The sequence below is a fragment of the Oncorhynchus clarkii genome, chromosome 6 (assembly GCF_045791955.1).
Source record: "Oncorhynchus clarkii lewisi isolate Uvic-CL-2024 chromosome 6, UVic_Ocla_1.0, whole genome shotgun sequence".
In the NCBI taxonomy this organism is placed as follows: domain Eukaryota; kingdom Metazoa; phylum Chordata; class Actinopteri; order Salmoniformes; family Salmonidae; genus Oncorhynchus; species Oncorhynchus clarkii.
In genome coordinates this window covers 27,961,641-28,083,742 of record NC_092152.1, presented here as the reverse complement: position 1 = coordinate 28,083,742, position 122,102 = coordinate 27,961,641, and the positions used below count along the sequence as shown (strand labels likewise).

The window sequence follows — 122,102 nt, the reverse complement described above, 5'->3', positions numbered from 1 at the left end:
GTATTTTCAGACATGCAAATACCCCTGATGTAAATGTAGTTATGGTATTTTGGGGTGTATATCAGGCAATGCAGGTGTCCTAAAACATGAAACTGAAGTTTCCAGTTGTGCTTATTTCTCAAGGAGACACCACCCCAAAGGCCTACAGGGAGGCTTTAGGCTTTAACTCAGTCAAACAAAAATGAAATTTAAATCACGTCATATAACGGATTCAGTATGAACAAATTGGCCAATAGGGGGTAAAGTTTGTTATTCTTTATTTATTTTTTTATTTTTATTTTACCTTTATTTAACCAGGTAGGCAAGTTGAGAACAAGTTCTCATTTACAATTGCGACCTGGCCAAGATAAAGCAAAGCAGTTCGACAGATACAACAACACAGAGTTACACATGGAGTAAAACAAACATACAGTCAATAATAAAGTATAAACAAGTCTATATACAATGTGAGCAAATGAGGTGAGAAGGGAGGTAAAGGCAAAAAAGGCCTTGGTGGCAAGGTAAATACAATATAGCAAGTAAAACACTGGAATGGTAGTTTTGCAATGGAAGAATGTGCAAAGTAGAAATAAAAATAATGGGGTGCAAAGGAGCAAAATAAATAAATAAATTAAATACAGTTGGGAAAGAGGTAGTTGATAGGGCTAAATTATAGGTGGGCTATGTACAGGTGCAGTAATCTGTGAGCTGCTCTGACAGTTGGTGCTTAAAGCTAGTGAGGGAGATAAGTGTTTCCAGTTTCAGAGATTTTTGTAGTTCGTTCCAGTCATTGGCAGCAGAGAACTGGAAAGAGAGGCGGCCAAAGAAAGAATTGGTTTTGGGGGTGACTAGAGAGATATACCTGCTGGAGCGTGTGCTACAGGTGGGAGATGCTATGGTGACCAGCGAGCTGAGATAAGGGGGGACTTTACCTAGCAGGGTCTTGTAGATGACATGGAGCCAGTGGGTTTGGCGACGAGTATGAAGCGAGGGCCAGCCAACGAGAGCGTACAGGTCGCAATGGTGGGTAGTATGTGGGGCTTTGGTGACAAAACGGATTGCACTGTGATAGACTGCATCCAATTTGTTGAGTAGGGTATTGGAGGCTATTTTGTAAATGACATCGCCAAAGTCGAGGATTGGTAGGATGGTCATTCTTCATATGTCCAATGTATTATATCAAATTCCATCAGTTCACCGTAAATTAAAAAGTAATCCCACTGTAGGGATTCATGTAATCCCACTAGCAGGGTTGGGCAACTCCAGTCCTCGAGGACCTGATTGGTGTCACACTTTTTCTCCATCCCTAGCAAACACAGCTGATTAATCAAATTACATTCTAAACTGAAGATCATGATTAGGTGATTATTGGAGTCAGGTGTTTTAGATGGGGCTGGGGCAAAACTGTGACACCAACCAGGCCCTCGAGGACTGGAATTCCCACCTCTGCTTGACTATAGGGATTCCCATTGGTTCAAAGACAGGCTTGATTTATCCAGGACAATCCTTCCACAATTCTCGAATGTCGTGACTTTGCTGTTTATCTGAAGTTTACAAGTTTGTTTGATTGTTTTTTTTAACAGGAAATTCTCCATTAGCATGAGAAGCTAATCAAGACAACAGGGGGGAAAGAGGAAACTGCTACTGCAAAACAGTCTGACCCTCCCACCCTGATCTGACTACCACATCGGAGGCCTCACCATTTATCTGCCATGATCAGAGCATAATAACACGGTCTTTGCACCACCAACAGAGATACAACAATAATTTTCTGTGACATATGTCTGTATGGTCCCGTTTAACCTGACGTTTAACCTGACGATTCTGGGAAGAAAATGTTTCATAAATGCTGACTACTTATGTAACTTAGATTTGACTCTAGGGGGTTAAACAGCATGGTTATTGTTGGGTTCATTGGACCATGGAGTTCTGATAACCACCAAAATGCATACATATGTTTTCATGTTTATTTATTCTTTATTTAACTAGGTAAGTCAGTTAAGAACAAATTCTTATTTACAATGGCAGCCTACCCTGGCCAAACCCTAACCCGGACGACGCTGGGCCAATTGTGAGCCGCCCTATGGGACTCCCAATCACTGCCGGTTGTGATACAGCCTGGAATCAAGCAGGGTCTGTAGTGACGCCTCTAGCACTGAGATGCAGTGCCTTATACTGCAGCGCCATCCGAGAGCCCTAGTTTCTCTCTGGATCATACAGGTGTAGGACCTTAGTTGAGACAGTTTGCTACAGTAGGAAAATCATCCTACAGCAACAGGAAATGTGAATTATTACGTGGATTATAATTCATGAACATTTTGTAGGGGTCGATAAATGTTTTGTTAGAGCAAATCAAGTCTAAAATTTCAAAGTGTAAATTATAAACTCAAATACGTTACAAGTTTGTATTTCCTGCTGTGCAGGAAAATTCTCGGTAACAAAAGAGTGATCCAATTACATGTTGAAGTAGGGTGTTCCTGTTATTTTAAAGAAGAATCCAATAAGAAAAACATCAGTTGACCACAGTGTATGCTTGTGTTGGACTGTGCATGTGTGTTTCTGTGCATGCATGTATTTATGTGCATGCATGGACTGCATGTTGCTGCACAGTATGTACAGTGCCTTGCGAAAGTATTCGGCCCCCTTGAACTTTGCGACCTTTTGCCACATTTCAGGCTTCAAACATAAAGATATAAAACTGTATTTTTTTGTGAAGAATCAACAACAAGTGGGACACAATCATGAAGTGGAACGACATTTATTGGATATTTCAAACTTTTTTAACAAATCAAAAACTTGGGCGTGCAAAATTTTTCAGCCCCCTTAAGTTAATACTTTGTAGCGCCACCTTTTGCTGCGATTACAGCTGTAAGTCGCTTGGGGTATGTCTCTATCAGTTTTGCACATCGAGAGACTGACATTTTTTCCCATTCCTCCTTGCAAAACAGCTCGAGCTCAGTGAGGTTGGATGGAGAGCATTTGTGAACAGCAGTTTTCAGTTCTTTCCACAGATTCTCGATTGGATTCAGGTCTGGACTTTGACTTGGCCATTCTAACACCTGGATATGTTTATTTTTGAACCATTCCATTGTAGATTTTGCTTTATGTTTTGGATCATTGTCTTGTTGGAAGACAAATCTCTGTCCCAGTCTCAGGTCTTTTGCAGACTCCATCAGGTTTTCTTCCAGAATGGTCCTGTATTTGGCTCCATCCATCTTCCCATCAATTTTAACCATCTTCCCTGTCCCTGCTGAAGAAAAGCAGGCCCAAACCATGATGCTGCCACCACCATGTTTGACAGTGGGGATGGTGTGTACAGGGTGATGAGCTGTGTTGCTTTTACGCCAAACATAACGTTTTGCATTGTTGCCAAAAAGTAAAATTTTGGTTTCATCTGACCAGAGCACCTTCTTCCACATGTTTGGTGTGTCTCCCAGGTGGCTTGTGGCAAACTTTAAACAACACCTTTTATGGATATCTTTAAGAAATGGCTTTCTTCTTGCCACTCTTCCATAAAGGCCAGATTTGTGCAATATACAACTGATTGTTGTCCTATGGACAGAGTCTCCCACCTCAGCTGTAGATCTCTGCAGTTCATCCAGAGTGATCATGGGCCTCTTGGCTGCATCTCTGATCAGTCTTCTCCTTGTATGAGCTGAAAGTTTAGAGGGACGGCCAGGTCTTGGTAGATTTGCAGTGGTCTGATACTCCTTCCATTTCAATATTATCGCTTGCACAGTGCTCCTTGGGATGTTTAAAGCTTGGGAAATCTTTTTGTATCCAAATCCGGCTTTAAACTTCTTCACAACAGTATCTCGGACCTGCCTGGTGTGTTCCTTGTTCTTCATGATGCTCTCTGCGCTTTTAACGGACCTCTGAGACTATCACAGTGCAGGTGCATTTATACGGAGACTTGATTACACACAGGTGGATTGTAGTTATCATCATTAGTCATTTAGGTCAACATTGGATCATTCAGAGATCCTCACTGAACTTCTGGAGAGAGTTTGCTGCACTGACAGTAAAGGGGCTGAATAATTTTGCACGCCCAATTTTTCAGTTTTTGATTTGTTAAAAAAGTTTGAAATATCAAATAAATGTCGTTCCACTTCATGATTGTGTCCCACTTGTTGTTGATTCTTCACAAAAAAAATACAGTTTTATATCTTTATGTTTGAAGCCTGAAATGTGGCAAAAGGTCGCAAAGTTCAAGGGGGCCGAATACTTTCGCAAGGCACTGTATGTGGAGGAGGGCTAACCACCTGCTAATGAGCTGGGAAGTTGCTGTCAATCAAGTTGTAATCAACTCTAGAAAGCCCTCCTCCACAGTTTGACTCCCTTACCTTGTAATTAGATCTATAATACGTGGGGAGCTGAGCTTATATTTTTGTTGGGAGTAACAAGGTATGACAGGCTTCCACAGCTTCTAAGTCCAAAAGAGGCCCATGGGCAGTGCATATTAGACATAGAGCCAGTAAACACAGTCATCATCAGGAGGAAATAAGAGAATGCTTCTACTCTAGTTTCAAAAGAAAACTCATTGCCACATGTCATTAAAAACACCCAATGTGGGCAGTATTATTTGGCAAACAATGCAACATTGACCTGTAATGCACTGTGATATATTTTATTGATATGTATGTGCTACATGTTTTAATTTCACCCATCCAATACAAGCATTTACCCTAAAACTAACTCAAGGACAGCTTCAAAGGCTATAGTCGATAAAACTGCAAAGATACTACCGTTAACTGTGGTTATTAAAATGTTATATTGTAAACACGGGTGAACGTAGATTTCATTACTCCCAGTAATAATAATAATATGTTACATTTATAAAACGCTTTTCATTATACAAGAAATCTTGTGATGGTAAATGTCATGTTGGTGCTTTTCTATTTACCAATTCTGGCGTTCTATGTTAGTGCTTTTCTAATAACTGTATTCTGTGTTCATGCAGTGACTGATTGAACAAACCCTGCAATTTGTCAGTACGCCCGGACCCTTGTTTTGAGAATGAAAGATATCTCCGTTTCAAGGTCTCAGTTTAGAGAGAAGAAGCCTTGTGAGGTACTGGTCTGTCACATGCATGATCCAGTATAGGTTGGTCACATGAATGAAGCAAACGTGAATGATTCATTAATTTTAAACAAGCTAAATCATGCAAATATGACTTGTCTGCAATATAAACTCAGCAAAAAAAGAAATGTTCCTTTTTCAGGTCCCTGTCTTTCAAAGATGATTCATAAAAATCCAAATAACTTCACAGATCTTCATTGTAAAGGGTTTAAACACTGTTTCCCATGCTTGTTCAATGAACCATAAACAATAATGAACATGCACCTGTGGAACGGTTGTTTAGACACTAACAGCTTACAGACGGTAGGCAATTAAGGTCACAGTTATGAAAACTTAGGACACTAAAGAGTGTCCCTGCTCATCTGCGTGAACGTGCCTTACGCATGCTGCAAGGAGGCATGAGGACTGCAGATGTGACCAGGGCAATAAATTGTAATGTCTGTACTGTGATACGCTTAAGACAATGCTACAGGGAGACAGGACGGACAGCTGAATGTCCTTGCAGTGGCAGACCACATGTAACAACACCTGCACAGGATCGGTACATCTGAACATCACACCTGCGGGACAGGTACAGGATGGCAACAACAACTACCCGACATACACCAGGAACGCACAATCCCTCCATCAGTGCTCAGACTGTCCGCAATAGGCTGAGAGAGGCTGTCCTGAAGGCTTGTAGGCCTGTTGTAAGGCAGGTCCTCATCAGACATCACCGGCAACAACGTCGCCTATGGGCACAAACCCACCATCGCTGAACCAGACAGGACTGGCAAAAAATTACTCTTCACTGACGACTCACGGTTTTGTCTCACCAGGGGTGATGGTCGGATTCGCGTTTATCGCAGTTGACAGTGAGAGGACATTTATTTTTTTGCTGGATGTTTATAAGAGAACTAAGGGGACTGCCCCGTGAGGGCTCCTGACAGACGTTCACTATGGTGCATCAAGTTTGTTGGAACATATCCAATGCGCTGACAATAAACAATGATTAATTTAAGATTGACTTTGAGTGGCCCTGTGTAAGAATCTCCACAACAATCTCAAAGAAAATTAAATAAAAGTTAAAAAAAAATAGTTGTATGAAAACAATTTGTTGGAAAAAACAATTGTTGGAAAAATGACTTGTGTCATGCACAAAGTAGATGTCCTAATCAACTTGCCAAAACTATAGTTTGTTTACAAGAAATTTGTGGAGTGGTTAAAAAACGAGTTTTAATAACTCCAACCTAAGTGTATGTAAACTTCCGACTTCAACTGTAATTCATATTCTGTCAAAAAGAGCACATGCTCAACTTCATAAACATGTTTTCCCATCTCAAGAGGTTAAATATGTATATATTTTAAATACTGTAGTAAGTAACAAATAAAGTAACAGGGTTGACGCCATAAATCCCTTTGTGACAGGGGGAATGGAAGCTTGTTGCGTGGAACAGGGAGTGGCAATGGAATGCAAGCTTCACAAAAACAATTAATAAAAAAATCTCAGTGTTCACATCGAACCACACTGCAATTTAGATACATTTTTATTTCACCTTTATTTAACTAGGCAAGTCAGTTAAGAACAAATACTTATTTACAATGATGGCCTACCCAGGCCAAACCCTGGCCAAACCTGGACAACGCTGGGCCAATTGTGCATGTACCACCCGGCTCATGTTTTACCGGTAAGGCGTATTCCCACTATTTATTTTGCCAGTACTCCATACCGGACTATAGCGGCTTGCTTTCACCCCTGATTGTAAATCACCTGTACAGTAAATATTTGTTTTGTTCTTATCTATTTTAGTGCCTGGTTGAAGGCAGTAGAAAAGCTGGCTCAAAGGTGGGATATAGCACCAGCACTTTAAGAGAGTCATGTCCCCCCTGCACTTCTGCTGAACACGTGAATGTGTCATAGAACAGAGGAAAGGCTAAGAGGCCAGGGTTTGCTTGTTCTGGCGCAGGCAAAATGGCAGCAGAGAAGCAAGAGAAAAAGAGGTGCTTCAGTTCATCATTGTGTCCTCTGGGATAGATCAGTGGGGATAGTGTCAGTACCCTGATGACCTGCTGCAGTCACACTGACTTTAGTACACGTTCATCATTGTAATTGCTTATTAACATCCATGATCTAGCTGAATTATGGCAAGCAATCTGAGTCAAGGTGAGATCCAGGAGCAATACATTTGCATCAGGGGAAGATGACAACCTAATAAAGCAAGTAAAAATGTCAATTTGGAAAATGAAGTTACCATGACACAAGATGACTACAATGTACACGTGAGAAGAATTCTAATGTCAACATGAAGTAAGGAGGGGCTGAGCTGAAGAAAAACAGTTTTAATTGAGCGGAGAATAGCCTAAAATAGGCAACAATAATGGCATTAAAGTAATGCTGGCAGTGTTGTATGTGGGAGTTAACGTATGAGGACAGTGCTCTACAATGTCAGTGTTGTTTTCAACAGTATTTCACAACTCACTGGTGTAACAGACAGTTGATGTGATCAAGGCTATGAAGAGGTTAGTTGGGTTCAGTTGAGGTTACAGTATTGAGAATCCAATGTATTGCAGAAGAGAAAGCTCAGTGTTCTCTTCTACATGAGATCCAACTTGGTTTATTGTTTAACACAGTGGTCACTGAAAGAAAACTCGGGGGATCTTGAGGATTTTCTGGCTCTTGCATGAGAAGGGTGGAATGGATTTTGTTCATATTCCCAAAGGTCTGACAGTTTGCTCAAAACATCACTACAGTGCCCTAGTTCACAAATAGCTACTTCCCTATACTGTAGCAGTTGAAATGGTTTTCCTCTTAGAACGCACATCTGTAAATCCATTGAACTGAGATGATCAATCCATAGGGTATTTAGTCACAAAGTGATCAGATATGCCAGAGCAGTGGAGTGTCAGTTTAAGAATCTTAGACAGGTTCAAACAGACATGTTCAAGATGTCCAGATAAGTGGAAAGTTCTAGGAATTGTCTTGTAAACACTTCATTCTTCCTCCTCCAGTGTTCCAGATCTCCAGATAGCCGTCATATTGTGAACTGCAGTTGTTCATTATCAGGTGTGTATCTTACTCTATCATGCTGTTCGGTTCTAGACCAGTTCAATGTTTCAGTGACTTAAGCAGGGAACCACACCCAATTCATGTATTTCTAGCTCTCTAAAAATGAAATATGATGTGTTGACATGCTCCTCTACAAAATGCAATGAGAGAGACTTAGACATAATGTATTTTCCAGTCCAATGTCAGTCCTCAATATAGTCAAAGCCTACAGTACATTACAGTCTGAAATCACAATTATTCACTGATTCCTATTAAGACTGGCCACACCTTTAAATCCACCCCCACCCCTTCCTGTTTCAATGACCCCCCCCCCCCCCCCCTTCACTTTCAGCTGAAGTAATATGTGGGAAGCCCCTAGATGTTTATACAACAGCAACAAAGTCCCTTTATTCAAGTCTACAAAGATCCTTTTAACTGGCCTCGGTCCTTATTGACCATACTCTCCATTGTTGTGTGTGTGTCTGTGTGTCAGGGCCGCCGACAAACATGTGGCGTGCAGTCATTTGACACAGCACTGGAATTCTTTGTAGTTTGGTTGTTTTCAGTTTTTTTAATCCCCTGCCCAATTGGACAACCACAGAGCAGGCCCGACTGCCTAGTTCACTTGCCCCAGGCAATAGGGCAACCCATAGCCCTTTACACTTGTACCCGTATTTGGGTTGAAAATGGCAAATTTGGACACTGATAAGCGCTTAAATTGGAACACAGTAGCTGTACAGTAACATGTTAATAAATGATGTCTGGGCCGCCTCTTCACAGCGCTGTATGTGTTTTTGACTGACAGCCATTCTGAACTTGAGTACCACGCACGACAAGAAGCTGCCCCCATCCCGCCGGCTGACTGGGAAACTTTTGCATTTTTTTGTTGTCTGAGTGAGGGAAATGCTGTAGATTACGAGGACTCTATGTATTTTGGAAGATGAGACGTTGAGGATTATAATAAATACCGCTTTGATTTCATACATGCAAGCCAAACACCAGTGAGTCCAAATGTGTACATCACATTTCCATATCATAAAACACATGTAATATACAGTGTCAACGTTTATGATCACTGTTTGATGTGCAGTTCCGAAATGACATGGCGTTATACCCTGGGTTGTCCTGAATAGAATTAGCCGATTTTTGTTGTATTGTGAAAAAACATTGCAGCTGACCACGCATCTAAATGCACTCAAGACTCCATTCTATGCGCACCGAAATGATCTATTTTCTCTGAATTGCCTAGTGAAATCTTAACATAGTAAGATCGTATTTTATAATTTTGTCTTGTCATGTTGGCATTCAAATTATGCCCACCTGATCCAGATTGTGATTTACTGTTTTTGGACTGTGTAAACAACAACCGTAATTGTGTAGATCAGATTACTTTCAGTTACTTTTGGATTACGTTTCCCTTAAGAGTCATTAGAAGAAGACAAAAAGGATCCATCAAACACATTTGGTGTGTCATCATAGTGGTCTCTGACTTGTGGTCAGACTCTCTCAGGTTGAACAAACTTAAACCTGCACCTTTTTTCAACGTTGAATTTAATGTTATTGAGAAAACAAAAAGATGTCAATGTATTTAGTTTTTCTTTCTAAATGTAAAAGTAATCCAAGAAGTAATCATGTAGTCTTTCAAAAGTATCTATAATCTGGTTACAATATTTTTGCTGGTAACGTAACTGATTACAGTTTTTAGGTAATCAGAGTAAATATAAGCGATTACATGTAATCAGTTACTCCCCTACCCTGCGTGCATGTCATGGGGATCACCAAGGTGGGGCATTGTAGTTTCTTTACCCAGCAGAGCAACACACCTCCCCCATTAAGTGGCCCAGCAAGTTATTTATAATCATTGTATTTAAAGAGGCCAATGCAGAGTAACTACAAATAACCAACTCAGATGGGATGCCAGGGCTAACCCTAACCCTGCTAATGCAATGTCATATGAAAGGAGAGATCATATGTGGTTGAAACAGGGACTCTATGTAAGAGTCATATAAATCACACTTGTTCTACATACATAGTCATATGAATTACAGTTCTACATAGGTTAACCTGACAGCAGGTAAAATGAATGAACCACAGCACAGATCTCTGTGTATTGATATAGATATTGTGGTGGAGATAAGTAACTAGCGTAGTATAACCACTGCGTACCTCATCTGGGCACCATTCTTAACCGCCTGTAACCCAAATCTGGCAGTAAACCCTGTCCAGCCAGTGGAGCATGCTTGTCCTTAGTCGGCCTCCTCCACCCACCCGGTCCTATCTACCTCTCCATCGCCACGCCAGAGCCTTCCTGAATGCCCTGTCTCTGTCTGCCCCCTTGGGCTCATACCACTCCAGGGATAGGAAATTCACAGGGCGGCTTCTCACAAAAACTAGTTCAGACAGTCAATAGTGTGTGTTTACGACATAGTTTCTGTGAGACTGGGTGTAGGTAGTGTGTGGATGTGTTTGTGTGAGATGTATATAGTTTGTGGGTTGCGTAGTAGTTATGTGTATCAGATATGGAGATACTGGATAAGGCTCTGGCGTGGCCTCTGACCCTGAGTCACTGGCTTACTTGTGCTCTTCCATGCCGTCCCTAGGAGGAGTGCGTTGCGTCGTGCCAGGCTTTTTTAGCTATACTCGACTTGAGCGGGTTGAGTCACTGACGTGATCTTCCTGTCGGGTTTTTCACTCCCTCGGGCTCATGCGGTCGAGGACATCTTTGTGGGCTATACGGTAGTAAGTTGGTGGTTTGTTGATATACCCATCTAGTGTTGTGGAGGCTGTGTTTTGGCAAAGTGGGTGGGGTTATATGCTGCCTGGTTGGCCCTGTCGTTGAACAGTGTCCCCCACTAAATAACTATTGATTTAGAACCACGGAGAGTTACCTCAAGTCACAAAGAAAACAGGAGCTGCCTTTACTATTCCAGCAACATTTCAACATCATCAATTCACCTCTGCTTATTCTAATACAGTGACAACTAAAAGATAACAAAACAATTTAGTCCAATCAACTTAAGCTAAATATGATGTGGCTGTCCATGGTTCTGATTTCTGTGTGCATGTGTGCGTTTGCGTGCGCATTCGTGCAAATAGAAAATGTTGACTCCCCCTACTTGTAGAGAAACGCCAATGCCTTCCTCCTCGATTTCATGTTAACGAAACAGTCCATCACTGTCATACAGTAAACACATTTTTTGTCATCCTGGGGCTACCAGGCTAGTGAGGCAAAAGGCCTCCCGTGGGGACGGGGGCTGGGATTAAAAATATAAGACAAAACACACATCACGGCGAGAGAGACCACAACACTACGAAAGGAGAGACCTCAGATAACAACACAACATGGTAGCAGCACAAAACATAGTACAAACATTATTGGGCACAGACAACAGCACAAAGGGCAAGAAGGTAGTGACAACAATACATCACGCGAAGGAGCCACAACTGTCAATAAGAGTGTCCATGATTGAGTCTTTGAATGAAGAGATGGAGATAAAACTGTCCAGTTTGAGGTTTTTTACAGCTCATTCCAGTCGCTAGCTGGAGCGAACCAGGGATGTGTGTGCTTTGGGGACCTTAACAGAATGTGACTGGCAGAACGGGTGTTGTATGTGGAGGATGAGGGCTGCAGTAGGTATCTAAGATACAGAGGAGTGAGGCCTAAGAGGGTTTTATAAGTATCAACCAGCTGGTCTTGCGACGGGTATACAGAGATTTTACAGAGGAGTATAGAGTGCAGTGATGTGTCCTATAAGGAGCATTGTTGGCGAAACCGATGGCCGAATGGTAAAGCACATCTAGTGGCACGTGAGAACCCTTACCTGCAGATCTATAAATTACATATCCATAATCTGGCATGGGTAGGATGGTCATCTGAATCAGGGTTAGTTTGGCAGGTGGCCGTGATGTGTGAAAGAGGAGCGATTACGATAATACGATAATGGAAACCAAGTCTAGATTTAACCTTAGCCTGAAGCTGAGAGAAGGACAGTGTGCCATCAAACCATACTCCCAAGTACTTGTATGAGGCCACTACCTCAAGTCAAGTCAGTAAAAATAGCAGCACAACATTTCTTAGAATCAAGGGCAATAGTGCCATAATTTAAGGTTGCAGTGACCTGAGTGGAAACCAGACTGCATACCAAAGAGAATACCATAAACATCAAGAAAGCCAGTCAGTTGATTATTGTCAAGTTTTTCCAACACTTTTGATAAGCAGAGTGAAATAGAAATTGGCCTATGACAGTTAGGATCCGCTTGATCTCCCCCTTTTAAATAAAGGATGCACTGTGGCTGCTTTCCAAGTAATGGGAAACTCCCGAGAGGAGAGACGGGTTAAACAGCTCAGAGATATGCTTGGCAACGATAGGGAAAGCAATCTTAAAGAAGAAAGGGTCTAAACCATCTGACCCAGAAGTTTAAGGAGCTCCTTTAGCACCTCAGACTCAGTGACCGCCTGCAGGGAGAAACTTTGTAGCGGGGCAGGGGGAAAAAGGAGAAGCATTGGGTCTAGTTGCATTAGAAGGGGTGGGAGATGGGGAAATGTTGGATGGGCAAGGAGGTATGACTGAGTCAAATAGGAATTCTGGCTTAATGAAGTGGTGATTAAAGAGCTCAGTCATGTGCTCCTTGTCAGTTACAACCATATCATCAACATTAAGGGACATGGGCAGCTGTGAGGAGGAGGGTTTATTCTCCAGGTCTTTAACCGCTTTCCAGAACTTCTTGGGGTTAGAGAGAACTGCTCCTTAAAGTAACTAACTTTGACCTTCCGGATAGCCTGAGTGCACTTATTTCTCATTTGCCTGAACGAGAACCAGTCAGCCTGAGTATGCGTGTGCCGAGCGATTTTCCAAATGTAATTCTTGAGGTGGAGTAACTCTGCCAGATTACGGTCGAACCAAGGGCTGAACCTCTTTTTAATTCAAATTTTCTTTATGGGCACCTATTTGTTAGTAACACTTCTGACAATATCAAAAAAGAAGGTCCAAGCGTTTTCGACAGAGGGGATCAAGCTGATTCTATACCAATTTACAGAGGCCAGATCATGAAGGAAGGCTTGCTCATTAAAGGTTTTTAGCAAGCGTCTATGACAAGACAGGACAGGTCATTTCACTGAGCAGCCATTATGAACACAGGCTGTAAAACAGTGATCACTAAGGTCATTACAGAAAACACCAGACCTATCAGGAATATTTATGAGGATAACATCAAGGAGAGTAGCCTTTTCTGGATGTTTGTAGTCATATCTTGTGGGATTGGTAATAATCTGAAAAAGATGTAGGGATTCCCATTGCTTCAGGACTTTGTCCAAAATCAGGTTGTAGGTTTGGAGTTTTGATTTGGAGTGAAGGTTATGTTGTGGAGGGTAGAATCCTGTATATGTCCTTGCGGAAAAATCCAAGTTTAACTAACTCTAAATCTACCTTTTTGTAAAAACGTGGAAAATGCAGGATCTGTTCATGATCTCTCTCTCTCTCTCTCTCTCTTTCCCCACATCTAGCTAATGTACATACTGAACTTCCATCCTCTCAGGCCAGGGGCTCAGCATTGCTTTCTGTTTGGGTTTTAGGCTGCGTTTCTGTACACTGTAAAAAAAAAAAAATGATTCAGCTGGTTAGTAAATTATACTTGAAAATATTATTATTCTGACATAAAAAAATATAAATGTAACATGCAACAATTTCAATGATTTTACTGAGTTTACAGTTCATATAAGGAAATCAGTCAATTGAAATAGATTCATTAGGCCCTAATCTATTGATTTTCACATGACTGGGCAGGAGCGCAGCCGTGGGTGGCTTGGGAGGGCATAGGCCCACCCTTGGAGATCCAGGCCCAGCCAATCAGAGTTAGTTTTTCCACACAAGGGCTTTGTTACAGACAAATATTCCTACATTTAATTAGCTGTCCGGGTGGCTGGTCTGAGACAATCACGCAGATGAAGAAGCCGATGTAGAGGTCCTGGGCTGGCGTGCTTACACGTGGTCTGCGGTTGTGAGGCCGGTTGGACGTACTGCCAAATTCTCGAAAACGAAGTTGGAAGTGGCTTATGGTAGAGAAGTTAAAATAAAATCATCTGGCAACAGCTCTGGTGGACATTCCTGCAGTCAGCATGCCAATTTCACGCTCCCTCAAAACTTGAGGCATCTGTGGCATTGTGTTGTGTGACAAAACTGCACATTTTAGAGTTGCCATGTGGCTCTGTTTTCAGAGGATTGTGGGTAAAATAAAATGTTTTTGATACTTTTACACAATGTTGAATGCATGGTTGAAGAACGAAAAGCACATTTCTATATTAGTATCAAACAGTTTGTTATGCTTTGAGGTGTAATGGATCATGATGAATGGATAGCAACTCCGCCATTTGACAAAGTCCCCCAGCTCATGACACTGAGGACACGCCCGATACAGCTCTGAGAGGCTACACTGAATACTAACACGCAGCCGGGCCGGTGCAAAGCAAGGAACAGCCAGCGACCTGCCACTGACAACTGACCCAGACATCACCCGCCCCCCTGCGCTTCTGTCTCGCTCTTCACATTCAACGAGAGACAGACAACAACACAGTTGTGTGGGGGTGTCAGTGGCCATGGAGGGAGCACCCTTTGTTTTGGCCTGCCGGCTTCTCAGCAGCCCTCTTCTCAGGTGAGTTCTGTGTTTCTGGCCCCGTAATCAGCTTTGAGACACAGCAGAGGTCGGATAATTACGGCAATTGTGATAGGGAGTTCGATGGTGAGGCATATATCTGTACCAGGGGCAAAGACCTTGTGCTTTCCTGGGGCAAAAGTTCAGGATATCACCAGGTTGCTTCCCGAGGCTGTGAGTCAGTCACCGGGGGCGGATAATGTCATGGTTCATGTGGGGTCAAAAGACATCATGAAGTGCAGCTCAGAGCAGTTAAAGATGGATTTTAAAGAACTGATTGGGTCTCCACTTGACACCAACAAACGGCCCATAATATCTGGCCCTCTGCCCTCCCTAAATTGTGGCATTGAACAGTTCAGCAGACTTTTACCCCTCCATAACTGGCTACGAAACAGCTGCTCTGTGGGAAAGCTCATATTATAAGAAGAATGGGATCCACCAAAATAATTTGGGTACCTGGATCCTTTCGCAGCATTATAAGGCTGCGTTGAGACAATTACTTATCAACGACCCAAGTCCAGCTCATATAATCCCTGCCATTGTGTCGCTGAGTTGTCATAATGCTTCAGTAAATCAAATCAAATCAAATTTATTTATATAGCCCTTCGTACATCAGCTGATATCTCAAAGTGCTGTACAGAAACCCAGCCTAAAACCCCAAACAGCAAGCAATGCAGGTGTAGAAGCACGGTGGCTAGGAAAAACTCCCTAGAAAGGCCAAAACCTAGGAAGAAACCTAGAGAGGAACCAGGCTATGTGGGGTGGCCAGTCCTCTTCTGGCTGTGCCGGGTGGAGATTATAACAGAACATGGTCAAGATGTTCAAATGTTCATAAATGACCAGGTGGACTGGGGACAGCAAGGAGTCATCATGTCAGGTATTCCTGGGGCATGGTCCTAGGGCTCAGGTCCTCCGAGAGAGAGAAAGAAAGAGAGAATTAGAGAGAGCATATGTGGGATGGCCAGTCCTCTTCTGGCTGTGCCGGGTGGAGATTATAACAGAACATGGCCAAGATGTTCAAATGTTCATAAATGACCAGCATGGTCGAATAATAATAAGGCAGAACAGTTGAAAGAAACTGGAGCAGCAGCACGGCCAGGTGGACTGGTGACAGCAAGGAGTCTTCATGTCAGGTAGTCCTGGGGCATGGTCCTAGGGCTCAGGTCCTCCGAGAGAGAGAAAGAGAGAATTAGAGAACGCACACTTAAATTCACACAGGACACCGAATAGGACAGGAGAAGTACTCCAGATATAACAAACTGACCCTAGCCCCCCGACACATAAACTACTGCAGCATAAATACTGGAGGCTGAGACAGGAGGGGTCAGGAGACACTGTGGCCCCATCCGAGGACACCCCCGGACAGGGCCAAACAGGAAGGATATAACCCCACCCACTTTGCCAAAGCACAGCCCCCACACCACTAGAGGGATATCTTCAACCACCAACTTACCATCCTGAGACAAGGCTGAGTATAGCCCACAAAGACCTCCGCCACGGCACAACCCAAGGGGGGGGGGGGGGGGCAACCCAGACAGGATGACCACATCAGTGAATCAACCCACTCAGGTGATGCACCCCTCCAGGGACAGCATGAGAGAGCCCCAGTAAGCCAGTGACTCAGCCCCTGTAATAGGGTTAGAGGCAGAGAATCCCAGTGGAAAGAGGGGAACCGGCCAGGCAGAGACAGCAAGGGCGGTTCGTTGCTCCTGAGCCTTTCCGTTCACCCTCCCACTCCTGGGCCAGACTACACTCAATCATATGACCCACTGAAGAGATGAGTCTTCAGTAGAGACTTAAAGGTTGAGACCGAGTTTGCGTCTCTGACATGGGTAGGCAGACAGTTCCATAAAAATGGAGCTCTATAGGAGAAAGCCCTGCCTCCAGCTGTTTGCTTAGAAATTCTAGGGACAATTAGGAGGCCTGCGTCTTGTGACCGTAGCGTACGTGTAGGTATGTACGGCAGGACCAAATCAGAGAGATAGGTAGGAGCAAGCCCATGTAATGCTTTGTAGGTTAGCAGTAAAACCTTGAAATCAGCCCTTGCTTTGACAGGAAGCCAGTGTAGAGAGGCTAGCACTGGAGTAATATGATCAAATTTTTTGGTTCTAGTCAGGATTCTAGCAGCCGTATTTAGCACTAACTGAAGTTTATTTAGTGCTTTATCCGGGTAGCCGGAAAGTAGAGCATTGCAGTAGTCTAACCTAGAAGTGACAAAAGCATGGATAAATTTTTCTGCATCATTTTTGGACAGAAAGTTTCTGATTTTTGCAATGTTACGTAGATGGAAAAAAGCTGTCCTTGAAACGGTCTTGATATGTTCTTCAAAAGAGAGATCAGGGTCCAGAGTAACGCCGAGGTCCTTCACAGTTTTATTTGAGACGACTGTACAACCATTAAGATTAATTGTCAGATTCAACAGAAGATCTCTTTGTTTCTTGGGACCTAGAACAAGCATCTCTGTTTTGTCCGAGTTTAAAAGTAGAAAGTTTGCAGCCATCCACTTCCTTATGTCTGAAACACATTCTTCTAGCAAGGGCAATTTTGGGGCTTCACCATGTTTCATTGAAATGTACAGCTGTGTGTCATCCGCATAGCAGTGAAAGTTAACATTATGTTTTCGAATAACATCCCCAAGAGGTAAAATGTATAGTGAAAACAATAGTGGTCCTAAAACGAAACCTTGAGGAACACCGAAATTTACAGTTGATTTGTCAGAGGACAAACCATTCACAGAGACAAACTGATATCTTTCCGACAGATAAGATCTAAACCAGGCCAGAACTTGTCCATGTAGACCAATTTGGGTTTCCAATCTCTCCAAAAGAATGTGGTGATCGATGGAATCAAAAGCAGCAGTAAGGTCTAGGAGCACGAGGACAGATGCAGAGCCTCGGTCCGATGCCATTAAAATGTCATTTACCACCTTCACAAGTGCCGTCTCAGTGCTATGATGGGGTCTAAAACCAGACTGAAGCATTTCGTATACATTGTTTGTCTTCAGGAAGGCAGTGAGTTGTTGCGCAACAGCCTTTTCTAAAATTTTTGAGAGGAATGGAAGATTCGATATAGGCCGATAGTTTTTTATATTTTCTGGGTCAAGGTTTGGCTTTTTCAAGAGAGGCTTTATTACTGCCACTTTTAGTGAGTTTGGTACACATCCGGTGGATAGAGAGCCGTTTATTATGTTCAACATAGGAGGGCCAAGCACAGGAAGCAGCTCTTTCAGTAGTTTAGTTGGAATAGGGTCCAGTATGCAGCTTGAAGGTTTAGAGGCCATGATTATTTTCATCATTGTGTCAAGAGATATAGTACTAAAACACTTGAGCGTCTCTCTTGATCCTAGGTCCTGGCAGAGTTGTGCAGACTCAGGACAACTGAGCTTTGAAGGAATACGCAGATTTAAGGAGGAGTCCGAAATTTGCTTTCTAATAATCATAATCTTTTCCTCAAAGAAGTTCATGAATTTATCACTGCTAAAGTGAAAGTCATCCTCTCTTGGGGAATGCTGCTTTTTAGTTAGCTTTGCGACAGTATCAAAAAGGAATTTCGGATTGTTCTTATTTTCCTCAATTAAGTTAGAAAAATAGGATGATCGAGCAGCAGTAAGGGCTCTTCGGTACTGCACAGTACTGTCTTTCCAAGCTAGTCGGAAGACTTCCAGTTTGGTGTGGCGCCATTTCCGTTCCAATTTTCTGGAAGCTTGCTTCAGAGCTCTGGTATTTTCTGTGTACCAGGGAGCTAGTTTCTTATGAGAAATGTTTTTTGTTTTTAGGGGTGCAACTGCATCTAGGGTATTGCGCAAGATTAAATTGAGTTCCTCAGTTAGGTGGTTAACTGATTTTTGTCCTCTGGCGTCCTTGGGTAGACAGAGGGAATCTGGAAGGACATCAAGGAATCTTTGTGCTGTCTGTGAATTTATAGTACGACTTTTGATGATCCTTGGTTGGGGTCTGAGCAGATTATTTGTTGCAATTGCAAACGTAATAAAATGGTGGTCCGATAGTCCAGGATTATGAGGAAAAACATTAAGATCCACAACATTTATTCCATGGGACAAAACTAGGTCCAGCGTATGACTGTGACAGTGAGTGGGTCCAGAGACATGTTGGACAAAACCCACTGAGTCGATGATGGCTCCGAAAGCCTTTTGGAGTGGGTCTGTGGACTTTTCCATGTGAATATTAAAGTCACCAAAGATTAGAATATTATCCGCTATGACTACAAGGTCCGATAGGAATTCAGGGAACTCAGTGAGGAACGCTGTATATGGCCCAGGAGGCCTGTAAACAGTAGCTATAAAAAGTGATTGAGTAGGCTGCATAGATTTCATGACTAGAAGCTCAAAAGACGAAAACGTCATTTTTTTTTTTGTAAATTGAAATTTGCTATCGTAAATGTTAGCAACACCTCCGCCTTTGCGGGATGCACGGGGGATATGGTCACTAGTGTAGCCAGGAGGTGAGGCCTCATTTAACACAGTAAATTCATCAGGCTTAAGCCATGTTTCAGTCAGGCCAATCACATCAAGATTATGATCAGTGATTAGTTCATTGACTATAATTGCCTTTGAAGTAAGGGATCTAACATTAAGTAGCCCTATTTTGAGATGTGAGGTATCCTGATCTCTTTCAATAATGACAGGAATGGAGGTGGTCTTTATCCTAGTGAGATTGCTAAGGCGAACACCGCCATGTTTAGTTTTGCCCAACCTAGGTCGAGGCACAGACACGGTCTCAATGGTGATAGCTGAGCTGACTACACTGACTGTGCTAGTGGCAGACTCCACTATGCTGGCAGGCTGGCTAACAGCCTGCTGCCTGGCCTGCACCCTATTTCATTGTGGAGCTAGAGGAGTTAGAGCCCTGTCTATGTTGGTAGATAAAATGAGAGCACCCCTCCAGCTAGGATGGAGTCCGTCACTCCTCAGCAGGTCAGGCTTGGTCCTGTTTGTGGGTGAGTCCCAGAAAGAGGGCCAATTATCTACAAATTCTATCTTTTGGGAGGGGCAGAAAACAGTTTTCAACCAGCGATTGAGTTGTGAGACTCTGCTGTAGAGCTCATCACTCCCCCTAACTGGATCCTGGGGGCGTAGGAAGAAATACAAGTAAAATATAAGTAACCAAAATATAAGTAACCTAATTTATGTCCCTCTTACTTCCCTGAATGCCTCTGCTGATCCTACAGCTATTGCATGCAGTAATCATATGCCTATGAACCAGAGTAATACAGTTAGCACTGAGGTGGTGTGCCTTAGTAGGAAGTTCACAGCATGCAGCTCACCCTGCACTAATAAAAATAACCCATGTCTTAGCATGTCTACCTCTGCTAAGCCTCCCAGAAAAACAATCTAGCATCCCAGCATATTGTTAAAAATAACCCAAGTTAACATATGTACAGTTCAAGTCAGAGGTTTACATACACCTTAGCCAAATACATTTAAACTCAGTTTTCACAATTCCTGATGTTTAATCCAAGCAACAAAAAAAATCCATCCACATAATTTTCCACCCTCATGATGCCATCTATTTTGTGAAGTGCACCAGTCCCTCCTGTAGCAAGCACCCCCACAACATGATGCTGCCACCCCCGTGCATCACGGTTTGGATGGTGTTCTTCGGCTTGCAAGACTCCCCCTTTTTCCTCCAAACATAATGATGGTCATTATGGCTAAACAGTTCTGTTTTTGTTTAATCAGACCACAGGACATTTCTCCAAAAAGTACGATGTTTGTCCCCATGTGCACTTGCAAACCGTAGTCTGTCTTTTTTATGGCAGTTTTGGAGCAGTGGCTTCCTTGCTGAGCGGCCTTTCAGGTTATGTCAATATAGGACTTGTTTGACAGTAGATATAGATATGTTTTCACCCGTTTCCTCCAGCATCTTCACAAGGTCCTTTGTTGTTATTCTGGGATTGATATGTACTTTCCACATCAAAGTACGTTCATTTCTAGGAGACAGAACGCAGTATGAAGGCTTCCAGATTGGTATGACGGCTGCGTGGTCCCATGGTGTTTATACTTGCGTACTATTGTTTGTACAGATGAATGTGGTATCTTCAGGCATTTGAAATTGCTCCCAAGGATGAACCAGACTTGTGGTGGTCTACAATATTTTTTCTGGGGTCTTGGCTGATTTCTTTTGATTTTTCCATGATGTCAAGCAAAGAGGCACTGAGTTTGAAGGTAGGACTTGAAATACATCCACAGGTACACCTCCAATTGACTCAAATGATGTCAATTAGCCTATCAGAATCTTCTAAAGCCATTACATCATTTTCTGGAATTTTCCAAGCTGTTTAAAGGCACAGTCAACTTCGTGCATGTAAACATCTGACCCGTTGGAATTGTGATACAGTGAAATAATCTGTAATTTGTCCTAACCAACTTTCCAAAACTATAGGTTGTTAACAATACATTAGTGGAATGGTTGAAAAATGAGTTTTAATTACTCCAACCTAAGTGTATGTAAACTTCTGACTTCAACTGTAGCTTAAGAAACAATACTTTGTAGAAGAGGTCAAACAATACGTTTTGTAGTGATTCCTATGTTGTTGATGTGAAGAATATTTGTTGGTCCATGGTGTGTAATGACGAGCAACCAGATGCTGTGCTTGACACACAACTTAGTTACTAATAAGCATGCACCCATTAAAAACATCTTTGGGATAGGGAGCAGCATTGGGAAGTTTGGATGAAAAGCGTGCCCAGAGTAAACTGCCTGTTACTCAGGCCCAGAAGCTAGAATATGCATATAATTATTAGATTTGGATAGAAAACTAACGTTTCCAAAACTGTTAAAATAGTGTCTGTGAGTATAACAGAACTCATATGGCAGGCGAAAACCTGAGAAAAATCCAACCAGGAAGTGGGAATTCTGAGGTTTGTAGTTTTCAAGTGAATGCCTATCGAATATCCAGTGTCTGTGGGGTCAGATTGCACTTCCTAAGGCTTCCAGTAGATGTCAACATTCTTTAGAAGTTGTTTCAGGCTTCTATTGTGAAAGGGTAGAGAATAAGAGCACTCAGAGTAAGTGGCTCAGCTGAAAGCCATGAGTTGTTTATCGCGCGTGGTCATAAGCGCGACGTTCATTCCCTTGTCCGGTTGAAACATTATTGAATATTTATGATAAAAACACCCTAAGGATTGATTAGAAACATCGTTTGACATGTTTCTACGAACTTTAATGGAACTTTTTTACTTTTTTTGGACATAAAGATTAACTTTATCGAACAAAACAAACATTTATTGTGTAACATGGAGTCCTGGGAGTGCCACCAGATGAAGATTATCAAAGGTTAGTGATTAATTTTAACGCTATTTCTGACTTTTGTGACACCTCTCCATGGCTGGAAAATGTCTGTATGGTTTTTGTGGCTAGGTGCTGTCCTAACATAATCGCATGGTGTGCTTTCGGTGTAAATCATTTTTTTAATCGGACACTGTGGTTGGATTAACAAGAAGTTTATCTTTGAAATGGTGTATAATACTTGTATGTTTGAGGAATTTTAATAATGAGATTTCTGTTGTTTGAATTTGACGCCCTGCAATTTCACTGGCTGTAGGCCAGGCGTTCCGCTAGCGGAACCCCCTTCCCAGAAAGGTTAAGAAAATGACTGTAACAACTGTTAAGTCCCCATTAATTGATGAGGAATTGAAAAATGTTATGGTTGAGAGGGATGAGGCAAAAGGAATGGCAAATAGGTCTGGCTGTACAACCGATTAGCAAACATACTGCAATAAACTTAATATAAAGTAGAGACTACACTATGAAACAAAGATAAATTACCTAAAGAATGATAGTAAAACGCTTTGGAACACCTTAACTTAAATTTTGGGCGAAAAGGCAAACTCAGTTCCATCATTAATTGAAACAGATGGCTCATTCATCACAAAACACACGATTACTTTAAATATTTTGCATTGGCAAACTTGATACTACACATCCAAGTATATCTGACCAAATTAGGAAAGACAAGCATTGTAATTTTTTATTCTGTGAAGAGGTGAATTATTGTCTACCAACAATGACAAGCAACCAGGGTCTGACAACTTGGATAGAAAATTACTGAGGATAATAGCAGATGATATTGCCACTCCTATTTGCCATATCTTCAATTTAAGCCAACTAAAAAGTGTGTGCGCTCAGGCCTGAAGGGAAGCAAAAGTTATCCCCCTACCTAAGAATAGTAAAGTCCCATTAACTGGCTCAAATAGCTGACCAATCAACCTGTTACCAACCCTTTAGTAAACTTCCGGGAAAATGTGTGTTTGACCAGATACAATGCTATTTTACAGTAAACTAAATGACAACAGACTTCCAGCATGCGTATAGGGAAGACGTTCAACAAGCACAGCACTTACACAAATGACTGGCTGAGAGAAATTGATGATAAAAAGATTGTGGTGACTGTTTTGTTAGACTTCAGTGTGACATTATAGATCATAGGCTTTTGCTGGAAAAACATATGTTATATGGCTTTACTGTCTAACTGAACAGAGGGTGTTCTTTATTGGTAGCATCTTTTTTTTAAATCAGAGTAGAATCAGGAATTCCACAGGGCAGCTGTTAAGGCCCCTTACTTTTTTCAATATTTACAAGATTGAATCGTAAACCGTAAAAGCCTTTGGTTCATGCATGTTAACATCAGAAGCCACCCTAAGTTTGCTTTATTCACTGCTTTAGCACACTCTGCCAACACTGATGTCCTAGCCATGTCTGAATCCTGGCATAGAAAGGCCACCAAAAATTCTGAAATTTCCATCCCCAATTACAACATTTTCCGTCGAGATAGATCTGCTAAAGGGGGCGAAGTTGCAATCTACTGTAGATATAGCCTGCAGAGTTCTGTCATAGTATTCAGGTCTATGCCCAAACAGTTTGAGCTTCTACTTTTAAAAATCCATCTCTCCAGAAATAAGTCCCTCACTGTTGCCGCTTGTTATAGACCCCCCTCAGCTCCCAGCTGTGCCCTGGACACCATATGTGCATTGATCGCCCTCCATCTATCTTCAGAGTTCGTATTGTTAGGTGACCTAAACTGGGATATGCTTAACACCCCAGCTGTCCTACAATATAAACGAGATCACCTCAATCTCACACAAATTATCAAGGAACCGACCAGGTACAACCCCAAATCTGTAAACATGGGCACACTCTTAGATATCATCCTGACCATCTTGCCCTCTGCCTCATTGCCTGTGTTCGTTATGGTTCCACGATCAAACGACCACCCCTCATCACTGTCAAATGCTCCCTAAAACACTTCTGCAAGCAGGCCTTTCTAATTGACCTGGCCCGGGTATCTTGTAAGGATATTGACCTCATCCCGTCAGTAGAGGATCTGGTTGTTCTTTAAAAGTGCTTTCCTCACCATCTTAAATAAGCATGCCCCTTTCAAAAGATGTAGAACTAAGAACAGATATAGCCCTTGGTTCACTCTAGACTTGACTGCCCTTGGCCAGCACAAAAACATCCTGTGGCGTACTACACTAGCTTCGAATAGTCCCCGCCATTTGCAACTTTTCAGGGAAGTCAGGAACCAGTATACACAGTCAGTTAGGAAAGCAAAGGCTAGCTTTTTCAAACAGACATTTGCATCCTGCATCACTAATTCCAAAAAGTTTTGGGACACTGTAAAGTCCATGGAGAAAAATAGCACCACCTCCCAGCTGCCCACTGCACTTGAGGCTAGGAGACACTGTCACCACTAATAAATCCACGATAATCGAGAATTTCAAGAAGCATTTTTCTACGGCTGGCCATGCTTTCCATCTGGCTACCCCAACCCCGGCCAACAGCTCTGCACCCCCGCAGTAACTGGCCCAAGCCCCCCTGGCCCAAGCCCCCGCTTCTCCTTCACCCAAATCCAGACAGCTGATGTTCTGATTGAACTGCAAAATCTGGATCTCTACAAATCAGCTGGACAATCTGGACCCTTTCTTCCTAAAATTATCCACCGCCATTGTTGCAACCCCTATTACTAGTCTGTTCAACGTCTCTTTCGTATCGTCTGAGATTCCCAAAGAATGGAAAGCGGCAGCGGTCATCCCCCTCTTCAAAGGGGGATGACCAGACTGTTACAGACCTATATTCATCCTGCCCTGCCTTTCTAAAGTCTTCAAAAGCCAAGTGAACAAACAAATCACAGACCATTACGAATCCCACTGTACCTTCTCCGCTATGCAATCCGGTTTCCGAGCTGGTCATGGGTGCACCTCAGCCATGCTCAAGGTCCTAAACAATATCATAACTGCCATCGACAAAAGACAGTACTGTGCAGCCATCTTTATCGACCTAGCCAAGGCTTTCGACTCTGTCAATCACCATATTCTTATGGGCAGACTCAACAGCCTTGGCTTCTCAAATGACTGCCTCACCTGGTTCACCAGCTACTTCTCAGATAGAGTTCAGTGTGTCAAATCGGAGGGCCTGTTGTCCGGACATCTGGCAGTCTCTATGGGGGTACCACAGGGTCTAATTCTCGGGCCGGCTCTTTTTTCTGTATATATCAATGATGTATGTCGCTCAATGTTGCTCTTGCTGTGGGGGATTCTTTGATCTTCCTCTACGCAGACAACACCATTCTGTATACATCTGGCCCTTCTTTGGACACTGTGTTATTAACAAACCTCCAAACGAGCTTCAGTGCCATACAACACTCCTTCTGTGGCCTCCAACTGCTCTTAAATGCTAGTAAAATGAAATGCATGCTCTTCAACAGATCGCTGCCCGCACCCGCCAGCCTGACTAACATCACTACTCTGGACGGTTCTGACTTAGAACATGTGGACAACTATAAATGCCTAGGTGTCTTGCTAGACTGTAAACTCTCCTTCCAGACTCATATTAAACATCTCCAATCCCAAATTAAATTTAGAATCGGCTTCCTATTTCGCAACATACCCTCGTAAAACTGACTATCCTACCGATCCTTGACTTTGGCGATGTCATTTACAAAATAGCCTCCAACACTCTAATCAGCAAATTGGATGCAGTCCATCACAGTGCCATCCGTTTTGTCACCAAAGCCCCATATACTACCCACCACTGCGACCTGTATGCTCTCGTTGTCTGGTCCTCGCTACATATTCGTCGCCAAACCCACTGGCTCCAGGTCATCTATAAGTCTTTGCTAGGTAAAGCTCTGCCTTATCTCAGCTCACTGTTCACCATCGCAACACCCACCCGTAGCACGCGCTCCAGCAGGTATATTTCATCCCCAAAGCCAACGCCTCCTTTGGCTGCCTTTCCTTCCAGTTCTCTGCTGCCAATGACTGGAACAAATCGCAAAAATCACTGAAGTTGGAGACCTTTATCTCCCTCACTAACTTTAATCATCAGCTGTCAGAGCAGTTTACCGATCGCTGTAGCTGTACACAGCACATCTGTAAATAGCCCATCCAACCAACTACCACCTCATCCCCATATTTGTTTTTGTTTTTCAGCTCTTTTGCACACCAGTATTTCTACTTGCATATCCTCATCTGCATACTCCAGTGTTAATTGCTAAATTGTAATTACTTCGCCACTATTCATTGCCTTTCCTCCTTACTTCATTTGCACACACTGTATACAGATTTTTCTATTGTGTTATTGACTGTACATTTGTTTATCCCATGTGTAACTGTGTGTTCTTGTTTTTGTTGCACTGCTTTGCTTTATTTTGGCCAGGTCGCAGTTGTAAATGAGAACTTGTTCTCAACTGGCCTACCTGGTTAAATAAAGGTGAAATAAATAAATAAAAGAACATGCCACTGGCTCTGAGTAAAGCCAGTGTGTCAGAACAGGGCAGCACAGCTGGCCCTTGGATGTACACAGAGAGCTAACATTAATTATATGCATGTCAATCTCTCCTGGCTCAAAGTGGAGGAGAGATTGACTACTTCACCACTTGTATTTGTGAGAGGTATTGACATGTTGAATACACCGAGCTGTCTGTTTGAACTACCGGCACACAGCTGGGACACCCACGCATACCCCACAAGACATGCCACCAGAGGTCTCTTCACAGTCCCCAAGTCCAGAACAGACTATGGGAAGTGCACAATACTACATATAGTGCCATGACTAAATGGAACTCTATTCCACACCAAGTAAAATTAGATTTAAAAAACCAGATAAAAATACACCTTATGGAACAGCGGGGACTGTGAAGCGACACAAACATGGACACATGCATACAAACACACGATAACATACGCACTATACACATGGATGTTGTGTTATAGATTAAGTGGTAGTAGAGTAGTGGCCTGAGGGCACGCACTTAATATGTTGTGAAATCCATTATGAATGTATTGTAATGTTTTTAAAATGTATAACTGCCTTAATTTTGCTGCCTCGGCAGCAGCTAATGGGGATCCATAATAAATACAAATAACAAAACTGTCAGGCAAATTGACGTTGAATGAGACCAGCCATTTTCACCATTAGTAAGATCATGCGCGCTCTTGACAGGGACAAATACATCAAGCTACAATGCTTGCAGCTTTATCTCCACCGCGCTCAACAATTCCTGCTAAAGTGGATCAAAATGTCAAGAGATGAAATATATAAAGCCATGTATAGAAATGTTTTTAAGCTGGACTTAATATATTAGTGTTTGTGAAACACTACATGTCAAGTATATTATAAGTAAAAATACATCATGTTGGAAATACCCAAAAAACTGAAGCAAATAGTTGCCTCAATTTTTTTAAGTGGAACTAGCACAATATTTTTTACAGTGTATAAGCACTTTGTGACATCTGCCGATGTAAAAAATGGCTTTATAAATACATTTGATGAATATGTGTCCTTTGTATGTACTATAGTGAAATCCCTTTTACAGGCTGTCTTAATAAGAATGCTACAAATGTTTGCATATTATTACTACAGGTAAAACTTGGGTTGTTGTTCAAAATGTCCTTTACTGATGCTGTATGTTTCTGCTGTAATAGAACTTGAGGCCATGTGGCTAGGAAGGGGCTCGGAGGGGGCCTTATCTCTCCACACTGTGTGCACTCAGATTATCAGGCCGTCTGAGACACTGTCAGGCCTCTCCTCTCACAGCAACAATGCCTCTGGTGGTACTCATGGTGATCCAAGGAGGGCTTAGAGATAACGGGCGAGGAGAAGGGCTGGAAGACTTCCAGACATCTGCCTTCTTTTGTTGCTGAATGCTTTCACTACATGCAAGCCCCTGAACATACTCACCTTCTTAACATATTAAAACAAAAAAAGAGCTAAATAATATTTGTCCAGCCTTTGCTGCTATGCTTGCAGATGTGCATAATATGCTGCGATCCTAATCAAAAATGATTTAATAACTCCAAATAACAAAAACGGAGCTATAGGTTTGTTGTAACAAACTTAAAACATGTTTCTTTTGCACTACATGGATCACCTTTGCGGTTGAATGCAGCATTGCTGTATGGTGCACTCAAAATGTATTGTAGTTGACTAGCCACTCTGCTGTAATAGGCCTACATGTTTCTCCTTTGCACCGTGTTTTGTTGCAGGTTTAGTTGTTTTGGTTATTCATTGTCAAGCTTTAAAAACCGAAGTTTTTAACATTTTAGTAGCCTAGCTAGGACTGTGTCAGTACACTTTCCCTCCGCTGCGTGCTGTAAACGGGACACACGAAAGCAGCGCAATTGAAGTTGAATTCACCAATGTGAACACATCAAGCTGTAATATCATAAAGTAGCTGACTCAACTGGTGACTCATTTATACTCGCTTGTGTATCCTATTCAGCCCGCGGGCCTTGTGTTTGACACATGTGGGCTAGCCTATTAGCCACGTTATGACTGACTTGTGATCATTGCCCTTGCTAGTTTGATTGTATTGACATTCCCAGCCTTAGTTATAGTCATCTATTTCTTTCAAAATATTGAGTCATAGAAACTGAAACAACGCATCCGGAATGGGTGGAGGCAGCAAACAATGTACCAGGCCAGCTGTGATTTACGTACAACCTGATAGCAATAGTTTTGGGACTACCAAGAAATGTATTGATTAATTATATTAATCATGCATTGAACTGTATCCATTGATTCTGGCAACAATGTCTTACTGTACTTCATGGAATTTTGAGTAAAATATAACCTATTTTTAAAACCTCTTTATAAAGTTGGTTTTGAAGCATAAACTGGGAATTTTATATTTTGACTGATATTGTCTGTTTCATATCCGCAGAGTAGTTAAAACCCTGTCAGTTCAACTTTAATTATTTAACATTACAGTCCACAAAAACTATACAAACCTAAAACATGAAAAGATTGACATTCAATTGCTAGATGTTGTGATATTGATATTTGATCAATTAGCTCTCCTCAATTTTTCACATAGTTATTTTTCTGTTTGTCTGGTAGGTATTTTAGTTCTGATTTGGACTTATTTGCCTTGAACAACAACAGTTTGTCTCCTGAGCCATCATGATGCCAGTCTCCTGCAGCCAAACTCCCAAGACAATATATAGTCCTCCCAGCTAACACATAACGTTCTGAGAACATTGTGTTTTTTAGAGCCTGGTGAGATCGTGGTTGTCCTATGTTTTTTTTTGTTGCATACAACCTTCCCACAAAGCTCTGGGAATGGTGCAGGACAGTTGCTTGACTTTGGAACATTCTCAGGGCATTTACGGACATGACAAAAAAACATTATTTTCTTGGTATTTCATTACTTTAACAGAACGTTTCCTTAAAGTTCAAACATGGTTACATTTAATTAACATTTCTGTAATATTCTAGGAACGTTCTCCAACTAGTTTGACATTGGGAATGTTCTCAAATAGTTCAGAGAACGTTAAGAAACAAAGTACTTCAGCATAATGTTTCCTACAGGTTTCTTAATAATAGTTCTATTTAAAGTCATGTTCTCAAATTGGTCTGAGAACGTTAAGAAAACTTTCCATAAAAAACACAAGAAAACATTAGTAAAGTCCAAAGAACATTCTATGAATGTTATTTAAAAATATATACATTCCGTTCTCAGTATCAAAACGCTTTCTATCCTCTATCTTGTTAAGTGTGTTCAAGTGTGTTAGTCGCGCCGAGTAAATGGCTACACCTCATCTTAATGAGTGCTTGTTTCCTTTGAAATTGGGTTTGTTTGAAAAGACTAAAATGAACATATTTTTATGAGTAAAAAATACATGGCATTCTAGCTCCATCCTGGTGGCGCATTGGACTAATTCGATGGATAGAGAACAGAATCAGAAGATTATAGGTTTGAATCTAACTGATGACGTGTCACACACACATAAAAATAGTTTCATGTGATTAATGCCTAAGCAAATTAATTTCCATGTGTCCTATCTGTGGTTGGAGTTTAAAAAAAAGTTAACCTAAGCTACCAGCAGTGTTATTAAAAGTTCTCAGAACATTATTTAATTACCTTCAAATAACCTAGAATTTCTGTTAATAAAACCTCCCAGGAAAACTTTCAGGGAACCATAGTAAAACGTTCTCAGAACTAATGGGAAACCGAAAACATACATTCCCACAACTTCTAAGGAACCAAATGTGCTAGCTGGGCTCCTTCAGGACACTGTAATGGTTGGTGCACTGGTCTCATCACCTCATTGTGGCTAAGTGGTCTACAACAAAAGTGCAGCATAATATAATCATTTTAATTTAATCTGCAGTGCCTCTGTTCCTGGGTGGGAGGTATTGGCTTGGAAACTCGCACAATGGCATACTAAACCTGGAGATTAGACCCCGAGACATACCTCCCCATCGCTCGCCCACTCCCTCTTCCTCCTCATCTCCATGCACGTCTCAAGTTTTCCAATTCATGGCTAGGCAACTGTAACTAAAGATGGAAAAGTGGCCAGTGGACAAATATTGGTTTTCACTTTCTCTGCTTGTATCCCACACTTTGTCCACATCCACACACATGAAACCACACTGCATAAGTCCTCACTACAAAACCAATTCTGCAGATGTGGCTTTTAGCACACACACCTATGCATACCCACACATGTACACACACATACAGACCCACGTGCATGGTTGCACTCTTATGTCCGGCTGAGGCCAAGAAGGTGAGCTTAAGCCCTGACCAGAATGCAGAATTATATATTACCCTAAATGAGCTGTATTACCCCTATGTCAAGTGTGAAAGGAAACTGTGCAAATGTCCAATCTCAACTGGCCAGAAGCAGAAACCCCACAGTTAAATTCCACATGTTGAATTTCCTACCACTCTTCCCTGGTAGCACATAAACAGGCCAGAACAAGGTGAGTGAGATGGACATGGGAAAGCACCAAACTCAATCTAAAGTTTCAGGTAACTCTGGTGAGTCATTCCAGCTCTGTCAGATTGCCTGAATAGATCTAATCGAGTGGATGTATTGAGCAGCCTGTTGTGTCTATTTTCAACGGCCAACCGTGGAACCAAAACATTTTTCTGATGGCATGCAACAAAAACAATAACAATAACTGTAAATCAGGCAAGACAGGACCAGGCCCACATCACAGGAATGGGAAATTGCCAACATCATAAACATACTGTATCACGTAGACTATCAAATTCTTACAACACTTCTATTTTTGTGGCGTCAAAGCGGGAGACCCTTTTTACAGTAAAACTTCTACTGCAGACTGATAAGCGTAAAGAACACAGCGGGAGTTGTCAGACTGGCAAAAGTAAAAGCAATTGCTCTCGTATCTCAATGAACAACTTCCCCTTGGCTCCAATGAACCCATTCAATTTTTCTGTGCTATTTGGCATCATTACGATATGCATTTAAAGGGACCAGCTTCCTGGTGACCCTCTGTGTAATCTATCATCACACAACCGGTGCAGCAATGGGAAATGGCTGCAGCGTACAGACAGAAGGACTGATTGGGCATCAAGCCCACAGAGGATGGAGCCTTGAGAAAAAACAGTCTGCTAAAGATTTCTGACACTCTCTCTGTCTGATTTTATGCCACAGCTAGTATGACAAAGAGTAAGGATAATGTAGGTCGACAGCATTACAAAAATGAGCTGTGTACGAATGTTTCTTCTCACTTAGTAATGAGAGGACATAATGGTAAGACCCTTATCTTAACAGCCTTGGTGCATATTATGAGCACTCACATTTCCATCTCTGGTTCATTCAATACCCTAGGCTACCAGCTGACCTGTATTAAGCCAACCTGTCTGCATTGTCATTAGTCTGCTGCTGATAAGACCTTGATTAGACAAAGCGATAAAGGTTTTAGTGACATATAATTGAATTACTACTTTGCAACCATTGGTGTTCTTACCCCTAATGAACATTGGGAAATCCTAGATTGTTCCATGAAGCCAGTTCCAAATCCCAGTGCACCAATTTGTGCCGGGCTCCAATGTCATCACTTGCGTCACCCCAATTGGATAGGAAGGAAAATTGTTTAGCTGGACAAATTACATATTGTTTGCTCAATCTGCATATGAGGGTCTGAATGACAGAACAATGTCAGGGAATCAATCAAATCAACTCATCCTGAAATGTGATTACTGGCAATTCAACCTTGGGATTCCAACCCCATTCTCTCCCGGCTGGAATTTGGACTTGATCTGCATAGAGGACCAGCTCACTGCTTCTGTGTCACTCTGTATTCTGAAAGAAATACTCTCTATTTATTACGGTTTCTTTTTAGAAATGGTCACTTTCTATTCTTTCTGGTTCAATGGACCTCTCTGTACTGTATGTAGTAATGACTGATGAATGGAATGGCATGTTTCTGTAGTGCTGTTGTTGTTTCCAGATAATGAGGACCTTTCCCCTGTGCTGCACTGAGATGTCCTGTTTGTATTTTTGGGCTGGCATGCTGTCTGCTCTGCTTTGCTAGCCTCTATAAGGGCTGGGCCAAGCACAGGCGCAGAGACTAGCTGTTCTATTTTAGAAGTCAGAAGAACAGGTCTGAGCTCGCCGCCAGCCTTTATATACCATTAGCAATGTGAGTAATGTTCCAAAGCAAAGGGAAGCGGGCTGCAGAGATGCTATCACAGGCCAAGATCTCATGTTTTCGCTCCCCTCTCTCTCACCCCCTCCTGTCTCAACACACAGTAGGCTATAAACCTGGCTGTCTCTTCCTCCTCTGCCATGCCTGAAAACTCCCCACCCCCAGACAACCCAACCTTATGACACCCTCCTCTGTCTCCATTTTACTCTCTCTGTCTCCTCGGTTCAACTCAAGCATTAACTGGCCAGGCCAGATTCTTCCGTGCTTGCAGGTTAACATGTTGTTACACACAGCTCTTTATCAGTCTGACCCATGTTAAAATGCTATAGACAGCATCATATATATATATATATATATAGTATATACAGTCGGGCAAAAAAGTATTTAGTCAGCCACCAATTGTGCATGTTCTCCCACTTAAAAATATGAGAGAGGCTTGTAATTTTCATCATAGGTACACTTCAACTATGACAGACAAAATGAGAAAAAAAATCAAATCAAATTTATTTGCAAATTATGGTGGAAAATAAGTATTTGGTCAATAACAAAAGTTTCTCTCAATACTTTGTTATATACCCTTTGTTGGCAATGACAGAGGTCAAACGTTTTCTGTAAGTCTTCACAAGGTTTTCACAAACTGTTGCTGGTATTTTGGCCCATTCCTCCATGCAGATCTCCTCTAGAGCAGTGATGTTTTGGGGCTGTTGCTGGGCAACATGGACTTTCAACTCCCTCCAAAGATTTTCTATGGGGTTGAGATCTGGAGACTGGCTAGGCCACCCCAGGACCTTGAAATGCTTCTTACGAAGCCACTCCTTCATTGCCCGGGCGGTGTGCTTGGGATCATTGTCATGCTGAAAGACCCAGCCACGTTTCATCTTCAATGCCCTTGCTGATGGAAGAAGGTTTCCACTCAAAATCTCACGATACATGGCCCCATTCATTCTTTCCTTTACACGGATCAGTCGTCCTGGTCCCTTTGCAGAAAAACAGCCCCAAAGCATGATGTTTCCACCCCCATGCTTCACAGTAGGTATGGTGTTCTTTGGATGCAACTCAGCATTCTTTGTCCTCCAAACATGACGAGTTGAGTTTTTACCAAAAAGTTATATTTTGGTTTCATCTGACCATATGACATTCTCCCAATCTTCTTCTGGATCATCCAAATGCTCTCTAGCAAACTTCAGACGGGCCTGGACATGTACTAGCTTAAGCAGGGGGACACACACTACGGGACACACACTACACCGCCAGGGACTCAAACCCTGCAGTGCCAGACGTCCCTGGTGGCGTAGTGTGTTACTGATGGTAGGCTTTGTTACTTTGGTCCCAGCTCTCTGCAGGTCATTCACTAGGTGGTTCTGGGATTTTTGCTCACCGTTCTTGTGATAATTTTGACCCCACGGGGTGAGATCTTGCGTGGAGCCACAGATCGAGGGAGATTATCAGTGGTCTTGTATGTCTTCCATTTCCTAATAATTGCTCCCACAGTTGATTTCTTCAAACCAAGCTGCTTACCTATTGCAGATTCAGTCTTCCCAGCCTGGTGCAGGTCTACAATTTTGTTTCAGGTGTCCTTTGACAGCTCTTTGGTCTTGGCCATAGTGGAGTTTGGAGTGTCACTGTTTGAGGTTGTGGACAGGTGTCTTTTATACTGATAACAAGTTCAAACAGGTGCCATTATTAAAGGTAACGAGTGGAGGACAGAGGAGCCTCTTAAAGAAGAAGTTACAGGTCTGTGAGAGCCAGAAATCTTGCTTGTTTGTAGGTGATCAAATACTTATTTCCCACCATAATTTGCAAATAAATTCATTAAAAATCCTACAATGTGATTTTCTGGATTTTTTTTCTCACTTTGTCTGTCATAGTTGAAGTGTACCTATGATAAAAATTACAGTCCTCTCTCATATTTTTAAGTGGGAGAACTTGCACAATTGGTGGCTGACTAAAAACTTTTTTGCCCCACTGTATATATATGTGTGTGTGTGTATGTGTGGACATTATAAAGAGCCATATATTTTCTAATACAACAATTGCCAGTTTGGGTAGCAGTTGCACTTTTTTTAAATAAAATAAAATAGGCTATGTCTGGACTGTGAATTTCTTGTGTTTTTTCAATATGGCCCGTTGATCTGATTGAGTTTGACACCCCTGGGCTAGCGTTTCTATATATGTAGCTAGCTATTTATTTAGCAAACTAAGAACACAGAGTCTAACATTAGCTATCTGCTGGGAGGATGTAATGTCATTGGAGGAGTGGATGAGTGACCGACTTTTTACCCTCATATCGTTTTTCGGTGACTACAGCTAGAGATGCAGGTGTCATTTGGTTAACTACCAAGAAATGTGAATCGCTTTGCTAGCTAGCGGCGACAGTTATCCATAGTTAGCATATCTCTTAGTTGTCAATCAAATGTATTTAACATCGATCAAATGGGCGGGGCAGGCAGGTAAGTTCCCAATCTGTTGTCAAAACGTGGGTTGGGACAAGCATCCATTGTCAGGCAAGCTGCAGAAGGATGAGCAGGCTACTATTGTAGCCTGCCCATTGTTTCAGTGCAATTTTGACTGCCAACTAGCTTAAAAAGCTTGAGAGGGTTTATCTAATTTTCCCTCATTAGATTTAGCTTATCTCGCTCTGGCTATCATTAGTTGTTGATCTTGTTGTTGTTGAAGTGCATAGGCAACTGAGGGAGAACAAGAGTACCTTTTCAAGGTTGTTTGATCAATAGGACTGTAAAGTTCCCAAATGCAAGAGGACTCCAATTGTATTTACATATTTGCAGAAATCTATTCAGGTGTATTTTGTGGCTTTTGAAAGCGTTCTAATGATCTAAAGTTGTGCTTTTGCCACTGCTTATAAACACACATTCCAGTTCAAAGTGAATGATGGCAAGTCCGTGTGACAAATGGCTTATTTGCATATAGGCCTACTGTAACTCTGATAGGCTATGGCATTCCTGTCTGCATAGACTCCAGTCCTGGACAAGTCAGATGTTTTTTTTAGGTTTTATTTACTGCAGTGTCTATTAATTGTCCAAACGCACGGCCGCTTTCCCACTCTATATTGCTATAGAATTTTCACAAATGCCTTACTATACATCATTCCCAAACATTCTATGAATTTATGAAAATGTGAAAAGGACCATTTCTAAGTGCTTTCTTGTCTGATTTTTTAAAGGTGTAATATTCTTCCTGGGGTGTATATGAACAGATTTTAATAAGATGTCATGTTGCTAAAATGCTGTCAGTTCACTTTAAGCAAACACTGTGACATAGATGTATGTTAGATGGAGAGTATTGGTCTCTGTACCAGACAGTTACATAATGTCCTCCTGTATTCACTCCATGTAGTGGATAGCTGCAGGGGAGGGCTGAAATCTTACAGGTTCCTGACCAATTCTGCTATTTTGTGTGTGTGTGTGTGTGTGTGTGTGTGTGTGTGTGTGTGTGTGTGTGTGTGTGTGTGTGTGTGTGTTTTAACACAGCCATCATTTCCTATGACCTAAAACAGCTTCTGGACATCAGGACAGCAATCACTGATGTCGATTTGGGTGAAAATGTATATTTCAACGAGTCGGGAGCTCTGTATGTTATACTTACCCAGGATCAGGCCCTGATCCCCAGGATCCGAAAGAGGAAGCAGCGGCGAAAGAGAGGCAAGTGAGGCAGCATCATGAATAGACTACGTCGGCGAGCATCTAGACCACCACTGCCTCTGTTTTGTTGGCAAACATACAATCACTAGAGAACAAACTGGACAAGCTCCAGTCAAGACTATCCTATCAAAAGGACCCTATGTTTTTCGGAGTCGTGGCTGAACAAGGACATAGATAATATACACCTCGCTTGCTTTTCCATGCATCGTCATTGGTCTGCAGCCTCAGGTAATCAGAGGGGGGGGGGGGGGGGGGGGGGGGGTGTATCTTTGTTAACAGCCAGTGGGCCATCTCTAATGTTAAGGAACCTGAGTTAGAATATCTCATTATAAGCTGCAGACCATACTATTTACCAAGAGTTTTCAACTATATTTTTCGTAGCCATCTATTTACCATCACAAACCGATGCTGGTACTTAGACCCCACTCAACGAGCTGTATAGAGCCATAAGCAAACAATAAAATGTACACCCAGAGGTGGTGCTTCTCGTGGCCAGTGATTTTAATATAGGGAAATTGAAATCCGTTTGGCCTCATTTTTACCAAGCAGGTCACCTGTGCAACTAGAGGCAACAAAACTCTAGATCACCTTTACTCCATGCACAGAAATGCATACAAGGCTCTGTCTCACCCTCCCTTTGGCAAATCTGACCATAACTCGATCCTCCAGATTCCTGCTTACAAGCAAAAACTCAAACAGTAAGTAAAAGTGACACGCTCAATACGGAAGTGGTCCGATAAAGCGGATGCTAAGCTACAAGAGTGCTTCACAAGCACAGACTGGAATATGTACCGGGATTCATCCGATAACATTGAGTAGTTCATCACATCAGTCACCGGCTTCATTAATAAGTGCATCGGCGAAGTGGTCCCCACAGTGACCTTAAGGACATATCCCAACCAAAAGCCATGGATTACAGGTAACATCTGCACTGATCTAAAGACTAGAGCTGCTTCTTTCAAGGAGCAGGACACTAATCCGGACTCATTGATCAGCATGTCCAGCCCTTATATTTAGCCTCACAATGAAGTGTTTTACCATTTTCTTTTCAGGATAACCAGGGATACAAGTAGAACACAAAACAATTTGACATAAACAATTGCATTTATGAGTTATATTGACAAATGTACATGTTTTTAAAGACTGATAAAAAAAAATGAATTCATATGAATGCTGTATAAATTGTTTGCTCAGTGGGAAATTAATATCTAACTAGTCAGTAACAACTGTGTGGAGTTTGGAGTTTGTGATAGTTACTATGTGATCTTATTACAGTAGACACTATGTCCTGGGATTTCCTATGGCCTTCTACAGTATGTAGAAGAACCCCTTACCTTCTAACAAAGCAAAAACATGTTACTGTGTGTGAGAGTCTCAGCTTTTCATAGATAGCTTTGAATAGTTTGTAGCACTACAGACATTTTGTAAAACAAAACCCCGGCCCTGGGCCCCTTTGGGATCCGCCCTTGTCTCACAAACACTGCTCTAGCTCAGCCCCTCTTAATCACACAGACTAAATAGATTAATCCAATGGTACCACCAAGAAGTCTGTAGCTCAAACACACCATGTTCAACAATCCTAATTCACGCCAGTGTGGCGGTGGGATTCATTGGGTTAAACAGGTTAACATTCACAAGGCTGCAGGGCCAGACGGATTACCAGGACCCTTACTCAGAGCATACACTTACCAGTTGGCGGGTGTCTTCACTGACTGACATTTTCAACCTCTCCCTGACCCAGTCTGTAATACCTACATGTTTCAAGCAGACCACTATAGTTCCTGTGCCCAAGAACGCCAAGGTAACCTGTCTAAATGACTATCTCCCCATAGCACTCAGATCTGTAGCCATGAAATTCTATGAAAGTCTGGTCATGGCTCACATCAACACCATCATCCCAGACTCCCTGGACCCACTCCAATTTGGATACCGCCCCAACAGATCCACAGATGACACAATCTCTATTGCACTCCATACTGCCCTCTCCCACCAAAATTGTCAAAGACTCTGGCCACCCAACTCATAGGCTATTCTCTCTTCTACCTTATGGCAAGCGGTACTGATGCACCAAATCTGGAACCAACAGGTCCAGAACAGTTTTTACTCCCAAGCCATAAGATTGCTAAATAGTTAGTTAAACCAAATGGCTACCCGGAATATCTGCATTGACCTTTTTTTGCACCAACTCTTTTGACTAATCACATACGCTGCTACTTTTAATTATCTATCCTGATGCCTATTCACTTTATCCCTACCTACTGTATATGTACAGTGCATTCAGAAAGTATTCAGACCCCTTCCCTTTATCGACATTTTGTTACGTTACAGTCTTATTCTAAAATGATTTAAAAATAATAATAATTCTGATTTAAAAAATATCCAATACCCCATAATGACAAAGCAAAAATATGTTTTGAATTTTTTTGCACATGTATTAAAAAAAAAAAAACTCCTATCACGTTTACATAAGTATTCAGACCGTTTGCTATGAGACTCGAAATTGAGCTCAGGTGCATCCTGTTTCTATTGATCATCCTTGAGATGTTTCTACAACTTCATTAAAGACCACCTGTGATAAATTAAATTGATTGGACATGATTTGGAAAGGCACACACCTGCCTATATAAGGTTCCACAGTTGACAGTGCAAAAACCAGGCCATGAGGTCGAAATAATTGTCCGTAGAGTTCCGAGACAGGATTGCGTCGAGGAATATATCTGGGGAAGGGTACCAAAACATTTCTGCAGAATTGAAGGTCCCCAAGAACACAGTGGCCTCCACATTCTTAAATGGAAGAAGTTTGGAACCACCAAGACTTATCCTAGAGCTGGCCAAACTGAGCAATAGGGGAGAAGGGCCTTGGTTAGAGAGGTGACCAGAGTTTCTTTGTGTAGATGGGAGAACCTTCCAGAAGGACAGCCATCTCTGCAGCACTCCACCAATCAGGCCTTTATGGTAGAGTGTCCAGACAGAAGCCACTCCTCAGTAAAAGGCACGACAGCCAGCTTGGAGTTTGCCAAAAGGCACCTAAAGGACTTTCAGATCATGAGACACAAGATTCTTTGGTCTGATGAAACCAAGATTGAACTCTTTGGCCTGAATACCAAGCAAGAATACCATCTGAAGGTATCCTGGCATCTGAAGGCATTCCCTATGGTGAAGCATGGTGGTGGCAGCATCATGCTGTGGGGATGTTTTTCAGTGGCAGAGACTGAGAGACTAGTCAGGATCGAGGGGAAGATGAACGGAGCAAAGTACATAGATCCTTGATGAAAACCTGCTTCAGAGCACTCAGGACCTCAGACTGGGGCGAAGGTTCACCTTCCAACAGGACAATGACCCTAAGCACACAGCCAAGACAAAGTAGGACTGGCTTCGGAAGAAGTCATCTGAATGTCCTTGAGTGGCCCAGCCAGAGCCCGGACTTGAATCCTATCGAACATCTCTGGAGAGACCTGAAAATAGCTGTGCAGCGACGCTCCCCATCCATCCTGAGCTTGAGAGGATCTGCAGAGAAGATTGGGAGAAACTCCTTAAATACAGGTGTGCCAAGCTTGTAGCATCATACCCAAGAAGACACGGGGATGTAATCGCTGTCAAAGGTGCTTCAACAAAGTACATGCCATTGCAGACAAGGGTCTCGTTACTTATTGTGTATTTATTCCTATGTTATTTCTCTATTTTTCTCTCTGCATTGTTGGGGAGGGCACATAAGTAAGCATTTCACCGTTTTTTAAAATTATGTTTTATTTATTTAACCTGGCAAGTCAGTTAAGAACAAATTCTTATTTACAATGACGGCCTACCTCGGACGACGCTGGGCCAATTGTGCGCCGCCTTATGGGGCTCCCAATCAAGGCCGGATGTGATACAGCCTGGATTCGAACCAGGGACTGTAGTGACGCCTCTTACACTGAGATGCAGTGCCTTAGACACGCAACGCCACTCGAGAGCCCAGGAGTATATGAGAATACTGTTCATTGAGCATTCAACACCATAGTGCCCTCCAAGCTCATCACTAAGCTCAGGACACTGGGACTGAACACTTCCCTCTACAACTGGATCATGGACTTCCTGACGGGCTGCCCCCAAGTGGTAATGGTAGGCAACAACACATCTGCCACACTGACCCTCAACACAGGGGCCCATCAGGGGTGTGTTCTTAGTCATATCCTGTACTCCCTGATCACTCACGACTCCGTGGCCGCGCAAGACTCCACGCCATCATTAAGTTTGCTGTCAACACGACGGTGGTAGGCCTGATCACCAACAACAATGAGATTGCCTATAAAGAGGAGGTCAGTGACCTGGCAGTGTGATGATGGACTACAGGAAACGGAGGGCCAACCATGCCCCATCCACATCAAAGGGGCTGTAGTGGAGCGGGTTGAGAGCGGCAAGTTCCTCGGTGTCCACTTCACTAAGGAATTAAAATGGTCCACACACCAACACAGTTGTGAAGAAGGCACGACAACGTCTCTTCCCTCTCAGGAGGATGAATAGATTTAGAATGGGCCTCAGATCCTCAAAATGTTCTACAGCTGCACCATTGAGCGCATATTGACTACACCGTGCATATAGCCAAGTTATTGTTACTCATTGTGTATTTAGTCCTTGTGTTATTATATATTTTTTAAATCGCTCTGAATTGTTTGGAAAGGCCCTTAAGCATTTCACTGTTAGTCTACACCTGTTGTTTATGAAGCATGTGACAAATAAAATTAGATTTGATTTAAATGCCAAATCCCTTCAAAACACTGTCTTGCTGCAGCTGCATGTAATTATCATTCCATTGATAACACAATTATGTAAATGTAACTATTTTACAGTTTCCTTAACTTAGAGTAGTGAGGGACACTTCACCCTATGAATTCCTCAATATGAACAGAACATTCCCACATACGTTAGAAAAAAGATCTAGCCAACAGCCATGCATACTGAAATCTTAGTTCAGTGTTGTGAGATCTGTTGAAGTGGGGTCTCAGTTACAGGCTAGAACACAGTGCCAATGCTAGCCTTATATTATACACCCCCTTAATGAAGAGACATATTCATACTGTATGTCTGCAATGGCATGGGACGACTGTACAGGAAACGTAGTACTTCATGTGTGAAGTAATTGTCTCTGAATTGATCACTTTTCCCCTGCAGGGCCTTGTCTCCAGTCTAGCCTGGGAGAATGTGGTGGTAAGTCATGACCATAGAGTCAGGTCTGTGGTCTTTTAACACAGCTTAGCATTTATTGTGTGGGTTCCTTTTGGCAGGAGGTCATGTTATCTTTTTGGCTCTTGTCGAATGATCGTGTTGCTCTTTGCTATTTTGGTTCTGTGCTGGGCCGGTTGTGCTATCAGTCTCTGTCAATGCCCCTCGCACTGTCCCTTAATTGGATTTCTCTTTTATCTGAATACATAATCACACTTCCTGCTTCTGCTGCCTCCCGGAGGCTCCTGGAAACTTAGTGTTTGGCCTTTTCCAGCATTCCCTTATCCTGCATGGCCCAATCCCAGCCCCCTCTCCTCTGCCAGGTACAACAGGTCCAGGCTTGGGCTGCAGCCATGAGGTGGTGCAGATAGGGTTTAATGTTATCCAGCATTCAATCATAGAAGAACTACAGTGGTTTCCCACTATCTGGGTGCTAACAGTAGTGGGTGTATAATCCAATGTCTGTCAGGAAGAGCTCTCTAGAGACTATGATTAATGGACTGGCTCTGGGCTTGGAGAAGCGTGTATGATGGTCATCAGCAGGTCTGGAGCTCCAGGTCTATCTATCAGTCATGTGAGGAATTTAAGCCATCAGGACATCAGGCCACGGCTGGACTGTGAGTCAGGCTGCTGCTGACTTCACCTTGACCTTCTGTCTGTCTGCTGACTCCAGCATGTTTTACATTGTTCTACAGGTGTGTTTGTGACAGTTGATCCAATCATATATTGCGGGTCGTCTCCCTTCCACATACCTCACAAAACAATTTGAGCATTGGTCATGTTGTGCACTGTACCTGGTTGCTTTTTAGAGAGCTTTTATTTTTTGGGTGATTAATTTTTCAATGTATAGAAAAATCATTTTAACGGCCGTTTGAACAGGACACAAACAAACAGTTATTGTAGTTGTGCAAAGATAAACACGGTCTTAAGTGGCTTTGAAATACTTTGAAATGATCACAAATACAATATTTCTATATTCAGGAAATGGACAAGTAGCTGCATCCAGGCCCGGCGGCAGGATTAACTCCGCAAGGGGGCATCAGAAATGACTAAGGGGGCACAACTATCTTCGCTTGCTGACACCACACGATGGATAATAATTAATAGTACAATTACACACATTGTATTTGCAGCCACGCACGGCTGTCTTGACGCAAGAATACAGGCTACTGCACCGCTTTACAAACATGGACAATTCATAATGTCACGACTTCCGCTGAAGTCCGCCCCTCTCCTTGTTCATGTGGTGTTCGGCGGTCGACGTCACCGGCTTTCTAGTCACCACCAATCCATGTTGCATTTTCGTTTTGTTTTGTCTGTATTACACACACCTGGTTTCAATTCTCATATCATGTTCCTTATTTAACCCTCTGGCATACATTTCTGTTCTGTCCGTGATTGTTGGTGTCTTAGTGGTTGTTGTAGGTGTTAGTGTAGTGTATATATTTTCCTATTTGGAATATTGTTTGAATTTCTGTGAGTAAACTCAGTTGTGTTGCTCAAACCTGTGTCCTGCGCCTGACTCCGCTACATCTCTGCACCCAATCGCTGACACATAACCAGCTCGAGAAATTGCAAGTTATGACAACGCTACACAGCTACATGCACAATACCCAACAATGCAATGTAAAACAGTTGCTAAGTACCATAATACACTTCCCCATGCCAATACAATGCATGTCCCATCGCGGAAAGCAAACAATAATGTACAATGCACTACCATGAATTATCGGTACAATGTAGCTTGGACACAGTTACCAAGCTGTCTTCCCACAAGAGTGCCATACTACACCGTATGATAACAGAGAAATTTGTATTCCATAGCAATGATTTGTTTATGGCAACACTATAGCTACATTGTTACTCAACCATTGTTCAAGGTTTGCCCACCCTCATCAATGTAATGCAAAGCACCTCTTCTACCACATAGAACAACATCAATCTGATTATGCTGTAAACCAAACATTTCCAATCCAATCACTTCGCAGAAAACAAGCAGTAGACTTGGCAGCAATGCCAATAAAGAAAATCACGTCTATGCCTATTTCTGACATTTGCCACGCATTCCCAAAAGTTAGCAAATAACAAAATAATACAAGCCCAGGCAGGCTGTATCAGGTATGAAGGTAAGACCCAGATGCAGACCACATCGAATAAACAATAGTTTAATATACCAACAGGGGCAGGCAATAGACAGGTCAAGGCAGGCAGGGGTCAGTATCCAGAGGCGGGACAACGGTACCGGCGACAGGCAGGGTCAGGGTAGAGGTCGCTGGCCGTGTTGAAGGCGGTCTTCCACTTGTCCCCCTCTCGTATCCACACCAGGTGGTAGGCGTTACGTAGATCCAGATTGGAGAACACAGTGGCCCCCTGGAGCGGCTCGAAGGCTAAGGAGATGAGTGGTAGCGGATAACGGTTCTTAACAGTGATGTCATTGAGTCATCTGCACGGGCAGGGTTCTTCTTTGTGGAGGAGAAGGAGTGGACCCTGCGCCAGCGGGAGAGGAAGAGGGGAAGATAAATCCAGTAGCTAGGGAGTCCCCAATGTAGCCCTCCATAGTCTTGGTTTTACGTCCCGACAGCGAGTACAGACGCCCCCGGGGTGGCGTGGTGCTAGGGAGAAGGTCAATCCAGCAGTCATAGGGACGGGGTGGTGAAAGAGAAATGGCCTGGGACTTGCTGAACACCTCCCAGGGATCCTGGTACTCGGGAATGGCGGAGAGATCGGAAACTACCTCTGAGGACCCAGGAAGATGTCCCGGGGCAGGTTGCGCCGACATCAGACAATGGGCGTGGCAGAACGGACTCCAGCCCATTATGGCACCTGTAGACTAGTTGGAGCGGGTTGTGTTGCTGGAGCCAGGAGAATCCCAAAACCACAGGGATCTGGGGGGACTTGATGAACCCCTCCATCTGCCCAAAAAAACAATTCCTCGTGCCTACCAATGGAGGCTCCTTGGTAGGAGATGGTGTTGAGCAGCTGGTCCGGCTCTGCTGGGTCAGTCATGGCCAGTTCGTACAATCAGGTATGCAATCGGCCATCGATTGACATGTTCCTGGATGGTCAAATCGACCAGGGAATCAAAATTTGTGGGTAACTCCCGAGCCGCAAGCTCGTCCTTAACCTCCTCCGTGACGTCGTGCAGGAACATGTCGAACAGCGCATCCGGGTTCCACGCACTCTCCGCTGCCAACGTACGGAAATCCACCACATAGTCGGCCACCGTGCGGGCGTCCTGCCGGAGCTGGATTAGCTTCCGACACCTTCTCTCCAGGAGAACGGGGAATCAAAGACCTTCCTCACCTCTCCCACGAACCCCTCCAGGCTCGCGTATATGGCCGGCTGCTGTTCCCATAACGCAGTAGCCCAGGTAAGAGCCCTTCCAGACATCAGCGTGATGAGGTAGGCTATTTTGGAGCGATCCGAGGGGAAGGAGGAGGGCTGAATCTCAAAAATGAGGGCACACTGAGCTACAAATGCCCGGCAGGTGCTTAGCTCTCTATTAAATCGTTCCAGAGGAGGTAACCGGGACTCCCGGAAAGGTGGAGTGGCTGGTGGGGCGGCGGTGCTGGCCGGTGGGGCGACGGTGCTAACCGCTGAGTTTCTGATGGGCATTGGGGTTACCACCGTGGCAGCTGCCCCCCCAAACGACCCACAGAATTCCTCCAGCAGCATGTCCAACGCCCGGTCATGGTGCTCAGCCAACATTTGGAGCCCCTCCATCAGCCCACAAAGCAATTCCTCATACCTACCAATGGAGGCTCCTTGGTAGGAGATGGCGTTGAGCAGCTGGTCCGGCTCTGCTGGGTCAGTCATGGCCAGTTCGTACTATCGGGTATGAAGGTAAGACCCAGATGCAGACCACATCAAATGAACAATAGTTTAATATACCAACGGGGCGGTCAATAGACAGGTCAAGACAGGAAGAATCAGTAACCAGAGGTGGGGCAACGGCACTGGGCGGCAGGCAGGGTCAGGGTAAGGCAGAGGTTGGTAATCCAGAGGGGGGCAATGGTACAGGTCAGCAGGCAGGCTCTGGGTCAGGGGCAGGCAGAGTGGTCAGGCAGGCGGGCTCGGTGTCAGGACAGGCAAGGGTCAAAACCAGAAGGGCGAGAAAAGAAAGACTGGAAAAAGCAGGAGCTGAGATACAAAACGCTGATTGACTTGAACAAACAAGACGAACTGGCAACAGACAAACAGAGAACACAGGTATAAATACACAGGGGATAATGGGGAAGAGGCAACACCTGAAGGTGGGTGGAGACAATCACAAAGACAGGTGAAACAGATCAGGGTGTGACAGGCTGACTGTTCTTACCCAGATTCAAAAGCGTTGCAGCCACCTTGATGCTGTGTTGAACGTCCTCAGCCGTCTCTCGTTCCACTCGCCATGGAATTTGCTTGTACGATCCCTCTCAAATGCTAGTTGAAATCAGCTGCACTTTCCCACTTTAAGTGTGCACCATGAATCACCTACTTCCTTCACAATTTCCTCTGTGACTACCTCACTCATGAGCCCAATTATTTAGTTCTGGGTCATGAGATGTGCATGTGGCATTGCGGGGAATTGTGCTTAAAAGGCACTAGCAAGTTCCTTGTCTTTCCTGAGCATAAAATCTAACATCGCCAGGAATAGAGGAAGCTCATTGGCAGCAAGAAATTTCACAATGTCCACAATCTTTGACGATTTCTTGCAAGCTTTGCAGAATACACAAGTGTTGAAATCTCCGCATTCCTTGTTTGTCTTTCTGTCCAAAGTACCATGCATTTTAAATGTTACTTGCTTGATGCGTGGCTCTCCAGTCCCTTGTTGCTATCAATGGCATATCACCAGTTATTATATCCAGTTTGGGTGAAAGCCTTATCAGCGTTAGAATTGAAGCCGAATTGTTACATTTTCGACAAGGATAGCAGAAATCTGCATCTGCCTTGCAGGAATATTCCAGCCACACACTACAAAATGTCAGTTTTCTCCCACAGTACATCCAGGTTGGATATTTCCCCAGACAACCTGTGCTGGCTCCTCATCACTGAGGTCGTTAGGCACTAACAGAGGCATCAGTGCTTGTAATATCCTGGTGGTGCTGCTGCTAGTTTCGGTCTTGGCAGGTGCAGGCCCCTCGTGTTGATTATCTCCTATGTCACCAGGCTGCAAGACAGTTGTGCAGGTGCCTTTGCTGCTGGGCTCAACTGCCTTGGCCTCGGTGTTTAGCGTCGGCTCAGCGGCCTTGGCCTCTGGCAGGCCTCCCCCTCCCCGCCGCTTTGATCCGATGTTGCCGTGGTGCCCTGGCAAAGCCCATTTCTAATATCCATCATGCTATCAGCTACCTACCTGTTAACATTAGCTAAATTCCAACCAGCTGGGCAGTGTAGTACTTAACTTTGAAAGTAAACCTAAACGGTCAAATTGACCCCGCCTTTCTACTGTGACAGCCAATCAAAATGTGTTTTTTTCAACTGTTAAAATGTGTATGACGTATGTATGATGCGTACAAGGGAGTTGCATGAATGAAGCATACACAACAAATTGTTTGGGCATGACGGAGGGGGCAGATTGTGGGACAGAATAGGGATACAAAACTGAGGGGGCACAATATTCCAACTAAGGGGACATTGCCCCCTTTTGCCCCCTCGTGGCGCCGGGCCTGGCTACATCCATTTCCTATCTCTACAGTCTACATATTCAGTGAAAAACAGTGGAGGTGTACACATTGATTTATTGATTGTTTTCTTTGTGTTTGAGCTTGCTAGGAGAGCGAGGATGGGCAGAGAGCAGAGAGTGTACAGGAAGAGTTTGTGGGGCACGGAGACTGGCACAGGGGAATGGGCTATACTAAGCTGCCAAAGAACAGGGATCCTTTCCCTAAAGTCCTTGAACAAACCACCAGACCTGCTCTCTTCTCCACAACAGGAACCATATCTTCAACAATGGACAACCCTCAAACCCACGCACACAATACGGTAATTAATATTATGAATTAAGTTAATGCTGTAAACATGTACCTGCGCCTCAACTCCACATGCCCCCTCGACACTCACCCATTCACCCACTCCCTGTCTGACTGCAGGCATGGTTAATGTACACACTGCACATGTTTTAAATATTCAAGATACAGATATGCAAAGGTAAGTCTAGGATCAGAACTAGGGATAACATTTATTTATTGACTGTTGAAAAACTGCACGTCAAGAGAGATGAGAAGGCATGCAGACAGTACACAACTGTCTGCATGCAGTAGGGTAATCATGAGGTAGCAGTAGGCAGCAACAGAATGTGAAGTTTCACAAAATGATGTGTGGGACAGTGATTGATACAGCTTGAGTAGAAGAGATGGCTGTGCCTATGCTAATTGTTCTGTTTGCAGACTGAAGTAACAAGGCTCAGTGAGATAGTGTCTGAACAGGGGGTTTTCTGATGAAATTAGTTCATAATGGCTGAACAAACAATACTGCACTTATTCCTCTAGCATTATCAGCAATTCAAGAGATATCACATGCTGTTTTTATTAGAGGAGACAATGGGAAGTGGGGGTGGGGATGCATGAGGCAATTGTGAACTTGGAGAGGTCTGGGTTTCATTTTGTCAACATGATTGCGGCCATGTGCGGCCGTGACCAATGGCAGACTGTGGGAACCTGGCCCTAGCCAATAGGAGATGTCTGTATGAGTGTGTGATTCAAGTTAAAAGGCCCCATTCCCTTGAGAGATTTAAGTTATGGTTTCTAAAAAGAAAAACGAGATATTTGACTTAAACCTATACAATTATTTATAATTCCTGTGCTGATATATTTTGGGCTCAACTGTGCAGTATACATCACTAGTGTAATCGTATTGGGACAGACATTCCATTCTTTTCTCAGGCCCTGCATCTAGTCCCCCCACTGTGTCCCTATGGGTCTGCTCCTGCCACAGAACAAGGCACAGTTGAATCCAATTCAAATACACTGAGTGCTGAACCAACTTAAAGGAATTGGAGCCAGTTGTTGGAGAAATTGAGAGGTCTCAGCCGCTGAGCAGTTCTGCACTAGTCACACCAATAAGGAATAGATGATTACCTTGCAAGCAGAGGAACAGTGTGGATCAGAGATTTCTTGTGTGTTATTGTTCTACTTTACCTTATTTTACAGTACTATATATTGATATTGATTACTGCATTGTTTGGAAAAGAGTTTGCAAGAAAGACATTTCACTGTACTCGTGACAATAAAGCTTGAAACTAGAACTACAGTGCCTTCAGAAAGTACTGTATTCAAACACTGTGACTTTTCCCACATTTTGTATGTTACAGCCGGAAAATAAAATTGATTAAATTCCGATTTTTTTGTCAAGGCCTGAAAATGGCCAAAGGCGCTGCCAAAGACGCTTCTACAAAGTATCGACTCAGTGGTGTGAATACTTATGTAAATGAGATATTTATGTATTTCATTTAAAACAAAATTCACATATTTCTAAAAACATGTTTTCACATTGTCAATATGTGTGTGTTGTGTGTTCATGGGTGAAAATTATTATTATTTTAAAATCCATTTTGAATTCAGGCTGTAGCACAACAAAATGAGGAATAAATCAAGGGGTATGAATACTTTCTGAAGGTACTGTGCCTCCCCAGGTCAAATTGCATGCTGTGAGGATGAGCAGGTGCTACCTCATGTCAAAAAGTGGACAGGCAGGTGTTACTCTCTGTGTGCTAAGTCTATATATATATATATATATATATTTTTTTTTTAATTGATATAAAATTAGCTCTTCATTGTACTGTAATGACTGTTTCCTAACCAAATACCACAAATACTCAATGCATGTCAAGTGAAAGGTAACACAGTATATCACAATCTGCTGTCAGTTTGATCTGGCAATAACAGGCAACTGTCAAGCACTTCACAACAAATCCACCAAAGTGACCATACTGTTTCTTCTGATCAGACAACTGCAGAAATTTGATAAAAATTGTGTCTGTGATGAATTATACTGGTCAGTGAAAGTATAATTTTGCATACCAATATTACTTGCTGTGCATCATGCTGTAGCTATATACAGTACATACTCAATACAATATTTTCTTATTTTAATTTTATAGTGTTGCACAAACTTGTGGGCCAAGCGGAAAACTCCCTGGGATTACCTAATGCTCTGTGCCATTATCAGCAGAGATAATTTGATTACATAATGCTCTGTGCCATTATCTTGGCCCTAGTACTTCTCTGCTCCACTCCCATGGGCTAGCACTTCCCCATGCTAATTATGGTAATTACTAGACATTTAGACGTTCTGTACTGGCAGTCGCTTATTTGAGGCATTTTAAAAATGCTCTGTGATCACACTCATGCCGTTGCCATCAGGATTGCTAAATGTAGACTGAGCAATATGTAAACTTTTTGTTTTGGTTAAAGCATTATGAAGGCTTTGTGATTAGATAGGTACATTTAATAGTGACTGTTGCTGCCGTTATTTTGACCCAGAAGCATCAGATACTCTTTTAATGAACTTTGTCAAGTTTAAGCCATAAAAAAGTTTGTTTGACTAGAGCTGTCTATAAGATTATAAATCCATAAATGCTAATTATGACTCTTTGTCTCCCATTGATATTCAAGACTAGAGGATGGAGTGAAGCAGAGGGAGAGATGTTTCACTGGAGTTTCCTTGGTGTCTGGACCACTGCGGGGCTGTGTGATAGGGAGCCAGGGGCAATAACCTTGGGCCCACTGCCCAATCTCATACCTCTTTAATCCTTTCCCAGCCTGCCTCTGCCCACTATGAATTGGGAGGGTAATTTCAAACAGTCACCACTCACCCATCTGAGCAGAATTGTGATAAAAAATCCACCAGAACCAAAGAAAAGCACAGGGAAATTTCTTCCATGAAGTTCAGTTTAGAGTACCTTGTTGACTAATTAACGCCCAAATAATAACTCCATTCGGCCAAAATGTGTTGATAGTTTGATTCAGTCTTTCATTGCATTGACTGACAGAGACACTAACAAAATCACATATCCCTTTACCACCTGTAAGAAGTATCTGAAAAATCACCTCTCCCTCTATCTATTGATCAGAGCCAATGCTTGTAATCCATATCTCTCCAGGATCATACCCATCTTCCCTGAAAAGGAAGAGGAGATCATTGGCAAATATCTCCACCAAAGCTTGGAGACACAGGCTGGCTGACAAAACCATATATCGTCCCTAGGAATTAGTGTCATATAAGGAGATAGATAATAACTTCTCCAGTTCATGCCCTACCTTAATCTCATTAGGACACAATCATTTGTTTCCTTTCTCTTTAGTAACCAATCCTTTAGTAGTAACTCTCTATGCCGACACTGCCCAGTCAGACTTTGACACAATGACAAGGCATTATGATCTGCAGGCTGGTTTGTTGTACGACTCTACATAAACCTGGTCCAATTGTAAACCAATTGTAAACCTGGTCCAATTTTCATCAAAAGCACAAGACCTTAGATTAACATAATTTGTACGAGTCTGGGCCCAGAGCTTTATCATAGAAATTTCTAGACATGCCTGGCCAGTTCCTTACAATTTGATCAGCTTTATGTGTGGAAGGAAACCTACAAGACACGGTCTGAGTAAAATCTCCAATATAGCATAGAAATGATCCTCTTACCGTCTGGGGCTCGTGCAGACCAGGTTTAGCCTTTGAGTGAGATAGTCAGCAAGTAGTATTTCAGAGGCTTGCTCTGCTGATTGGGACACACTGCCAGTGAGTGAATCTGAGGCTCATTACTCATCTCTGGGCAGCTCAGCTGAATCCTATGGTCTAGAGATCAGATCTAGGGTCAGTAGACCCGACTCCTGTCTACAGGACACAATTGGTAGGTGACTGACTGTTCCTAAAAGACAATCATAACAATGTAATAGATCATAAATCAGCTGCCATTTGGTCCAGGAATGCCTAATGGGATTAGGCACTGGGATAGGAATGATGGTCAACATCTGGCCCTGCTCTTGAAGTATACTGCAAATACTGACACAGCGTGCACACTATTAAGATCTAAATTCTTGGCCCCCTAAAATCTGAACTCAGCCCCTGAGTGAGTTCCAAGAGGTTAAGCATCATCATAAAGCAGAACCTAGTATCCTAGGTGACCTCCCTGAGGCCAAGGGCCAATGGCTGTAAATTCAGCCATCAGTGGTTTCAAATGATAGTTTCTATCATCTAAAATATGATTATAGTGTTAGATACGATTCCTACACATGCTGAACAGTATTCAGATTGTCAAAAACACTCAAAGCTTGATGTTGGTATTGAACTCTTCCTCAGTTCAAGGAAAACAAAAAACATAATGGAAAAAGACCCCTCTCTAATGCATCAAATGTAATACTGGCCCTGAGCAACAAAAACAATATTACCTTTTCAAATTGTATTTCGATCAGAAAGCAATTAATTAAAATAAAATAGGCATGAGGGAAATTAATCTCACCACGTCACTGAACACACAGACTTAATCAGTCAATAAAATATTAAAATCTGAATGTGTTTTGTGCACAATATTAAGTGTTAAGAATGGTGCTAAAAAGGTTTTTAATTAGTAGGCTATTAGGCAAATGCACATAGTGTGAATGTGAAGAAGCATTTTTATTATACCCTTGAATGAGTTGAATTGTTTCTAAGGTGTGTGGGACAGACAATACGAGACAGATGGGAAGAACAGAAAGAAAATAGCGTTTTAGCTTTATAGGAATACAGGAAGATTTTAGCACTTCTTCCATCTTGGGGTCACACAAGTGATTGACAGATACTGCCATAAAAAAAAGCACTGAGCTTGAAATGTATTGTGCACAATGTGCAATGAAAAGGTTCTATATGACTAATGATCTGGAGAAAGAAGGCACAGTCTCTGAAATAGAATCAGAGGGAGAAAGCACAACCTCCTACAGCTTGTTATTTGAAGTCGGAGCTCTGTTTTGTCTGCCAGTGTCTTTTGTGTTATTTTTGTGCGTACAATTAATGAAGTTCTAAGTTGCTGGGCTCACAGTATAGGAGCCGCAGTGCCGACATGTATGACACCCCTTCTAATGGCGTCTTTAGTTCACACTTCTCTGCTCATTTTGCAGTAGCTGGTCATTTGTGTTTGTCAACGTATGGTCCTCAGCCAGGCATACAGTGTGTTCCTGCATGCATTCATGGTGCCTCTGTGCAGTTGGACGCCCTCCATGAACCTCTTTGCCTCTTCTTTTGTGATGAGAGAAGTTTATGCTTCGTCTGTGACCTCTAGAGGTGAGGACTCTCATGAAGGACTTATCCACACGGTTAACAGCCTGTTTGAGTATTAGGTTACTTCCTGTGCCTCTATAGACTACATTCTATTCCACTCTAGCTGTGGATCACAGGTGTGAATCATTTAATTCTGGGGAAAGATATTTATGTAACCCACCAGGGGCTCGTAAATCGGATCTGTTGCTGAACATTACTTAGACACATGGGATTAGGATAAAATCACATAACTGTTGATAAAACTACACAGATGAATATCAACAATGCTGGTTTCCACAGTGTTTTATTGCTAGCCTATTCTAGTTGATTTCTTTGGAGAGGCTTGTAACCATGTACTTAATGAAGCCATCCGTTGTGGTCATGTCAGCTCATCATGTCCCGGTTTATGCTGCTCTCCAGCCCTGAGGGAGCCACTAGTAAGATCCATCCGGCGTCTTTCCTGCTCCACACAATACTGTGGTATTAGGGTCCACTGAGGTTGATGTATATTTGGTGACATGCCAAAGTCTGACATGCCAAAGGATGGAATGAAAGCAGCAGGGATATCTGTATAAGTCACACAGGGGTACAGGCAGCTTTACTCTAAGTAGAGTGGAAACTTTTTGTCCATGTCCCATACCGGGCTCGAACCAGTGGTCATCTGATTGCAAATACACGTGACCGCCCTCCTTGACAAACAAAATGATCTATAGAAAATAATCAAATTTGCTAGCTCCATCAGCAACATTTTAAGCTACAGTTGAAGTCGGAAGTTTACATACACCTTAGCCAAATACATTTAAACTCAGTTTTTTCACAATTCCTGACATTTAATCCGAGTAAAAATTCCCTGTCTTAGGTCAGTTAGGATCACCACTTTATTTTAAGAATGTGTAATGTCAGAATAATAGTAGAGAGAATGATTTATTTCAGCTTTTATTTCTTTCATCACATTCCCAGTGGGTCAGAAGTTTACATACACTCAATTAGTATTTGGTAGCATTGCCTTTAAATTGTTTAACTTGGGTCAAGTGTTTTGGGAAGCCTTCCACAAGCTTCCCACAATAAGTTGGGTGAATATTGGCTCATTCCTCCTGACAGAGCTGGTGTAACTGAGTCAGGTTTGTAGGTCTCTTCCTCGCACACGCCTTTTCAGTTCTGCCCACACATTTTCTATAGGATTAAAGTATAGGATTGAAGCCATTTTGCCACAATTTTGGAAGTATGCTTGGGGTCATTGTCCATTTGGAAGACCCATTTGCGACCAAGCTTTAACTTCCTGACTGATGTCTTGAGATGTTGCTTCAATATATCCACATAATTGTCCATCCTCATGATGCCATCTATTTTTGAAGTGCAGCAGTCCATCCTGCAGCAAAGCACCCACACAACATGATGCTGCCATCCCTGTGCTTCACGGTTGGGATGGTGTTTTTCGGCTTGCAAGCCTCCCCCTTTTTCCTCCAAACATAACGATGGTCATTATGGCCAAACAGTTCTATTGTTGTTTCATCAGACCAGAGAACATTTCTCCAAAAAGTACGATCTTAGTCCCCATGTGCACTTGCAAACCTCAGTCTGGCTTTTTTATGGTGGTTTTGGAGCAGTGGCTTCTTCCTTGCTGAGCGGCCTTTCAGGTTATGTCGATATAGGACTTGTTTTACTGTGGATACAGATACTTTTGTACCTGTTTCCTCCAGCATCTTCACAGGGTCCTTTGCTGTTGTTCTGGGATTGATTCACACTTTTCGCACCAAAGTACAGTATGTTCATCTCTAGGAGACTTCTCCTTCCTGAGCGGTATGACGGCTGCGTGGTCCCATGGTGTTTATACTTGCGTACTATTGTTTGTACAGATGAACGTGGTGCCTTCAGGCATTTGGAAATTGCTCCCAAGGATGAACCAGACTTGTGGAGGTCTACAATTTTGTTTCTGAGGTCTTGGCTGATTTCTTTTGATTTTCCCATGATGCCAAGCAGAGTCACTGAGTTTAAAGGTAGGCCTTGAAATACAGGTACACCTCCAATTGACTCAAATGATGTAAATTAGCCTATCAGAAGCTTCTAAAGCCATTACGTCATTTTCTGGAATTTTCCAAGCTGTTTAAAGGCACAGTCAACTTAGTGTATGTAAACTTCTGACCCACTGGAATTGTGATAAAGTGAATTATAAGTGAAATAATCTGTCTGTAAACAATTGATGGAAAAATTACTTGTATCATGCACAAAGTAGATGTCCAAAACCTACCTACCAGAACTATTGTTTGTTAACAAGAAATTTGTGGAGTGGTTGAAAAACGAGTTTAAATGACTCTAACCTAAGTGTATGTAAACTTCCGACTTCAACTGTAGCTGTGAAATGATCTCACGGCACTTTAACTACGTTGCACCTGCGTGAACTACACATGACCTTAAGGTATCATTTTCATTGTACTCAGATTTACTGTCCTCAGACAACATCTTGTTGTCATACATGTTTGAAGGGGAATACTGAAACTGATACTAAATGATGAGTAATTATGCATTTGTGGAGTCATAAGACAAAATTGAGAATAAAGTGTAATTATGAAAATATGAAGGCCATTGAAGGACAAAACTTTAAATTTGAACCTTGCTTAAATAAAACAAATAATTAATGGTGAGTGAGTGTTGAGCCTTTTCCTTTTCAAATGTGTCACTGTCAAAAGCAACATCCAAATGGGCACACCATGCCTAGTTAAATAAAGGTAAACAAACAAAATAACAATTCAATGTGGACATTTGGGTCATATTTGGTTGAGACATTACTCACTGAGATTTCAACCTACCTTCACTCACTGAAAAAGACAGCCAAATGTTTGATGAATTCCCAATGTGTTATCACTAGGCTTTCAACCATCTAAAAGCACAAACAAATTCCACTGGAAAAACAATGACAGATTTTTGGTTTAGTTGTCATCTAAATGTGCTATCACTGTGCTTTCAACCGTCCACAAGCACAACACAGTTCAAATGGGAATACAATGTCACATATTTTGTTTACACAATGTATTGTGTTATCAATGCAATTCATCTTCTAGAGCACAGCCAAATTACCTTGATTGCAGTTGATATTGCATTAAAAGTAGGTACACTACTGTATGCATAGTGCAAGTGATCAATGCGGTTTGAGATTCTTTATTATAGCAATTGTGAAGATCTCCACAGACTTTTCTATTATTTTTTTTTTTTTTATGTATTCTGCATTGTTGGGAAGTGATTGATTTGATATCTGCAACCTTTGAATGCTATCTTGAACATGTACGCTTTCTGTGATTACATAAGAGGACGTTATAGTTACAGTAACCTCAAAAATGTGGCAATGGATGTGTTACTCTTTTGACCATTTACTGTATTACAAAAGTAATATGGAATATTTGGTTGACAATGCAATCAAATATCGACATTTAACATGTTTTTTTGAATTACTACCTCATGTCTGTACCACACACATTCAATTATCTGTAAGGTTACTCAGTCGAGCGGTGAATTTCGAACACAGATTCAACCACAAAGACCAGGGAGGTTTGCCTCACAAAGAAGGGTGCCTATTGGTAGATGTGTAAAAATAAAAGAAGTAGACATTAAATATCCCTTTGAGCATGGTATCAATACACCCAGTCACTACAAAGATACAGGCATCCTTCCTAACTCAGGTGCCAGAGGGGAAGGAAACAACTCAGGGATTTCACCATGAGGCCAATGGTGACTTTAAAACAGTTACAGAGTTTAATGGCTGTGATGGGAGAAAACGCAGGATGGATCAACAACATTGTAGTTACTCCACAATACTAACCTAAATGACAGAGTGAAAAGACAGAATACAATTATTCCAAAACATGCATCCTGATTGCAGTAAAATACTAAAGTAAAACTGCAAAAAGAATTGGGCAAATAAATTAACTTTATGTCCTGAATACAAAAAGCGTTGTTTGTGACAAATCCAACACAACAGATCACTTCATATTTTCAAGCATGGTGGATGCTGCATCATGTTCTGGGTATGCTTCTCATCGGCAAGGACTAGAGTTTTTTTCAGGATAAAATAAACACAATAAAGATAAGCGCAGGCAAAATCCTAGAGGAAAACCTGGTTCCAACAGACACTGGGAGACAAATTCACCTTTCAGAAGGCCAATAACCTGAAAACACAAGGCCAAGTATACACAAATCGGCTTAAAAGTCTATGATAAGACTTGAAAATGGCTGTCTAGCAATGATCAACAACCAACTTGACAGAGCTTGAATAATTTTTTAAAGAATAATGTGCAAATATTGTACAATCCATGTGTGCAAAGCTCCTTACCCCAAAAGACTCACAGTTGTAATTACTTCCAACGGTGATTCTAGCACTCAGGAGTGTGAATACTTATGTAAGAAAGATATTTCTGTATTTCATTTTCAAGACATTTGCAAAAAAATCTAAAACATATTTTCAATTCATTATGGTGTTTTGTGTGTAGATGAGTGAGAAAAAATATATTTAATACTTTTTGAATTCAGGCTGTAACACAACAAAATGTGGAATAATAAGTCCAGGGTTATGAACAATTCTGAAGGCACTGTATCTACTGCTTGAATAGTTTAATCTGAGCCACTCGCTCTTATTGAATTTAATTTTTTTTGGTTGAGTTGGAGATGTGAATCCAACATATAATTTGTTAACTTGTCAACAAGTTAACAGGCTATTTACTCTATTGCAAAAGTTATATTGAATTGTGTTTTGTTGTCAACTCAACCAAATATCAAAATTTAAAGGAGATGAATCTTCTGCTTGGATAGTACCATCTGTGCCACTGACTTAATCTGTCTTTTATTCCAGTCTACAAATTAATAATTGATATGTTGGATTTAGTCCTATTCTTTAACTTTGATTTTTGGTTGAGATGGCGATGTGAATCCAACATATTAATTATTAACTTGTAAATTACATTTTAAATCAACCAAAGCTTGAAACCCTAGGCCTATATGTATTGTCTATTTTTAGTTGAATCTTGGGTTGAATTGAAACAATAAATGTTGATTACTTTGAAATTGCTATATACAGTTGAATTCGAAAATTTACATAAGCTTAGGTTGGAGTCATTAATACTCGTTTTTCAACCACTCCACAATTTTCTTGTTAATTAACAAACTATAGTTTTGGCAAGTCGGTTAGGACATCTACTTTGTGCATGATAGAGGCAATGTTTTCAACAATTGTTTACAGACAGATTATTTCACATATAATTCACTGTATCACAGTTCCAGTTGGTCAGAAGTTTACATACACTAAGATGACTGTGCCTTCAAACAGCTTGGAAAATTCCAGAAAATTATGTCATGGCTTTAGAAGCTTCTGATAGGCTAATTGACATAATTTGAGTCAGGTGTACCTGTGGAGAGTATGCAAGTATAAACACCATGGGACCACACAGCCGTCATACCGCTTAGGAAGGAGACACGTTATGTCTCCTAGAGATTAACGTACTTTGGTGTGAAAAGTGTGAATCAATCCCAGAACAACAGCAAAGGACCTTGTGAAGATGCTGGAGGAAACGGGTACAAAAGTATCTATATCCACAGTAAAATGAGTCCTATATCGACATAACCTGAAAGGCCGCTCAGCAAGGAAGAAGCCACTGCTCCAATACCGCCATAATAAAGCCAGACTACGGTTTGCAACTGCACATGGGGACAAATTTGTACTTTTTGGAGAAATGTCCTCTGGTCTGATGAAACAACAATAGAACTGTTTGGCCATAATGACCATTATGTTAGGAGGATAAAGAGGGAGGCTTGCAAGCCAAAGAACACCATCCCAACCGTGAAGCACGCATCATGTTGTGGGGGTGCTGTGATGCAGGAGGGACTGGTGCCTTTCACAAAATAGATGGCATCATGAGGATGGAAAATTATGTGGATATATTGAAGCAACATCTTAAGACATCAGTCAGGAAGTTAAAGCTTGGTCTCAAACGGACAATGACCCCAAGCATACTTCCAAAGTTGTGGCAAAATGGCTTAAGGACAACAAAGTCAAGGTATTGGAGTGGCCAATCCAAAGCCCTGACCTCAATCCGATAGAAATGTGTGGGCAGAACTGAAAAAGCGTGTGCGAGCAAGGAGGCCTAAAAACCTGAGGAGGAGGAATGGGCCAAAATTCATCAAACATATTGTGGGAAGCTTGTGGAAGGCTACCCAAAACGTTTGACCCAAGTTAAACAATTTAAAGGCAATGCTACCAAATACTAATTGAGTGTATGTAAACCTCTGACCCACCATGTGATGAAAGAAAGAAAAGCTGAAATAAATCATTCTCTCTACTATTATTCTGACATTTCACATTCTTAAAATAAAGTGGTGGTCCTAACTGACCTAAAACAGGGAATTTTTACTCGGATTGAAAGACAGGAATTGTATTAAAAAAACTGAGTTTAAATGTATTTGGCTCAGGTGTATGTAAACTTTCGACTTCAACTGTATGCCTAAATAGTGTTATTGATGGTATATATTTTTTAAGTGGAGGATTCTCAATAATAATTTCCACGAAAGCACATTAGTAGAAGTCAGTGACAAATATCAAAACTTAGCTGGGCTCGGCTAAAACCCTGGATGGGAGAACAAAGTTCAGTTGTACATAGATTATCACGTAGGAGGTGCTGGGCCTCAGCCTAATGTTGAAGATCTGACGTTGTTTCAAATGTACAAATTCAACATATTTTATACAAGGTTTGTCTATGTTGAAAATTGGTTACCAAAATGGCATAATCCTGTGGTTGAAATTTCACCCTCAAAACAACATCTTATGTTGGTGACTTTTTGCGAATCCAATGTATTTTAAACATAGATTCCATGTCACAATACATTAACAAATTACATTGAAACCATGTTGATTCAACCAGTTTGTGCCCAGTGGGATTTGACTCAATGAACAAAGCTAACTAATGCAGTCCCACCATTAATGATTACTGATTAGTGATGACTCTTGTTAGTGATCTTCCATCACAGAATACCGTCTGTTTTAACTTGATTCAACATAAATAGATCGTGCTCTGCCCTTTACAACATAACCATCCAACCACATTTCTAATCAGGAGCATGTTCTAGATACCCCCCCCCCCCCCCCCCAAAAAAAACACCCTCAACCCTTCCTTAAGCAGGGAGCACAGCCATAAGTGAAATCACATTAACGTTTTAGTATTCTCTTCGAAAAATGTATGACGACAAGATGCATGAGAACAGAAACTTAACGTAGCACAGATACAGTAGCACAGATACAATGTTAGCCATGAAGTGCTTTGAAAGGCCAGTCGTGGCTCACATCAACACCATCATCCCAGAAACCATAGACCCACTCCAATTCGCATACCGCCACAACAGATCCACAGACTCTTTTTTTTCTCACCCCTTTTTTCTCCCCAATTTCGTGGTATCCAATTGGTAGTAGTGACAGTCTTGTCTCATCGCTGCAACTCCCGTCCGGACTCGGGAGAAGCGAAGGTCGAGAGCCATGCGTCTTCCAAAACACAACCCAACCAAGCCGCACTGCTTCTTGACACAATGCCCATCCAACCCGGAAGCCAGCCGCACCAATGTGTCGGAGGAAACACTGTACACCTGGCGACCTGGTCAGCGTACATTGCTCCTGGCCAGCCATAGGAGTCACTAGTGCGTGATGAGACAAGTATATCCCTGCCGGCCAAACCCTCCCTAACCCGGACGACGCTGGGACAATTGTGCGCTGCCCCATGGGCCTCCCGGTCGCGGCCGGATGCAACAGAGACTGGACTCGAACCCAGAATCTCTGGTGGCACAGCTAGCACTGCGATGCAGTACCTTAGACTACTGCGCCACCCGGGAGGCCCAGATGAAGCAATCTCAATCGCACTTCACACTGCTCTTTCCCACCTGGTCAAAAGGAACACCCATTTGGCCTTTCTAGGGAGTTTTTCCTAGTCACCGTGCTTCTACACCTACATTGCTTGCTGTTTGGGGTTTTAGGCTGGGTTTCTGTACAGCACTTTGAGATATCAGCTGATATAAGAAGGGCTATATAAATAAATTGGATTTGATTTGATGTAAGAATGCTGTTCATTGACTACAGCTCAGCGTTCAACACCATAGTGCCCACAAAGCTCATTACTAAGCCAAGAACCCTGGGACTAAACACCTCGCCTCTGCAACTGGATCCTGGACTTCCTGACAGGCTGCCCCCAGGTAGTAAGAGTAGGCAACAACATATCTGCCTCGCTGATCCTCAACATGGGGCACCTCAGGGGTACGTGGTTAGTCCCGTCCTGTACTCCCTGTTCACCCACGACTGCGTGGCCAAGCACGACTCCAACACCATCTTTAAGTTTTCTGATGACACAACGGTGGTAGGCCTGCTCACCGACAATGATGAGACAGCCTATAGGGAAGAGGCTAAAGACCTGGCAGTGTGGTTCCAGGACAACAACCTCTCCCTCAACGTGAGCAAGACTGGGGGGAAGATCGTGAACAACAGGAAAAGGAGGGCCGAACACACCCCCACTCACATCGAAGGGGCTGCAGTGGAGCAGGTGTCCGCATCACCAACAAACTATCATGATCTAAACACATCCATTGCTACAGAAAGTCATGAAGAGGGCACGACAACACCTTTTCCCCTCAGGACCCCAGATCCTGAAAAAGGTCTACAGCTGCACCATTGAGAGCATCCTGACCAGTTGCATCACCGCCTGGTATGGCAACTGCTCAGTATCCAACCGTAAGGCGCTACAGAGGATAGTGCGTTTGGCCCAGTACATCACTGGGGCCAAGCTTCCTGACATCCAGGACCTATACACTAGGCGGTGTCCGAGGAAGGTCACCCAAGTCATAGACTCCATAGGCTCCTTAACAGCTTCTACTCCGAAGCCATAAGACTGCTGAACAATTAATCAAATGACAACCCGTACTATTGGCATTGACCCCCCCCCCCCCCCCCCCCCACGCCACGCCCCCCCTTTGTTTTTACACTGCTGCTACTCACTGTTTATTATCTATGCATAGTCACTTTACCCCTACCTACATGTACAAATTACCTAGACTAACCTGTACCGCCACTCATTGACTCGGTACCGGTACCCACTATTGTTGTTATTTTATTGTTGTTTTATTATTGTTATTATTGTTTTTTAAAAACTTTTGTTTATTTAGTAAATATTTTCATAACTCTATTTTCTTAAAACTGCATTGTTGGTTAAGGGCAGGTAAGCATTTAATGGTACGGTCTACACCTGTTGTATTTGGCGCATGTGACAAATCAAATTTGATTTGATAATTGTGTAAGTAAGGTGTTAATAATCTGTATTAATCTCTATTACACTTTGAGCCTTGACCATGATCCCAAAGGGGCTCTGTTGTCGAGGTCATCTTTGAAACAATCTGCTATCACCTAAACTTCAGTTTCCTCTGCTGTTTACTCTAAATCTCCTTCTGATCCATCTTCAAACAGACATAGACAAACAAGAAAAATCAATCCCCCTCCAGCTAAGTGATTATAATTGTTTATAGGACGTGAGCTGTGTATGTGCTTACTAGAAAGGCTATGATATGGTTAAGTTCTGAAAATAGTTTATTTTTAATAGTAAGTCTTTCTATCATTTCACTCCTTTATCAATTCAAGTGACTGCTATTAATGAAAACACGTTTGTGGGACTTTGTAATCTTGATTTTCTCCTTAATGATAATGTAATTTCTTATAATACCAGAGTTAGTGATGTCTTGTAAGATTTCAAGCGTAAACAGTACTGCGAGGAGCACATGTTTCTATACAGTCATTTGTCTATGGAATAGCCTCCCCTCAGAGATCAAGCAAATTAATAATAGAAACAGCTTTAAAAAGCATGCAAAGTTCTTCAGTTGGATGAGGTTGTCAACTAAGAGAAACCACTCCACTGTCCCTTTGCCCCCTTGTGTTGCTGCTACTGTTGGTCAGGTTGTATTTTGTTAGAGATAGGGATGATGTGCAATGAAGTTGTTTTTTAACAGTTAGGCATGATGTGCAAATTAATTTATATCTTTAAGGTTAGGGTGATGTGCAATGAATTAGGTTTTATTTTTAAGGTTAGCGATTGTGCCACTTTTTTTTGCATTTTTAGGAACTTGCAGTCTGGTGCTTGCAAAGTTTAATTCTATCTACAGTACCTTAAACCTCCTCTAAAATCTTTGCTTCCATTTATGTAGCTATTTCACCAAACATAGACATTTTCTAATGAGGCTGCTCTCGAATGGGACAAAATCTGACCCTCACGATGTTGGCTCAGAGTGGAAAGCCTTTGTTATCTGTGCATGTGATTGCAACCTAACAAAGACTAAAAAGGGCTTTGTTATGTGAGCCAGGGCTGATATTGATCAGCAGCTAGGTAGGCAGCTGTGATTGTGGAGTGGAGCAAGGGGGCCAGGGGTGGTCTACATATTAATCACTAACAGAACCTGTGGTTGGGCTGCAGATGAGGAACCAGGGCACTGGCTCTATTTGTTCTCTGTGCATGGCTGATGACAATCGAAGGCAGATCGTCTTGGTATAGGCTGATTTGAGAGCTCCTCACCTCACTGTCTTACTGAAGGCTGTATGCTGGTGTCTATATCCAAAGTTTCTGAAGGCTCAGGTGGAGACATGAGGTTACATAATGAGCTCAACAGTCCTGTGGAAAAGAGATCATTATTTTACACTCGGTTGCCTCTCCTTCTGTGGGCAGTCTGTTCAGAGCGCCCCACCCTTTGCTTGAGGAGAGGCACATTCCAAAGGAAGTTTACTCTTCCCTTCTTCCCTCTCTCTTCCTGTCCACCCTTTCAGATTTGTGCTGATTGTTGTGGGCTGATAAGAGAATGAGTTGGGGAGACCCCCGGCCTGGCCTGCACACATACAGTAATGGTGTGAACCAACGGTACACTGTTCTGAAGTAAGCCACAATGAATCAATGCAAAATAATCTGTGTCTATATTATAAATGAGAGGTTATTGCATCAGCATTGATAAAGAAATGGAATAGTGTTATCAGGGATATCCAAATCAATTCTACCAGGAAGAAGTATCTAAATTCAATGGCTGCTATAAGTGCTTACAATAGATAGAATCGCTGTTCTCGTCACCTGTGCTGGCTTTGTCAGAGAGCCCATCTACACCGTCACCTTCCTAGTCAATGCTGTCAGAAGCAGCCCACCAGTTGAGGAAGCATTGTGTGGGTCTAACAACTTGACTCCAGTTTTTACTGGACTCCTGTGACAGAGAGCACATCCCATAGCTTGGACCAATAAACATGCACTGACATATTCCATTCACATATAAAATTATTACACAAATATATAAACCACAACTCAGAGTATAAATATTTGTGCAAGCACAGAGCTGTACATCTATTTTTGGATGCAGTGTATTCCCTTATGCACCTTGCTGTTTCTTTACATTAGGCCAGAAAACTGAAGACAGGCCTACTCTGCTGTAAAGGAAAACAGCTGAAATAATGTGTAAATTCTAGTGTCCTAACATGTAATTTCTGTGGGATTAGCACTCGGAGGAACAGAGGAAAACTGAGGAATGAGCTTGTGTTGACTACTGAGGATTATTTAAAGTATGCAGAACAGAACACTTAAACATCATGGTCTTTCTTTTTATTTATTTTTTAAATTTTACCCCCTTTTTATCCCCAATTTTGTGGTATCCAATTGTTAGTAGTTACTATCTTGTCTCATCGCTACAACTCCCGTACGGGCTCGGAAGAGACGAAGGTCAAGAGCCATGCGTCCTCCGAAACACAGCCCAACCAAACCGCACTGCTTCTTTAACACAGCACACATCCAACCCGGAAGCCAGCCGCACTAATGGAGGAGGAAGCACCGTGCACCTAGCGACCTGGTCAGCGTGCACTGAACCCGGTCCGCCACAGGAGTCGCTAGTGCGTGATGAGACAAGGATATCCCTACCGGCCAAACCCTCCCTAACCCGGACGACGCTAGGCCAATTGTGTGTCGCGCCATGGACCTCCCGGTCGCGGCCAGCTGTGACAGAGCCTGGGCTCGAACCCAGAGTCTCTGGTGGCACAGCAGAAAACTGAAGACAGGCCTACTCTGCTGTAAAGGAAAACAGCTGAAATAATGTGTAAATTCTAGTGTCCTAACATGGGATTAGCACTCGGAGGAACAGAGGAAAACTGAGGAATGAGCTTGTTTTGACATCTGAGGATTATTTGCTCTAAATTGATAAGATCCCCTCAAAATGTAAGTGTACAACACAGTTCAGTCTCTTCCAAAGAGATAGTAACTACTAACAATTGGATACCACAAAATTGGGGAGAAAAAGGGAGTAAAATTAAAAAATAAAATAAAAAGAAAGACCATGATGTTTAAGTGTTCTGTTCTGTATACTTTAAATAATCCTCAGTAGTCAAAACAAGCTCATTGCGCTACCCGGGAGGCCATCATGGTCTTTCTTGGATAATAGCCTATGCAGCAGGGAAATCTGCATTCGATTTTCTACTCTGTTGATTTCTCCGTTTCCTTTTTCTGAGGTGTGTGTTCGCGGCTTTGGAAGAGACTGAACTGTGTTGTACACTTACATTAGGTTTTTGAGGGGATCTTATCAATTTAGAGCATGTCATCGCATTATTACATATCAAATGTTCTCCTTTAACCTCAAGCACAATATAACTATTCACCATGCCACTCAAAAGGCACTTTATGCAGTGTATCTGTCACCAAGTTAGAAACCAGCTGCTATTAGACATGCTGTTTCCCCTCTCCCTAAGATTTCAGATTCTTTAGACACGAAAGGAATGTCAGGTCATGGGCTGTTCCTGTGTAAATCATTTGGTTCTGAAAAATGGCTACAGTCATTAGAGATTGAACCTCTTGCAGGTGAAGCTCAACAAGTCAAATCCATCTGCTCAAGTATGTGCTGATTGGCCCTGCTTTAGAAGCATTGCATTTATTGTATAAATACAGATGTAGAAGATTTCCTGACAGGGAATAGGTCCCTAAATGATATCAAATAAAATAAAATGTTATTAGTCACATGCGCCAAATACAACAGCTGTAGACCTTACAGTGAAATGCTTACTTACGAGCCCCTAACCAACAATGCAGTTTTTAAAAAATACAGATAAGAATAAGAAATAAAAGTAACAAGTAATTACAGAGCAGCAGTAAAATAACAATAGCGGGACTATATACAGGGGGGGTACCGGTACAGAGCCAATGTGCTGGGGCACCGGTTAGTTGAGGTAATATGTACATGTAGGTGGAGTTATTAAAGTGACCATGCATAGATGATAATATTACCCTCTGTAGTGCCTTGCAGTCGGAGGCTGAGAAGTTGCCATACCAGGCAGCGATGCAACCAGTCATGATGCTCTCGATGGTGAAGCTGTAGAACCTTCTGAGGACCCATCCCAAGTCTTTTCAGTCAGAGGGGGAATAGGTTTTGTCATGCCTTCTTCACAACTGTCTTGGTGTGCTTGGATCATGTTAGTTTGTTGGTGATGTGGGCACCAATGAACTTGAAGCTCTCAACCTGCTCCACTGCAACCCCGTCGATGAGAATGGAGGCGTGCTCAGTCCTCCTATTCCTGTAGTCCACAATCATCTCCTTAGTCTTGATCACGTTAAGGGAGAGGTTGTTGTCCTGGCACCACACGGCCAGGTCTCTGGTCTCCTCCCTAGAGGCTGTCTCGTCGTTGTCTGTGATCAGGCCTACCACTGCTGTGTCATCTGCAAACTTAATGATGGTGTTAGAGTTGTGCCTGGCCGTGCAGTCATGAGTGAACAGGGAGTACAGGAGGGGACTGAGCACGCACCCCTGAGAGGTCCCTGTGTTGAGGATCAGCATGGCTGATGTGTTGTTACCGACCCTTAGCACCTGGGGGCGGCCCGTCAGGAAGTCCAGGATCCAGTGGCAGAGGGAGGTGTTTAGTCCCAGGGTTCTTAGCTTATTGATGAGCTTTGAGGGCACTATGGTGTAGAACGCTGAGCTGTAGTCAATGAGTAGTGATGAAACATAAACATCAAACATCCTCTCTCCATGTTATAGTTTACCAGATTAAAGGGTGTATATGAAACATTTTAACAGGGCAAACTGTCACGCCCTGATCTGTTTCACCTGTCTTGTGCTTGTCTCCACCCCCTCCAGGTGTCACCCATCTTCCCCATTACCTCTGTGTATTTATACCTGTGTTCTCTGTTTGTCTGTTGCCAGTTCGTTCTGTTTGTAGAACCTACCAGCGTTTTGTTTCCCTGCTCTGGCCTGTTCCTTGCTCCTGTTTTCTAGTTTCCGGGTTCTGACCGTTCTGCCTGCCCTGACCCTGAGCCCGCCCTGGATTACCGACCTCTGCCTGACCCTGAGCCCGCCTGCCGGTGCCTTACCCTCTCTGGATTATTGACCCCTGCCTACCTTGACCTGTTGTTTGCCTGTCCCTGTTTAAAGAATAAACTTTGGTTTCTTCAACACTGTCTGCACCTGGGTCATACCTTAAAACGTGATAGCAAACAATTGTTACAAAACAACTCAACAACCACCCAGTAGCCTGTTCACAAACAATAGTAATCTAATTTCACATTTAAAAAATTGGAGTGGCTCCTAATCCGTGACTGGATCTTTTATTTCTGAGTCTCCGTAGCCGTGAGTGCGCAAATTCTTGAGGGAAATTGGCACTTCACTAATTTCTTCCTGCCGAAACCAGATTAAATACATACCGGTAGTTACAACAGAGTTAAATATCCCAAAAATGCTTTTCGCAAAGTACAAGCAAAACAAGCAAAATATCAATAGCCACTATAATGTCAAAACATGATTTTGTCATGAGTTCCGTACTATACTATTTGCTTGATTTTGCAGACCCACGACTATGGTGTATCGGCATTAGCTAGCTAGCTAAGATAACAGACGGAACTGTGTTGAACACTTAGCTGTAATTAAATTAGGTTTTTTGAGGGGTACTTAAGAGGGACATTTTTTATGATCTCATCAACTGAGGGCATGTATTCGCACCATTACAGCATGTCAAATGTTCTCCTAGTCCAATGGAAACCGATAAACCTGCTGGCTAACGGCTAGCTAGATGACCAGTGGTGCTCTAAGGCTCTAATAAGTGCCATCGTACAGAAATAGCTAATAAAATACTGGTTGATGAGCTAGCTAAATTAGCTAGCAAGGTAGCTATGACAGTTATCAGCAGTCTGCATGCATAAATGCATGACGACACATTGTATCGAAGTCACGAAGGCATGCAGAACGGACTGCCTCTGGGACTGGACTGACCCATCTACAGTAGCTAGCTAGAAGAGGGGTACAAAAACAGTACGGTCATATTTGTTTGATCTACTCAATGAAAATACATGTTGCAAAGTAAATACCTGCGTCAAATATATCTCATTGCATTTCATGCAAGTGCATGCAAATGTTTGCATAGGAAAGGGGACACGCTCAAAATCGAGCTTGTGAAGGGGGATACACTTTTATGATAGCTAGTGACTGAGGAAAACCCTATGACCACAAGATGTCCTCGTATACCCATATTAAGAAAAAAACACACTTGGTATTTCATCAACACTGTGAGAATGACAAGTCCAATCAATCTATTTTGGGGTATCTATAATAATTGTTGTTTCTTATAGTCAGCTGGTAAGGGCCTAAGTACTTCAGATCATTTGTTTTCATGAATGGTTTCACGTGGGCTTGGTTGCATCCCCCATCTTAAAATGTAAGAAGGTAATTTGATATCACAATGTATGTTGTATTTCCATTTCCCCTGGATTGCCATTTCTCATTTAGTTAACCCCACCTCAATCCAGAAATGCAAATCAGTTGACAGAGAAAATACATAGATGTATGCATGTATGTGTCTAATAGATCCATAAGTGTTCTCCAAAATGTCCCAGATATGTTAATATACAAATGATATGCAATAGTGACATTTTACACCAGTGTAGAAAACTAGTGGACTCTATCGAGTACTGTTGAAATCAATTTTATTTGATCTGTGGGTATTCAATGACACCTAGTGGTCGGTCGTATGGTTGTTTCTCCCAAACCATCTCCCAAACCATCCCCTCGCTGTTCACTGTTTATTGTGATTTGGTAGGTCCCTGAAAACGGTCTCCACTTCTTTCCTGTGCAAGAGCTACGAGCCAAATGTCAGAGATGTTGTGGACTAATACGCAATGTATTGAGAGATACACTATATGAACAAAAGTGTGTGGACACTTGCTCGTCGAACATCTCATTCCAAAATCATGGGCATTAATATGGAGTTTGTCCCTCCTTTGTTGCTATAACAGTGTCAACTCTTCTGGGAAGGCTTTCCACTAGATTTTGGAACATTGCTGTGGGGACTTACTTCCATTCGGCCACAAGAGCATTAGTGAGGTCGGGCACTGGTGTTGGGCAATTCGGCCTAGCTTGTAGTCGGCGTTACAATTGATCCTACAATTAATCGTCTAGAATGCCATTGTATTCTGTAGCGTTAAGATTTCCCTTCACTAAGGGGCCTAGCCTGAACCATGAAAAACAGCACCAGATCATTATTCCTCCTCCAACAAACTTTACAGTTGGCAATATGCATTCGGGCAGGTAGCGTTCTCCTGGCATCCGCCAAACCCAAATTCATCCATCGGACTGCCAGATGGTGAAGATTGATCATTCCAGAGAATGCCTTTCCACTGCTCCAGAGTCCAATGGCGGCAAGCTTTACACCACTCCAGCCGACGCTTGGCATTGCGCATGGTGATCTTAGGCTTGTGTGCGGCTGCTCGGCCATGGAAACCCATTTCATGAAGCTCCCGGCGAACAGTCCTTGTGCTGATTTTGCTTCCAGAGGAAGTTTGGAACTCGGTAGGGAGAGTTACAACTGAGTGTTGCAAACAATGTTTTGCTCGCTACGCACTTTAGCACTCTGAAGTCCTGTTCTGTGAGTTTGTATGGCCTACACTTCACAATAACAGCACTTAGAGTTGACCGGGGCAGCTATGCAGAGCAGAAATTTGAAGTACTGACTTACTGGAAAGGTGGCATCCTATGACGGTGCCACGCTGAAAGTCACTGAGCTTTTCGGGTAAGGCCATTCTGCTGCCAATGTTTATCTATGGCGATTGCATGGCTGTATGCTCGATTTTATACATGTTTCTGTCTGAAATAGCCGAATCTACTCATTTGAAAGGGTGTCCGCATACTTTTGGACATATAGTGTATTTTGTCGTATGTATTTTTTATGCAAATGCAAGATGTATGGAGATGATAACACATATAGCTAGCTACTTTACTGTTTTCAACATGCTCGCTCATAGCTATGTGAGTTTGTGTACTGACTGTATACTAACTACTAACTACAGATAATAAAAGATCATTGCATTGCATGAGCGCTGCATATGTGTATGTGCCGGCATTTTTGCCAACAGTTCATCCTGGTTGAATGATGACACAACACCAAAGACAGTCTACCATCTATCTTTGACAAAACTGGTCCTGCCATGCATTCAAATTAAGCTAGCTAGCATCCTCTTTGTTAATCGGTATACCTTGCTAGCTAACTTAGCTAGCTCATCAAACATTATTTTCTTTGCTATTTCTGCATGATGGCACTTATTAGAGCCTTGAATCTCATATGGACCTCACTGGCACCACTGGTCATGTAGCTAGCCACATAGCCAGCAGGGTTGCATCAGTTTCCATTGTAAACTTTGTGAACTCAGATAAACTTTGAACTCAGAGCAAGGCTATATTCGCAGAGGGACATCAGGGAATGCTGTGTCTTTGTGTTTACTGAGACATGGCTTAAGGACAATACATTCAACTCTGCTATTCAACCAGAAGGCTCCATATTCCGAATGGATCGCACGGTGGCTTCGGTTAAGAGTCGGGGGCAGGGGTATATTTCATCATAATCAAATCCTTGTGTACCAAAGTTGAAAACATTGCGAGCTCCTGTTAACCCAACCTGGAGTTTCTGATGCTAAAATTCAGAGGGAATTCATGTGTGTTATTATAACAGCTTTGCACATACCGCCACAAGCAAACACTAAGGCGGCACTCAGCGAACTGTACAAGATCATTAGCCAGCAAGGATCTTCTCCATGCAATCTTCTCACCCAGAAGGACTCTCAAAAGAGTGAATACTTGCAAAGTTGCTGGCCCAGGTGGCATCCTTGGCCGCGTACTCAGTGTGTGCTGACCAGCTGGTGGAAGTCTTAGCTGACATCTTCAAGCTGTTCCTGTTCCAAGCTGTAGTACCCACTTGCTTTTAAGGATCCACTCCTTTTTTTCAATTTTCACTTAAAATTACATACCCAAATCGATCTGCCTGTAGCTCAGGACCTGAAGCAAGGATATGCATGTTCTTGATACCATTTTAAAGAATACAATTTGAAGTTTATGGAAATGTTAAATTAATGTAGGAGAATAACACATTAGATCTGGTAAAAGATAATACAAAGAAAAAAACATGCATTTTTTTTGTATTTTTTTTGGCACCATCTTTGAAATGCAAGAGAAAGGCCATAATGCATTATGCCAGCCGAGGCACACTTTAGATTTTGGCCACTAGATGGCAGCAGAGTATGTGCAAAGTTTTAGACTGATCCAATGACCCATTGCATTTCTGTTCAAAATGTTGTATCAAGACTGCCCAAATGTGCCTAATCGGTTTATTAATACATTTTCAAGTTCATAACTGTGCACTCTCCTCAAACAATAGCATGGTGTTATTTCACATTAACAGCTACTATAAATTGGACAGTGCAGTTAGATTAACGAGAACATAAGCTTTCTGCCAATATCAGATATGTCCTGGGAAATGTTCTTGTTACTTACAATCTCATGCTAATCACATTAGCCTTTGTTAGCTCAACCGTCCCGCGGGGGACCCACCAATCCTGTAGAGGTTTTAATTAAAGGAGACCACCATCATCCCAGTGCCCAAGAAAAACAAGGTGACATGCCCAATGACTATCGCCCCGTCGCACTCACCTCTGTCATCATGAAGTGCTTTAAGAGGCTGGTCATGGCCCACTTCAAGGCCAGCATGCCAGGCACACCGGACCCACTCCAATTTGCCTACTGCTCCAACAGGTCCACGGAAGATGCCACTTCCATTGCTATTCACGTGGCCATAACACATCTAGACAAGAGAAACACCTATGTGAGAATGTTGTTTATTTACCACAGTTCAGTGTTCAACACTATTATTCCCTCCCAAGCTCAACACCAAGATCAGAGACCTGGGTCTGGACACCACCCCGTGCAACTGCATCCTGGACTTCCTAAACGGGCAGACCACAGGCTGTATAGATTGGCAACAAGATCTCCTCCACACTGACTCTTAACACATGGGAACCCAGGTATTTGTCTTCAGTCCTCTGCTGTACTCCCTGTTCACCCACGACTGTGTGGCTTTGCACGACACCAACTCCATCATCAAGTTTGCTGACGACACATTGGCTGCAAGCCTGATAATGAACAATGACGAGTCAGTTTATATATAGGTAGGAGGTAGAGTGCCTTCGGAAAGTATTCACACCCCTTGACTTATTACAGATTTGGTTGTGTTACAGCCTGAATTCAAAATTGATGAAATTATCATTTTTTTCCCTCACCCATCTACACAATACACCATAAATATTTGCAAATGTATTGATAATTAAATACATAAATATTTAATTGACATAATTATTCACATCCCTTAGTCAATACATGTTAGAATCACCTTTGGCAGTGATTACAGCTGTGAGTCTTTCTGGGTAAGTCTCCAAGAGCTTTGCACACCTGGATTGTACAAAATTTGCACATTATTCTTTTTTACATTCTTCAAGCTCTGTCAAATTGGTTGTTGATCATTGCTAGACAGTCATTTTCAAGTCTTGCCATAGATTTTAAGCTGATTTAATAAAAAATGATAACTAGGCCACTCAGGAACATTCAATGATGTCTTGGTAAGCAACTCCAGTGTATGTTTCACCTTTTTAGGTTACTGTCCTGCTGAAAGGTACATGTGTCTCCCAGTGTCTGTTTGAAAGCAGACTGAACCAGGTTATCCTCTAGGATTTTTCCTGTGCTAAGCTCTATTTATTTTTATTAAAAAAACCTCTCTGGTTCTTGCCGATGACAAGCATACCCATAACATGATGCAGCCATCACCATACTTGGAAATTCACTGCTCGAATGAGGGACCTTACAGACACTGGTATGTGTGGGGTACAGAGATAAGGTAGTCATTCAGAAATAATGTAAAAACTATTATTTTACACAGTGAGTCGATGCAACTTATTGTGTGACTTGTTAAGCACATATTTTAACTTAACTCATTAACTTATTTACGCTTGCCATCACAAAAGGCTTGAATACTTAATGACAAGCTATTTCAGGTTTAAATGTTGTATTAATTTGTGAACATTTCGAAAAACATAATTCACTTTGACATTAAGAGATATTGTGTGCAGGCCAGTGACACAAAATCTCAATTTAATAAATGTTCAATTCAGACTGTAAAAATTAGGGGTGCGAACACTTTTTTAGTTAGGTGGTTGATCAGCTTTAATATTGCAGATATATTGTGGCTTCTAACAATGTAATTGTCTGCATCTTTTCCAATCCCCCATATATATATATATTTTTTAAACATTTTAAAAGTATTTTTCTTCTTTATTATTTTCCCCAAAACCAGCGATCAAGACGACACACTGAGCATAAATATATATATTGATTGCAATTGTTCCCGAATGAGTGAGCGTTCATGTGCAAAGGATTAGCATTTCAATTGTTAGAATTATCACTTTGTCGTGACTTCTTAGTCGACCCCCACTTCCCCTTTTGTCTAACAAGCCGCCATGCCGGTTTAGCCCACTAGGGCACATTCTCATTTCATGTAACCACATTTACCTTGTTTGTTAGTTTGTTTATGCATTTCTGTGAATTACTTAGTTAGTAATAAATAAATGATTTAAGACAATTGATGTATGGATGACTCATAGTGAAGACTGAGTTCATGCAGATAACCAACAATTTACAACGTTTGGAATAAACCCTTTGATAGGCACCCTGCTTCGCAGATCCACATGACACGTTCCAATCTGATATATTTTTTTAAAGTGCAAAGCACACTCCTTCTGCTCCTTGAACACACAATAATAATAAACCCACTTCTTGCTATCCCCACTGACGCAAACTCATACAACAGATCTATGATTTTCATTGAGATGTCAAACAGATCTCCCAGATAACACCATCAGTCCAAAACCCTCACTCCAACAATAAAAATTGTCAGAACAAGGCTTGGATTTACTAGATTCCACGACCACTTTACTTCTCTTATTTCCCTTCTCGTTTGCCACTGTAATCCATTCCTTCTCACTCTCATCTCCACTCGATATGCCAGCCGTTTCTAACAAAACATCCGCCATCTTCCTCAGCCCTGACCTTTAACTACTGGTATCTATCTAATCTGGTTTCAGGATGAGAAAATGAGATCCCAAATTCCTGGGAGATGCTATGAGAATTTGTGCACTCACGCATACAGAGGGTTTTCACTAGTTACCACAGACACAAAGCTATATCGTAAAAATGTATGGTCTTAATTTAAGGTTAGAGTTAAGCATAAGATTAGCAGTGTGGTTAAGGTTAGGTTTAACATCTGATTTTAAGAAGAGAAAAGGTAGAAATAGGCAGGGTTTATGACTTTGTGGCTGTGGTAACTAGTGATGACCAATATGGAGCCTCAGAAATAAAATCTCCAATCATGGATTAAGAGCCACTCCTTTCTAAAAAAAAAACAGTTGAATTTCTGTCAATTGCTCTGTGACATCACTTGGGGAAACTGGTTGCATAGAAATCAATGTGTGGCACTGCAAACATTGCGCACTTCTGTCACAAGTGAAATGACACTGTGAAATGCTTGATAATGTATGTGATCAACAGAAAGATATATTTTCTGGGTGATATAAATATTGACTGGCTTTCATCTAGCTGCCCACTCAAGAAAAAGCTTCAAACTGTAACCAGTGCCTGCAACATGGTTCAGTCTGGGTATTTACAAACAGCACAGGAATGAAATCATCCACATGTATTGATCATATCTTTACTAACGATGCAGAAATCTGATCTAAATCAGTATCCAAATCCATCAGATGTAGTGATCATAATATAGTAGCCATATCGAGGAACACCAAAGTTCCAAAGTGTATAAGAGGTCAAGATGTACAAGATGTTTCGTAGTGATTCCTATGTTGAAGATGTAAATAATATTTGATGGTCTGTGGTGTGTAGAAGCAACCAGACAATGCATTGACGCATTTATGAAATGGCTTATTGTAGTTACTAATAAGCATGCACCCATTAAGAAAATGACTGTAAATACTGTTCATTGAAAAATTGTAAGTTTGAGAGTGATGAGGCAAAAGGAATGGCAAATAAGTCTGGCTGCACAGATGATTGGCAAACATACTGTAAAATTGAGAAATTTTGTGACTAAACTGAACAAAAAGAAGAATACATTTGTACTATGAAACAAAGATAAATGATATAAAGAATGATAGTAAAATCTTTGGAGCACCTTAAATGACATTTTGGCCAAAAAGGCTAACACGGCTCCATCATTCATTGACTCAGATGTCCAAGTCCTCACAAAACCCACTGATATTGCAAACTACTTTATTTTTTTTATGTATGGGCAAGATTAGAAAAATCAAACATGACAACAACAAATTCTGAACCTATACATAACTGACCACATTATGAAAGACAAGCACTGTAATGAAAGACAAGTACTGTAATTTTGAAGTAATTGTTGAAGAGGTGAAAACATTATTGCTGTCTATCAACAATGACTAGTCACCTGGTTCTGACGACTTGGATGAAAAATTACTGTGGATGATAGCGGACAATACTGCCACTCCTATTTGCCATCAATCTAAGCCTATATGAAAGTGTGTGCCCTCAGGCCTGTTTGACATTACAGATCATAATCTGTTGCTGGAAAAACGTATGTGTTATGGCTTTACATTCTCTGCTATATTTTTGATTGAGAGTCACCTGTCTAACAGAACAAAGAGGGTGTTCTTTAATGGAAGCCTCTCCAACATAATCCAGCTAGAGTCAGGCATTCCCCAGGGCAGCTGTCTAGGGCACTTACTTTTTCAATCTTTACTAATGACCTGTCACAGGCTCTGAGTAAAGCCTGTGTGTCTATGTACAGTTGAAGTCGGAAGTTTACATAAACAAGATTTAATGACTCCAACCGAAGTGTTTCAACCACTCCACAAATTTCTTGTTAAAAAACTATAATTTTGGCAAGTCGGTTAGGACATCTGCATTGTGCATGACACAAGTAAATTTTCTAACAATTGTTTACAGACAGATTATTTCACTTATAATCACAATTCCAGTGGATCAGAGGTTTACATACACTATGTTGACTGTGCCTTTAAACAGCTTGAAAAATTCCAGAAAATTATGTCATGGCTTTAGAAGCTTCTGATAGGCTAATTGATATTATTTGAGTCAATTGGAGATGTACCTGTGGATGTATTTCAAGGCCTTACCTTCCAACTCAGTGCCTCTGCTTGACATCATGGGAAAATCAAAAGAAATCAGCCAAGACCTCAGAAAAGAAAATGTAGACCTCCACAAGCCTGGCTCATCCTTGGGAGCAATTTCCAAACGCCCGAAGGTACCATGTTCATCTGTACAAACAATAGTACGCAAGTATAAACACCATGGGACCACACAGCTGTCATACCGCTCAGGAAGGAGACTAGTTCTATCTCCTAGAGATGAACGCATTTTGGTGCGAAAGTGCAAACCAATCCCAGAACAGCAGCAAAGGACCTTGTGAAGATGCTGGAGGAAACAGGCACAAATGTATCTATATCCACAGTAAAACAAGTCCTATATCGACATAACCTGAAAGGTCGCTCAGCAAGGAAGAAGCCACTGCTCCAATACCACCATAAAAAAAGGCAGACTACGGTTTGCAACTGCACATGGGGACAAAGATCGTACTTTTTGGAGAAATGTCCTCTGGTCTGATTAAACAACAATAGAACTGTTTGGCCATAATGACCATTGTTATGTTTGGAGGAAAAGGGGGGGATGCTTGCAAGCCGAAGAACCCCATCCCAACCGTGAAGCACGGTGGTGGCAGCATCATGCTGTGGGGGTGCTTTGCTGCAGGAGGGACTGGTGCATTTCACAAAATAGATGACATCGTAGAAAAATTATGTGGATATATCAAAGCAACATCTCAAGACATCAGTCAGGAGGTTAAAACTTGGTTGAAAATGGGTTTTCCAAATGAACAATGACCCCAAGCATACTTCCAAAGTTGTGGCAAAATGGCTTAAGGACAACAAAGTCAAGGTATTGGAGTGGCCATCACAAAGCCCTGACCTCAATCCTATAGAAGATTTGTTGGCAGAACTGAAAAAGTGTGTGCGAGCAAGGAGGCCTACAAACCTGACTCAGTTACACCAGCTCTGTCAGGAGGAAAGGGCCTAAATTCACTCAACTTATTGTGGGAAGCTTTTGAAAGGCTACCCAAAACGTTTGACCCAAGTTAAACAATTTAAAGGCAATGCTACCAAATACTAATTGAGTGTATGTAAACGTCTGACCCACTGGGAATGTGATGAAAGAATTAAAAGCTGAAATAAATCATTATCTGTCAGGCGGTGGGTAACTGGTGCAGTGAATCAGGCGCAGGAGAGCAGAGATACAAGGTATTTAATTCCACGATAGCACCAGTATACAGACAATACTCAAGGTGCGGAGAAATACCGGTCACTCGAAAATAACGGGTGTAAATACATAACCCAGCAAACATAACCAGCCGACAAGAACCGACATGAACAATCAATAAACACGCACACTAACATGTGGGAAACAGAAGGTTAAATAATGAACATGTAATTGGGGAATAGAAACCAGGTGTGTAGAAAAAGACAAAACAAATGGAAAATGAAAAGTGGACGGCGATACCAAAAAGACCGTTGACGTCGACCGCAGAATGCCGCCCGAACAAGAAGAGGGACCGACTTCGGCGGAAGTCGTGACATTATCTTTACTATTATTCTGACATTTCACATTCTTAAAATAAAGTGGTGATCCTAACTGACCTAAGACAGGGAATTTTTACTAGGATTAAATGTCAGGAATTGTGGAAAACTGAGTTTAAATGTATTTGGCTAAGGTGTATGTAAACTTCTGACTTCAACTGTATGCTGATGAATCAACACTATACACGTCAAAATCACTGCAACACTTAACAAAAAGCTGCAGTCTGTATAAGAATGGGTGGCAAGAAATAAGTTAGTCCTAAATATTTCAAAAACTATATGCATTGTATTTTGGACAAATCATTAACTAAACCCTAAACCTCAACTAAATCTTGTAATGAATAATGAGCAAGTTGAGGAGACAAAACTGTTTGGAGTAACACTGGATTGTAAACTGTCACGGTCAAAACATATTGATGCAACAGTACCTATGATGGGGAGAGGTCTGTCCATAATAAACCAGGAAAAAGCTCTGCTTTTTAAAGATCGCAAAAAAAAGGTAGGTCCTACAGGCCCTAGTTTTGTCACACCTGGACTACTGTCCAGTCGTGTGATCAGGTGCCACAAAGAAGGACTTGAGAAAATTACAATTGGCCAGAACAGGGCAGCACGGCCGGCCCTTAAATCAACACAGAGAGCTAACATTAATAATATGCATGTCAATCTCTCCTCGTTCAAAGTAGAGGAGAAATTGACTTCATCACTACTTGTATTTGTGAGAAGTATTGACATGTTGAATGCACAGAGCTGTCTGTTTAAACTACTAGCACATCTCAGACACCCATTCATACCCCACAAGACATGCCATCAGAGGTCTCGTCACATTCCCCAAGTCCAGAACACACTGACGAAGGCGCACAGTACTACATGGAGTTATGACTACATGAACTCTATTCCACATAAATTAACTCATGCAAGCAGTAACATCAGAAAAAACTAGATAAGATAAAACTACACCTTAAGGAACAACGAGGACTGTGACGCACGCACAGAAAGACGCATACACACAACTTAATGTGCAAGTCTCCTCAACTTGCACATGGATTTTGTGTTGTAGATACAGTATGTGGAACTGTAGTAGAGTAGTGGCCTGAGGGAACACAATGTGTTATGAAATCTGTTGTGAAATGTCATGTAATGTTTTTAATTGTATATAACTGCTTTAATTTTCCTGGATCCCAGCTTAGAGTTGTTTTTGTCTTTAGCCAATTAGGATGCAAAATGTGGCAGGGGACCAAGTTTTCAGTCTGTTTTCTAGAAGTGTTTGTGCGTGCCTCCGCAATGTAAGTTGGGACCTTATATTGTTGGGGATTGTTTAAGATGATTAATACATGCTCCTGAAACCTTGCTAGTGTCGGTTATCTTGTTACATATGTACATTTGTTCTGTCGTCAACTGGTAGCATTGTTAACCTGTTTAGCTCATGCATGTCGTCCAATTACAGCATTTTCAGCCGCTAACTACTGCTTGTAGCTAATATCACAAGTATTAAGTGCATGTTTCAGCTACTGAAAAAGAGTGTGTTATATTCAAGCTAAAGTCAGTTAAGTTCAGGGATGCAAACGGCCAAATCCCTGCTAGGGGGAAATGCAGGCTTTAAGTAATTAAACAACAAAGAACATGATCTTCATGATCAATCTCTGTGTGTAAAATAAAAAGTAGTTAATGTGACCCTAACTCATCAGCTAAAAATGTAAAGAATGCAATGTCATTTGTTGCCTAGACTTTACTGCAAATGACAGTCAAGACTTCAGAAGGCTACATGTGTGCAAAAATTACATTCACTGAGTAAAAAAAAAGTGTAATCCCTCCTCACTCACACACAACTGTTACTGTCAAATTCAACACAACAAAAACAATATATTTGGGCTGCACTGCACATTATTACATTGTACACTTTCTGCCTGTGGACATTTGTTCTACAATGTGCCAGCAAAAGTGAGAAAGGGGGAAAGTGTGTGGTGTTCCTTTCACTTCTATAGTGGCATCTAGCTTAAGACAGGCCCAGCTCCAGCTACACTTGATCCCCGAATCCACATTCTGAAAATGAACCACATACTGTAGAGGGAAAACATTAGTTAACAGATAGTGGTTAGTTCGTTAGCTAGTTAACATTTCACACAGATTGCAAGGGTCCAGTAAGTTGGCCAATGTTGCTCAACATTTCTCTGGCTAGCTAATGGAGAATTCGATCCAGCTAGCAAGATAGTTAATGCTAATACTTGTTCCACCACACTTTCTCCCTCACCTCAAACTTTCCAAATACCAGTAGTTTTTTTCATGAAGTACGCTTCTATCACCTTCTCACCCCGGTCAGGCTTCTCACCTGCTGTAGTTCATTATCATTTAGGGGGACGGGTTGCTGTAACTGGCATGCTGACTTTCCAGAGGGCGTGCTGATACTGTATCTAGAAAAATTGGTTGTCTCTTCTTTCTTCAGTCGCGTGCTGCGCTGCATTCTGTTGTTATGTATAAACAATTGGCTGAGCGTTTGCTTACAGCCAGTAGTGATCCATCCAACCTGCTGTAGTTGAGATGTTGGGGTGCCCCAAAAAGATACCAGCCCACACCACCACACAAAGCTGTCATGCACCTGAGGAAGATGAGCTGCAAGGCGCTACACACCTCTCTCATCTAAGAGACTACCAGCCCTGCTCCAGGTCCTGTCTGTGGTCACTGAGTAACCACACCCTCTCCAGTTGGGAGCTGCAGAGGGAATATAAGGACCTGCATCATGAGCAGGAAGAGCTCAGGAAGGCGTATTCTCTCAGCCCGCCTGAATTCGGGGAGCCACGAAAGCGCTGTGTCCTCTTCTGCTCCCCAAAGCAGCCAAGCTCCTCAGCATATTGACACAACTCCAGAATGCACAGTCCACCTCACCAAGGTCTGGACCCACCTCAGCCAGCTCCTCAGCCAGCTGAGCCAGCTGTTGTGGATTCTTTGCCCGCTCCTAGGATGAAGTTACAGCCTGCTGCTCCTGCAGATGTCAAGTACAGCCCAGACGTTGGTTCCCCTCCAGTCACAGCCTGGTGTGATCAGCCCCTTCCTGATCTTTCAAGTTCAACCTGCAGCCACAAGCGTTCAGCCCACTCCTGCTGGCTGGCCCCGTTAGCCTGGTGAGAGCTGACGGTCCCAGGCCTGGGGTCCCTGCTGGCCCTGCCTGCTAGCACCCTGCTAGCTCCAATACCTCCAAACCTCGACTTAGGGGACCCTCCAGTCCTCTCCATGCGGGACCCGCCCGACATCACCCCGCGTGACCCACCAGAAGTCACCCCTGGTGTCCCCCATGACCTAGATGTCCACTTCCGCTCCTTGGTAGGGTCAGGTTTAGAGTTATCTGCCTTACCAGTAGGCCAAGTATGTCCTGACCCTGAAGGATGTCTAGTGTATCCTGCCCTCATGTTATGTCTAGAGTTCCTTGCCTTCCCGATAGGTCCAGTCTATTCTGCCCCCTTGGTAGGCTTTCAGTTTACAGCAGTACAAGGCCTTCAGTCTATGGCCCTCGTTGCAGGTTCACACTGTTCTGACTTAGGTTCCCAGATGCCTGTCATAGTGCTAGGCCCCCAGTCCTCTGCCGCTCTAGGTTCATAGTTACCTGCACTAGTAGCCCCTAAGTTTGCTGCTCTGCTAGGCCCTAGGTATCCTACCCAGTTAGGACCCACATTTGCTTCTCCGTCATATCTGCAATCTGCAGTCTCCTGCGCTGCACAGATCGCAGACCCCCACCTTATTGGGTATGCATTGTCCTATCCCGCCAGGCTTAGAGCCCCCTGCCATACTAGGCCCTAAATGAGCTACGCCGTCTGATGGTCTGCAGTCTCCTGCCCTGCTTGCAGACCCATTTCTTATTGGGTAAGCGGCGTCCTAGCCTGCCGGGTGTACAGCCCCTTGCCCTGCCAGGCTGTAAGTTAGGTGCCCTGTCTGTAGGTCTGCAGTCTCTGGTCCTGCACGGATCGCAGCCCCCTGCCTTAGTTGGTAGACAGTTGCCTAGCATGTCAGGATTAGAGCATCCTGCCTTACTAGGCCCACATTAGGCTTGCTGTCTCCAGACACAGTCAGCCCATAGCTCCCTAGGTTCTCAGTCCTCCGCCCTCTTCAGCCCTCAGTCCCTAGCACTAGGTCCTCAGTCTCCAGTTATACTGGGTCTGCTGTCTCCGGCACTATTCGGGCCCTCAGTCCCTAGCCCAGGTGGGCCATCAGGCTTTTACCCGACGAAGGGCTCAGAGTTACCTGTTCCTCTAGTAGGCCCAGAGCTCTACTGGTTTTCCTGGCAGGTCTAGAGTCAGTTTTTCTAGCAGGTCCAGAGTTACTTTCCGTGATAGGTCCAATGTTATCAGCACTATGCTCCCAGACCTCACCCATTCTAGCGTTTCTGTCTCCAGCTTAAGTCGGACTTATACAGTGCCTTCAGAAAGTATTCATACACCTTGACTTATTCCGCATTTTGTTGTGTTACATCTACAAACAATACCCCACTTGTGAAAACTCTTCACAGTTGTGTTCTGTGAGTGTCACTGAGTAGGCTGATACCCCATTTCATGGACCCAAAATCTATAGGTAAGGCCGTACATTGCAATATGAATGTCCAATATGCACAATATATTCAATTGTAACTTAATTTCCTATTAATGAACCCAATATCCATAGGTACATTGCAATGTTAGTATGCCCCCAATGCAATTCTAAAGTCTAATACGCCCTTACAAAAAAGATTGCAGTTTTAAAACTGCAGTAAAAGTGCAGTAACTGCAGTTGACTGTGGTATTTTGGATGCAGTAATTGCAGAATAACTGCAACGTACTGCACTAGTGTACTGCAAAATTACTGCAGTAAAAAAACGGTGTTATTTTGGATGCAGTATTTGCAGCATACTGCAGTTATACTACACAATGACTGCAATCTTTTTCATAAGGGCATCCACAGTACGATTTTAAAATTTGTTTGTTGTTGTTGGTCAAATTAACTAATTGTCTTTTGTTGAATTTATATAACACCATTCCAAAATTGTTTAGCATTATCTAGTCAAATTGGGTCATGATTCCACAATGTTTAACTGTTTGCATCAGTTTCAAAGGGGGAGCCTTTATTTTGAATGCGACCCGCCGATTCCACAACATACCTTGTACGGACTACAATTCCCTGGTCTCATTTAGGTCAACGTCACTCATTTATTTTTATTTTCAAAATTTAGCATAGTACACGGTCATTCGCGACGAAGAACCAAGTAAAGCTAGAAAGATTTTCTCAGATATTTCGAAGGTGCAAATATTATCTACGGTGTCACTTGCCTGATCTAAAGCCCTACCGAATCTAACTGACAGTAGCGCCGATCTGCACATTTTGTCATCGACGTTGCGCCCAGGCAGATCAGTTGTTGTCCACGGGAGTAAAGCTGGCTATGAATTAGTAGCTACTGGACACCAACGTAGCTAACGTTGGTCAGCTAATTAGCCAATGCTCGAAGAGAAAGCAGGGAGTATTCAGGAGTCTACACCAAGAGCTCTGGAGAAACGGGTGAAATAGCTAGCTATAAATGCCTTTACGCTGAAAATGGGTGATGACGTTTGTAAATAACTAGAACAAGCTGGCCAGAGTAGCTAGCTAGCTTCGCAGTTTGCCAACACAACTGTCAAAGCCAGCTGGATAGGGATTTATTTGCTACCACTAGCTAACTGATTGTCCATTGCTAATGTTATAGCAATAACCTTAGTTAATAGCTAGCCGTGTCAACGCATATGCTGATAGTGAGTTAGCTAGTTGGCTATTTAGCTAGCTAGCTATTATGACAGTCGACACCTTGGTAGCTAGCTAGCTAGCGCCTGGAAATCGAACGAAGGGGCTCTTCAATAAGATAGCTAGCTTGTTAACTAACCTAAATTGGCTACGGTCATTCAATTATCCAAATCGAATAGCTAGCTAGGCGTTCTTGTGGATAGGTATTGATTGCAAACCAATCGGCACTTGGCTTTCACCACCGGAAAATGAAGAAGTTCTTCGATTCACGCCGGGAACTTGCGAGTTCCGGGCCTGGTTCTGGAGCAGGTGGAGGTGGCATTGGGTCGAGCAGCAGCGGTGGCAGTTTTATTGGACGGGTTTTCACCATTGGGCGGTATCAAGTGACCGTTGATGAAACTGTTGCTGAAGGTGAGTAAACGTTCGAGTAATTGATCAGCTATTCAAACACTGCCCGATATCACTAGTGCCAAGTTGGAAGCAAGTTTTCCCTGATAACGTGCAACCTGGTTTCAATACATTAAAAAGACACCTCATTTACGATATGTAGCGTTTCGTATGGTATGTATTCATTTACAGATGTCCATCCATTTCGCATGATATATTACGAATTTTCAAAACTTACAATATGTTGTGAATGTGCACAACGTATATATGTTACGAATTCCACTTTCTGGGTTAAGGTTAGGGGAAGGGTTAGCTAACATCCTAAGTAGTTGCAAAGTAGCTAAAAAATAATAAGTAGTAGTATAAAAGTTGCTCCACTGCTAAAGTTGTCTGTAATGAGATTCGAACACCCAACCCTTGCGATGTGAGACGTTCGGCGTTATACGCCCACCTATCCACCCCAATCAAACAGTCTTAAGTAACCTTCTGTTTTATGTAACCATGCACAATGTAACATATACGAATTTCACTGTCCCAGATTTAAAATGTCTATAAGACCAAGCTGTGATATGGCCTCCATCCTATGATCGCAATCTAACATAAACTAACATTAGCTGCTTTTGTTTGCAAATAGTGGAATAATAGATTGGCTTTGATTTTAATTATTGGCGATATCAAGAATTCTGTAATAATGGTCAATAATAAGGACTTAGGCTAGCCTATGCCTGGGGGCCTTGGAAACTCTGGTATGGTATGCAACTGCTGTAACAGCTGTGAGCACCCTAAAACAGCTGTGGTGTCACTGTTAGTGTCAGGATTAATTTGGAATGTGACCACCAGACGGATGGTGATAGGAATCTAAAAACTGGACAGTCTCCATCCTGAAGCAGATGAGGCATCTAGGGCATGGGCAAGGTTGTATCAAGCATTTCTATCATTTCTAAGCATTTCTATCTATCTATTCAGGATTGTCCACCTGGTTGGTCTTTCACTGGAGGAACATGGTCCTGGAATTGGAATCTCACCTCATCATAACTAACATACATTATAGGCTAACATTTCAGTCAATGTAAATAGTCCGATGGCTATTTTATTAATTGTTCAGCAGACTTATGGCTTGGGGGTAGAAGCTGTTGAGGAGCCTTTTGGTCCTAGACTTGGCGCTCCGGTACAGCTTGCCGTGCGGTAGCAGAGAGAACAGTCTATGACTTGGGTGACTGGAGTCTGACAATTTTATGGGCTGTCCTCTGACACCGCCTATTATATAGGTCCTGGATGGCAGGAAGCTTGGCCCCAGTGATGTACTGTGCCGTACACATGACCCTTTGTAGCGCCTTACGGTCAGATACTGAGCAGTTGCCGTACCAGGCGGTGACGTAACAGGTCAGGATGCTCTCGATGGTGCAGCTGTAGAACTTATTGAGGATCTGGGGAACCATGCCAAATCTTTTCGGTCTCCTGAGGGGGAATAGGTTTTGTCGTGCCCTCTTCATGACTGTCTTGGTGTTTGGACCATGATAGTTCGTTGGTGATGTGGACACCCAAGGAACTTGAAACTCTCGAACCGCTCCACTACAGCCCCGTCAATGAGAATGGAGGTCGTTTCGGCCCGTATGCCATTCTTCTTGATTGATGCTATTGGCTCAGTGTGCTGCTGTCTGCATTGTTTTCTACACCATTAACCCATTAGGCTGCTTTGCTCTCCACACCATATCCCTATGCTCTACACAGTACTGTCCTGTCAATGAGCCATCTACACCCACAGTCTAGTCTGCTGAGCCCGACGCTGTGTCCCCCAAACACTAATGCTCTGCTTTAGAGACAATGCTACGCTGATCCACACGACCATGGTCAAAGTGAATGTGCCATTCTGTCAACTGAGGGCCTGTTGCTGAATAATAGATGGACACCATGTGTCGGTCCGTACCACCCCTGGTTGAATGCCTGGATATCTTCACTTTCAGTTCTCAGCAGGCTTAGGACTACTCCTCTATGAAAGTGAGTATGTCATTCAGAGGAGACAGTGACACATGGGGGTTGGATGATATAGTCAAAGCACAGTAAAATCACTCAGTATAACTAACTGGTTAACTTTCTGAATATTCTCAAACTATGCATGAAGAGGCTGCTTATGTGGTTCACTAGTCTGGGACCAGTGGGAGAACCAGCTGAGATGACCCTCTCCCTCAAACCACTCTTGCCCTCCATTAGAAATCACACATTTTGACGAATGTTAGTTAATGTTTTTCCATCGATACATTTTTCTGGCTGTAGATTTGCTTTCCTTTAGGCTATTTTTGTTCAGCTGGTTTTGAGGTATTGCAGGGTCACATTTGCAGGATATGTCAAAGCAGTTTTGCCCCTGTTCTCTCAGCAATCCCCAAACCAGAAGCATTTAGCTGCAACACTTTCTCTTTACAGTATCAACAAGGTGGGTCATTTACTCCAGTTTATAGGCGTGTAACGTTACTGCTGGTATGGTAACACTAGCCCTCTACTACTGACATTGTCATGGCGGAAGCCTGCCTGTCCCTCTCACTCCACTGTCAGAGAGCGCACACACAAACCACAGGGGCATGCTGGGAAAACCAACTGTCTTTCATTTTTTGAATCATCAACGAGTATCAGCTGGCGCAAGCTGGTTTAATATTAATGCCTTCTGGAGACTCGATAGTGCCAGTAGAATTGTCTTCTCCATGCAGGATGCAGCATAATGCAGACGCCTCAGTGAGCATGATAATTAACCATGCAGTAGTCGTGTTTATTTATAGTTTGCTGTTTGTCGTCACTGCAATGGAGCTTGTCTCATTGTTTCCTGAACTGTATACCAAAACACTTAAGGATACTAACATTTTTTATTTGTGTTTGGTTGAGTGGACAGCGGGGTATTATACTGGCTGTCATCAGTGTTAAGGGGGAATGTTTATATTGTAGTTGTTGTTGGCCTGTCCAGTCTGGTGAAAGTAAATGTGCTACTTTCAGCATGTTACTTAAGAAGGTGGTTAATCCCTCTAATTTCACGTAGGTGCCTGAGATTAGACGGTGCAAACTAGCAGGGGTTTGGCAGGACAAACCCTACGTCAGCTCAGACGGAACCACCACACACACACACACACACACCATGTTGTATGTAGGTCTACATGTTTGTGCTTGCTCCCACAAGGTATTCTGATATTAACTTTGAAACGGGGACAAGATAGGCTTTGCTGGATCCACTCTTTTTTGCATATATTTGAGTTGATAACAGATTTAGCTTGGCCCTTCACTGGTCGTACATTTACCATTCTACTGAGTGTATAGGCCACACTGATTATTTGAACTCATGAAAAGTCTCATTGTACAGCAGTAGCTCCTATGGAACTGAGGGCTGTGGTCCGAAGCCCCAAACAGACAGATCATGTGGAGGGGAGCTGTCCTTGGCTTAGTGATGTGAGGCAGGCTGGATGACTCCGCCCAGAGCATGGCTCAGCGCAGGCAGCTACAGACAGCATGCTGGGAGAGCACAAGGCTGGCTACCAACAGGCCTCTCTGAGCAGCAGAAGCAGGCTCCTCTAATAGGCCTGACTGTGTTTGTCCTAGTGAGTTCACTGCAGGGTTGAAATGCTTTAGGCCTAGCTGTGTCAGCAGTGAAAATAGACAAGGAAGCAGTTGTCCAGTAGCCTGATGCTCTCAAAGGCTTGATTTAGACCTCGCTTGTTGTACAGGCTGCAGGTGCTCTGTAGTGCCTTATCTTCTGCATTCAAATGTACAGCCACCTCCCAGTTTGTATTGATTCTTCCCAGGGCATGCAGGCCCCTCTAAATAATAATCTACAAGATTCAGGAGGACAGACGAGCCTTGTTTCTGTGGTTTAGGGTGAGGTGCTGAAATGCCACTGCAGTACCAAGCCACCTGCACTGGAAAGTGTCTGTGTTTATGGTGCTTGTCTGTGCGTGCAGCAGAGATAAGAACCAATACGAAGTCAATCTCTTATTCAGATTAGTGAAACTTGGTCCTGGCCCATATCTGTTTCTGCTCTGATCAGAACCTGGAGGTGCTTATTTAGCGTAGTGCATGTTAATGCAGCAGCACAGCAGAGCTCTCAACCAACCCTTCCGAGCATTAGCTCAGCTACTACTAGCCTATAATTCTTAATCACAGACACACATACTACTCACACCTTACAGCATTGTGCTGCTACAACACTGCAGAACCACCAATCATTCAAAACACCAGCTCTGCATCACTGACATAAATGCACTACTATTACCTCTCTTTGAACAATGTGAGATAAAAGTCTAGCTGAGATACATGCACAGTATGTTAAGTTCCAGACAGTGCTTCTACTGAACCCTGCCCATCTGATGGAATTATTCTTTATGGAGGTAAAGGCCAGCCCCCTTGCTGTGTGTGAAAGGTGTGTAGATGAAAGAGCCCAGTGTTGTACCACACATGGAACAAAGCAAGCCAGCACTGCCTCCTTGTTCAACAGAAACAAATAGTGGGCACAGCCAGCCACATACACAATCACTAGTGGTTTTGTGCGTCTGAATTAGCAGGTGAGCGAGATGGAGAGACCAACATAAGGGCCCTTTTGGAGCCTTGCCAGTTGTCCTGTGTCAGTACAATGTTCTTCTAATAGCCGGATGATGGAATCTCACATTCTTCACTGTCTCCAGTCAGTGCTGCTGCTCCAATACCTCCAGTCTGTCTCGGCCCTACTGCTGACTCACCCAATGCTATTTTGAGCCGTCCTTTATCACAGCTCCCTCTGACTGAACACACATTTCACAACTTATCTTCCCAGCTAACTTTGCCACCCCCACTGTTTATCCAGGGTCATGGAGTGTGTTTGAGTGTGTTTGTGTATGTGATTCTGCTCACAGTCAGCCTCTCAGCAGCTAAGATTCATTCATTGAGGCTGAGCAGAGAGACTGGAGGAGGCTGACTGTCTATGACTGGGCTGATTCAGTCACTGTCGCTGACATTTGTGACGGTCAAAGCTCATTTGGCTTAAGGGGGAACCAGTGTCACGAAGCGAACATTTGTCGCAACGTATTTAGCCATTTTCATGTTTATTGTATTCCTTTCTTGTTAAATTGGCTGACATTGCAGCTGATTTCATTGGTGACCTGTGCTACCCAGTCACAGGTCAATGCAGAAATGTAAGCATCCTCTGCATTCTTTCTCACTCTCTCCCTCCACAGGAGGCTTTGCCATTGTGTTCCTGGTGCGGACCAACCAGGGGGTGCGCTGTGCTCTGAAGAGGATGTACGTCAACAACGAGCACGACCTGCAGGTCTGCGAGCTGGAGATCCAGATCATGGTGAGAACAGGCTCTGGGCTGGAGCCCTGCTTAGTCTGTCACTCAGTCCAACGTAGAATGCACACCTAGCTCATAGCTATATGGTGAGGCTCTTAGACAAAGGGGGCTAAGGATTGTGTGAGGTCACTGACTTGTTGGAAACCACAGGATCACTGTGCTTCTGCTATAGTGAAGCGGATGTAGAACCATAGAGCAACATTACACAAATCAAAGAAGAGGGTTGTTTTTATTCTGGAAGAGGTAATATGGGAGTGTGTCAATTGCTGACTATGGAATGGGAGGGTTGACAAGACTAACTTAAACATATACAGAGAGGAGATGGAGGGAAGGAGCAAGAGGGTGGGTAGTAATAGTTTCATTCTTAGTCCAGTTGGAGCCTGCTGCTGAATATGTTGAATTAAACTCCCACCCGACCCCTTGGGCCTCCATTGCCTAACTGGAGGCCATGCTGTAAGATAACTAGCCCCTGCAGCCACACCCTGGGGGGCATAATTGGTACAGGATGGCTATCATTATTACTTCCAGCCTTTTGGCAGATCCTCATAGGCAGTAATCTAGAGCAGAACAGTACACTCAGTCAGTCCAAAAAACAAACAAAGGTCACCATTGTTATGGCAGCCTGTTTGAACTTGAAAGCCAACCAGAGATGTATGAGGTTCTTTATATTCTCTAAAATATTAACCAATTGTGTGTGTTCAGAGGGACCTCGTGGGCCACAGGAACATTGTGGGTTTCCTGGACTCCAGTATAACTGCAGTGGGAGCAGGAGATGTCTGGGAGGTCCTCATCCTCATGGACTTCTGTCGTGGTAATTCTGCTCCTCTTTCCTTCTCAAGCGCTTTAGTGGTTTCATTAGTGCACAAACCTCATAGTTATTTTTTCCCAAACCCATTGTAAGTCCTTCCTGGTTTGTTACAGGTGGTCAGGTGGTGAACCTGATGAACCAGCGTCTGCAGACAGGCTTCACAGAGCCAGAGGTGCTGCAGATCTTCTGTGACACCTGCGAGGCCGTGGCCCGACTCCACCAGTGCAAGACGCCAATCATCCATCGAGACCTCAAGGCACGAGCACTTGTCTTCACCCTCAGTCTGCACTTAACTTACACTTTAATGGCCTCATTGGCATTATCATGGCCTTTTTTAAGCTGTTTTTCTTTAATACATGTCCTAGCTGCATATGTGTGTCAGCATGAGAAGTGAGACAAGATGTGTATAAATATGTTAAACGCTATTCGAAGATTGTCTCAGGAGTCATCTGTGTGTGTCTATTTTCTCTGCAGGTGGAGAATATCCTGCTCCATGACCGGGGACACTATGTGTTGTGTGACTTTGGCAGTGCCACCAACCGCTTCCAGAACCCTCAGACAGAGGGTGTTCCACTGGTGGAGGAGGAAATCAAGAAGTGAGTGATTCTGAAGAGCTTCACCTCAACTGGAATACTGAACTCATGAGTGGTTTGATAGTTTTAGTCTAGTGAACCAACAAGTACAACCGGTTGGGATGTTGTGAGTTTAACTGTGCCAAGTGAGCCCTGTTGAGGACATTTATCTGTGATTGAAGTCCTTCCAAAATTGGTGTGCTCCTTTCCTTTGTAAGGTACACTACTCTGTCATACCGAGCCCCAGAGATGATCAACCTCTATAATGGCACGGTCATCACTACAAAGGCAGACATCTGGGTGAGTTGGCATGCTGCTATATCACCATGAGAGATGATTACTGGTAGGGCGTTCACTCACTGCTCTAGAATGTGTGGAGAAATGGGGCGATTCAAGAGGGTACTGCAAAATGCATGTAAAAGTACAGTTTTCTTTTCCCTATGTCATCTTAAATCACATAATTAATCATTAGATTGTTCTCTAAAAAAGGATAACCTTAATATACTTTCACTTGACAGTGTTGATGAAATAAGAACATTAATTTGCTGTGACCGTTGCCAGTTTAGACCTCGCCGCTCTTGGTTGTATCTCTTCCATACAGTATTTAGCATTATGTGGTGGTACCATTTTGGAGGACTTTCCACGGGTTGGACCAATCACTCTTGGCGTTCTCTCAACCAGCTTCACTTGGAATGCTTTTCCAACAGTCTTGAACGATTTCCCTCATATGCTAAGCATTTGTTGGTTGCTTTTCCTGTACTATGCGGTCAAACTTATCCCAAACCATCTCAATTGGGTTGAGGACAAGTGATTGTGAAGGCCAGGTAATTGTGGAGGCCAGGTCATCTGATGCAGCACTCTGTCACTCTCCTTCTTGGCCAAATAGCCCTTACACAGCCTGAAGGTGTGTTGTGTCATTGTGTTTTTGAAAAACAAATGATAGTCCCACTAAGCGCAAACCAGATGGGATGGCGTATCGCTGAAGAATGCTGTGGTAGCCATGCTGGTTGTATGCCTTGAATTCTAAATAAATCACAGACAGTGTCACCAGCAAAGCACCATCACACCACCACCTCGCTTCACGGTGGGAACCACACATGCGGATATAATCCGTTCACCTACTCTGCATCACAAAAACACGGCGGTTGGATCCAAAAATCTCAAATTTGGACTCATCAGACTAAAGGACGGATTTCCACCGCTCTAATGTTCATTGCTCGTGTTTCTTGGCCCAAGCAAGTCTCTTGTTATTGGTGTCCTTTAGTAGTAGTTTGTTGGCAGCAATTTGACCATCAAGGCCTAATTCACACAGTCTCCTCTGAACAGTTGATGTTGAGATGTCTGCTACTTGAACTCTGTGAAGCATTTATTTGGGCTGCAATCTGAGGTGCAGTTAACTCTAATGAACTTATCCTCTGCAGCAAAGGTAACGCTGGGTCTTCCTTTCCTGTGGCCGTCCTCATGAGAGCCAGTTTCATCATAGCGCTTGATGGTTTTTGCTACTGGACTTGAAGAAACTTTCAAAGTACTTGAAATGTTCTGGATTGACTGACATTCATGTCTTTAAAGTAATGATGAACTGTTGTTTCTCTTTGCTTATTTGAGCTGTTCTTGACGTAATATGGACTTGGTCTTTTAGACCTATTTGGTATCTGTAGGGGTGTATACCACCCCTACCTTGTCACAACACAAATGATTGTCTCAAACACATTAAGAAGGAAATAAAGTCAAAAAATGAACATTTTAACAAGGCACACCTGTTAATTCAAATGCATTCCAGGTGACTACCTCATGAAGCTGGTTGAGAGAATGCCAAGAGTGTGCAAAGCTGTCATCAAGGCAAAGGGTGGCTTCTTTGAAGAAGCTCAAATATAAAATAAATGTTGATTTATCACTTTTTTTCCTATGTGTTATTTCATAGTTTTGATGTCTTCACTAAGATTCTACAATGTAGAAAATAGTTAAATAAATAACTTGAATGAGTAGGTGTGTCCAAATGACAAGAGACATGGGGTTGGGACAATTTGTTTTTCAGATGCAATTCTCTATTGAATGGACATATTTGTATAAATCTTCAATGAATTAATATTTTTATGGTTGAACGCCCTACACTACACAGTTGGCTTGATGCCAAGTTAATACAAGGTGTGCTGATGCTCACTGTGCTGTGGTTCTGCAGGCTATGGGATGCCTGCTGTATAAGCTGTGCTACTTCACCCTGCCGTTTGGGGAGAGCCAGGTGGCCATCTGTGATGGCAGCTTCACTATTCCAGACAACTCCCGCTACTCCCCGGACATGCACTGCCTTATCAGTGAGTAGCCATCCTCCCCATCACCTTGTACTCACTGGTCCATGTGTGTGTGAGCGAGTCTAGGCTCTGCCTTTGTTTTCTGTCTCTTTTTTTCTCTGTGCCATTTCTCTCTTACACAGTCCCAAGTATTTTAGTCCAGTGAGTGACATGTATTCGTATCATCATTACCAACCATATGTTTTCTTCCATTCATCAGGATACATGCTGGAGCCTGACCCTGAGAAGAGACCAGATATCTACCAAGTGTCCCACTTCTCCTTCAGGCTGGCCGGGATAGAATGCCCCATCCGGAACGTACATGTAAGTCACCTCACCATCAGTAATGACAACTGTACTAGAAAATCTCCCTGGAGACAAAGGTTACAACCAAATATTTCAAAGGTTCATAAAGTTAAAAGGTCCTCTACATTATCTGAATTGTTATCTTGCCCGTTCCTAATGTCAGGTGTAAATATATAATTGAAAGTAAGAGATATGTAAGGCACTGTACTAGAAGTTATTTATTTTTAAACGTAAGAAGCTTTCGCATTTTATTAAGATGTTTTATTAATGTCTTATCGTTTTGGAAAGCAACATAAGTGTAGTGTAAAATGCCAGACGATGGGGGAGCAGGGAGGTTTGTGATTGTTGCCAGTTGGCTGCCCTCCATCCCCTAGGCCCCTTTGCTATGCATTGATGGTGCAATGTCAGCACTCAATCATCTGACACAGCACATTTCAGACCACATTCCCAGAGAGGCATCAAAGTGGACATTCAAAGCTGATTCATGAAATCTGTTACTGATCATTGCATTGCTGCAATCATGTGTCATGCAGAAGTTTATAATGATAAAGGGTCCTTGTTCCTGCTCTGTGACCGAAGGAAAACTTTGAAACTAGAAATGTGAGTGAAGCTTATTGATTTTAGTTGGGTAGTATATCTCAGCATAGTACTCTAACTCTTTTCACCTTCTCAGAACTCCCCTATTCTTACAAAACTCCCCGAACCAATCAGAGCCAGCGAAGCTGTGGCCAAAAAAAGTCAATCCAAAGCCAGGTGAGTGAAGAGCATGAGTATCTGGGCTTTTTTTTATAGTTAAATATGTCAAGCTCCAGCAATGATAACCTGCCTTTCCTTTCCCCCTCCAAGGCTCACAGACCCTGTCCCCACAATGGAGACCTCCATCGCACCCCGTTCACGCCCCAAAGCTGGCGGGACCCAGCCCATAGGCATCCTGCCCATCCAGCCAGCCCTCACCCCACGCAAGAGACCCAACGTGGCTGCAGGAGGGCCCCAGCCCATAGGTACGCATACAGTACACTACCCTCTATACCACCTCTGCTTCTCAAAGCTTGAACCGTAAGGATCTGATGATGTGTGAGCTGAGGCCTGCTAGCAGTGAAAGTCTCTTATCCTGTAACAAAGCACTCACCAAGATGGGCATCCTGCATTGAAATGTCCCACATCTTTGGCTGACATAACATGGCCTTGTAATCCCAGTGGTTCAATTTATTTGTCCAGCAGGACAAGGTTTGAATTAATGAGCCCTTGGTGACATTCATAGTCTCTGTCCATATGCTTGTATGGAGACAGATAGGAGCTTCAAGCTTGTCTGTTTCAGTCCCATTGTTATGAAGTCATCTTTACACTTGAGCTCCACTACGTATTGCTTTGCCATCAGCGTTGGTTCAATGTGACGTATTACCTACTACACAGGGCCATGCTTTGAGAGCGGAGAGGAGCAGAGGGGAAGGGCATCTTATTCTATTTTCCCCTACTGTACCATGTTCATTGATTATGCATAAGTACAATATCTTTGGTCCAGTTTTTTTTGCAAATACTCATTTAATTGTTGCTAGTGGGGTTGTACTGAATGATCCTTTAATTTTACAAGTTGCTTTTGTTTACACTGTGAACATAGTCATTCTAGCTAGTTAGAGTTTCTACTAGCTAGTATCTTCTTGACGTCATAAATCTGGATAAAAGCCTCTGCTAAATGACTAAAATGTCAAATAAGCAGTGGTGTATAGTCAAGTCCATATACAACCACAATCAACTTTATTTCAATTCACAAGATAGAATGAACACGTGCATCAGAGAATTGAACTGCAGCGATTCTTGAGCTTGGACGCTGCCATTGGATGTGACGCAACGCGAGCGCGACATCGGCAGTATAGCAGCTTTCATTGATTTCAAAAGAAGCATTCCCTCAATGGCTGATGGCAATGCCAGCTGCCCAATGGCTGTAGTTTAGCAGGGCTGTTACAAGACGACCATCTTCACTGTATTACAGGTGTTTTATCCGCCGCCCAGCCTGCTGCTGCTGTCCAATCAGTTCAGCAGGCACCTGCTGCACAGGCCACATCCCCACTGGCTCAGACCACCTCTTCGCAACCCATGGCCACGCCCCAGCACCAGCAGGGTCTCTTCATGAAGCAGCAGGCAGCAGCCTTTTTCAGCCCACATCAGCAAGTCAACCAGGTGGGCATATCTCATATCAGTCTGCTGAATCGTGTTGCCATTTGCCAATAATATGAAGTCATTTCACAATATTCCATTCACTTTCTCTAAATAGTATTAGTTGGAGACTCCTTGGTCATAAACATGGTCCCCTGTATGCTCATGCTGTGTATGTAAGGACGCCATTGTTTGTTTTGTATCCATTTATTGTCTTCCAACTTGTTTCTATACAGAGTGCACTTTTATCAGGACCTCTGAATAACCTTGTGGTTTTGAATTAAATTGAATCAAACGGAATAACTTTGACTTTGCAGAAACTCTCCTCTGATCTGTTAAACCAGTTCACCACATGTAAATACTGTACATGACAAGTTTCATGAAAAACACAGGGCTAAGAAGGATATTTACATGTGGCGAACTGGTTTGCACTTCTCAGAGCAATAACTCATCCCAAACTTGGCCAAATGAGACAGTAGGGAGAGGTTTTCCTGAGCACTGGTTGTGTTTTTCCCACTATCCTATCCCTAAGCAGCATCAGCTGGTGCAGACCCTCTACAAACGGCAGCAGCCTCCCATGCCAGCCCCCCAGAGCTCTGTGGCTGTGCAGCCCAAAGCTAGTCCTGTTGCTCCTCTGCAGCCACCAGCCGGCCCTGTGCCCCCCTCCCCCCAAACAGCAGCTCAGCCTGCAGCCACAGGACCTGCTGCACCTGATTCTGACTCTGACTCTGAGCCCACGGTAACCTCCCTCCCCTCTGGCAGCCTGCTGCTCTTTGGGACAGGGGGGCTAACGGGCCCTGTCCTTCTGTCTGGGGCCTTCAAATCTAGCTAATCACCTAACTGTATTCATTCAACATTTGAATTGGATTAGTTCCCTTTAAAATAACTGCATGTTTTATTGATCCATGTCAAACATTTTAGAAATACTTGCTCTTGGATTTGTCCTGTATCCTGTAAACATCAGGGCTGCAATAAGGTGCAAACAAACAATGTAAAGACTCATCTTTTAATCTTTTTAGTAGTTTTTTTCTAACATCAAAGACCGATATTTCATGCTTTGCATCGTGTTCAAAGATATCCAACCAAAACGATGAGTTTTAGAAGCTGTCTGGCTGCTTTTCCTTTCACTATGGTTAATGTCTAAGGTTGTCATGAAACATCTCTGTCCCTGGAACCTGTCACCACTCAGTTCTGTCTCTTGATTCCTGTGTTTTGCTATATATTGTTCTGAATCTTCTAAATCCAATCTCTCAACAACAACAAATGTAATCAATAACTGATTATCCTCAAGACCCTACATTGGCGCTTTGCCACTAATCAACCATGTCTTTTCACTAACCAGTAGAATTTGTTTCAATGTGGTTTTGCAATGGTTCTGTATTTTGGGATGCAATGAAATAATATCCTCTCTTAGAGAATGGCTAATCAACCTGTATATCACCTGTAATTTTCTTCCTTCTCTCCCTGATTTTCATATTCCGTGTGATATTTTTCCTAATCTTCATGACTGTCTTTCCTCCCCAGCCTCTGGCATCTGGCCGTGGGCTCCACAAGGTTGGCTCCCTGACGCCCCCCTCCTCCCCAAAGATGGGCCCCCGGGGTGGCCACAGGCGCATACTGAGCGATGTCACCCACAGTACTGTGTTTGGGGTCCCAGTCAGCAGGTCCACCCAGCTACTGCAGGCGGCTGCAGCCGAGGCCAGCCTCAACAAGTCCAAGTAAGCTGAATTAACTAATCTCAATGAACTAACAATCAACTGTCCAATTATTCTACTGACACAGAGTGAGATTCAGGCCAATGAATATACAACAGGCAACTGTATAAACATCCCCTTTATAGCCCAGTTTGAATAGACAGTTTATTCCTGTTAATCTACAATTAACACAATAGACTTTTAATTCACCCATATTTGCTTACATGCTCTATATTTGCACAGACTCATTTGTACATAAGATAAATGAGATGGATGATTTCCTCTGTAACCTTTGTGTTTCCGTATGTGTGTTGTAGGTCAGCCAGCACCACCCCCTCTGGCTCCCCCTGCTCCTCCCAGCAGAGTGTGAACCAGCCAGGTGAGGGCGGTGCCCAGACCATTCCCATTGCACCGTCTGGCAGCTGGAACCCGTTTGGTGACGACAACTTCTCCAAGCTCACTGCTGAGGAGCTACTCAACAAGGATTTTACCAAGCTGGTCGAGAGTAAGACCACAATGCCCAATCTGCGTATACACATCTGCAAGTGCAATGGATAGGTGGTAGAAAAAAAGCATCACTTCTGTTCATTTACCTAATTGTCTATGTCTTTATGACAGCTACAACAGTGGAGAGGGCCAGCCTCTCCACAGAGAACCTCATTCCAGGTCTGCAGCCTGTCTCTGCTGCTGGTGCTACAGGCAAGGCTTTCCCAGGTAAGGCTGTCCATGTTTTCAACAGCTTCCCTCCCTCTCTGTGTCATACCTACGTTATTATCCCTCCCTCATCTCTACATATTTCCCATGAGGTGTCCTCATGTGTTTTTAGGTGTTGGCTTCGTCTCTAAATCTTTAAGACAAATGTTTTCTCCATTTTTCCTCATTTACAATGTATTAATATTGGTTTGTGTAGTTGTTGGTCTAGCTTCTGTAACTTTGTAGCAAGTACGGTGTGCTTTATGTTGCGTCATGATTAGGTGTCCGTATATATACAAATCAGCTGGGCTTGACAATCTGGACCCTCTATTTCTGAAACTGTCCGCCGCCATTGTCGCAACCCCTATTACCAGCCTGTTCAACCTCTCCTTCGTATCATCTGAGATCCCCAAGGATTGGAAAGCTGATACAGACCGATATCCATCCTGCCCTGCCTATCTAAGGTCTTCGAAAGCCAAGTCAACAAACAGATCACTGACCATCTCGAATCCCACCGTACCTTCTCCACTGTGCACATCCGAGCCGGTCACGGGTGCACCTCAACCACGCTCAAGGTACTAAACGATATCATAACCGCCATCGAGAAAAGACAGTTCTGTGCAGCCATCTTCATCGACCTGGCCAAGGCTTTCGACTCTGTCAATCACCATATTCTAATCGGCAGACTCAGTAGCCTCGGTTTTTCTAATAACTGCCTTGCCTGGTTCACCAACTACTTTGCAGACAGAGTACAGTGTGTCAAATCGGAGGGCATGTTGTCCGGTCCTCTGGCAGTCTCTATGGGGGTACCACAGGGTTCAATTCTCGGGCCGACTCTTTTCTCTGTATATATCAATGATGTCGCTCTTGATGCGGGCGATTCCCTGATCCACCTCTACGCAGACGACACCATTATGTATACTTCTGGCCCTTCCTTGGTCACTGTGCTATCTAACCTCCAAACGAGCTTCAATGCCATACAACACTCCTTCCGTGGCCTCCAACTGCTCTTAAACGCTAGTAAAACTAAATGCATGCTTTTCAACCGTTTGCTGCCTGCACCCGCACGCCCAACTAGCATCACCACCCTGGATGGTTCCGACCTGGAATATGTGGACATCTATAAGTACCTAGGTGTCTGGCTAGACTGCAAACTCTCCTTCCAGACTCATATCAAACATCTCCAATCCAAAATCAAATCGAGAGTCGGCTTTCTATTTCGCAACAAAGCCTCCTTCACTCACGCCGCCAAACTTACCCTAGTAAAACTGACTATCCTACCGATCCTCGACTTCGGCGATGTCATCTACAAAATAGCTTCCAATACTCTACTCAGCAAACTGGATGCAGTTTATCACAGTGCCATCCGTTTTGTTACTAAAGCACCTTATACCACCCACCACTGCGACCTGTATGCTCTAGTCGGCTGGCCCTCGCTACATATTCGTCGCTAGACCCACTGGCTCCAGGTCATCTACAAGTCCATGCTAGGTAAAGCTCCGCCTTATCTCAGTTCACTGGTCACAATGGCAACACCCACCCGTAGCACGCGCTCCAGCAGGTGTATCTCACTGATCATCCCTAAAGCCAAAACCTCATTTGGCCACCTTTCCTTTCCGTTCTCTGCTGCCTGTGACTGGAACGAATTGCAAAAATCGCTGAAGTTGGAGACTTTTTTTATTTCCCTCACCAACTTTAAACATCGGTATATAGCCCACCCAATTTACCTACCTCATCCCCATACTGTTTTTATTTAATTTAATTTTCTGCTCTTTTGTACACCAGTATGCACCTGCACATGTTCATCTGATCATTTATCATTCTAGTGTTAATCTGCTAAATTGTAATTATCCACTCCTATGGCCTATTTATTGCATACCTCCTCATGCCTTTTGCACACAATGTATATAGATTATTTTATTTATTTATTCTACTATGTTATTGACCTGTTTATTGTGTAACTCTGTTGTCTGTTCACACTGCTATGCTTTATCTTGGCCAGGTCTGCGTTGCAGTTGCAAATGAGAACTACTTCTCAACTAGCCTACCTGGTTAAATAAAGGTTAAATAAAGGTTAAATACAAATAAATATATCAGTCCTAGAGACATCCAACTGTCCTGTGTTCTAGAAAGCCCTTCTAGACAATCAGAAACTAGTGTTCAATAATGTTGTTTATTGTGTTATCCTCAGCTCTGTTGTCCTCAATGACATCTTGTTGACTTCAATTAGATCAATAACTGTAAAAATAAAAAAAATCAACATCCATCCTCCCCCTATTCTCCTGATAGCTCTCATTCCTTCTCTCTTTCTCCCTGTGTGATGTTAAGCTGAGAGATCTGCTGACATCCTGAGTTTGGATGCAGGCTCAGAGATGTTGAGTGGCCCGGACCCCTTTAACACACACCCCCTCTCTGACACCCCAGGTAAAGCCCTTTCCCAGCATGCAACATTGTTGTGGAATGAAGTGGCAGGTTCCAGTTGTCTGTCTTTTTCAATTCTTGCACATAGACGTTCCTGAGATGCTCATGTTGGTGGATTGTATACACTACATGGCCTAAAGTATGGAAACCTGCTCGTCGAACATCTCAATACAAAATAATATGAATTTGTTCCCCCTCTTTGCTGCTATAACATCCTCCACTCTTCTGGGAAGGCTTTCCATTAGATGTTGGAATATTTTTGCGGGGACTTGCTTCCATTCAGCCACGAGCATAAGTGAGGTCAGGCACTGATGTTAGGCAATTATGCCTGGCTCGCAGTCAGTTTTCTAATTCATCCCAAAGGTGTTCGCTGGAGTTGAGGTCAGGGCTCTATGCAGGCCAGTCGACAAACCGTTTATAGACCTCGCTTTGTGCATGGGGACATTTGTCATGCTGAAACGGGAAAAGGCCTTCCCCGAACTATTGCCACAAAGTTGGAAGCACAGAATTGTCTAGAATGTCATTGTATGCTGTAGCATTAAGGTTTCCCTTCACTGGAACTAAGGGGCCTAGACCAAACCATGAAAAACGGCCCCAGACCATTAGTCCTCCTCCACCGAACTTTACAGTTGGCACTATGCAGTCAGTCATGTAGTGTTCTCCTGGCATCCGCCAAACCCAGATTCGTCTGTCGGATTGCCTGGTGGTGAAGCTTGATTCATCACTCCAGATAACGCATTTCCACTGCTCCAGGGTCCAATGGCGGCAAGCGTTACACCACTCCAGCCGACGCTTGGCATTGAGCATGGTGATCTTAGGCTTGTGTGCGGCTGCTCGGCCATGGAAAACCATTTCATGAAGCTCCCGGCGAACAGTTATTGTGCTGACGTCACTTCCAGAGGCACTTTGGAACTCGTTAGTGAGTGTTGCAACCGATTTTTGCGCTACGTGCTTCGGCACTCTGCAGTCCCTTTCTATGGGCTTGTGTGGCCTGCCACTTCGTGGCTGAGCTATTGTTACTTCTAGACGTTTCCACTTCACAATAACAACACTTACAGTTGATCGGGGCACCTCTAGCAAGGCAGAAATTTGATGAACTGACTTGTAGGGAAGGTGCCATCATTGAAAGTCACAGGTCTTCTTCAGTTGGGGCGGCAGTTAGAGCATTGGACTAGTAACCGAAAGGTTGCAAGATCGAATCCCCGAGCTGACAAGGTCAAAAATGTTGTTCTGTCCCTGAACAAGGCAGTTAACCCACTATTCCTAGGCCGTCATTGAAAATAAGAATTTGTTCTTAACTGACTTGCCTAGTTAAATAAAGGTAAAATAAAAAATACCATTGTATGTTTGTCTGTGGAGATTGCATGGCTGTGTGCTTGATTTTGTACACCTGTCAGCAACTGAAATAGCCGAATCCCTATTTTCAAGGGATATCCACATACTTTTGACCATGTAGTGTATGTCCTATAGCTTATGTCCTTTTAAAGCCATTGTTTATATAATGACTCTGAGATTACATGGCTTTGCTCTGTCATGCTATTGTTCCTGTCCTGTTAGCTCAGTAAACGCACTCATTGATTCCCTTTCAGCTCCTATGAATAGAGACTGGATCGCCTCACACTTGTGGACCCGTGCCTCTAACTGCACTGTTGCCTGCTTACCAGAAGGACACATTCTACTTTGTTAATTGGATTGCTGTACTGTAGCCTACCTCTGGAGGTGCCTGCTTCAGAATGCCCTTGTCACTGAGAAAAGTGGGAAAGTTTACCATCACATCTGAGCTCTTCCTTCAGTTGGTAGTTGACTGCTTTTCCAAATGGCACAGGAGCAATACACTGTCTTAGCTCAGTCTGGTCTGTGCAAAGGCCCACAGAGTGGCTCCAGTGACAGTCAGTCAGTGGGGGCTGAGGGGATAAAAGGCAGCCTGTGGCTGTTACATAAGCAGGGTGTGGTTAATCTTCTCTGTCCTCTCCCCACTCACACATTCTTCTACACAGTGTTCTATATCCATCAGTGCCCTAAGGAAGAGTCAACAACAGAAACTGCATCACTGCTTTTGTAACCTTTATTTATTTGACTAGACAATTCATTCAAGAACAAATTCTAATTTACAATGACGGCCTACATCAGCCAAACCCGGACGACGCTGGGCCAATTGTGCGCCGCCCTATGGGACTCCCAATAATACAGCCTGGATTCAAACCAGGGTGTCTGTAGTGATGCCTCTAGCACTGAGATGCAGTGCCTTAGACCCCTGCGCCACTCGGAAGCCCAAATGTCTCTGTTGGGAGAGCACTGCACAGTGTCTGCAGAAGTTCACATAACCACAGGCCAGATGTAAGGACCTCCAAGCCTGTTGCGCCACAGCATATTTCAGAAGGGATGGTCCTATTGTCTAGTTATTCATAATATGTCATTCTTAAAGGGGATTAAAAAGATCCTCACAGATTCATAATATGTCATTCTTAAAGGGGATTAAAAAGATCCTCACAGATCAGTGCATGCTGCTGTCTTGTGGTGCCAAACGAGGAGTACACCAGAGCCATACATCTAAATATGGCTCTGGAATGCACAGCTGTTGTGTCATAGCAGTTTGTTAGCATTGACCTATGACCTTTATCCCTTAGTGAAGGGGTCAAATGGGCAGCTGTGCTGTGTCATGTTCTGAGCCCACACCCCCTGCCCAAGGTCCTCTGTCCCCCCATAGCAGCCAGTCACCTGTAAGTATGTATGGAGAGATTTTGACCCAGAAGATACTCCCACACGCATGCACCTGGTTTGCACTCAGGCTGTTTGGATGTACTAACCTGCTGGAGAGGCACATATCCTGAAGACCGTTCTCCTGCTTTGTCTGTGACACACCTGGCACACCCAGCAAAGCTGACTTAATAAGGATGCCATCAGTCCGATAGTGCTGGTTGATCCAACACTTTGTCAGTGATGAAAGTGAAGAGTCATGTAAGGACAGTCAGTGATGTCGGAATAGTCTGGAACGGCGCCATGATAGCTAACCCCTGGTATGTTTTTTTGTATAGGCTGACATTTTGCTCTTTGAGACTGTTTGGCAATGCTTGTCTGCCATATTGAAATGAATCTGTCAACTAATGACCAAATACAGATGAGATGATGACACTAGCTGCTAGTTGTTTATCTTTGTCTGTTTGATTGGATGGATTTGTGTTTTGATGGTTAAGACGATCAGGGTACACACTCCCTTTTGAAGGCATGTTGTTTTGCTTCACTACCAGTTTGATATGAATGGTATTAATACAGTGGGCCCAGCTGAAATAAACCTGTCCTCTACTCAAGCATGGTCTGTGATCTCTAATATCACACTAGGGTTGATTTAATTTTTTCCTAATCTTTTTTTATGCCCCTCTGCTGAATAGGAAAGCAAGAGGGACAGGGTTGCCTCATGGCAAAACATGACGCAGCCAGTAGAATAATGACAAATCCAAGAACTAACCGTTACTACCCCTTGTGAGCGTTACCCTTTACCAACTAATGCTCATTTTGATAGCATCATTAATTACCATGTTCTAAGTGGTACCTAAATGAGCCTTCATCTCTTTTCTCCCTCTACTCCTACTTTGCTTATGCAAATTCTCCCTCTTTCTATGCCTTTCTCACTCCTGGTCCTCCCTCTCCTCTTCCTGTCCCTCTGTTTGGATGGCTCACAGATAAGCTGATTGAGGGACTGAAGTCCCCTGAGACTTGTCTGCTGCTCCCTGACCTTTTGCCCCTGGCTGACCCCTTCAGCAGCTGTGGAGAGGGCAACAGCAATGGTATCAGGCTATCCAGTCTGCATGCCTGTCTCTCCCCTTCCTGTATCCTCTCCAGATATGAGAGATGCTTCTGGTTGTTTATGAACTCATATCTGTCTCCTATACTTTATTACCTGGAGCTTTTTTTTATTCCTTCTGTCCTTCTCGTTCATTTCTTTATCCGACCATCTCTCCTGTTCCATTTTCAGCTGCAGCTAAGGCTGATACGTATGTGGACTCTCTGATCCTGGGTCTGGACACAGCCTCAGCCAGCCTGCCAGGTTAGTTTTTACCACTCCTCTGTATCAGCCTTGAATTATAGGTAGTGTTATTACATTATTGCCTTACATCAGTTGGCGTGCATGAATGAACACTGTGTGTGAGGCCACAATGCATTGGGATAACACAGAGGGATTTGCCTTCACTAAGATTGAGTGAGTGTTATTTCTGCCATCAATGTCATACAGGCATATCAGTCTTAATTCAGGAGCTTAGTTGTGGTTTCCTTTGTTTTAACTATTGCTTGGTGTTGAAAGGATCGGGTCATTTATCAGTAGCCTGCTCAAACATGCCCTGCCAGGCTGTGCTGACAGGTTTGCTTGCAGCAGAATATTATTCCCTGTCACCATTTTTTTTATTGCTGTTAATTAACGAGACTGTCTGGAATGGTTGTGACAGCGAGCGTCTCGGTTTATCGCAATGAACCGTTACTATGACGTACTCTTAAGGGTGAACAGGTAAACATTTGCAGTGCACTGTTGATTAGCAGTGCTGTTCTGCTCCAGATGAACATGAGCAAAGTGTGAATGTTTGTGTAATGGCTGACATTTCCGACAGCCAGTGAAAATAGGCTGGAGCTGGGGACAAGGAAGCTACTGCTGAGCAATAGAGCATGTCTGCTGCCCCTGGGTTTGACCTCTCCAGATCATTCAGTGGGCAGTTTTTTTTTTTGCTCAGCTTTTGGTTGTAGTGGAAATCTGCTCCACTAGAGGACACTAATGGACCATGGTCCTGTCATTGGTCCAACTACTACATACAGTACCATTACTAGTCTGGGGTTTGAGCAGGGTAGTACTTGGAGGATAAATTTATATTAGGAACACCTAATATTAAGTTGCAGCCCCCATTTTGCCCTCAGAACTGCCTCAATTTGTCGGGGCATGGACTCTACAAGGTATCGAAAGCGTTCTACAGGCATGCTGGCCCATGTTGCTGCCAATGCTTTCCACAGTTGTGTCAAGTTGGCTGGATGTCCTCTGGGTGGTGGATCATGCTTGATACACAGGAAACTTTTGATTGTGAAAAATCTAGCAGTGTTGCAGTTCTTGACACAAACCGGTGTACCTGGAACATTGTATGATAGTTGGTGCCAAGGCACTTAAATATTTTGTCTTGCCCATCACCCTTTGAATGGCACACATACATAATCCATGTCTCAAGGCTTAAAAATCCTTCTTTAACATGTCTCCTCCCCTTCATATACACTGATCCAATTTTGAAGTGGATTTAACAAGTTTCATCAATAAGGGATCATAGCATTCACCTGGTCAGTCTGCCATGGAAAGAGCAGGTGTTCTTAATGTTTTGTATACTCAGTTTATAAGAGGAAGTTCAAATTTACTTTACGTCTGAACTTTTTTCTGTGGGAAGAGGGTGAGCAAGCTTATTAACCCAATGCTTTTTTCCCTGTTTGGGCTAATGGCCTGTTTACTTTATTTCCTTCTTCCTCCCTACATCCTGTGCCCTGGCCTCTCCTCCCTCAGACCCTCTAGCTGGGGAGGACTCTCTGCTGGGCTGCTCTCTGCTGTCTCACACCTCCACCCCTGGGGTTCAAACTGTCTGTGTACCTCCATCCTCCTGCTCCTCTGCCTCCTGTCTGGATGAGCTGGCTTCTGTCTCATTTGGCACTGCCCAAGCACCTGCTGGTAAGACCCTCTCACCAGCTGTCATATACTGTACAATGAGTGTACAAAACATTAGGGACACCTTCATAATATTGAGTTGCACCCCCTTTTGCCCTCAGAACAAACAGCCTCAATATGTCAGGGCATGGACTCTACAACGTGTCAAAAGCGCTCCACAGGGATGCTGGCCCATGTTAACTCCAATGCTTCACACAGTTGTCAAGTTGGCTGGATGTCCTTTGGGTGGTGGACCGTCCTTGATACACACAGAAACTGTTGAGCGTGAAAATCCCAGCAGTGTTGCAGTTCTTGACACTAAAACCTGTGCGCCTAGCTACCATAATACTACCATACCCCATTCAAAGGCACTTACAAAAATTATTTTGCAGCGTTTGCACAAGGTGCTTAATACATGAATTTGGCACTCTGAAATTCAACTACTGGAATACCTTGAAAATCAAACATTTTCTCAAGTTGGTACTTACAAAGTACTTTAATTAAAATGAGATGAAAACATAAAATGATCAATTATGTTAATATTAAAAATATTAGAAAATGTACTGGTCGTGCAAATACATTTCCAGGCAGTCTACTGAGTTTTATTTCCTCAAGCTTTGCACTCTAGTTGCCAGGAGAGCTCGCTCATTCTACCTACACTGCCACTCAGCCAGGCAGGTACAGAACTGACTGATTAGGTGCCACCAAACGTCACATCAATAGCTAAAATGCTTGTCAAATGTACAGTAGATTCCTCCTGCCTGGCAGGATATTGATGTTTATGAATGAGTTTTGCCAGACTCAACCAAGGATGTAGTGGAGGGTGAGGGTAAACACCGTTTACTTACCTTTATATTTGGGAAATGGCGTTTCATCTCCCGGATTTGCCTTGTTAGCAGCGCATTCATTCACTACTCTGTCCAACGGGAAACTCCGCCTATGATGTATGATGCCGAGAGGTGAAACGAACTACCTCAGCCCAGACATAGTGGCAAGTAACAGAGGGACGCCGCTGATAGTGGAAATTCTTTTAACATCCCTTGACTCCTGCCGTGTCAACAGACATCTCCCCCCCCAGTGTACAACTGGTAAATAGTCGCTTATATTTCAGTCAGGTGTCTAGCTAGCTAGGTAGTTCAAAGGCTCTGGCTATTAGCCAGGTAGCTAGCTGGCTAGAAGGATGAAGTTAGAAGCTAATGTTGAATGAAACCTGACCTCAGCAGGGGCAGTTGACTGAAATTAAGCTAGCTGTAATCCAAAGATGGGCTACTTAAAGTTCTCATAACAAAATACCTTTTCTTTATAGAGTAGTGAGACAGACAGTGGTGTGTCAAGCTGCAAAGGAGATACACAGAGAGGGGGAAGCATTGAAGCAAGCAGGGAGAGAGGGTAGTAAGTAGTACAGTGGTTCCCAAACTTGGGGTCCAGGACCCATGTGGGGTGCGAATGTAAATAGTGTCTTTTGATCTTATCAAACGCACAATTTAATTTTCTTCTCTCTAATGGGTATAGAATACAATATTTTTGAGTCTACGAATGGCTTTTTACACCGTCAAAATTCACTTTCATGTCATTTAGTGAAATAAAGACATTTTAATAATATGTATACTGAACAAAAATATAAGTGCAACAATTTCAAAGATTTTACTGAGTTAGAGTTCATGTAAGGATATCAGTCAACATCATCAGTAATGACTTACCACTCATATAGTAAATAAAGTGAAACCCATATTATTGAGTTGTACCTGTAAGGTAGTGATAACTGCGACTAGAAACAATTGCATAATAGGAACTATAACAAATTGATGATCCTTGAAAGTAAGTATTAGTGCTTGAAAAAGTACAAGTCAAATTCAAGTACTGTCTATATGAATCCTGATCTTGCCCATTCACCCTCTGAATGGCACACGTACACAATCCATGTCTCAATTGTCTCAAGGCTTAAAAATCCTTCTTTGACCTTTCTTCTCCCCTTCATCTACACTGATTTGAAGTGGATTTAACAAGTGACATCACCTGGATTCACCTGGTCAGTCTGTCATGTTTTGTACACTCAGTGTGTTACCTGTGTGTAAACACCCCTCAGCAAGTCTGACCTCCAACTTATGTTCAGCCAAAACTAAACCTCACGCCTGCAATATCTCTCAGCTTTAACGCCCAGTCAAAACACTAAAATACATGTTCAAAGGAAAGTGACCTTTGAATGTATCTATCATATTAGTAATATCAAGATAAGCCAACTGACCTGTTGGCAGCCTGTATCAACAGCCCTTCATAGTTCAAACAGTGAGGTATTAATTTGTAGCGCTCTACAGCAGCCACAGCATTGTGGGATCTTCTGCAGACCCTTGACTCATTTACAAAAGCCACATCAGATGCATGGCTTAGTACTAACGTTGTGACTGCTCTGGCCGCATCTGTCTCTGTACTCCCTGCACCCTCCCCCCACTCGCACTCTTCTGGGCTGCGCTAACCTTCCCCCTCCATCACCCCTTCACCTCCTCTCCTCCACCTGCAGACTCTGCTTACCTCATGTCGGGCTTCCAGCCACCCGAGGCTGGGGAGAAGGGCACTGAGGACGAGTTTGACCCCATCCCTGTGCTCATCTCCAAAAACTCCAACAACCAAGGTATGTAAGGTATACCAGCAGAATGTAGATAGGGTATGGATCCACATGTCTCGTTGATCCACACATATCTTCTGAAGACCAGAGTACTGTTCTGTATGAGCTGTCTCCCTCAACCCATATAACCCAAGGTGACCATGAATGAGCACAGCCATCGCTGAGAAGACCCTAGCTAACAACTTAGTTCATCTCTTACACCTGATGAGAGCGACTATAGCTGGATTGTGCTGTAACCTTAGCTAGCCCTCATCCTAGCATGCTCTCACATTGGTGGGTTTCTCTTAGCTTTCTCTCATTCACTTTTCATTGGTTGAACGTTGTCAATAAGAATTGGCAGTTCCGATCAAAGGGAGGCACCGTTCTGCAGTTGTTTTGTACAGTCTGTCAGAACAGAAGCACCAAAGGCAGAGGTTGAAGGAGTAGTTCTTCTAGAGGGTAGGACGACTTACAATATGTCCTCCCAGCACGCTTTCCCTGAAATGCTGCGGCTGCATATAGATAACCTCAGCTTACTTTCTGTATCTTTCTTTTCTTCTCTTCCTTGTCCCTCATTCACCCCTGTCTGCTCCTGTCATTCTGCTTTCTTCTCCGCTCTCTTTCACCGATTCTCAATTATTTGCCATTATACGTTCTGGCTTCTGTTCTCTGTTAAATTCTTTCTCTAAATATTACTCTCACTCCCACTCGTTCGCCTTTCTCCCTCATCTCTCTTCCTTGCTCCCCCCATGTCCTTGTCTCCCGCTCTCTCTCTCTTTCTGGCACGTTTCAGGTGGTCACTCGCGCAGCAACAGTGGCAGTTCAGAGTCCAGCATCCCCAACATGGCCCGCTCCCTTCTGCTGGTGGATCAGCTCATCGACCTCTAGGGGGGGTTGGGGGAGAGAGGTCGAAGGGGCAGCGTGCAATCGTAACACGTAGGGGATGGAGAGGGGGCAGCAGAGGCACTTCTGTAGCACCTTGTGAGGTGAAATGGACTAGTGAAAACTTTCTCCGGTGTGCCTCCTTGCCCCCCCCCACCATCTCTTGCTTGCCTGATACAATGGTTGACGTTGGCATTCCCATGTTGATGAAACAACTTTGCATTAACCCCACACCCTGACACATTGTCTGCTTCTGTCTTGGCTGCACTAGAGTCATTATCACGCTTTCATCAATCTGTCAACATTCCTAATTGTCCTTCCATGCAGATTCTACCCCACCTCATGCACATACTGCCTGGCTTGCCCATAACCCGATTTGTCTTTGCTGGGTTCTACAATGTTTGATCACTTATACAATCCACCCCTGGCATACCTATTTGTCACAGGTCTGACCATGTAACACAACTGTACAGTGCTTCTATCTCTCCTGGTTATCTGTATGCACTCTTCCTGTAGCAGCTATGACCATGTATAGTCTATAGAGCAAAGCAGTTGCCCTTAAGAAAAGCATATGCTGACTGAACTATCTAGAGCTGCTTGCATTGGGCATACAGTGGGGACTAATAATGACGATAAGCTGTCAGTCCTTGGTCTTCTGCGGTGTGTTTAACTGTTATCAAACTCCTGTGATCCACTGCTGCCCCCTGGGAATGTTTGGCAGTCTGTTGTAAGATGTCTGCCATTGTAAGCTCATAAGCGCTTGTGCAACGTGCACCGTTACAGTAGACATCTGATCTCTACAGGCGTCGCCAGCTGCCCCCAAACTGGCGCTGATATTCAGGTCTGGTACAACAACCATCTCCTTTACTGTGTAACCACGTTTATCTTGGCTGTGCTTTACGTAAGAGCTACAATCTGTTTATCTGAAGGTTTCCTGGGATTATTGTTCCTGTGCTGTGAATTTCCTGTAGTCCTCCTTTAAGATTATATTGAGCTGGTGCATTTTTTTCCCTCCCACTATGCCCTTAAGTCTAAGAATTGTCTGGAAAGGTTGATGCAATCGTGGTATTATTCTAAATGTGTGTGATTCATTTGAATGCACTTGTCTTTTGATCATGTGTATTCCAAGAAGAGCTTTATTGGGTATATTTGGGTTTGTTTCTATCCTCGGCACATTGGCAAGGTTAGCAGCTGCGATAGAAAAAGGGTGCCATAATGAGCATGGGAATAAGCATGAGAATAAGACTCGCAGGTACAACAGAAATGTGCAATGATTATTTAATGAGAGTCGGTTGATATTCACCAGTGAGCCAGCAGAGCGAGAACTAGCTGCAGCTTGGGTTTTGTCTGTCTGCTTGTGTTGGGCTGGTGTAGCCATACAGTACAGGCAATCCGTTTCTCAATTTGTTCCATGTGCCTCTGTTGCACATGTTCATAATCATTCATATCCACCTCCCTTTTGTCCGATCTACCCATCCATCCATACCACACAAACACACACACCTTGATGTTGCTTGCCTATGATGTAATGTCCAACTTAAATCTGGACAACTCCATTCCCCACCAACTCTTATGTATATAAAACCACTGTTTCAATGTCCTCATTCTCCCTTTAAAAATGTACTGTAACTACTACTTTGAAAGTGTTTTAATATTTTAAAAAATATATGTTATGAATAAATGTGACTATTGATAGTACTATAGAATGAATGTATGAAGTGAGTCGATATGAAATATATAAAGTTAATAACAAGTACATATACTTGAATGAAAACATTTTATTTCTGTGTATTATTTATGAAGCTGTATTTAAGAGTACTACCATCCTGTCCCTCCATTTTGTTAACAGTATTTTTGTCTCCTTCTTGGTCTTGTGGAAGACTATTTTAGCATAGGGAAGCAACTAGCCCCATGGTTTTAACTATCTTCATTTGGTTGTGTTTCTGAGGATAGCTCTTTGCTTGTTACTTACTGTACCTTATTGAGGTATTGTCATCACACCTCATCCCTGGTTTAGACTTTTTTTCTAGTTTGATTTTCTATATCTGAGCTGTAGTTTATTTAATAGCTTGAAGGGAATATATTTCTTCCAACTCTTAGAGCCCTCCCTCTGAAAACAGGGTTTATGACGGAAGGGTCTTCCTGATATCTCTGTCCCTTATTGTCCTCCTCCTTTACTGTTAACCCCTAAATGTATCACAAAAGCTATCTAGTCTACCTACTTACAATTTACATTGCAATTAGTATAATTTGTTGGAAACGGAACCAAAATTTGTCTTGACTCATCTTTCTCCTCCTCCCAGCAAGCATAATCGGTGGATGTGATGCACTACATTGTACCCACCCTTGATTGATCTTCTGAGGCATATCAAAATGATACAATATTTCAGAAACTGAAATGCATGTATAATGCATGTAAAAAAGTTGTTTCCATACTTGGAAAGTATACAAAGCAAAATTATACATTTCTGTTGTTACTGCTAGTATCTTTGAGATAAAACATTGTTTTACCCCTCACCAAACCATATATTGTACAGAAATTGGCCTGTGGAATCTGAAGTGTATGGACAGATAATCAGTAAAGCTACTCTTGTTTCTTTTTTATTCATTTTTCTCTCTGATCTACTTGTTGTACAGTTCAGTCTTCTGCAGGTTTTAGTGTAGCTAACCTATGCAATTCTACAGTAGTGCTCATATTGTTCTAAGACACCACAGTGTTGTATTCAGTAGAGGTCTAGCCTTGCCAGTAGAGTTTCAATTGTGTTGCTGTGAAACGGCTGTACCTAGTGTGTTTGCTAGGGGAAACGGTGACAAGTATAATTTGATTAGATGTAAACTGTTGACATGAACAGCAAATGTTAATATGTGAAAGCTAAGAGTTATCTAGTGTGTACCTTCTATTTTTATGAAATAAGAAAAAAAGAAAACAAACAGACCTTAAATAAACATGTAAATGTGGACATAACTAGTCTTCTTGGTGTCTTTCAGTTCACCAGTAGGAAATGTAGTTCAATATATGCTAGTGTTATGAGATGATAGGACGAGCAAGTAGCTATAGGCACAGTATGCATCCTTTGGCTGGTTAACACAGTCTGTTGCTTAGTCACACACCCACATAATTCACTTCCCTAACAATGTCAAGGCTCACACTTCAGACAGCGAATGCTGTCAGTAAGGCAGCTCATAAATGCGCTAATGGCTTTCAGAGGCCTCTGCGTTTTGAAACAAAAATAAATAATTTTGCCCTATTGATCGAAACACAGTTCTCATTGACGCTACAGTATGGAAGTGCCCAATCATCCTATTACACCTTGGTGCTCACTCAGTTAAGCAACTAACAGACTTAATTAACACACTGCACTCTTACATGGGGTTGAGGGCTCTCACTGACTAGAACTCACACACCTAGCTTCTTGCCTTTCAATCCAGTGGGAGGTTGAGAAGCTTAGAGCTACAGTTCTACCTCTTCTCTTACTCACACCCTGCCCAGCTCTTTGCCTTCTGAATGACTTTGAACTGTGCCCTACAATGGCTGCCACTAACCCTATACCTCTGGAGCTGCTCCTGCTACCTGCACTACCAAGGTAAGACTGCCCCTGTTTCTGCCCCCCTCTCTCTTTGTTTCTGTGTCTGCTCCCGTGAGTCCTCTCACTCCTTCTTCCCATAGGTCCACTTCCTTCTTATCAAGTCCCTATATATTTATATAACTTACTAATTACAACCCTAAATCTGACATCATTACTTTCTCTGTAATGGTACATGGAATTGTTTTGATGAGGTATTGAGTGTATATGCTTAGGGAATGTTGCAGGTCTGCTGAAATCAATTAATGGAAACAATGTATTTTGTTGTGGTGATAGTTCTGAATAGTCTTGTCTGTCACATTGTGTTGTACAGAGTAGAACATGTTGTGTTTTTGATGTAGTCGTGCTGGCTTGCTGCTGTTGGACCTTTGTGCTGTTATTGCTGTTTCCATGGTGTTTACTTGTTTGCAGTAGAGCTGTAGTACTTGTCATCTTTGGGATTGACCTAATTGATGGTCCGTTAGACCAAAGGACCACAGACCGTAGTGTTCAGAGCTGCGAGAGGTTTCTCAATGTCAACTCAATTGCTGTATCATCTTGTCTCCATTTACACATCTCAAGTCTTATCCATTACTCTGTGCCTTCTCTCCTCTGCAGAGCTGAAAGGGGTGAGTAATGGTTACGCTGTGCTGGACGAGGGGGGTTCTGAAATTGAGCTGCCTGGAGAAGGTCACAGAGCAAACGAAGGCTGTATCCACTCCAGCGATGATGACGAGGAAGACGACAGAGTGAAGGAGGAGCAGGGCAGGAGGGCCAGTGAGAGTGACGTGGTTCATGACTGCAGTGGCTCCAGACCTTTGCTGCTGGATTCAGATGAAGAGGAGGAGCAGGGGTCTGAATTACTCCTCACATCCTCCCAGCCATCCCTATCACACCCACAACTCGCCACTTCCTCCCACCAACCTACCCCATCCCTCTGTGCCCCATCCCTGAATCATTCCCACCAGATGCCACAGCAAGCCAGGGTGGTTGAGGTTGTCCCTGATGTCTTCTTCAAATCCCCCTTCAGGCTTGAACAAGAGGCAGGCGACGTGTTCGCAAATGCCCCCTTCCAACGTCCCCCTGTTGTGGCTCAACAGCATCCAGACGTCTTCCTGCAGGCCCCCTTTGTGAAGCCCAAGACCCAGCACCCTCACCCAGCTGTGGTTCACCCTGTGGCCCCTGAACCAGCCCTCTTGAGCCAGGTGGCCACACAGCCTTTCCGCCCACAGGCCCTGGCCAAGTACTCCCGACACTTTGAGGGCCCCTTGCCTCACCAACCTGTGACAGCTCAGAGAGTGGTGTCCAATGTGAGCAGGCAAGCTGCTGTGGGCCCCTTACACTCCTGGACTTCAGAGGTGAACTCAGTAGACCCCTTTGTCTCTGCGCCCTTTCACATCAAGGCCCCACAAGAAAAGCCCTGAAAGATCCCATCCTTCCCTACAGGGAAGCGGAGCCCACACCTGTGCACACTACACTAAGGCATACACACTGTATGCTGTCACCTGCACCGGGGCTGGACTGCAAGGCAGCATAGAACTCTTAAGATCTTGTCCTTACAAACTTCAAACATTCTAGATATTGAGCAAGGTCATCGATGTGTTTTTTTGCTGCAGTAGAATTGAGGTGGGTCCTCATTTATAAATGCTGTGTACACACAAAATATGCCCCAAGTGGTTGAATTTTTGCATTGCAATTAAGGGAAAAGTAGCGTAGTAGCCTTGTGCATGAATACAGTGGCCTTCAGAAAGTATTCCACATTTAGTGAATTATGTGAAGCCTGAATTCTAAATGGATCTTTACCCATCTACACACAATAACCTATGACAGTGAAAACATGTTTATAGAAATGTTGCTTATTTATTGAAAATTAAATACAGAAATCTCATTTACATAAGTATTCACACCCCTGAGTCAATACATACCTTTGGCAGTGATTACAGCTGTGAGTCTTTATTGGTAAGTCTAAGAGCTTTGCACACCGTAAATGTACAGTATTTGCACATTCTTTTAAAATTATATTGTTTGGTGATCTTTGCTAGACAGACATTTTAAGTCTTGCCATAGATTTTCACGCTGATTTAAGTCAAAACTGTAACTAGGCCACTCGGGAACATTCAATGTTGTCTTGGCCTTCTGAAAGGTGAATTTGTCTGTTGGAAAGCAGACTGAGTCAGGTTTTCCTCTAGGATTTTGCCTCCAGTATATTTTTATTCCCCAAAAACTCCCTAGTCCTTGCCAATGACGAGCATACCCATCATGATGCAGCCACCACCATGCTTGAAAATATAGTGATACTCAGATGTGCTGTGTTGGATTTTCCTCAAATATAACGCTTTGTATTCAGGATATAAAGTACATTTCTTTGCCACATTTTTGGCAGTTTCTTGCAAACAGGATGCATGTTTTGGAATATTTGTTTTATTATGTACAGGCTTTTGTCATTTAGGTTACTCTTGTGGAGTAACTACAATGTTGATCCACCAAGCTCAAAGGGATATTCAATGCTTGTTTATTTTTACCCATCTACCAATAGGTGCCTTGCTTTGCGAGGGATTTTAAAACCTCCCTGGTCTTTGTGGTTGAATATGTGTTTGAAATTCACTGCTCAACTGAGGGACTTTACACTTATCTGTATGTGTAGTGTACAGCGATGAGATGGTCACTAAAAAAAATCCTGTTAAACTATTGCACAGTCCGTGTGAGTCCATGGAACTTGTGACTTAAGACTATTTTTATTTAGGTTGCCATAAAAGATGACTCAAGACATTTCAGCTTTTCATTTTTTTATTAATTTGTTAACAGTTCTAAAAACTTAATTCAACTTTCACATTATGGGGTATTGTGTGTAGCCCAGTGAGACAATCTCAATTTAATTCATTTTAAATTCAGGCTGTAAAATAAAATAGCCAAATGTGGAAAAATTCAAGGGGTGTGAATACTGAATTCTGAAGCCACTGTATATAATAATACTCAAATTCATAACAAAAACAGGTAGCTAAATATAACAAGATACAGTAATTTGTCATTAGTGAGATGAACAAAAATGTATTTTCTTTGCATTCTAAAATAATTAGAAAAGTAATTTTAAATTTCCATGATCATTTCATAATTAATTCCTCACCTTTTCTGACTAATGGCTTCATATTCAGAAAATTGCCTATAGGCCTAAAGCAAGTTATTATAGGCTACAATTTATCCAATTTCTCAATTGATTAAACCCACTTTACAATAGTAAATAGATGGGCTATTTCAAGTATTTTGCTCTATGCAATCCGACGTGAAGCTCAGTTTAACGGTGGAAGAGACGGTTCCTTTTCCATTAACGTTTGTAGGCTACCTCTGAATACTGTGCTGTCAAATTTCTCGGGTAGACAATATTTCATTTATAAACATGCATACACCGAGTACACAAAACATTAAGAACACCTTCCTAATATTGAGTTGCACCACTTTTTGCCCTCAGAACAGCCTCATTTCGTCGGGGCATGGTCTCTACAAGGTGTCGAAAGCATTCCACAAGAATGCTTCCCACAGTTGTCAAGTTGGCTGGATGTCATTTGGGTGGTGGACCATTCTTGATACACACGGGAAACTTGAGTGTGAAACCCAGAAGCGTTGCAGTTCTTGACACATTGGTGCGCCTGGGCTGGCATCTACTACCATACCCCGTTAAGAGGCATTTAACTCTTTTGTCTTGCCCATTCACCCTCTGAATGGCACACATACAAATCATGTCTCAAATCCATCTTTAACGTGTCTCCCCTTCAGCTACACTGATTGAAGTAAATGTGACATCAATAAGGGATCATAGCTTTTACCTGAAATTCACCTGGTCAGTCTGTCATGGAAAGAGCAGGTGTTCTTAATGTTTTGTACACTCGGTGTATAGGCTTATCATAACCATTGCGGAATACATTCCTTACCTTTTCTGTCCAAGTTGAGTTCATATTTCTGACACAACCAAACAATAAATGCATTTAAACGCAGTTTTACACAATTCCGGACATTTAATCCTAGTAAAAAATCCCTGTTTTAGGTCAGTTAGGATCACCACTTTTATTTAAAAAATGTGAAATGTCAGAATAGTAGAGAATTATTTATTTCAGCTTTTATTTATTTCATCATATTCCCAGTGGGTCAGAAGTTTACCTAAACTCAATTAGTATTTGGTAGCATTCCCTTTAAATTGTTTAACTTGGGTCAAACATTTTGGGTAGCCTTCCACAAGCTTCCCACAATAAATTGGATGAATTTTGGCCCATTCCTCCTGACAGAGCTGAGTCAGGTTTGTAGGCCTTGCTCGCACACGCTTTTTCAGTTCGGCCCACAAATTTTCTATAGGATTGAGGTCAGGGCTTTGTGATGGCCACTCCACTACCTTGACTTTGCTGTCCTTAAGCCATTTTGCCACAACTTTGGAAGTCTGCTTGTGGTCATTGTCCATTTGGAAGACCCACTTGCGACCAAGCTTTAAATTCCTGACTGATGTCTTGAGATGTTGCTTCGATTTATCCACATAATTTTCCTCCCTCATGATGCCATCTATTTTGTGAAATGCACCAGTCCCTCCTGCTTCAAAGCACCCCCACAACATGATGCTGCCACCCCCGTGCTTCACAGTTGGGACGTTGTTCTTCGGCTTGCAAGCCTCCCCCTTTTTCCTCCAAACATAACGATGGTCATTATTGCCAAACAGTTCTATTTTTGTTTCATCAGACCAAAGGACATTTCTCCAAAAAGTACAAGGTTTGTCCCTATGTGCAGTTGCAAACCGTAGTCTGGCTTTTTTATGGTTGTTTTGGAGCAGTGGCTGCTTCCAAGCTGAGCGGCCTTTCAGGTTATGTCGATATAGAACTTGTTTTACTGTGGATATAGATACTTTTTTGTACCCGTTTTCACCAGCCTCTTCACAAGGTCCTTTGCTGCTGTTCTGGGATTGATTTGCACTTTTCGCATCAATGTACGTCCATCTCTAGGAGACAGACCATGTCTCTTTCCTGAACGGTATGACCGATGCGTGGTCCCATTGTGTTTATACTTGTGTACTATTGTTTGTACAGATGAACGTGGTACCTTCAGGCGTTCGGAAAATGCACCCAAGGATGAATCAGACTTGTGGAAGTCCTTTTTTTTCTGTCTTTCTGATGTCTCAGTGCAAAGAGGCACTGCGTTTGAAGGTAGGCCTTGAAATACAGCCACAGGTACACCTCCAATTGACTCAAATGATGTCAGAAGCTTCTAAAGCCATGACACATAATTTTCTGTAATTTTCAAAGCTGTTTAAAGGCGCAGTCAACTTGGTGTATGTACATTTCTAACCCACTGGAATTGTGATAGTGAAATAATCTGTCTGTAGACAATTGTTGGAAAAATTCCTTGTGTCATGTACAAAGTAGATGTCCTAACCGATTTGCCAAAACTATAAGAAATTTGTGGAGTGGTTGAAAAACAAGTTTTAATGACTCCTACCTAAGTGTGTGTGTAAACTTCCGACTTCAACTGTACACTGCATATCCCGTTCTGGGCTCAACCGCTCAAATTTGACCCTCTGCTCTTATACTTAGTCCATTCCCCATTGCTCTGAGATGCCAGTAAGAATTCCCATGACAGCTCTGGTCTCAGGGTGATGAGAGGAAGACCTCCTTTAGTGGTTCCTCTGTGTCTTATACTTCTGATATTTATGATGAGCATTTTAGCTCATTGAGTGGTGTACACTTTTTTTACTAGGTAGGTTAAATGTACCTCTAGCAGTGCGGTCATATTTGATCATGTATTATAATGTTAATCAGATGCTGGATTGTTTGAGTTTTAGCCTTTTTTTGATCCTTCACTGATTGCTATCTTAATCACTATTAGTTGTTTTACATGGTCACGTGACTGTCAGTGCTACAAAAGTCAGCCTTATGTATCTACATGCAGGGCATACAGTACAGAACATACCTTAGGTGAAAGGTCAGAGTTTCTCCTTACACTTGTCCTTTCTAGTGGGTGCCTCTGCTGTATTTGTTTGTTGGTTTACTTTAATTTTGGACTGAGCAGGTTGCTAATGCTGTAGAAGTGAAGCCTTAAGTCCTCCACTCTCACAATCGGCACTATCGGCAAAATCACTCCCAATCAGCACCTCTGCTTCACTCCCAATCAGCACCTCTGCTTCACTCCCAATCAGCATCTAATGCTATGTTCACTGGAACTCTATACATTCACAATCATGTTCTCAATCCGCACTTCTACATTATACCTGCACTTTAGTCACCGATTCAAGATTTGTAAATGTGATGTAGTTAAGCCTTGTTCACACTGCAGGACTTAATGCTCAAATCGTTTTCGTTTTTCAAATCTGTTTTGGAATACGGACTGTCCAAACAGCAAGTTACAAGTGACCATGTGTTCAGATAAGTCATTTCCTGACATGGCTATGCAAGTGTGTGTGCACAGTGTTATAGGGTGATTGGTGGTGCTCGTGCTTCCTATCACTCAGAAGTTATGTAGCAAGCTAAGGTGACAACAATAGATGCAGTAAAGAGATCAATAGAATTCGACTAAAACAATGGAAAACGCGTAGGGGGGATGCCGTGGGGGAAAGATCCCACACTTAATTTGATTTATTTGGATCCCCCTTAGCCGACGCAAATGGCAACACCTAGTCTTACTGGGGTCCGACACACAACGAAAAAGCAATTAATGTACATACATTTAAAAACATTAACATGTAGTGTATCAGTTACACACATGTCAGTACATACACACAAGTAGAATCACCTAATTTACTGCATGTAAACCTGCCATTAACAGTTCCCGTTGCTTTGAATGTTAATCATAATGTAGGAATACTTTTAGAGCTGCAAAGGATATAAGATGAACCAACTTTCAAAAAAGTCCTTTTTGGCTAGCCACAGCAGTCAGCTAGGTAGCTGTTTAGCGTTCTAGTACATTCACTCATTTGTTTGTAAACAACAAGCTAGTTAGCTACCACATTATTGTCATGTCAAGAGTAGCTAGCAAGTAACAAGATATACCAAATAACAGTAAAAACCACTTGATGGCAAATTTAGATTTGACCGTTCAGACTTAATTCGCATGGACAGGAATCAGATTTGTATCTGATTTCAAACCACCTACAAAGGTGTTTTCAAATGTGGCTTGAAATATGATTCCATGTGCTTTTTGGCTGTTCAGACTGCAGAACAAATAAAAGATTAGAATTGGATATGCCGAAAAATAGGATTTGAGTCATTTCAAACTACCAGTGTGAACAAGGCTTTAGTTAGACCAATGGCACGTCACACTATTTCTACCTTTTAGAATCAGCACCCCCTAGCAGAACATACCAGAATAACTACAACCCTTGTCAAGCACCTCAAGCGAAACACAGTTGAACCGTAACTTTCACTTGTGGCGTCAGACACCTACTTACACATGCTCAAAATGCACTTCCAAGTAAATGGTCAACACATGGTTTCATCATAAACCCGTAAAGGGTTACCTTTTTGCTCTTCTACACCAGATTTTGCATTCCTTCTGTTTGTTTTCTCCATAGCCATATGAAATGCTGATATGGTCTTCTGCTGACTATTCAATAATCTTGAAGCACTTTTCAATGTTTGCTATCCACGACTCTGCATATTACCTGGTCATGGTGGGGACCAAGAGAGGTTTTAAACTACTTGATCCAAAGTAAGAACCGCTGTCTTAAAATGAGTTATTAATTATTTGTTTTATTACTTTGTATGTTTGTTAATCTGCAGTGCAAATGAAGAATGCACACTGCATCAGCAGTAATAATTTACTCGACAATAGTTTGTTTTAGCAACTATAGTATTTACACAGTAGCGTTGATAGGAATTAGCTTGCAAAAAAACGAATAGTGTGCCAGAAGTTAGATATTGTAATTTACTCTGCCAATTGTCCATAGGGTTGGTCATTGTGCAACAACAAAAAACAAACATCTAATAGAACATACATACATCAACAGAGTAAGTTGAAATATAATTTTATTTCACTTCTGTCTTCCGGCTAACTAACATTTGTTTGCCAGCTAATTGCTATTGTGTGAAGTTTAGTTGTTAAAATCTTTCTTTTGTATGTCAATTCCTGAACATAATATCAAGTCTTTGACTCTCTTTGATTTATGACTGACATGTATAGGAAAGAACAGTGGCTGATTTATACAGCAAGCCTCACCTGCTGAAACCATATCAAAATACTTGTCATGCAAAGCTTGCATTTGAGGAACACAAATTTGTTATGTCCTTATGTAAAGATAAATAAATGAATGCAAAGCAAGTCATTTTAATAGTTTTAATTGATGTTATGATTTGTTTATCATCATGAGACACACCAATATGTAATGAATGCTATCCGATGCACTCCCTCTTCATCTTCCTGCAAAAGAACTGCACCCACCCCCACTATACTAGCGTCAACCTCCAACTTAAAAGGCTTATCAAAGTTGGGGCGGCAAGCACTAGGACACTACAAAGTAGCACTTTGGCAAACTCAAAAGCATAGTTACAGTCCTGGTACCACTTACAGTGCCTTGCGAAAGTATTCGGCCCCCTTGAACTTTGCGACCTTTTGCCACATTTCAGGCTTCAAACATAAAGATATAAAACTGTATTTTTTTGTGAAGAATCAACAACAAGTGGGACACAATCATGAAGTGGAACGACATTTATTGGATATTTCAAACTTTTTTAACAAATCAAAAACTGAAAAATTGGGCGTGCAAAATTATTCAGCCCCTTTACTTTCAGTGCAATAAACTCTCTCCAGAAGTTCAGTGAGGATCTCTGAATGATCCAATGTTGACCTAAATGACTAATGATGATAAATACAATCCACCTGTGTGTAATCAAGTCTCCGTATAAATGCACCTGCACTGTGATAGTCTCAGAGGTCCGTCAAAAGCGCAGAGAGCATCATGAAGAACAAGGAACACACCAGGCAGGTCCGAGATACTGTTGTGAAGAAGTTTAAAGCCGGATTTGGATACAAAAATATTTCCCAAGCTTTAGCATCCCAAGGAGCACTGTGCAAGTGATAATATTGAAATGGAAGGAGTATCAGACCACTGCAAATCTACCAAGACCTGGCCGTCCCTCTAAACTTTCAGCTCATACAAGGAGAAGGCCCATGATCACTCTGGATGAACTGATCTACAGCTGAGGTGGGAGACTCTGTCCATAGGACAACAATCAGTCGTATATTGCACAAATCTTGCCTTTATGGAAGAGTGGCAAGAAGAAAGCCATTTCTT

General features: G+C 42.7%; 1 protein-coding gene and 1 long non-coding RNA gene across 6 annotated transcripts; both read left to right on the top strand.

Annotated features, from left to right (window-relative positions):
• Positions 1–37,124: 37,124 nt before the first annotated feature.
• On the top strand, positions 37,125–67,107 carry LOC139410902 (uncharacterized). The gene is made up of 4 exons (XR_011634548.1): positions 37,125–37,227; positions 41,460–41,495; positions 47,254–47,471; positions 66,867–67,107. It is a non-coding gene; the product is annotated as an uncharacterized lncRNA (long non-coding RNA).
• Positions 67,108–82,964: 15,857 nt separating this feature from the next.
• LOC139410901 (AP2-associated protein kinase 1-like) lies at positions 82,965–115,766 on the top strand. Of its 5 annotated transcripts, XM_071156555.1 has the most exons (21): positions 83,119–83,917; positions 89,080–89,198; positions 89,898–90,006; positions 90,117–90,259; positions 90,478–90,599; positions 90,794–90,875; positions 92,755–92,887; positions 93,084–93,187; positions 93,843–93,922; positions 94,016–94,170; positions 95,160–95,347; positions 95,859–96,062; positions 96,848–97,041; positions 97,335–97,522; positions 97,636–97,731; positions 100,039–100,134; positions 103,812–103,916; positions 104,105–104,176; positions 105,659–105,820; positions 108,315–108,425; positions 113,462–115,766. In XM_071156555.1, the coding sequence occupies exons 1-21, from the start codon at positions 83,755–83,757 to the stop codon at positions 114,265–114,267; spliced, it is 3,432 nt and encodes a 1,143-aa protein (XP_071012656.1). In that variant the 5' UTR covers positions 83,119–83,754; the 3' UTR covers positions 114,268–115,766. The 5 variants fall into 5 exon arrangements, with proteins under 5 accessions (XP_071012660.1, XP_071012656.1, XP_071012659.1 ...); XM_071156558.1 differs by lacking the exon at positions 95,859–96,062 and having other exon boundaries at positions 83,578–83,917; XM_071156556.1 differs by lacking the exon at positions 100,039–100,134 and having other exon boundaries at positions 83,578–83,917.
• Positions 115,767–122,102: the final 6,336 nt, after the last annotated feature.

What these genes read in the sequence shown, in the direction of transcription:
- LOC139410901 (XM_071156555.1), top strand. Translation starts at nt 83,755, where the DNA reads ATGAAGAAGTTCTTCGATTCACGCCGGGAACTTGCGAGTTCCGGGCCT. An exon ending in GGACATGCACTGCCTTATCA is followed by an intron (nt 92,888 to 93,083) that starts GTGAGTAGCCAT and finishes TCCATTCATCAG; the next exon opens with GATACATGCTGGAGCCTGAC. An exon ending in ACTCTGACTCTGAGCCCACG is followed by an intron (nt 96,063 to 96,847) that starts GTAACCTCCCTC and finishes TTTCCTCCCCAG; the next exon opens with CCTCTGGCATCTGGCCGTGG.